This window comes from Aegilops tauschii, chromosome 5, assembly GCF_002575655.3.
Source record: "Aegilops tauschii subsp. strangulata cultivar AL8/78 chromosome 5, Aet v6.0, whole genome shotgun sequence".
NCBI classification, from domain to species: Eukaryota; Viridiplantae; Streptophyta; class Magnoliopsida; order Poales; family Poaceae; genus Aegilops; species Aegilops tauschii.
The window spans coordinates 127151499-127295677 of NC_053039.3; positions in this window are offsets into that span (position 1 = coordinate 127151499).

The following is a 144179-nucleotide window of genomic DNA, read 5'->3' on the forward strand; positions in this document are numbered from 1 at the left end:
AAGCATGCAAAGTCATATCATTTTTCTTTTTCTTCTTTTTAGAAGGACTAGGTGCATCAATATTATTTCTCTGAGAATCTTTCTCAATTCTCTTAGGATGGCCTTCAGGATACAAAGGTTCCTGAGTCATTTTGCCAGTTCTAGTAGCCACTCTAACAGCTTAATCATTATTCTTACTATTTAATTCATTGAGCACATCATTTTGAGCTTTAAGTACTTGTTCTACTTGAGTGGTAACCATAGAAGCATGTTTACTAATGAGTTTAAGTTCACATTTAACTCTAAACATATAATCACCCAAGTGTTCAATCATATAAGCATTTTGTTTTACTTGTCTACCAAAATAAGCATTAAAATCTTCTTGATTAACCATAAAGTTATCAAACTCATCCAAACATTGGCTAGCAAACTTAGTAGGAGGGATTTCAGCTTTATCATATCTATAGAGAGAATTTACATTTACTACCTGTGTCGGGTTATCAAGACCATGTGTTTCTTCAATAGGTGATGGATTAAAATCATGTATTTCTTCAACAGGTGGTAAATTAATACCATGTATTTCTTCAATAAGAGGTATATTCTTAACATCTTCAGCTTTAATACCCTTTTCTTTCATAGATTTCTTTGCCTCTTGCATATCTTCAGGACTGAGAAATAGAACACCTCTCTTCTTCGGAGTTGGTTTAGGAATAGGCTCAGGAATTGGTTCAGGAAGTGTCCAATTATTTTCATTTGTCAACATATTATTCAATAGAATTTCAGCTTCATCCGGTGTTCTTTCCCTGAAAACAGAACCAGCACAACTATCCAAGTAATCTCTGGAAGCATCGGTTAGTCCATTATAAAAGATATCAAGTATTTCATTTTTCTTAAGAGGATGATCAGGCAAAGCATGAAGTAGTTGGAGAATGTAATGCCCACGATGCAGCTATATCTCTCACGTGTCGAGGCAGGACTTAGAGGCATAACCGCGTTGTAGGTTTTGTCGCAAGAAGGGTCATCTTCACACAATCCCATGTAATGAACAAGAATGGGATAGAGTTGGCTTACAGTCGCCACTTCACACAATACATTAATAAATTCATACATCATTCAAAATACACACATAGACCAATTACGGTCAAATCCAAATGAAAGGAAGATAACCCCAAATGCTAGATCCCCGGTCGTCCCAACTGGGATCCACTACTGATCATTAGGAAACGAAACATAGTAACGACCAAGGTCCTCGTCGAACTCCCAGTTGAGCTCAGTTGCATCACCTGCACTGGCATCAACGGCACCTGCAACTGTTTTGGTAGAATCTGTGAGTCACGAGGACTCAGCAATCTCACACCCATGAGATCAAGACTATTTAAGCTTATGGGTAGGAAAGGGGTAATGTGGTGGAGCTGCAGCAAGCACTAAGCATATATGGTGGCTAACATACGCAAATGAGAGCGAGAACAGAAGCAACGCACGGTCGAGAAGCTAGAAATGATCAAGAAGTGATCCTGAAGCTACTTACGTTCAAGCATAACTCAAGACCGTGTTCTCTTCCCGGACTCCGCCGAAAAGAGACCATCACGGGTACACACGCGGTTGGTGCATTTTAATTAAGTCAAGTGTCAAGTTCTCTACAACAGGACATTAACAAATTCCCATCTGCCACGTAACCGTGGGCACGGCTTTCGAAAGTTTATACCCTGCAGGGGTGTCCCAACTTAGCCCATCACAAGCTCTCACGGTCAACGAAGGATATTCCTTCTCCCGGGAAGACCCAATCAGTCTTGGAATCCCGGTTACAAGACATTTCGACAATGGTAAAACAAGACCAGCAAAGCCGCCCGACTGTGCCGACAAATCCCGATAGGAGCTGCACATATCTCATTCTCAGGGCACACCGGATTGTCCAAACTTCCGATAGGCGAGCCCAGAGTTGCCCCTGGTGGCCACCGGCGGTTGACAGGTTGGACCAGCACTCACTACGAGCGCTGGCCCGGGGGGTAAAATAAGATGACCCTCGGGCTCACGAAAACCCAAGGGAAAGGCTTAGGTAGGCAAATGTAAAACCAAGGTTGGGACTTGCTGGAGGAGTTTTATTCAAAGAAAACTATCAAGGGGGTCCCATAAATCCCCAACCGCGTAAGGAACGCAAATTCAAGGAACATAACACTGGTATGATGGAAACTAGGGCGGCAAGAGTGGAACAAAACACCGGGCATAAGGCCGAGCCTTCCACCCTTTACCAAGTATATAGATGCATTAATTAAATAAAAGATATTGTGATTTCCCAAAATATCCATGTTTCAACATGGAACCAACTTCATCTTCACCTGCAACTAGCAACGCTATAAGAAGGGCTGAGCAAAAGCGGTAACTTAGGCAAACAACGGTTTGCTAGGAAAGGATGGTTAGAGGCTTGACATGGCAATACGGGAGGCATGATAAACAAGTGGTAGGTAGCGCGGCATAGCAATAGAGAGAACAACTAGCAAGCAAAGATAGAAGTGATTTCGAGGGTATGGTCATCTTTCCTGAGATCCCGCAAGGAAGAAGAACGAGTCCATGAAGAAGACAAATGGACGTAGTCGAACGAATCCTCACAACTCCGGAACAAAACCGAAGCTAATGAGAGAAGCAACCCGGAAAGAAGCAAGCAACATAGTAAACAACCATCACATAAGCATGGCATGATGCACACTCAAGTATGATGCATGTCCGGTTTAAAATGGCATGGCATGGCAAAGTGCAACAAACAATACTACAAATTAAGTGGAGCTCAATATGCAACGAGTTGCATATTGACGAAACACCACCTCAATTATTCAGTTCTCTCTCGATTATGTTCCCAACAATATTAAATGTTGTTAAACATGGCAAGAGGTGAAGCATAATAAAACTACACATCTAGGCAAGTTTAAATGAGGCCGGAACAACAAACAACAATTCCGGAAAATCCTCATATGCATATTTCGAATTTGCTACTGTTCTGCCCTAAACACAATATTAATGTTGTTAAACAGCAAAATAAAGTGCACCATGTTAAACTAGGCATTTTTCTACCCCATTTACATATAAAGATTATTTAATTCGGACCTACGGTTAATTAGTTATGAAATAAATCATTTTAACATGGCATTTAAGCAAATTTAAACAAACATCATTTTAAACATTTTAAACATAGATGAAAGTAGCATATTATGAAACTAGACAAAATTCTAAGCATTTTTCATATATAAATTATTTACATATGATGCATGATTAATTAGCTATTAGATGCATGAACACTAGGGGTTTTTTCGCAAAACTGCACTCTGTGGAATAATAGACAAATTCGTCTAGAGCAGGAAAAAAACATGGCAGGCCGAATCTGCAGGCTGGCCCAACAGGAGGAAAAACAAAGGAGGGGCACTGGGGCGATCGCCAAGGGCCTTGGCCCGATGAGGCAGGGGAGGCGGGGCGCGCTGGGCCTGGCGCGGCTGGCAGCCCACGCAGCTGGCCAGCGCGGTCAACGCGCGGCTGGACCGGGCGAGCTCCTCTCGCTCGATCTGGACAGCGGGGAGGCACTGAAACGGGCGCGGTCATCTGCTCTTCAGGAAGCAGATCAGTGGCGGCGCTGGACGGGAAGGCAACAGCGGGGTCCGGCGAGGCAGGGGACTCCGGCGGGACGGCAGGGATGGAGCGGACGTGCGGATCCGGGCGCGGGCCATCTAATCTAGCCGGAGGCGGGCCGTGGAACGAGGTAGCGACGAAGCTTCAGGTTCGGGCGGCCATGGTGGTTTTGTCTGAAGAAAAAGACAGACATTCAGAGGGGAAAACAGGGAAAGGAAGAAGAGAGAGAAGGAGATGTCAGGGCACGGCGACCTGCGGAACGGCTGGGGCGACGGCCTGAAGCTGTTGCTGGAGGCGCTCGAGACGAAGCTAGAACGGGCGGCGGCCATGGCGTTCCTGTGCACGGGGGAGATGTGAGACAATTAACGAGAAAGAGAGAGGAGCTAGAGGAAAAGGAAGAAGGGAGGAAGAGGAGCAGGGAGGGCGAGCAGTTCCTGCTGGGGCTCGGCGTCGAGGTGGGCCGGGGCGACGCTGCTGGTCCGGCGACTAGACTCCGGCGAGGTGAGGTGGTCCTGGACGAGGAGGAGGCTTGCACGATCGGGAGCACCTCTCCTGATCGAGCTCGTGGATGAGGGGGTCGAGCGCTCGGGCTCTGGATTGAGAGGAGGAGCTCAGGACCTTGGGAGCAGAGGAGGTGGCGGCTGTGGTTGGTTGGCAGCGCAAATCCAGGGAGGTGGTCGGAGGCGGGAGAGGATCTGGATCGGGTGCTGCTCTAGTTGGCCTGATGCTGAAAACGAGGGGAGAGAGGCTGGCTGGTTGGGGATGGATCCCGAGGGGGATTTGGTGGAGTGGCGGCGGCGGAGGATTTGATGGATGGGACAACTAGGGCTAGGGTTTGTCCAGATATATAGAGTAGATGGTTAAAGTGAGACTATTTGGTCCCTCCGATCATAATCGGACGGCCGAGAAATAAATAGATAGGGAGTCCAAATAAGAAAACGGAGATGATTTATAGATGTTTGGGGATGATCCGGACCCAACAGTAACGACTGAGTGGGTCGGATTCGGGGAAGTTTCAGATGCACTCGAGAGGGGAAATTTGTGCACTGTGCGGTGAGGCTAGGCGGTCAGACAAGAGAGGCTCGAAAAACCCGGTTGGTCTCGGAACGATAAACGAAGGCAAGGGGGGACGCGGCAACTACGAGCGGATGCAAGTTTTTATGAAAACATGTGGATGCAATGCTCATGATGACATGATGAATGCAACAAACAAAATAAAACACACGACGAACACGAAAATATATGGAAGGCGTCTGGAGCGTCGGTCTCGGGGCGTTATAGAGAAGCCTCCCCCAAGCTTGTGGGAGACTCTCTTCTTCGATTTGCACAAAATTATATATATCCCTTAAAGCAGCTTGTTTCTTATGAGTGGGGAAATATTTAGCAGAGAAGTAATAAATCATATCCTGGGGACTACGCACACAACCAGGATCAAGAGAATTAAACGATATCTTAGCATCACCCTTTAATGAGAACGGAAATATTTTAAGGATATAAAAGTAGTGAGTTCTCTCATCATTAGTGAACAGGGTGGCTATATCATTTAATTTAGTAAGATGTGCCACAACAGTTTCAGATTCATAACCATAGAAAGGATCAGATTCAACCAAAGTAATTATATCAGGATCAATGGAGAATTCATAATCCTTATCAGTAACAAAGATAGGTGAAGTAGCATAAGCAGGATCATATTTCATTCTAGCATTCAGAGTTTTTTGTTTAAGCTTAGCTAATAGTCTCTTAAGATCACTTCTATCATTGCAAGCAAGAAAGTCTCTTTTAGTTTCTTCATCCATAACATAGCCCTCAGGCACAATAGGCAATTCATATTTATTGGGAGAGCCTTCATCAACACTATCATCAAAATTATCAGTTTCAATAATTTCATTTTCTCTAGCCCTAGCAAGTTGTTCATCAAGAAATTCACCGAGTGGCACAGTAGTATCAAGCATAGAAGTAGTTTTCTCATAAGTATCATGCATAGCATAAGTGGCATCATCAATAACATGCGACATATCAGAATGAATAGCAGAAGCAGGTTTAGGTGTCGCAAGCTTACTCAAAACAGAAGGTGAATCAAGTGCAGAGCTAGATGCCAGTTCCTTACCTCCCTTCGTAGTTGAGGGATAAATTTTTTGTTTTCTCATCTTTCAAGTTCCTCATAGTGACCAGCAGATATAAATCCTAAGTGACTCAAAGAATAGAGCTATGCTCCCCGGCAACGGCACTAGAAAATAGTGTTGATAACCCACAAGTATAGGGGATCGCAACAGTTTTCGAGGGTAGAGTAGTCAACCCATATTTATTGATTCGACACAAGGGGAGCCAAAGAATATTCTCAAGTATTAGCAGTTGAGTTATCAATTCAACCACACCTGGATAACTTAGTATCTGCAGCAAAGTATTTAGTAGCAAAGTAGTATGGAAGTAACAGTAATGATAGCAAAAGTAATATTTTTGGGTTTTGTAGTGATTGTAACAGTAGCAACGGAAAAGTAAAAAGCGAAGAACAATATGTGAAAAGCGCGTAGGCATTGGATCGGTGATGGAGAATTATGCCGGATGCGGTTCATGTAACAATCATAACATAGGGTGACACAGAACTAGCTCCAATTCATTAATGTAATGTAGGCATGTATTCCGAATATAGTCATACGTGCTTATGGAAAAGAACTTGCATGACATCTTTTGTCCTACCCTCCCGTGGCAGCGGGGTCCTAATGGAAACTAAGGGATATTAAGGCCTCCTTTTAATAGAGTACCAGACCAAAGCATTAACACATAGTGAATACATGAACTCCTCAAACTATGGTCATCATCGGGAGTGGTCCCGATTATTGTCACTTCGGGGCTGCCGGATCATAACACATAGTAGGTGACTATAGACTTGCAAGATAGGATCAAGAACTCACATATATTCATAAAAACATAATAGGTTCAGATCTGAAATCATGGCACTCGGGCCCTAGTGACAAGCATTAAGCATAGCAAAGTCATAGCAACATCAATCTCAGAACATAGTGGATACTAGGGATCAAACCCTAACAAAACTAACTCGATTACATGATAAATCTCATCCAACCCATCACCGTCCAGCAATCCTACGATGGAATTACTCACGCACGGCGGTGAGCATCATGAAATTGGTGATGGAGGATGGTTGATGATGACGACAGCGACGGATTCCCCTCTCCGGAGCCCCGAACGGACTCCAGATCAGCCCTCCCGAGAGAGTTTAGGGCTTGGCGGCGGCTCCATATCGTAAAATGCGATGAATCTTTCTCTCTGATTTTTTTCTCCCCGAACATGAATATATGGAGTTGGAGTTGAGGTCGGTGGAGTGTCAGGGGGCCCACGAGGCACGGGGCGCGCCCCCACCCTCGTGGATAGGTGGTGGGTCCCTGGCCTTGATTCTTTCGCCAATATTTTTTATATTTTCCAAAAATAAGTTCCGTGGAGTTTCAGGTCATTCCGAGAACTTTTGCTTCTGCACATAAATAACACCATGGAAAATCTGCTGAAAACAGCGTCAGTCCGGGTTGGTTCCACTCAAATCATGCAAGTTAGAGTCCAAAACAAGGGCAAAAGTGTTTGGAAAAGTAGATACGATGGAGACGTATCAATCATTTCATCAAAGCGAATGTTCCAACTCTGAGATGCTTGCACTAGCCCATATAAGGAGCGCTGGAGCTTGCATACCATGTCAGCATTCTTTGGATCGAAAAAACCTTCCGGCTGCATCATATACAATTCTTCCTTAAGGAAACCATTAAGGAATGCCGTTTTGACGTCCATTTTCCATATCTCATAATCGTAGAATGCGGCAATTGCTAACATGATTTGGACGGACTTCAGCTTCGCTATGGGTGAGAAGGTCTCATCATAGTCAACCCCTTGAACTTGTCGATAACCCTTAGCGACAAGCCAAGCCTTATAGATGGTCACATTACCATCCGTGTCAGTCTTCTTCTTAAAGATCCATTTATTCTCTATGGCTTGCCGATCATCGGGCAAGTCTGTCAAAGTCCATACTTCATTTTCATACATGGATCCTATCTCTGATTTCATGGCTTCAAGCCATTTGTTGGAATCCGGGCCCGCCATCGCTTCTTCATAGTTCGAAGGTTCACTGTTGTCTAACAACATGATTTCTAGGACAGGGTTGTCGTACCATTCTGGTGCGGAACGTGTCATTCAATGGAGCCCTATTTAAAGTGAATGCGGCAGTCTCTAAAGCATAACCCCAAAATGATAGCGGTAGATCGGTAAGAGACATCATAGATTGCACCATATTCAATACAGTGCGATTACGACATTCGGACACACCATTACGCTAAGGTGTTCCAGGCGGCATGAGTTTTGAAACAATTCCACATTTCCTTAGGTGCATGCCAAACTCGTGACTCAAATATTCTCCTCCACGATCTGATCGTAGGAACTTTATTTTCTTGTCACGTTGATTCTCTACCGCACTCTGAAATTCCTTGAACTTTTCAAAGGTCCCAGACTTGTGTTTCATTAAGTAGACATACCCATATCTACTTAAGTCATCAGTGAGGGTGAGAACATAACAATAGCCACCGCGAGCCTCAACACTCATTGGACCGCACACATCAGTATGTATGATTTCCAATAAGTTGGTTGCTCGCTCCATTGTTCCGGAGAACGGAGTCTTGGTCGTTTTTTCCATGAGGCACGGTTCGCACGTGTCAAATGATTCATAATCAAGAGACTCCAAAAGTCCATCTGCATGGAGTTTCTTCATGCGTTTGACACCAATGTGACCAAGGCGGCAGTGCCACAAGTATGTGGGACTATCATTATCAACCTTACATCTTTTGGCATTCACACTATGAATATGTGTAACATCACGTTCGAGATTCAATAAAAAATAAACCATTGACCAGCGGGGCATGACCATAAAACATATCTCTCATATAAATAGAACAACCATTATTCTCGGATTTAAATGAGTAGCCATCTCGCATTAAACGAGATCCAGATACAATGTTCATGCTCAAAGCTGGCACTGAATAACAATTATTAAGGTTTAAAACTAATCCCGTAGGTAAATGTAGAGGTAGCGTGCCGACGGCGATCACATCGACCTTGGAACCATTCCCGACGCGCATCGTCACCTTGTCCTTCGCCAGTCTTCTCTTATTCCGCAGCTCCTGTTTTGAGTTACAAATATGAGAAACCGCACCGGTATCAAATACCCAGGAGCTACTATGAGTGCTGGTAAGGTACACATCAATAACATGTATATCATATATACCTTTGGCGTTGCCGGCCTTCTTATCCGCTAAGTACTTGGGGCAGTTCCGCTTCCAGTGACCATTTCCTTTTCAATAAAAGTACTGAGTCTTGGGCTTGGGTCCATTCTTTGGCTTCATCCCGGCAACTCCCTTGCCGTCCTTCTTGAAGTTCTTTTTACCCTTGCCTTTCTTGAAACTAGTGGTCTTATTCACCATCAACACTTGATGTTCCTATTTGATTTCCACCTCCGCTGATTTCAGCATTGAGTACAACTCAGGAATGGACTTCTCCATCCCTTGCATATTGTAGTTCATCACAAAGCTCTTGTAGCTAGGGGGAGCGACTGGAGGATCCTGTCAATGACCGAGTCATCTGGAAGATTAACTCCCAGCTGAGACAAACAGTTGTGCAACCCAGACATTTTGAGTATATGCTTGCTGACAGAACTGTTCTCCTCCATCTTACAACTGTAGAACTTGTCGGAGACTTCATATCTCTCGACCCAGGCATGAGCTTGGAAAACCATTTTCAGCTCTTGGAACATCTCATATGCTCCGTGCTGCTCACAACGCTTTTTCGAGCCCCGGTTCTAAGCTGTAAAGCATGCCGCACTGAACTAGGGAGTAATCATCACTACGTGACTGCCAGGCGTTCATAATGTCTTGAGTTGCTGGGAAAAAGGGTGCTTCAAGGATATATGCTTTCTTGGCAGATATGAGGATGATCCTCAAGTTACGGACCCAATCTGTATAGTTGCTACCATCGTCTTTCAGCTTGGTTTTCTCTAGGAACGCGTTGAAGTTGAGGGCAACATTGGCGTGGGCCATTGGATCTACAGGATAGATTGTAAAGACAACTTTAGACTAAGTTCATGATAATTAAGTTCATCTAATCAAATTATTAATGAACTCCCACTTAGATAGACATCCCTCTATTCATCTAAGTGATACATGATCCGAATCGACTAGGTCGTGTCCGATCATCACGTGAGATGGACTAGTCATCAACGGTGAACATCTCCATGTTGATCGCATCTACTATACGACTCATGTTCAACCTTTCGGTCTCTTGTGTTCCGAGGCCATGTCTGTACATGCTAGGCTCGTCAAGTCAACCTAAGTGTTTCGCATGTGTAAATCTGGCTTACACCGGTTGTATGCGCACGTTAGAATCTATCACACCCGATCATCACGTGGTGCTTCGAAACAACAATCCTTCGCAATGGTGCACAGTTAGGGGGAACACTTCCTTCAAATTTTTGTGAGGGATCATCTTATTTATGCTACCGTCGTTCTAAGCAAATAGGATACAAACATGATAAACATCACATGCAATTCATAAAGTGACATGATATGGCTAATATCATCTTGCGCCTTTGATCTCCATCTTCGAGGCGCGGCATGATCACCATCGTCACCAGCATGACACCATGATCTCCATCATCGTGTCTTCATGGAGTTGTCTTGCCAACTATTACTTCTACTACTATGGCTAACGGTTAGCAATAAAGTAAAGTCATTACATGGCGTTTACATTGACTCGCGGGTCATAAAATAAATTAAGACAACTCCTATGGCTTCTACCGGTTGTCATACTCATCGACATGCAAGTCGTGATTCCTATTACAAGAACATGATCAATCTCATACATCACATATATAATTCATCACATCCCTTTGGCCATATCACATCACATAGCATACCCTGCAAAAACAAGTTAGACGTCCTCTAATTGTTGTTGCATGTTTTACGTGGCTGCTATGGGTTTCTAGCAAGAACGTTTCTTACCTACGCAAAAGCCACAACGGTGATATGCCAATTGCTATTTACCCTTCATAAGGACCCTCTTCATCGAATCCGATCCGACTAAAGTGGGAGAGACAGATACCCGCTAGCCACCTTATGCATCAAGTGCATGTCAGTCGGTGGAACCTGTCTCACGTAAGTGTACGTGCAAGGTCGGTTCGGGCCGCATCATCCCACAATGCCGCCGAATCAAGATAAGACTAGTAACAGTAAGAAAATTGAACAAATCATCGCCCACAACTACTTTGTGTTCTACTCGTGCATAGAATCTACGCATAAACTTGGCTCTGATACCACTGTTGGGGAACGTAGTAATAATTCAAAATTTTCCTATGTGTCACCAAGGTCAATCTAGGAGATGCTAGCAACGAGAGAGAGAGAGAGGAAGTGCATCTTCATACCCTTGAAGATTGCTAAGCGGAAACATTACAAGAACACGGTTGATGGAGTCATACTCGAGGCGATTCAAATCGCGGAAGATCCAATCAAGCGCCGAACAGACGGCGCCTCCGCGTTCAACACACGTACAGCCCGGGGACGTCTCCTCCTTCTTGATCCAGCAAGGGGAGAGTAGAAGTTGAGGGAGAACTCCAGCAGCACGAGGGTGTGGTGGTGGAGGAGCTCGTGGTTCTCCGGCAGGACTTCGCCAAGCACTATGGAAAAGGAGGAGGAGTTGGATAGGGGGAGGGCTGCGCTAGGGGAAGGGTGCGGCTGCCCTCCCACCCCCTCAATATATATAGGGGGAAGGGGAGAGGGGGGAGGCGCCCTAGGGTTTCCCCTAGGGGCGGCGGCTAGGGTAGACTGGATCTCCCTAGGGACACCCTAGGGAGACTTGCCCCCCAAGCCAAACAGGTGGAGGCTTGCCTCCCAAGCCAGGTGGAGGCACCCCACCTCCCCAAGTAACGTGGGAAAGGGTGTGGGGGCGCACAGCCCCTTAGTGGGCTGGTTTGCCCCCTCCCCTTGGCCCATGGGGCCTTGCAACACTTGTTGGGGCCCCCGAAACACCTTTCGGTCATGCTGGCCATAGCCTGGTACCCCCGGAACACTTCCGGACTCCAATACCCTTCGTCCAATATACCGATCTTCACCTCCGTACCATTCTGGAACTCCTCGTTACGTCCGGGATCTCAGCCGGGACTCTGAACTACCTTCGGTAACCACATACTATTTCCCATAACAACTCTAGCATCACCGAACCTTAAGTGTGTAGACCCTACGGGTTCGGGAACCATGCAGACATGACCGAGACCTCTCTCCGGCCAATAACCAACAACAGGATCTGGATACCCATGTTGGCTCCCACATGTTCCACGATGATCTCATCGGATGAACCACGATGTCGGGGATTCAATCAATCCCATATACAATTCCCTTTGTCCATCGGTATGTTACTTGCCCGAGATTCGATCGTCGGCATCCCTATACCTTGTTCAATCTCGTTACCGGCAAGTCTCTTTGCTCATTCCATAACGCATGATCCCGTGGCTAACTCATTAGTCACACTAAGCTCATTATGATGATGCATTACCGAGTGGGCCCAGAGATACCTCTGCGTCACATGGATTGACAAATCCCAGTCTCGATTCATGCCAACCCAACAGACACTTTCGGAGATACCTATAGTGCACCTTTATAGTCACCCAGTTACGTTGTGACGTTTGATACACCCAAGGCATTCCTATGGTACCCGGGAGTTGCACAATATCATGGTCTATGGAAACGATACTTGACATTAGAAAAGCTCTAGCAAATAAACTACGCGATCTTGTGCTATACTTAGGATTGGGTCTTGTCCATCACATCATTCTCCTAATGATGTGATCGCGTTATCAACGACATCCAATGTCCATGGTCAGGAAACCACAACCATCTGTTGATCAACGAGCTAGTCAACTAGAGGCTCACTAGGGACATGTTGTGGTCTATGTATTCACACATGTATTACGGTTTCCGGTTAATACAATTATAGCATGAAAAATAGACAATTATCATGAACAAGGAAATATAATAATAACTATTTATTATTGCATCTAGGGCATATTTCCAACAATTATGCCATGGAAGACAGTCCGGCTGGTCAGGAGATGCTTCAGCTTGATGTTCAACTTCTCCATGGTGTCGCGGTACAAGATGTTGATGCCGCTACCGCCATCTATCAGGACTCGGGAGAAGCGAGCAGCTCGCCTCTCTGTAGCAAAGGTGGCTTCCAACACCAGAGCGTAGGAACCCGGAGAAGGCATTACTTCCGGATGATCGGCCTGGCTCCAACTGATTAGCTTTTCTGACCTGTGCATGAACTCTGGGGCTTCAGTAGCTACGACATTCACCTCTCGGGACTGCTGGCGGCGGCTGCGCCTGTCGCCGGCCACACTGGTGAAGACGATGCAGGCTCCTTGCTCTTCTGGGTACTCATCTTGGATGGCGGCAACTGGGCTACTTCACCGAGCACATCATCGCACCTCCGCCCCCGAGGCCGTTGGGGCTTCACCAACGGTCTCGTCCACCGCATCGTAGCGCTCCGCTGCCACTCAAGATCTGCATCCGTGCGCGGCCAGCCAACACTAGCGCATCACCCTCAACGGCTCTGAAGTGACCCGCACTCTAGCTAGGCGAGCATGCCCAAACGCCGGCCCGAACTAGGTATCCACACATCACTCCCTTGTGCACTATTCCGATGATGTTTGGATATCCTTTCACTGCTCTCTTAGCTTACACGCCTATGCAACTCTGACTTTAACTCTTATTTCTTCTGGAGATATCATCTAAAACAAGCAAAACATTTTTTAGCGAAGCATGACGGTGCTATGGGATATGGTACACATCCTGCACACCCGTATAACCTTGTAAGTATCTGTCCTCCGGTACAACAGCAAGGTCGATTCCTCTTATTTGACTCAACCATTCGCCATGTCAAAAATGCAGAGGGGGATGCAAGGAGCACAAGGCCTGCACATCCAAGCAAGTGGTAACATGGACTAGTACATGGAACATCCCAAGCGCAAGCAGAGCTGCAGTGAGCCTGTACAACGAACTAGCGTAAGTCCCTGCATTTCATTTAATTCGTACTGGCCTGCGTGTGTGATTTGTGTGCAGTGGCGGATCAACGAATTCAAGTTACCAGGGGCGAACATTTAACTTAAAAAATACGAAGGCACTTGCTCTCCGAAAATCAACATAACTTGAGAGATGTGAAGCTACATGCACTTTGAAAACCAGCTAATGATCCAAATTAGTTCAGATTATAAAACACTAAATGATGTAAGCACCAAAAAACATAAAATGCAACATGGTGTACAAGGACTACTAACATGGTCTGTACCTGCTTGAATTATTCGTTCTCTGGCCAAAAATATCAAAGTGTAATTGCACCTATAACCAGTGCGCAAACTGCATATCAATATATCTATCCTGCACAAGTATGCCAATAGTTTCAAACAATAGATTAGGAAATTTTTTGTGCTACGTTGTCATGATACGGGGACTTTCTGGTAGATGGCCTCGACGTTTCCTCAAGCCATGAAAATGTACTATAATTTGCTTGTCATCAATGCCTGCAAATCTCTATGTCTCTCTCAACATAGCAGATCATCATTAGACACTAAATCCTTCAATGGGAGCTTGCAAAATACTTGCATTAGATCCCTCATTAGACACTATATGTTCATCACCAGGAGCATGTAAAATGTTTGCATCAAATCCTTCATTAGCAGTCTGTTCATTAGACACTTCAGGCTCAAGAACAACATTAGCTTGTATGTTTGCACCGGAAACTTGATTAGATACATCAAATTCAGTCAGTTCATTATTGACTGGGGGAGTTATAAAATAAGCAAAATTGGGTTTCATTTTCTCATAGATTCCCAACATACAAACAGTTTTACAACACCGCCAGGTTTAACTATTGGCCAGAAATTGAACAATTGAATTAGATATAATCAGGGATGTGATCTACCTGCTCATTGCGCATGCTGCTCTTGCAAGCTTCAACTGTCTGTTTGCGCAAGCTCGATGCCATGCCCGTGCTGCCGCCGCTGCCTCCCACGCAGGCTACGCCCAGGGTTGGATCTTCTTCTTCTTGTCCAGCGACCGCCCTCCAACGAGGGTGCGAGGAAGTGCTATGTCGGTCTGTCCAGCGGCGGCTAGGTTAGGAGCGAACCAGACTGGAGGCTAAAGCGAACAAATTGGGATTTTTCCTGCTGTCGATCAATATGGGAGGCGCTCGTTTGGGCTGCGAGCCTGCTATAGGGCCTGCCTTGCACTTACTTTATTGGCCCATCCAAATTTAAACATTTTTCTTCATTTTTTACATTGCCTGCTCATGCGTTGGGACGAACAAAACTAGCCTGGGCCAACTGGATGACTCAAACTAGGTGCACACTTTCTAGCCACTCGAGGCGGCCGCCCATACCAGCCCCTATGGTGGCGTCACCCCTTTTTGCGTGTATGATTGGGGTAGTGAAAAATATTCCAGTGGCGCTTTTGATTTACATACAGAATGGTTGAATTGCTTGTTTCTATGAACTGAGTTCGCCAATAATGTGAAGGATGCCAGTCTTTTCATCCTATTGTAGATTGCTTAGATCTCAATATGTCAAATGTAATCGCATGAAATATACAGTAACAGCCAGTGTGATGTGTGTGGCTACAACTAGTCTGACTACACGTCCTCCTATAACATATCAAGGACGCACCATCTTACCAGATTAACCATTCGACTTACCAATGCAGTGTGGGAAGAAAGAAGTATTGGGACTGCGTATCCAAGCAATTGATGCCATGGACTCCTTCGTGGAACCTTGTAAGCGAAAATGAAGTTGCAGTGTGCCTGTACAAAGAGCTAGCGTAAGTTTAGTTACCTGCTTCTCGGAATTTTAGTTAGCCATTTATTGCAAAATTGTTCAATTACGTTGCTTGGCTTAATTTAGTTTTCTACTGATTACATAATGCCATAGCCTGTTAATCCTATTATAGACTGCGCATATCTATGTGTTTGATACTTACTGTTAAGAATTACCTATTTGCCTGAACTTAAATAGCTACTTAAGCACGTAGATAGATGGTCATATGTACTTCTAGGGTGCAGCAGAATTCACGTGTAATTTACATTATGATACCCTGTTTGTTTAAAGGGAAAACTTCATTTTTATCACTCTAGCTTTTGCCAATTTTGCTTATGCCATCCTAGAATTTGACATCTCACTTTTTGCCACTCTTGACTTTTGACAGTACATCACAAATGCCATTCCATGGCAAAAACGATAAATTTTCATTTCACTTTTGCCACTCTTAGCTTTTGACAATGTATCACAATTGTCACTTTAAATTTTTTGCTTTTGCCACAGAATGGCAAAAGTGATATATTGTCAAAAGCTAAGAGTGGCAAAAGTGAAATATCAAATTCTAGAGTGGCATAAGCAAAGTGGGCAAAAACTAGAGTGGCAAAAACAAAGGTTTCCCTTGTTTAAATGGTTTGCTGTTATCACTTGTTGCACTAGTAATGTTTGCATGTTCATAGATAGACAGCTGTCAGGTTTATATGGGGGACACCGTCGTTTTAACTTATATATGTGCTGGAATCATTTTTCTTACATCAAAGAAATTTACAAATGTCTGTGTTGATGGTAAACGGTACTGACTTGTTACTTTATTACGTTGCCAAGAACTTGTTAGTTTTACTAGTTCATGTGTAATTAAATACGTTGCCAAAACTGGTTAGTTTTACTAGTTTGATGTTAGTTTCTTATGGCTCTTGCAAAACTTTATTTATTGATTGCTAACATTCAAGTTTGCAAGATCCAACTGAAACTCCATTGGCACAACAGGTATGTTTTCAGAAACTTCCTTGTTTACCTGGTATGCTGCCGTAACTTGTTGCTGTAATCATCTTACCAACTTCAAATTTTTAGGATCCAATTGGAAGTCCAATTGCACTGGAGGTACATTTTCAAAAATATATTTGTGTAACGGGTATGCTGCTGTAACTTGTTGCTCTAATCAAGTTACTGACTACTCAAATTTTCAGGATCCAAGAGAAACTCCAATGCCACAATAGGTTCCATTCGCAAAACTTGTTTGTTTAACTGCTTTGCTGCTGCAACCGGTTGCTCTAATCACATTACTAGCTACTCAACTTTTCAGGATCCAAGAGAAACTCCAATGCCACAACAGGTACCTTTTGCAAAACTTGTTTGTTTAACTGCTTTGCTGCTGCAACAACCGGTTACAATGATGTTAATATCTACTTTTCAGCATCCAATTGAAACTCTTTAATTCCTTGTTTGTTTAACTGGTTTGCTGTTATAACAATTGAGATGTCTTGCTAACTTCAACTTTTCGGAATCCAATTGGAACTTTAATGGCAAAACAGGTTAGCCCAAGATCAAAGAGCGAGGTCCCCATGGACGTTGTATCAACCCACAGCAGTGGTACTGGCCCAATCATGCATCAAGAATTGCCAACTGATGATGCTCTAGAGGCTAAAGTAGTGGTAGAAAGAGATTCTTCTTCTGTACTTAGAGATGAAGTTGACATGTTGGGGAAGCAAACAACACAATCACAAGAAGTACTCAAGACAACCATTAAATATTTGGTGGATTTCAAAACGAAGCAAGCTAAGACTAACCGCATTGTTAAGGTCCTGAAGGAAAAGGAAATTAAATTCCCACTTGGTAAATCATAGGTGAAATGTTCTTTCCATCGTTGAATAACCTTTGTGTTGTATGTTCATGTAATCAATCAAACCATTTGTTTTAGAGATCATGTAATAATTGTTTTTTGTTTTTTGGTTTGTAATTTTATTTGAGCACAAGTCTGTATTAATTGATAAGACTCGGAGACATTTCATTTTGATTGCTGTGCCAGACCTACAAATATGCCAATCAGGCTGAATGTGCATTCAGCAATAATAGTAGTATAGATGGACCATAAGTGGCACGCATCGGAAAGGGCCAAGATGTTGTACTAGCTTCGCTAAAAAAAGGATGGTCTTCTAGCAAAAAAAATACAGCGGCCTGGCTTATGTATGTTAGTTGATATTACTGATCCATATCTATAAGTGTTTATATGTCTATTAGTTTTGTACATTCTTGGTTGATTGACTCGTATTTGAATCTTGATACATCGCTTGTGTACATATCTAAATGGGAGTACACGTTATGCTGCGTGTGACATTTGAGTTGGACATAAAGTGTTCCAAATATTCGAATTCACCTTAAACTGGATTATAGCTTCTGAATTCGAGTATCGGCATTTGTAAATCATATTCATATATGTCAGTGGAATACATCTTTGTCGTGCTTTTGAAGATATATAAAAACACATAGAATGTTTTATAAAGATTTGTATAGGAATACAAAATGGATTCGAATTTAGTTGCCAGGGTAAACGTGGATGCTTATTGTCCCAAAATTCGAAAGAAGCGGCAAAATGTCCACTCCCATGTCGGTTGCCCGAAGCCAAGTGTTTGGGAGATGGAAATTACTGTCTACCCCTTACACGGACAATCCATCAGCCCGATTTCCACTACACTCAATAGGGGTAGGTTAGTAACTTCAATTAGACCTGACACAACCGCCTCTGAGCCCATTCCGACACGGTGGGCGCCAAACATGGGGGCAAAACACATTTTATTCAAGCTCGTCTGAAAGACCTCTGTTTCTCCCTCCATTTCCCCATTCATACATGGTGGGCGGCAAAACAAACTAGACTCGACTGAAATCGATGTAGGCAAATATTTTCAATAGGGGCAGGTTTGTAACTTCACTCAGACATGACACAAATGCCCTACCTGCCAGCCCCGTTCATACACCATGGGCACCAACCATGGGCGCCAAAACACCCTCTCCTCGCCAGAAATCGCTCTGGCAAATATTGGCGAGATGCGAGATTACCGTCCTATCCCCAACCGACGGGACGTCCAAATTTTAAAAGGGGGCTAAGTTCATAACTTTCCCATATTTTAGACAGGCACGTCCCAAAAACATGGTTCCCCGTACATCTCCCTCCATTTTCCCATTCATACACCGTCCGCGCTAGAACACCATCCCCACACCAGCCTCCTCCGTCCGCCACCCCATCCATCGCCGCCGTCCTCCACCCCATCCATCGCCACCGTCCTCCACCATGCCAGAGCGCCTACCAAGACCGTGTTGTCCACTGCTAGAGATGGACGTTACTCATCCACGGCCACGGACCAAGAGCCTTGCATCACGTCCTCTCGCTTCATCGCCGCCGTCGTCCTCTTTGCTGGGGCCGCTCACACGACCTTCTCGTCCACCGCAACGGGACTTATCCCCCGATGCACCCGTCTACCATCGTAGATCTGCTTCAACACCACCGACGGCCATCGCACCCCCGATGCCTACACGGCACCGAAAGAGAGGTGGTAGTTCATATCTCCTCAACTTTTTGATCTCAACCAGAAAATAGATCGTAACTTGGTTACTGTACCTTCTTTTCAGCTCTTAGAATTTATTTATTAGTTCGAAGCAAACAATGGATGCTAAATAGCCTTTCTCCGGTTTGTAGCTTTAAATCTGCCATGGCACAATCATAATAGGGTTTAATTGATCATGCTTAGGGTTTAATTGATCATGTTGGTTCCGTGGTGGTTTCTTTAATACAAATCGGAGGGGAAACCCTCTTTTGCTCAAAAAAATGCTAGCAGAAGAACACTCGGGTGTGTATCTCTACAGGGTGCCCATGGTGAGTCGCGGCCCACCCTGGGATTTTGGGTCGGCCCAGGCCCCGATTCCCCTCCGTTCTGCTGCGCACTTCCGATCTCTACTCGCCCCCAGCCGCCTGCCTCGCTGGCGACTTGCCGTCCCCAGATGGCATGACTCTAGGAGGAGACGCTGGACTAACAGGAGGTTAGGAGCCGCTCACCCAATAGCGTCACCGCTGCCCGAGCACGCCGCCGTGCCTACCTTCCCAGTCCGTTCAGGGCTCAGGCGTGCAGCACCCACTAAGCCAACCCGATTTATCCTGAGATATGTCCTCAACACTTAGAAGCCACTCCTCATCACCAATTTTCTAATAGATTCATTACTCATTAGGCACGACTATCATTAGGGTTTGTTGTGTGCTGAGTGCTACCTACATTTAATGGTTCAGATGTATTTCAGTAATCTTTAGTACCTATAAAGTTCACAGGGTTTCAAAATTCCGGCCCTAGGAACATACACTAGTCATTTTGGATTGCTGGTTGTAGTGACATTTGTCGGTGTCAAAACCGGCGGATCTCGGGTAGGGGGTCCCGAACTGTGCGTCTAAGGCGGATGGTAACAGGAGGCAGGGGACACGATGTTTACCTAGGTTCGGGCCCTCTCGATGGAGGTAATACCCTACTTCCTGCTTGATTGATCTTGATGATATGAGTATTACAAGAGTTGATCTACCACGAGATCGTAGAGGCTAAACCCTAGAAGCTAGCCTATGGTATGATTGATCTTGTCCTATGGACTAAACCCTTCGGTTTATATAGACACCAGAGGGGCCTAGGGTTACACATAGTCGGTTACAAGGGAGGAGATCTACATATCCGTATTGCCAAGCTTGCCTTCCACGCCAAGGAAAGTCCATCCGGACACGGGGCGAAGTCTTCAATCTTGTATCTTCATAATCCAACAGTCCGGCTAAAGTATATAGTCCGGCTGTCCGAGGACCCCCTAATCCAGGACTCCCTCAGTAGCCCCTGAACCAGGCTTCAATGATGATGAGTCCGGCGCGCAGATTGTCTTCGGCATTGCAAGGCGGGTTCTTCCTCCGAATACTCCATAGAAGATCTTGAACACAAGGACGGTGTCCGGCTCCGCAAAACAAATTCCACATACCATCATAGAGAGAATAATAATTCCACAAATCTAATCTGCTAACACGTTCGGCAGCAGGTCCTCATACCATGGCCCGGTCATTATTCGAACCGTTTTTCTCAACCAGCCACTGCACATATTGTGAGGCGGTATTCTTGGCACGTCTTGTCGAAGCAGAGATCGTGTCCCTTATCACGGGATTCTCATCAATACGGGTGTGGGTAACCCAACCGCGCCATCAATTACGGCGCTTGGGGACTAAACGGTTTTACTAGGGAAGTGGGGAGGCGCAGAATCCCTGATATCTTTATAAGGGGATAAGGACTCCCTTTTGCACCCACGCTTTCTCCTTCCCGATCCATTCCCCTTCGCTCAAGCTCGAGTGCCCAAGCGTTCGTCTTCTCCGCCCACAAAGGCATTCCGAAAATGTCCAGATCCGGAGCAGGAGGCAAATGGATGGCCTCTACCGTCCGGGAGAAGGATATTAAAAAGCTTCGGGAGGCAGGGTATCTGGCCAAGAAAATCAGCCATCATCTCCCGACGGCGGGATAGATCGTCCCTACCCCGGAACCCCACGAGAGGGTTGTATTCCTCCCTCACTTTGTCCGTGGGCTAGGTTTTCCCCTCCACCCGCTCGTTCACGGCATCATGTATTATTATGGGATCGATCTGCACGATCTGTCCCCTAATTCCTTCCTCAATATCTCGAGATTCATTATTGTGTGCGAGGCCTTTCTCTGCATCTCGCCACATTTTGGATTGTGGCTGAAGATTTTCAATGTGAAGCCCAAGGTAGTGGGCGGCGAGCACGCCGAGTGTGGGGGCGCTATGGTGAGCAAGATGCCCAACGTTATATGGCCAACAGGCACCTTTAACGATTCCGTCAAGGAGTGGCAACAACAGTGGTTTACATCACCGAGCCACGCGCCACAGAATGGGCCGCTACTCCCGAGTTTCGATCCGGTCCCCCCCTGCGGCTCACATCCTGGGTCAAGAAGGGCCTGAACTGGTCCTCGTCCGACGAATTGTCGATGCTCTAGATGCGTGTTAGAGATATGGGAGACAAGAACATTGAACTTGTCAACGTGGTCCAGGTGATGTTAGTTCGCCGGATCCTGCCTTGTCAACACCGGACTTGCAATATATGGGAATTCGATCCGGCCAAGCACCAAACATTGCGGGAGCTTTTCGGCTCCTCGCACAAGGATATCTGGAAGGTGCTTTTCATGTCCAGCAAATCATGGCCGGACTCCTCCGAAGACCGTGGGTACCAACTGTCCCGTCCTGCAAGTTCGGTGAGTAATCGTACTTTTTGCCCACATAACCCAAGGGGAGCGCTTAATGTGCTTTCCATAACTCTCCTAGGGCTGGACGAAGAAGGCGGAGCGGATCCATTGTCCGGCCCCGCTACCCGAAAAACCGGCCGTCCCTCTTTTGAGGAAGATGCTGGTCCTGGCGCCTTACAAGGTGCCAAAGAAGACGGCCGAGAAGGGGGCCAAAAAGACTCGGGGTGGCCTTCGTCGCCGCGGCACTTCAGACACAATATCCGAAAGCTCTGATCCCCGTTCCACCTCCGAAGAGGACGAGGAGGTGGAAGATGAATCCCCTACGGGGGAAAGAAAGAAAAGGACGGCCTCCACACACTTGGAGGCCGAGTCGCCCAAAAGGCGAAAAGCTCCTCTCCCGGAGGAGTTCGCTGCCGCCACCGCCAGTGGCCCGGCGTGGGACCCCAGGGTCCAGCCCCTGGTGAATCCGTGAGTATATACAGTCCGAACATGCTTATGCGTCCAGACTTATCATGGCGTAATTTTTTTTAATCTGAGCCATACGTTTTTTATAGTCCGGCGAGGCCCCGTACCGAACAATCCTCATCAGAGGATTCACTGAGCTCGGATGCTATGGAAAGCGGGACGCCCCCGAAGGCACCTCCCTCCAAACAGGTGAATACCACCGAGGCTTCGTCCCGGAGGGACCTCGGCCCAGGAGGAGAGGGAAAGACTGTGAAGGCAGCGCCTGGAGGTCAAACTTCAGGGGCCGAACACATGGGGGAGCAGATTCCCATGGGAGCTGACGGCGGGGGCCATCTTGAATTCGGCCCCCAGCCGGATGCCGTTCCGGAGACCAATATGGCTCCAGAATCGAGCAGGTAGCCTCTCTCATCTGGAGGAGGTATACCGGCGACCTCTGTCCAACCAGAGGCGTCGGATGCTTTGTTGGTGGTGCTGAAGGGCGCCTCCATCGTCGATGAACACTGTGCCCTTATGGGTGCGGTGATTGAGAAGGTTCAGTCCGCTGAGAGTGGACTAAACGGAGCTTGTATCAGACTTATAAAAGGCTTTGAGGTATGTTTTACGAGTTTTCGAAGAGTGTCATAGTATAGGTAGTAGCCCCTGATACACTGTTCGGTGAAAGAAAGAACCGGACAGAGGATCGAATATATGTTCGCAGGAAGACTCATTGAATGACATCTGTTTCTCTTCTTTTATAAGCAGGCGTCTGTGGCGGGTGCTGCTTCTCATACTGCGGAAAACTCTGGACTGAATCAAAGTCTAGAGCGGGCCCAAGAAGAACTTTGCCAATTGAAAGTGCAGTTGAGAGATAAACAAGGTATGCACAAGTCTTGTTCGCGTTTATTGCGAATGAATTTTTAGTATGAAATAAGCTTCATGATTTGCGCTAGGGATTGTGACCGAAGTCGAAGCCCTTAAGAAGGCTATTGCCAAGGCCGAGAAAAAGGCAGCCACAGAGCAGGCTCTTCGTGAGAAGCACGAGGCCAGGGTTATTACAGCTGAGCAGGAGCTGCAAGAGGCCGTGAGGAAATGCGAGACCTTGGAGCAGAGTTTAACGGAGAAAGAATCCGAACTCACCAAGGCACATCAGGCCACAAGCGATGCCCGGGGAGAAACCCAAAGCGCCTTGGAGGGGATCCAAGAGGCGAGAAAGATTGCGGCGGGTAAGGCTTTTTCCATGGAAAGCAATTATTTGAGGGGAAAACTATGTTTCTAATTTTGAATCCAGATTTCTCAGGGGTATTTGCTGAGCTACCCCGCAGTATATCAGATGCCGCCCAATTCTACCAAGCCGAAGAAAGGAACACTGCAGATAAGCTCTTTTGGTCGCAGTATTTGGCACCGAATTATCCGGTGCCTTTTGCCGATCAACTAAAACAGTTGATCGAACTGCATAAGGCGGTGGAAGTAGCCATGAAAGATTTGGTTATCTGGCTATGGCCTGCCGAGCCGATTCCAAGCAGCTACTTTGGGCTCGTGAAGCGTCTTGTAAGCGCTTGCCCTCGACTTGACGTCATCAAGCGGTCGGTCTGTATAGAAGGTGCGCTAATGGCCTTCGCCCGCGCAAAGGTGCACTAGGGGAAGATGGATGCTGAAAAGCTGATGACCGAAGGACCGCCAGAGGGGAAGGAGCACCGCAAGCCCGAATTATATTATGAGAGTGTCCTAAAAGGATCCTACCTTGCAGTGGAGCTATGCACCAAGGACATTATATTTCCATGAGTGCCAATCATGTTGTCCTTTGTAATGTTTGAACAAGGTCATTTATTCGTTGCCTGTGATATAAAAGTTTACCCTCCTATGCGGCCGTTTTGTATGTTAAACCTGAGAGTTGGCCAGTCGTCGGCTTCTGCCCCCACGTAAGAAGTACGGGGATGTTCGGGATAAACCTGAGCACTCTTTATCCCAGTTTTGGGTCCTTCGAAGGAGGTGCTCAGCACAACGAACCAAGCAATCGGACTATAGGGCTTTATCACTCTCACTTAGCCATAGGAGCTTTAGTAAGGTAGGCGCAGCCCCTGGTGTTCGGAACACCGTACTAGTGGCTCTATAAGCACATGATCGGAGAAAAAACCGATCCATCGCACGCTGCATTGGTTATGGAATTATGCGGGAGAAATCCTTAAAGATTTTGTGACCTCTCGAACAGCTGACCAGCTCGCCGTATCATGACAGTCAGTTTTCGGCTTTCTCTACTGAGGTGCTCGTCCGGAAGAACCGGGACACAATCGCAGTAGTTCTCCCAGTGCTACCTTAGCCGATATAGCGGAACGTAAGGTGCCAAAACATGGGAGCCGGGCAAACCCAACTATTGACCCAAGACATGATTCAGAGCTGATGCATATAATGCTATAGGTTCAGGGTGCCGAACTTCCATGAAGGTGTTCGGACTTTATTGCCGTGTTATGGGTAAAACAAAGCCCCTGGCATATTTTAAGGCATATCGCTGTGTACGGATGCCACTTGACAAAAGAATTTCAATAAGAAATAACAGCAGGTAAACGTCATATAAATCCACGTGTTGTATTTGAATAGCACGTCTATGCGTATGAGTACAAGTAATTTGATAAAAGGGGAATATGATTGCGGAACCTGCTGAGACCAGGGGGAAGAAGCTGAGTGTGGATCCGTAATATAGCCGGATGGTCATTGCGGGGAATGTCTAAGGATTCCCTTGCGTGTTCAAGCTGCCTCCGTACAGCCCGTTCTGGTCGGCGCAAAGGTAAACCTGCGAAGGAAATGTAAGAAATATATGCGTGCCGGGGAGCGGTTGAGCCACTGAGTGCGGCCTGTCCTGGCCTTCGCCGGAGTGTTTAATTGAGCCTCGGACGAGCCGGGCTATCCTTCCGCGAAGTAGCTCGGAGTCCCTTGATGGTGTCCGGGAGCCTGGACGTCGACTCAAGGTTCGGCTGCAAGGTGCTGCTCGTTGCCTCTGCTGCTAAGGCAGTGGTGTATTTGTTGGTGCCGAGGGAAGGTTTGGCCTTGCCATTAACCGTGATGACGCCGCGTGGACCGGGCATCTTGAGCTTACGGTAGGCATAATGTGGCACCGCGTTGAATCGAGCGAACGCGGTTCGTCCGAGCAGTGCCTGATAATCACTGCGGAAAGGGACGATTTCGAAGATTAACTCTTCATTACGGTAATTTTCTCGTGATCCGAAGACTACCTCAAGGGCAATGGAGCCTGCACAGCTGGCTTCCACACCTGGTATAATGCCTCTGAAAGTGGCTTGAGTGGGTTTGATCGCCGAATGGTCGATGCCCATCTTACGCATTGTGTCCTGGTAAAGCAGATTTAGACTTCTGCCTCGGTCCATAAGGACTCGAGTGAGGCGGAACCCGTCAACTATTGGGTCGAGGACTAGTGCGGCTGGATTGCACTGCTTGGCATTGACCAGACGATCCATGCGGTTGAAGGTGATCGTCCCTAGTTTATATTGTGGGACGACTAGTTCCGTTATGTCGGCATCCCTAGGGGTTCATATCCGGTCCGAGTTGGTAATTTGGGTGGTTTTTACCACATTCACGGATTGAATATGCGGGGGAAATTTCTTTTGCCCTCCTATGTTCGGTGATCTGGGCTCTTCATCGCCATCATCGCTTTGACACCCTTCTTCTCCGTTTTTGGCGCCCGTCGTGCCGGCTTGTTTGAAGACCCAGCATTCTCTGTTGGTGTGGGTGGCTGGCGTTCCTGGGGTGCCATGAATTTGGCATTGGCGATCGAGTATGTGGTCCAGACTGCATGGACCCGGATTGTTATTTCTGGGTGGCCCTTTCCGCTGACCGGGCTTTGAGCTCCTGACCCCGGCATTAACTGCCATATTTTCGGTGTTTTCACCGTATTTGCTGCGCTTGTGTTTGTTGCGTCGTGGTTTGCCGCTGCTATCCCTGGCTTCTAATATGCCAGGTTTGCTTGCTGTGTTGCTGCTGCGAGCCAGCCAGCTATCCTCGCCCGCGCAAAAGCGGGTCATGAGTGTCGCGAGGGCTGCCATAGACCTCGGCTTCTCCTGGCTGAGGTGCCAGGCGCGCCACTCGTCAAGGATGTTATGCTTAAATGCCGCTAAGGCCTCTGCATCCGGACAGTCGACAATTTGGTTTTTCTTAGTTAGGAACCTGGTCCAGAATTTCCTGGCCAATTCCCCTGGCTGCTGAATTATATGGCTCAAGTCGTCAGTATCCGGTGGTCGCACATAAGTGCCCTGGAAGTTGTCCAGGAATGCATCTTCCAAATCCTCCCAACTGCCAACGGAGTCTGCTAGCAAGCTATTCAGTCAATGCCGAGCTGGTCCTTTGAGTTTTAGTGGGAGGTACTTGATGGCATGTAGATCATCACCGTGAGCCATGTGGATGTGGAGGAGGAAATCCTCGATCCATACCGCGGGATCTGTTGTACCGTCATATGATTCAATGTTTACGGGTTTAAAACCCTCCAGGGATTCGTGATCCATTACTTCATCAGTGAAGCATAGGGGGTGTGCGGCGCCTCTGTGCCGGGCTATATCACGACGCAGTTTGTACGAGTCTTGTCTGCTGTATTCGGCCCGGCCGGATTTGCTTTTAGTATATCCGGCGTGACGGACATCGTCCCGCGTTGGGGCGCGCCCTCGTGATCCGTACATCGATCTTGCATGTTTTACTTTGTTTTCCAATACGTCTCGCAGGTCCCGCGTGTTGCCCCGGGCCTTGGTGTTTTTGTTTGTCTGGCGACGGGGTGCAGGCTGGACTTCGGGCTGATATGTCCCTCTGTCTCGGCCACGAGGTGGCCGATCAGCTGCATCATACACTGGTGTTCTAGGTTTCAATGCTTCCTCCCGAGTTGGGGTAGCAACCTGTGCTTTGGGTAACTCTTGGTTGGGCGTTCGAGTTCGTATTCCTCGGCCGCTAGGACTTTAGTCCATCTGTCTGCTAGCAGATCTTGATCAGCTCGAAGCTATTGTTGCTTTTTCTTCAGGCTATTTGATGTGGCTATAAGCTGGCACTTGAAGCGCTCCTGCTCAACGGGATCCTTAGGCACGATAAATTCTTCGTCACCGAGGCTCACCTCGTCTTCGGAGAGAGGCATGTAATTGTCATCCTCCGTTTCTCTGTCTGCTACCTGTTCTGGAGGGCTAGCTTGTTCATCCACCCGCTCTAAATCTGGCTGGAGGGGATTGTCGTCGTCTTCGGCACTATCCGGAGTGTTATTGTCTCTTGTGCCGGTATCGCTACTTTTGCTATGGCAGGACTTAGAGCGGCGCCACTGACGTCGGTGCTTGGGTTGCTTCTTGCAGGGGTCATCCTCCCCTGTCTTATCACCATCGCCTTCTTTGGGGGTATCCACCATGTATATATCATATGATGAGGTGGCGGTCCAGCGCCCTGTGGGCGGTGGTTCCTGTTCCTCTCCTGCATCGTCGTCCATACCGTCGATGTCTTCGGAGTCGAAGTCGAGCATGTCGGTTAAATCGTCGACAGTGGCTATTAGGTGGGTGGTGGGTGGGGAGTGAATTTCTTCATCGTCCGCATCCCATTCTAGCCGGACATAGTTCGGCCAAGGTTCTCCTGACAAGGAGAGAGACCTTAATGAATTTAGCACATCGCCAAAAGGCGAGTGCTGAAAGATATCCGTGGAGGTAAACTCCATGATCGGTGCCCAATCGGGTTCGATAGGCACGGACGCGGGCGGCTCGGAGCCCGTGGCCGGGGACGAATCCAATGGTTCGGTGACACGGCTCTCGTAGGAGGTGAAGTCAGTATTCGGCTCTATCGCCACTGAGAGTGCGGCCTCCGTGGCGGGGTCTATCCACCCGTCCTCAGATGGCGCAATTTGTTCCAGATTGAGGGCCAGAGTACTTGCAGGTGTGATCTCCTGAACACTGTCCGACGACAGAGTTAAGTCATGCTAGTCGTGATTGTGCGGCGCACCTGACATGGGCTCGAATCCATCGAAGATCAAGTCTCCGCGGATGTCGGCAGTATAGTTCAAGTTTCCGAACCTGACCTGATGGCCAGGGGCGTAGCTTTCGATCTGCTCTAGACGGCCCAGCGAGTTGGCCCGCAGTACTAAGCCGCCGAATACGAAGATTTGTCCGGGGAGGAAGACCTCACCCTGGATCGCATCGTTGCCAATGATCGAAGGAGCCATCAAGCCTTACGGTGACGGCACAGTGGAATTCTCAATGAAAGCACCAATGTCGGTGTCAAAACCGGCGGATCTTGGGTAGGGGTCCCGAACTGTGCGTCTAAGGCGGATGGTAACAGGAGGCAGGGGACACGATGTTTACCCAGGTTCGGGCCCTCTCGATGGAGGTAATACCCTACTTCCTGCTTGACTGATCTCGATGATATGAGTATTACAAGAGTTGATCTACCACGAGATCGTAGAGGCTAAACCCTAGAAGCTAGCCTATGGTATGGTTGATCTTGTCCTACGGACTAAACCCTCCGGTTTATATAGACACCGGAGGGGGCTAGGGTTACACAGAGTCGGTTACAAGGGAGGAGATCTACATATCCGTATTGCCAAGCTTGCCTTCCACGCCAAGGACAGTCCCATCCTGACACGGGGCGAAGTCTTCAATCTTGTATCTTCATAATCCAATAGTCCGGCTAAAGTATATAGTCCGGCTGTCCGAGGACCCCCTAATCCAGGACTCCCTCAACATTGACCCAGATTACTACTGCAGGCCAGGTTTGTTGACAATTTTACTTGTCTTTCTTACTCATTCGATATGATATCCAATTATTCACGTCGATTAGTTGCAAACAATAAGTGCTAGACAAACTTCTTGATTCAGATTTTGGACGGTCTCTTACTGCAGTTACAATTGTGCATACTTGTGATAGTAAGCTCACAAGTAAATGATTGATTCACTACATCTATGCTTGCCTTGTCATATTTGTTGTCAATATTCTTTTAGGGTGGACCACCCTGTTTCAAAATACTGGAACCATAGACATGAGGGAATAGTATTTCTCTGTGTGATCTCTTCCATCATGTGTGGGCAACGAACACTGCATTGTATAGAAAGAAATTGTCATTTCTAGCTTTTCTCAATATTCTTTTAGGGTGGACCACCCTATTTCAAAATACTGGAACCGTAGACATGAGTGAATAGTATTTCTCTGTGTGATCTCTTCCATCATGTGTGGGCAATGAACACTGCATTGTATAGAAAGAAAGTGTCATTTCCAGCTTTTACATAGACTACAATCTTTTACATGGAATACAATCTGCCTACTTGCTATGTGTCACACTATCAGCACTCCACCCTTGAAGCTAAACATTATGCCACTCATAATTCCTTAGTTTATTTGTTCAAATACGAATTTGATATGATTCTAATGTTCCTACTTCAGTTTTGAAATGTGTGTCTGCCTGTTATAGAGACATAAGAGGTTTGTATTTCTGTGTGGTCTGGTCAGCACGGTTGGGGGCTGAACTTTGCATATGCAGGGGTTTATAGGGAGACACTCTTCGAGTTGAATCCGCAATGCATTCCATAGATAATCTGACTACTTTTTATGTTTTCATGAATCTCAGATTCTGAACAGCATCATAATGATTATGAGCTTGCGCGCATGAAAAGAATAAAGCAGAACAATGCCATAGCTGTCAAACTTGGCATTAAGGGCCTGAAATCAAGTCTGGATGCAATGCAATGCAAACGCTCTCCACCTACAGATTCATGCTCAGAATATGATCCTGACAGTGATTCTGAGCTAGAGGGAGACCTAAGTCAATGTAGCTCCCTAGTGGAGGAGTCAGAGGTAGATGCCCTATTTTATTCACCCATCAAGGTGCTTTCTCTAACTTTCCAAGGTTATATTTGTCACACATATCTTGCAACTGATACTTTGCATTGCTTCTACTTTGTTGCACTGCCATTAGCTTAGTTTACACATCGTGTATGTGAATACGCCCTGCCTATCCATTTTCAGTACATATTCCATCTGTCATCATACCATATTAATCCATTGAAATGCTCTTCTTGTGTATCGGACGTTCAAAAGGAATAGGGCGATTGCTGATCATGGAGGAGCACGAGCAAAGTATTTGGAGAAGGTAGTGACACCTGATAAATCAAATAGCCCATTAGGTGTAGTTGCAATATCACCTGGCCCACAAAACACCCCAACTCTAGCAGACTTTAGCCCTACTACACTGGTCATTTCTGATGCCCCAACCCAGCAGATCTCAACTGCAGCAAACAGTATGATGATGCCAGTTGACATAGCACCAGCTCTACGACGCAAAACCCCCATTCCAGCAAAGAGTACACCAAATCCAGTTGCCAAATCCCTTTTCGAACCAGAGAGAGCCCCAATTGTAGCAAATAGGACCCCTGTTCCATTTCTTCCCAGTTTAGAAGATGAAGCTTATATTGTTGTCAGGAACTTTGTGCGCATCTTTCCTTCATGGAAAGATTATACCGCAGACACAAAACAATTTCCAGTCTTCCTCCGCAACTTATGCGTAAGTAATGTACTAATGTTATTCATGGTAATTACTACATATGTTTCTGCTGACAGAAGACACAAGATTTCATTCTTTTAAATAGGCGAGGACCAAACTGGATTGTCAAGACGAGCAAGGGTCGGTTGCGCTTTTCAAGCACTCGTTGATGAAGTATCATTCCTACCTGAGGCAAGTGCACTTCGATGGCAAGCCTCTAAATGTAATTTCTATAAAGTCTCCGGAGCTACATTAATCATACAGTGACTAGAATAATCTTGTTACAGATTGGTCTCGTCTGCAGCGTAAGGTACTATCTATGATATCACACCAAAATTTGAACTACATTTCTGCATTTGCCTTAACGTCTCACTTGTACGAAAACTGTTAGCAGAAGAACACTCATTCTAAAGGGACCACAGAATCTTACAACTATACTGCACACTGCATTGCTCTTGTGAGTACCTCTTGCCCTGTATGACCATACTTACTTTCATAGCTGTTTGATTATGTATGTTAGAGTAAATGACTACGGGTAGCCTCATCAGCCCCCCATAGTATTTCAAGACACCAGGGCTAGCTGTGCCCCTCACGCCATCCGGACGGACGACTGCCTTCTTGGGAAGGCTGGGCCAGGCGGCCGGCTGCTAGAAGGCGGCGGAGCCCAACAGGCGGCAATGAGGAAGGCCGGCTCCTATCAGGAGGACCCTCGTACCCTCAAAGTTTGCACCCTCATTACCATGACGGGATGAGGCGTGGCTACAGTACGGCCTGCCACCCTCGAATCTAGGGCAGAGCCTGGCTACAGTGTGGTGTACCAAGCGGACACCCCTCGCCCGGCGCGGCACTGTACCCATGCAGCCCATGACATCACCTACGTCAGAGGGATCCATGCTCCCACGATGGTCGGTCGGTACGGCCCACAGGCGGCGGGCCCTACCTATCCGTGAGCCACCAAAAGGCGGCAATACTTCAGCAGGCGGTAGCGGGAGTGGTCCTCCTTCTAGCAGGCGGCCCCTTCTCCCCTCAAAGTTTGTGCGCCATTAACCAGAAGAGATGGGGTGTGGCTACAGTGAACACCCACCAGGCGGCGGGACTGTAGCCACGCTCTCCCCGACAAAGCATACATCATCAGTAGCAAGGCTACAAGACAAGGTGACCAACCAGACCCGACAGCGGTGGGCACGGCCTGTCGGCCGAGTACAAGATAGCCGGCGGGGCCCACCAGGCTGCGGGCCCCACTAGCCGGCGGAGAAGATGGCGACCAGAGACACTGACGGTCGGGTCCTACACCCGGCCGGATTACCATTGTACCCCTGGGGGGTGGGCCTATATAAACCCCCCAGGCCACCCATGCAAAGGGTTCAGAACCTTAGTAGACACACACCACGTAGAGAGAGGGGAGTAGAGCTAGCCTTGTTCTTCTTCCTCCTCTAGAAAATCAGCTCAAGGAGAAGCTTGTAGCTACCTTGTTGAGACTGTGATCATGCGGAGACACCGCAGAGGAGGACTAGGGGTGTTATCTCCTAGGAGAGCCCCGAACCTGGGTAAGATCCGCAGGCGTATGCAATCTCGCTTACTCCCGCTTCTAGAGCCCGGCGACGTACTCTTGTCCCCATCCATGATAAGCCACCCCTGGCATATGTCGCACGATATCCCCAACATTTGGCACCCACCATGGGGCTAGGTGCACCGTCGTCCGAAAACACATTCTGGACGGGAACCCTCTTCCTTCCTCGCGAGCGCAGCCAGCCCGGCACTTCTGACGGCGTTTGTGTCGACGCGTTGCGCGGCACAGAAACCGCTTGCGCCACAAGCTGCCTCGCTGATCTCCTCGATGGGATCCACCTCCCCGACGAGCCCGCCCCCGACGCGGGAGCAGCCAGCTCTGAGAGCTGCATCGTCGATCTCCTTGGCAAGTTTCACATTGCCAACGAGCCGGCCTCTGTCCTAGAGTCAGTTGGCTTACCGACTCGATGCTTGTCGACTCTGACGTGGAATCCCTCGACGCCTTCCCCACCAACATGGTGGTCATCGACGACCCGCTCCCTCCTGCGACCAGCGACGCCAGCACCAGCACCATCATGGAGGTACTGGTCATCAGCCATGATGGAGCTTCTGGCGGGTCCGGCCAGGACCCATTGCAGGCGGCAATGCAGGACCTGTCCGCACCCATAGCGGCAGACGCCAACGGCGAGACGCTGGAGGCCTGCCGCATCGCACTCATCGAGAAGGCCAAAAAGTTGGCCACTATGAGACGGCTCACCGAGGCCTACCAGCGCGAGATCGACCGCGCCGTATGCAGCACGCCGGCTACTGGCGAACCTAGCTGCGTAGGCCCCGTCCGACAACACGGTGCAGCCATCGCCAGCATGCTGGGGGTAGACCGCTCTGTCTACCCCACGCCCATCAAGAACCTGCGCGCCGCCCAGGCAGCCGCAGACGAGTTGGACCAGCTAGAGGGCGACGAGCGTTGCTACATGACGAAGCGCGTTCAGCAGCTCATCGACGCGGCCGACGCACAGGAAGAAGTCGGCTGCCGCGTGGTAGAACCCGGCCAACAAGCCGAGAACCTTCCCCCTCCCCCCCCCCCCCCCCCCCCCCGCTGAGAACATGGCGCAACCTCCCGGTCCCCGGAAGGCGGCACCGGCGACCGAAGAGACCGAGAGCCGGCTGCCAGCCGTAGCCGCACACGCGTCACCACCGAGCGTGACCAAGACGGCCACCCACGAGCAGTGGAACAGCGGAGCGATCGTCTGCCTCCCCCGCGCAAGGAGAGGCGCGCTTCTCCGTCGCCTGTTGAGCACCCGACTCTCGGCGACCGGCTAGGCCACCATGAAGGATTCGGAGAAAATGATGCCCGCCACCAGATCAACCGTCTGGCTCGATCCCTGGCGGTAGAAGAAGAAGATGCAATCGGTCCGCCTTGTTTCGGCCCCCGCATTCGTGATGAGCCCTTTCCCAAAGGGTTCTTGCTCCCTCGAGACACTCCCAAGTACAACGGCTCCATGAAGCCGGAGGATTGGTTGGTTGACTACTCCACAACCGTCAGCATAGCAAACGACAACAAGCGCGTCGCCGTGAAGTACGTTCCGCTCATGCTCCAGGGCACGGCCCGGACATGGCTGAGCAGCCTCAAGCCCTACAGCGTCGACAGCTGGCTGGACTTCACCGAAGTCTTCATCCACAACTTCACCAGCACATACAAGCGGCCGCCCAAGCCTTGCCAGCTCTCGTTGTGCGTCCAAGGCCGGACCGAGTCCACCCGCGACTACTTGACATGGTGGGCTGAACTGCGCAACTCCTGCGAAGGGGTGCACAAGGTGCAAGCCATAGAGTAATTCACTGTTGGGTGCCGAGAGGGCACCTTACTCAAGCACTGACTCCTCTGCGATGAGCCGGCCACACTCGACGAGCTGCTGATCATAGCAGACAAGTACGCCACTGCCGACTCCTCCATGAAGTCAGAGCTTCGGGTGGACACATCTAGAAAAGTGCTCCCTCCGGCTCCTCAGACGCCGGCTGGTGACAAAAGTCGCCGCCAGCAGCAGAACGACAACAAGCGCAAAGCCCTGCAGCCGGCTTCCACCAGCCGGCATGTGGCGATGGTTGAAGCCTAGCAGCCGGAGGGACAGCCTGGCCCCAAGCGTCAGAAAGGCAGCAAGCCCACTTGGTTGCCCGCCTTCTCCTTTGAGCAGACCCTTGATGCTCCCTGCAAGTTCCACAGCGGCGCGAAGCCGTCCAACCACACAACCCGGAAGTGCCACTGGCTCGTCCGCATTGCCAAGGGAGAAGGACTGCCGCCTCCACCTGCTGGCCCGCTGGCTCCGCCTCCTCAGCAGCCGGCAGCCCGTCCGGTCGCCGCCATCCAAGATGAATTCCCCGAAGAACATGGAGACTACGTTGTCTTCACCAGTGTGGCTGACGACAGGCATATCCGGCGCCGGCAGCACCGTGAGGTGAACGCCGTCGCTTCTGAAATCCCAGAGTTCATGCACTGGTCCGAAAGGCCCATCAGCTGGAGCCGTGCAGACCACCTGGAGGTGATGCCTTCTCTGGGTTCCGACGCCATGGTGTTGGATGCCACTTTCTCAACAGAGAGGAGAGCTACTCACTTCTCCCGAGTTCTGATAGACGGCGATAGCAGCATCAACATCCTCTACCGCCACACCATGGAGAAGCTGTGCATCAAAGAGAGACAACTTCAGCCCAGTCGGACTGTCTTCCATGGCATTGTAGCTAGCCTTTCCTGCTCACCAATCGGCAAGATCAAGACAGATGTCCTCTTCAGAGACAAAGATCACTTCCGCCGCGAGGCAATTTGTTTTGAGGTGGTTGACCTGGAAAGCCCTTACCACGCGCTCCTAGGACGGCCAGCTCTAGCCAAGTTCATGGTAGTGCCGCACTATGCCTACCTCAAGATGAAGATGCCGGGAACCAAGGGCATAATCACTATAGCCGGTGACTACAAGAAGTCGGCCGCCTGCATCGCTGCTAGCAGCCGGCTGGCCGAGTCCCTTGTGGTTGCGGCCAAGAAGAAGCTCCTGGACCGGGTTGTGGCCATGGCCAGCGAGCAGCCGGACTTGTCACCAGATCCCAAATAGTCGGAGACCCAGGGCTCCTTTTAGCCGGCCAAAGAAACAAAGAAGATCCCATTGGACCCGAACCACCCGGAGAGGCACTCTATCGTAGGTACCAACCTCGATAGCAAATAGGAAAGCGAGTCCGTCGATTTCCTCCATGAGAATCGGGACATCTTCGCATGGTCTCCCTAAGACATGCCAGGTGTTCCGACGGATTTCGCCGAGCACAAGCTACATGTCAGATCAGATGCAAAACCAGTCAAGCAACCCTCCGCCGCCTGTCAGAAGAGAAGAGAAGAATTGTCGGTGAAGAGATCGCCCGCCTGCTGGCAATCATGGAAGTATTTTTTTTCCTGAATGGCTTGCCAAGCTAGTCCTTGTACTGAAGAAGAACAACAAGTGGCACATGTGCATTGATTACACCAGCCTCAACAAAGTCTGCCCCAAAGATCTGTTTGCTCTGCCTCGGATAGACCAAGTGATTGACTCCACAGCCGGATGCGAGCTGTTGACTTTTTTGGATGCTTACTCTGGCTACCACCAGATCAAACTGAACCCGGCCGACTACCTGAAGACCGCCTTCATCACACCATTCGGAGCCTTCTGCTACCTGACCATGACATTCGGCTTGAGAAATGCCGGTGCCACGTTTCAGCATTGCATGCAGAAGTGCCTCCTCAAGCAACTCAGCAGAAATGCCCACGTCTATGTAGACGATATTGTGGTGAAGACGGAGAAGCGCGGCACCCTCCTGGAAGATCGACTCAAGGAAACCTTTGACAATCTATGCCGGTTTCAAATCAAGCTCAACCCAGAGAAGTGTGTCTTTGGAGTCCCAACCGGCCAGCTCCTTGGCTTCCTTGTATCAGAATGCGGCATCGAGTGCAACCCTGTGAAGATCAAGGCCATTGAGCAGATGGAGAGACCCACCCGACTACGAGACGTCCAAAAATTCACCGGCTACTTGGCATCCATCAGCCGCTTCATCAATCGGCTGGGCGAGAAGGCTCTTCCCTTATACCAGTTAATAAAGAAAACCATTCATTTTGAGTGGAACGACAAGGCGGATAAGGCCTTCCTCCAGCTCAAGAAAATGCTGACTACACCGCCTGTTCTGGCGGCTCCGGCTGCTAAGGAGCCCATGTTCCTCTACATCGCCACCACCAGCCGAGTGGTCAGCACTATCATTATGGTAGAGCCTCCAGAAGACGACAGAGCACATCCGGTCCAGAGGCCCGTGTACTACTTGAGTGAGGTGCTCTCGCCTCCAAGCAGAATTACCCCCACTACCAGAAGATGTGCTATGGTGTGCACTTTGCCGCCAAAAAGCTCAAGCCATACTTTCAAGAGCACCCCATCACGGTTGTTTGCACCGCCCCGCTTGCTGAGATCATAGGCAACTGAGATGCATCAGACCGAGTGGCTAAGTGGGCCATCGAGTTGGCCCCCTACACCATCTTCTACCAGCCACGCACCGCCATCAAGTCCCAAGCACTGGCCGACTTCCTCGTCGACCGGGCCAAGACCCAATACCTGCCGCCAGCTCCGGATTCCACCCATTGGCGGATGCACTTTGATGGATCAAAGATGTGAACTGGTTTGGGAGTCGGCATCGTCCTCACCTCTCCCAAAGGCGACAAGCTCAGATACACGCTGCAGATGCACTTTGCCGCCTCCAACAATGTGGCCGAGTACGAGGTGCTCGTACACGGACTCCGACTGGCCAAGGAGATTGGCATCCGCCGGATTCTGTGCGACGGCGACTCGGACTTGGTAGTCAACAGTCGTCTGGCGACTGGGATGCCAAGGATGCAAACATGGCAAGCTACCGCTTCCTCGTCCAGATTAGCGGATACTTTGACGGGTGTGAGTTTCTTCACGTGCCACGGAACGACAATGAGCAAGCTGATGCCCTGGCACGGATCGGCTCCACTCGCCAAGCAATACCAGCCGGCATCTCCCTTCAGTGCCTCTGCAAGCCATTTATCAAGCCTTCGCTGGAATCAATGTCCATCTTCGTGCTGGCTGCTCCCGGAACAGTCGGATCCGACTCGGGGGCTGCAGCAGCCGGCCTGGGGACTACGGAAGGCGGCGCGGGGACTGCAGTAGCCGCACCCAGCCCGGGGACTTCAGAACCCGGCCCGGGGCTGCAGCAGTTGGCCCGGGGACTTCGGTAGTTGGCACGGGGACTGCATCAGTCGCACCCGGACCGTGGACTTCAGAACCCGGCCCGGGGGCTGTAGCAGCCGGCCCGGGGACTTCAACAACGCAGCAACCGACAACCGACTCCGACGCTCCGCCTCCCAACCCAACCGCCCTGGTTCCAGTGGCCGTGATGACAGTGGTCGAAGCACCATCATGGGCACAGCCCATTGTCAACTTTCTGGTGAGCGGAGAGCTACCAGCCGACGAGACCTTAGCCCGACAAGTGCAACGCCGGGTAGCAACATACACAATAGTAAGCAGAGAGCTTGTCATGCGCAGCGTGATTGGCGTCTTCCAGCGTTGTGTCGAGCCAGAGAAGGGCAAGGCAATCCTCAGAGACATCCATCAAGGCGAGTGTGGCCACCATGCGGCCTCCAGATCCCTTGTCGCCAAATCTTTCCGCCATGGATTCTTCAGGCCGACCGCAGTGGATGACGCCAAGGACTTGGTCAAGAAGTGCAAAGGGTGCCAAAAATTCAGCTCCAAGCAACACCTGCCGGCTTCTGCACTCAAGACCATCCCCCTCACTTGGCCATTTGCTGTCTGGGGACTGGACATGGTGGGCCCATTCAAGACAGCACACGGCGGCATGACCCATCTATTGGTCGCCGTAGACAAATTTACCAAGTGGATTGAAGCGAAGCCAATCAAGAAACTTAATGGTCCGACTGTTGTGACCTTCATTGCAGATATCACCGTCCGGTACGGTGTACCGCACAGCATCATCACCAACAATGGCACCAACTTTGTGAAAGGCGCCTTGGCCCGTTTCTGCGCAACGCAGGGCATCCGACTCGACTTAGCATCCGTTGCCCATCCGCAGTCAAACGGCCAAGTCAAGCGAGAAAACGACCTCATCTTGTCCGGCATCAAGCCCGGACTGATCGAGCCGCTGGAGCGCTCCGCCGGCTGCTGGATCGATGAGCTGCCGGTCATCCTCTGGAGTCTTCGGACCACACTGAACAAACCAACCGGCTTCACTCCCTTCTTCGTCGTGTACGGGGCCGAGGCTGTCATCCCAACTGACATCAAGTTCGACTCACCTCGCGTCACCATGTACACGGAGGCGGAAGCAAAGGAGGTGTGAGAAGACGGCGTCGACCTGCTGGAAGAAGGCCGGCTGTTGGCACTCAGCCGACCTGCCATCTACCAGCAGGGCCTGTGCCACTACCATAGTCAGAAGGTCAGGCCTCGATCCTTCCGAGAGGGGGACCTTGTGCTCCGACTGATCCAGCGAACAGCCGGCCAGCACATGCTCTCGGCCCCTTGGGAATGGCCCTTCATCATCAGCAAAGCTTTGGGCAATGACTCCTACTACGTGATCACCGCACAGAAGCCCAGAGCGCGCAAGAGGGATGACTCCGGCAAGGTTTTACAGTTAAGGCAGTATGTACCATGCTACCTTTTTTATTAAGAAGCTAAGACATCAGGTCCCTCGAGGAGCACTCGGGGGCTACCCTTTTTATCTATATGATAAGATTCTGCCTATGAATGTATCATTTTCATTCCTCCGCCTGGCACCGGGTTAGACCAGTCGGCCCGGGGGCTTGCCGCCTTGTCCTATGCTAACGCTACCTATAGTCGGACAAGTAGTGTGCCGGGATCTAAAAGCCCTCTCTTGCCTTAAGCTGCAGCTCGCAGAGCGACTGTCCGGCTGGCAAGAGCTAAAGGCAGGAAACGGTGTCCACACGAAAACTGACTAAGGAAAAATGTACTAGCATAGGCCAAGTCGACTCCTTGCCTTACCATCCGGCTGCTGAGCATCGGTCGGCCAGCTTCTCATTTGACTTGCCACATTCTAAGCGGCCAAAGTACATGTCTTCCAAAAACTGCTAAGTCCCTGACCCAGCCACAGACCGCAGAGCGGCTGTCCGGCTGGCAGGGCGGCAAAGGAAAACGCCAAAATAGAACAGAAAAGCAAGGCAAAGTAGAACCCGGCAAAGCACCCACATGTGCGAGAATTAATTTACATAGCATTGCTCATAGCCAGAATTCAAGAAGTTTGAATACACCCCCAGCGAGTGGAACTGCGCAAATATAACTAGCTTGTTCGAAAGATAACAAAAGCAGGAAAAGGTAGATAAAACTGGCCGCCTAGGCCAGAGGAGCAGCAGGCGGGTCTGGCAGGTTGGCGGAGGCAGTAGCGCCGGTTGGTGGAGCGGTCGACTGGTGAGTCTCTGCCTGGTCAGCATCAGCAACAGTCAGCGCAGCCACACGCGGCTCGTTGCTCGAGGCTTGATCAGGTTGAGACTGGCCGTCCGCTCCGTCCTCTGGTGTGTCATCTTCGCCATCCTCGCCCTCATTGCTGGAGGCGATCTCCTCCGCCAAGTCGTCCTCGTTGTCTGGGTTCAGCCCGAATCAGTTGGGCGGCATCTCGGTGCCCCGCTCGTCCAGTTCGGGGATGAAGACGTTGGTGTTGGCGTACTCCGCAAGCGCCGACACGCGTAGAGAGCGCGCGGTCCACCGCCACCAGCTCCGGCCCGGCCTCAGCCCAGAAGGTGGCCAGCTGGGCCAGATTCAGGCTCGGATACCATGCCTTGGCGAACTCCTAGGAAGTCCGTGCACCCGCTCGAGCTGCGGCGCCCTTCCGAGCCTCAAAGCGGCCGACTGCTACCTCCAGCCACTCGGCAGTCCGACTGGGGGTGCGCGGCACTTGAGCATTCGGCCAGAGGGCGGTCAGCACCTGGACCCCGGCGCGCTGAAGGCGGCGGAGCAGGCGGAGGGCCGGCTACATGCGCATCCTGACGGCTAGAAGCTGCTCCTTGAGGTTCCGAGGCGCGTTGAGAAGAATCTCCACTCTAACCCACCTACGCCACTCGCGCCGCGCTTCAATGGCCTGGCTCACGGCGATGGCGTAGCCGGGGAAGAATTATGTGCAAGAAGAAAATCAAAGATTAGAAGCCGGAAGCCGACTCCTACTGCTGTCGGCGGCTGCTCAAAGGAAAAAGGGACTTACCATCGATCATGTCCTCGATCTCGTTGTAGCCGTCAGTGAGGATTTTCTCCTTCTCGGCCCAATTAGAGCGTTGAGTCTTGAACTCGGCCGTGAGGGAGTCTTCCGCCTCCTTCAGCTTCTGGAGCTATACCTTGTGTCGCTCCGCTTAGTCCGCCAGCTCCTTGGTCAGGCGGTCCACCTCCTGAGCCGCCTTGCTACGCTCCTCCTCCTTGGTGCGCAGCTTGGTTTGGGTCTCGCCTAGGCGCTGCTGCAGTTCGGCTGCTGCCCCTGCGAAGAAAGAAAGGACATCAACAATCAACAAAGAAGATAAGTGGTTGCCGGAAGATCCGGCCCGACTGCTCAGCAGTCAGCCCGAATCTCAGGGGCTACACCGAGCGGGTGCACTGACGTGCCCCCGTGAGAGAGAAGGCGGAGTGCTTACTCCGGCTATCGGTCATGTTGGTGGTCCGCTTGGCCAGCTCCTGGACGTGGGAGTTGAAAGCGGCTGCGCGGATGTTGTGGTAATCCTGCAACAAAGACAACAAAAGAAAAATAAGTTAGCACTCGGAACTTGCCTTGAAGTTCCGAGCCGCCTGCTCAGCAGCCGGCCCGGAACTCGGGGGCTACACCTAGTGGGTGCGCTGGCGCGCCCCCATGGAAGATTACAAGAATAAAAAACAAAGGACAAGAAGCATACCCGGACGGCCGTCTATGTCGCCAAGAACGGATGCGTGTACTGCTGGAGAGCAGCGCCTTGGGCCTGGAACCGGGACTAGACGTCCTGCGCCGCCCTATTCAGAACACCTGTTCTGCCCCCAGGCGTCCACTCTGGTGGGGCGGCGCTGGTAGCCTCAGCATCGGGGGCCGATGAGCTCGTGGCCCCAATCTACAACGGCCGCGGCGCTGAGGCCGCCTTCTCCGCGCGCCGGCGCACCGGAACGCGGACGGTGGGAATCGAACCCACCACCAGCTTGCCGCCAGATGGCGGCACCAGCGGCGCTTCGGGCCGGCTGCTCTGCGCGTCAGCAGTCGGCACGCGGGGAGTCACCTCCGCCTCCAAGATGATGGGGCCTCAGCCCTCCTTCTCCAGGGCCGACTGGTTGCCTCCAACCCCTCCAGCCGGTGCAAGTCCCCCCCGGCGCCGGTGGCTCCGCGCGCAGCGGGACGACGAGCTCTGGTGCCAGGCTGCAGGACGCCTCTTCCGCCTGTGCCTTGGCGACCGCGTCCGCTTGAACCCTGGCGGCTGCGTCGGCTTGGGTCTTGGCTGCGGCATCAGCCTCTGCTTGTGCCGCCTTGGCCACCTCCGCCTTCTCCCGCTCCTCGCGCGCCTCCTGCGCGTTCCTCTTGTCGCCTCCTGGAGGTCGGCGAGAGGGTCCATACGGCGGGGTTCTGTGGAGCCGCCTACCACCTCAATCACCGAGGCAGACGGGGCCCACTCAAGAGAGAGTGGGGCCCTGTTCGAGCCAAACAAGAAGAATTAAGAAAGAGTTTGCGAGAAAAGAAGAATCGCAAACGCAAAGCGACAACGGAAAAGATCAAAGTACTTACGAAGACACCGTAGGGCGCTGCTTTGGGGCTTCTGGAATTGAGCCGCCTTCGCGGCGGCCTCCTGCCGCCTGGTCGCGGCAGCCGTGTTCTTGGGCTTCTTGGGTCGGCTGCCGTACAACCCGACGTCGGCCCGACGCTTCGGCGCGCCACCTGGTGCGGCCGGCGCGGCCAAAGAGCTGACGCCTGCCCTGTCGGCACCATGGTTGTAGCCTGGCTTGTTGTCCTCCTCATCGTCCGGCTAGTCCCCAAGGCCGCCTCTTGAGGAGCCGCCTGCTCCCTCACCGCCCTCGCCGGTGGCATCGTCCTCGTCCATGGAGGCCGCCCCCAAGTCAGGGTCGTCCATGTCGCTCACCGACCGGTGCGCCAGGTACTGATGACCTGGCTCCAGCGCGTCGGTTACCGACTGGGTCGAGAAGATCTGCACCATGGCCAACTGATGAGACCGCAAAAAAGTACTCGGACGAGTGAAGAATCAAAGGAATTAAGAAACTCACCGCAGGCGGCGGGTGTGCGCGACTGTACGACTGCTTGCCGAACTACCACTCTGTCTCCGAGAGCTTGCAGTTGAAGAAGTAATTTACCAGCCGGGCCACCTCTGTGTCCGGTAGCTCCTTGGTGCACATCCGACACGGGTCCTGGTGCCCGCTCAATAGGCTGATGATGTGGGGCCGGGTTTGGAGGGGAAGCACTCAGTGCGCCACAAAGGCGGTCAGCAGATCCGAGGCCTTGAGGCCCTCCGACTCCATCATCACCTGAAGCCGGGCGAGAGCGATGGAGGAGGCGGCCGACAGCTTCTTTGGCCGGAACTGCCAGTTGGAGCGGGGTTCGATCGGCGGGCCGGCTACATATGTTGGCAGGTTGACGTAGTCCATCGATGGATGGATGTTCTTGGGTAGAAGTAAGATTTTTGCCACAGCTTGGCCGACTGCAGCAAGGCGAGGGCCGGGAAGCGGATCCCAGAACCCGAACGCCGCACTGTGATGCAAGCTCCGCACTGGGCTGCCTCGCTCTTGGCAGCGGTGCCAAGCTTGAGGTAGGAGAACTCCCCCCAGAGCTCGAGGGTGGGGAGAGTGCCGAGGTAGCCTTCGCAGAGGGTGACGAAGGCGGCCAGTAGCACCACCGTGTTCGACGTGAGGTGGTGCGCCTGGACTTTGTAGAAGGTGAGGAAGGAACGGAAGAAACCGCTCGCCGGCATGCCGAAGCCATGAAGAAAATGCGACCGGAAGACGACGTATTCGCCATCCTCCGATGCCAGCGAGATCTCCGCCTCGGGGGGAACACGCACCTTCATGTGTGTATGCGAGGCAGCCGCCACGTTTGACGAAGAAAGGTGAGATGGTCTTCATGGACGTTCGAGCCGTCCCAATCGCCGGTCCGCTCACGCGCCACGGAAGCACGACGCGGTGACGAGTGGGTGAATCAGTGGCAGAGCAAGGAAGCCACGACGCGAGGAGGCCCGGCGGCGGTAAGCTACTGCAGCGCCTCGGCGAGAGAAGGGGCGTGGCGGCAGCGAGGAGCAGAGGAAGGAGAAAGGTGATGTCGAAGGGAGAGGATGGCGTGCGTGCGTTCTGCCGCCCCACCTTCCCCTACTTATAGCCCCCAGGCGGCGGAGCCGAGGGGGCAAAACGTGGGGGGTCGTGGGATTAACTGCGCCCACACCCCCACGATCCCGCGTTTACCGCGCGGTAAAGACGTGCATTAACCGCGCACAGAAGCGCAACCGTCCACCTCGACCGCAGTGGATCCGTGCGCGTGCCGAGGCCCTGTAGTGGCGGGCCCCAGCATGTGGCGACGTCCTGTCACGCGTGCAGGCTGGCAGACCCGCCTGGCCTGCTGTTGCCGCGTGGCAGGCAAGCAGCGGGTGGCAAGCCTGTCGCCCGGCTGGCACACCACCCGGGCCCCGCCACGGCGATTCGAATTCACCAGTCGGCGGGCTTGGCTGTGGCCGACTACTAGCAGACGGCGCCTCCAGCAGGCGGACGATGCGAAGCTATCAGACCACTCGGAGTAGGAAGCTGCTGAGGCTCCTCGCCTCTTTAGCTGCGGCGCCTCACCAGCTTCGGGGACTACTGTCGGAGTAAATTACTACGGGTAGCCTCATCAGCCCCCCCCAAGTATTTCAAGACATCGGGGCTAGCTGCGCCCCTCACGCCATCCGGACAGACGACTGTCTTTCTGGGCCAGGCGGTCGGGTGCTAGAAGGTGGCGGAGCCCAGAAGGCGGCCACGAGGGAGGCCGGCTCCTAGCAGGCGGCCACTCGTACCCTCAAAGTTTGCACCCTCATTACCACGACGGGACGAGGCATGGCTACAGTACGGCCTGCCACCCCCGAATCCAGGGCAAAGCATGGCTACAGTGCGGTGTACCAATTGCACACCCCTCACCCGGCGCGGCACTGTACCCACGCAGCCCATGACATCACCTACATCAGAGGGAGCCATGCTCCCACGACGCCGGTCGGTACGGTCCGCAGGCGGCGGGCCCTACTTGTCCGTGAGCCACCATAAGGCGGTGATACTTCAATAGGCGGTAACGGGAGCGGTCTGCCTTCCAGCAGGCGGCCCCTTCTTCCCTCAAAGTTTGTGCACCATTAACCAGAAGAGATGGGGTGTGGCTACAGTGAACGCCCACCAGGCAGTGGGACTGTAGCCACGCTCTCCCCGACAAAGCATACATCATCAGTAGCAAGGCTACAGGAAAAATTGACCAACCAGATCCACCAGCGGCGGGCACGGCCCGTCGGCCGAGTAAAAGATAGCCGGCGGGGCCCACCAGGCAGCGGGCCCCATCGGCCGGCGGAGAAGCCGGCGACCAGAGACACTGACGGCCAGGTCCTACACCCAGTCGGATTAGCATTGTACCCCTAGGGGGTAGGCCTATATAAACCCCTGATGTCTACTACACAACCTTCTTCTTGTAGACGTTGTTGGGCCTCCAAGTGCAGAGGTTTGTAGGACAGTAGCAAATTTCCCTCAAGTGGATGACCTAAGGTTTATCAATCCATGGGAGGCGTAGGATGAAGATGGTCTCTCTCAAACAACCCTGCAACCAAATAGCAAAGAGTCTCTTGTGTCCCCAACACACCCAATACAATGGTAAATTGTATAGGTGCACTAGTTCGGCGAAGAGATGGTGATACAAGTGTAATATGGATGGTAGATATAGGTTTTTGTAATCTGAAAATATAAAAACAGCAAGGTAACTAATGATAAAAGTGAGCACAAACAGTATTCCAATGCTAGGAAACAAGGCCTAGGGTTCATACTTTCACTAGTGCAAGTTCTCTCAACAATAATAACATGATTGGATCATATAACTATCCCTCAACATGCAACAAAGAGTCACTCCAAAGTCACTAATGGCGGAGAACAAACGAAGAGATTATGGTAGGGTACGAAACCACCTCAAAGTTTTTCTTTCGGATCGATCTATTCAAGAGTTTGTACAAGAATAACACCTTAAGAGACATATCAACCAAAACCCTAATGTCACCTAGATACTCCAATGGCACCTCAAGTATCCGTGGGTATGATTATACGATATGCATCACACAATCTCATATTCATCTATTCAAAGCAACACAAAGTACTTCAAAGAGTGCCCCAAAGTTTCTACTGGAGAGTCAAGACGAAAACGTGTGCCAACCCCTATGCGTAGGTTCATGGGCGGAACCCGCAAGTTGATCACCAAAACATACATCAAGTGGATCATGTGATATCCCATTGTCACCACAGATAAGCACGGCAAGACATACATCAAGTGTTCTCAAATCCTTAAAGACTCAATCCGATAAGATTACTTCAAAGGGAAAACTCAATCCATTACAAGAGAGTAGAGGGGGAGAAGCATCATAAGATCCAACTACAATAGCAAAGCTCGTGATACATCAAGATCGTATCACCTCAAGAACACGAGAGAGAGAGAGAGAGATCAAACACATAGCTACTGGTAGATACCCTCAGCCCCGAAGGTGAACTACTCCCTCCTCGTCATGGAGAGCGTTGGGGTGATGAAGATGGCCACCGGTGAGGGATCCCCCCTCCGGCAGGGTGTCGGAACAGGGTCCCGATTGGTTTTTGGTGGCTACAGAGGCTTGCAGCGGCGGAACTCCCGATCTCTTCTGTTCCCCGATGGTTTTAGGGTATATTGATATATATAGGCGAAAGAAGTCTGTCGGGGGAGCCACGAGGAGCCCACGAGGGTGGACGGCACGCCCAGGGGGGTGGGCGCGCCCCCTGCCTCGTGCCTTCCTCGTTTATCCCCTGACATGCACTCCAAGTCTCCCGGATTTCTTTCTTTCCAAAAATAAATCTCCCGAAGGTTTCTTTCTGTTTGGACTCCATTTGATATTCCTTTTCTGTGAAACACTGAAAAAAGGGAAAAAAAATAGGAACTGGCACTGCGCTCTGGGTTAATAGGTTAGTCCCAAAAGTGATATAAAAGTGTTTAATAAAGCCCATAAACATCCAAGATGGATAATATAATAGCATGAATACTTCATAAATTATAGATACGTTGGAGACGTATCAGCATCCCCAAGCTTAATTCCTGCTCGTCCTCGAGTAGGTAAATGATAAAAGAAAGAATTTATGAAGTGTGAATGCTAGCAGGTGCATAAGTTTGATCAATGATAATTTCAATCACCTTTTCTAGCATCATTATATGTCATAACAGTAGCTCAACTCATAGAACTTTTCATGATCAGGTAACAAGCTATTCACATGTTAAACTATAGATCATAAACTTTCTTGAAAATTAACAAACTGTTCTCAGTCATCAAACAATTGCAATTCATATTATTTTCAGGAAGGGTCTATGTAAGAGCTTTGATTTAGCAAATCTCACATACTCAACTATCATATAGTCTTCCATGATTGCTACCACTCAATGCATATTTTTAGAACAAATAGTATTCATCGAACACAGAGAAAGATAGGGGCCTAATGTTTCGCCTCCCAACCTTTTACCTCAAGGGTAATGTCAACAGTAATAATTCATGCTCAAATATATTTGAACGGCCATATATGCTTAGATCTTTCCATCACATGATGATTGCCAACTAAAGAGTAGGTTTGAATGAGAAGGAATACTACTGACTCTTGCATAAAAGTAAAAGATAGGCCCTTCGCAGAGGGAAGCAGGGATTTGTAGAGGTGCCAGAGCTCGAAGCAAAAATAGAGATGAAAATAATTTTGAGAGGTATGCTTTCATTGTCAACATAACGACCAAGAGTCCATCACATGATGATTGCCAACTAAAGAGTAGGTTTGAATGAGAAGGAATACTACTGACTCTTGCATAAAAGTAAAAGATAGGCCCTTCGCAGAGGGAAGCAGGGATTTGTAGAGGTGCCAGAGCTCGAAGCAAAAATAGAGATGAAAATAATTTTGAGAGGTATGCTTTCATTGTCAACATAACGACCAAGAGTTCCGAATATCTTCAATACTACCTACATTATAGGTGGTTCCCACGCAAAAAGGTAAAGATTTTTACTCCCCCTCCACCAACAATCATCAATCCATGGCTTGCCCGAAACAACAGGTGCCTCCAACTAACATCAATCCTGGGGGAGTTTTGTTTGCAATTATTTTTGATTTGATTTCGATCTTTTGATCATGGGACTGGGCATCCCAGTTACCAGCCATTTTCTCGTGAATGATGAGCAGAGTCCACTCATCATGAGAATAACCCACCTAGCATGGAAGACACTGCTAGCCCCTAGTCGCTACATGAGCGATTCGGGCATACAAAACAGATTATTATTTGAAGGTTTAGAGTTTGGCACATGCAAATTTACTTGGAACGGCAGGTAAATACCGCATATAGGTAGATATGGTGGACACTCATGGAAGAACTTGGTTCAAGGATTTTGGATGCACAAGCAGTATTCCTGCTTAGTACAGATATTTTGGCTAGCAAAGGATTCTAAATAGCAAGCACCACATGTTAGAGGATCCATAACAATATAACTTCTATACAAATATACCCAAGCATAACTCATTATGTTGTCTTCCTTGTCCAACTTCAACTAATTTGCTCAGGTTTGAAAACAATTAATGGGGCTCACAATCATAGAAGATGTCCAAGATAGTATATTTATATGTGAAATCTCTCTTCCGTCAATATTCTTTCATGAATTGTTCAAGTGACCAATACAATGTTTGCTAACCTTCAATAAATTTACCACCTCTACTTCTTATATGTGAAGGCATTACTCCCCATGGGAAAGGCATATGAAACATATATAATTTTAGATTTATGACATTCAAATCATTCAACCATTTACTCATAGGATATAAGTGAAGCACACGAGTAAATGACAAACTACTCCAAAAAGATATAAGTGAAGATCAATGAGTAGTTAAATAATTATGTAGCTATGTGAAGACTCTCTCCCATTTAAGAATTTCAGATCTTGGTATTTTATTCTAACATCAAGCAAAGCTAAAGAAAATAAAACGACGCTCCAAGAAAAACACATATGATGTGGTGAATAAAAATATAGCGCCAAGTAAAGTTACCGATGAACGAAGATGAAAAATGGGATGCCATCCGGGGCATCCCCAAGCTTAGACGCTTGGTTATCCTTGAATATTACCTTGGGGTGCCTTGGGCATCCCCAAGCTTAGGCTTTTTCCACTCCTTATTCCATAGTCCATCGAATCTTTACCCAAAACTTGAAAACTTCACAACACAAAACTCAACAGAAAACTTGTGAGCTCCGTTAGCGAAAGAAAAGAAAACACCACTTCAAGGTACTGTAATGAACTCATTCTTTATTTATATTGGTGTTAAAACTACTTTATTCCAACTTATCTATGGTTTATAAACTATTTTACTAGCCATAGATTCATCAAAATAAGCAAGCAACACAATGAAAACAGAATCTGTCAAAAACAGAACACTCTGTAGTAATCTGTATCAAACGTATACTTCTGGAACTCCAAAAATTCTAAACTAAATTGGTGGACCTGAGGAATTTGTCTAGTAATCATCTGCAAAAATAATCAACTAAATATCACTCTCCAGTAAAAAGTTTTAGCTAATCTCGTGAGCGCTAAAGTTTCTATTTTTATAGCATGATCATAAAGACTTCACCCAAGTCTTCCCAAAGGTTCTACTTGGCACAAACACTAATTAAAACCACATCTAAACAGAAGCTAGATGGATTATTTATTACTAAATAGAACCAAAAATCAAGAAACTAAAATAAAGATGGGTTGCCTCCCAACAAGCGCTATCGTTTAACGCCCCTAGCTAGGCATGATGATTTCAATGATGCTCACATAAAAGATAAGAATTGAAACATAAGAGAGCATCATGAAGAATATGACTAGCACATTTAAGTCTAACCCACTTCCTACGCATAGGGATTTTATGAGCAAATAATTTATGGGAACAATAATCAACTAGCATAGGAAGGCAAAACAAGCAAATCTTCAAGATTTTCAACACATAGAGAGGAAACTTGATATTATTGCAATATGTAGAAGCATATGATCCTCTCTCATAATAATTTTCAGTAGCATCATGAATGAATTCAACAATATAACCAGCACCTAAAGCATTCTTTTCATGATGCATAAGCATAGAATTTTTATTACTCTCCACATAAGCAAATCTATTCTCATCAATAGTAGTGGGAGCAAACTCAACAAAATAACTATCATGTGATTGAAAATTAATATCAAGATGACAAGTTTCATGGTTATCATTATTCTTTATAGCATACATGTCATCACAATAATCATCATAGACAGGAGGCATGCTTTCATCATAGTAAATTTGCTCATCAAAGCTTGGGGGACTAAACATATCATCTTCATCAAACATAGCATCCCCAAGCTTGTGGCTTTGCATATCATTAGCATCATGGGTATTCAAAGAATTCATACTAACAACATTGCAATCATGCTCATCATTCACATATTTTATGCCAAGCATTCTATGTAATTCTTCTTCTAGTACTTGAGCATAATTTTCCTTCCCATCATTTTCACGAAAGACATTAAAAAGATGAAGCATATGAGGCACCCTTAATTCCATTTTTTTAGTTTTCTTTTGTAGACTAAACAAGTGATAAAACAAGGAACTAAAAGATTCAATTGCAAGATCTAAAGATATACCTTCAAGCACTCACCTCCCCAGCAATGGTGCCAGAAAAGAGCTTGATGTCTACTACACAACCTTCTTCTTGTAGACGTTGTTGGGCCTCCAAGTGCAGAGGTTTGTAGGACAGTAGCAAATTTCCCTCAAGTGGATGACCTAAGGTTTATCAATCCGTGGGAGGCGTAGGATGAAGATGGTCTCTCTCAAACAACCCTGCAACCAAATAGCAAAGAGTCTCTTGTGTTCCCAACACACCCAATACAATGGTAAATTGTATAGGTGCACTAGTTCGGCGAAGAGATGGTGATACAAGTGCAATATGGATGGTAGATATAGGTTTTTGTAATCTGAAAATATAAAAACAGCAAGGTAACTAATGATAAAAGTGAGCACAAACGGTATTGCAATGCTAGGAAACAAGGCCTAGGGTTCATACTTTCACTAGTGCAAGTTCTCTCAACAATAATAACATAATTGGATCATATAACTATCCCTCAACATGCAATAAAGAGTCACTCCAAAGTCACTAATAGTGAAGAACAAACAAAGAGATTATGGTAGGGTACGAAACCACCTCAAAGTTATTCTTTCGGATCGATCTATTCAAGAGTTCGTACTAGAATAACACCTTAAGACACATATCGACCAAAACCCTTATGTCACCTAGATGCACCAATGTCACCTCAAGTATCCGTGGGTATGATTATACGATATGCATCACACAATCTCAGATTCATCTATTCAAACCAACACAAAGTACTTCAAAGAGTGCCCCAAAGTTTCTACCGGAGAGTCAAGACGAAAATGTGTGCCAACCCCTATGCATAGGTTCATGGGCGGAACCCGCAAGTTGATCACCAAAACATACATCAAGTGGATCATGTGATATCCCATTGTCACCACAGATAAGCACGGCAAGACATACATCAAGTGTTCTCAAATCCTCAAAGACTCAATCCGATAAGATTACTTCTAAGGGAAAACTCAATCCACTACAAGAGAGTAGAGGTGGAGAAGCATCATAAGATCCAACTACAATAGCAAAGCTCGCGATACATCAAGATCGTATCACCTCAAGAACATGAGAGAGAGAGAGAGAGAGATCAAACACATAGCTACTGGTACATACCCTCAGCCCCGAGGGTGAACTACTCCCTCCTCGTCATGGAGAGCGTTGGGATGATGAAGATGGCCACCGGTGAGGGATCCCCCCTCCGGCAGGGTGTCGGAAAAGGGTCCCGATTGGTTTTTGGTGGCTACAGAGGCTTACGGCGGCGGAACTCCCGATCTCTTCTATTCCCCGATGGTTTTAGGGTATATTGATATATGTATATAGGCGAAATAAGTCGGTCAGGGGAGCCACGAGGGGCCCACGAGGGTGGAGGGCACGCCTAGGGGGGTGGGCGCGCCCCCTGCCTCGTGCCTTCCTCATTGATCCCCTGACGTGCACTCCAAGTCTCCCGGATTGATTTCTTTCCAAAAATAACTCTCCCGAAGGTTTCATTCCATTTGGACTCCGTTTGATATTCTTTTCTGTGAAACACTGAAACAAGGGGGAAAACAGGAACTGGCACTGGGCTCCGGGTTAATAGGTTAGTCCCAAAAGTGATATAAAACTGTTTAATAAAGCCCATACACATGTTCCCTCCGGCCAATGAGAATTTTACACGTGGGAAATCCTCATTGGTCCAGGCTATTAGCGGGTTATCAGATCCAAAACCGGACCCGATAGCTTAACGGCGACCCGTTACGGTGGATGCCACGTGTCGGTCACCCTTGATGAAAGCACTTCCATGATGCGGCATTTATCGTCATGGAAGTGGACACTTCCGTGATGATAATTTTGGTAATGTCATGGAACACTTCTACGACAGCACATGTATGCCTATCTTGATTCTGTCATAAAATCGTCATGGATGTACATGCATGACAGAAAACGTGACCTACTATGACAAACATGTATCATCACGGAAGTGTATTTTTTGGTAGTGAGGTGACATTAGAGTTGATTGATGCGTATCATATGGCGTTATTTTAGTACGAACTCTTGAATAGATCGAACGGAAAGAATAACATTAAGGTGGTTTCATAGCCTACAAACATTTTCTTCTTACGTTCTCCGCTAGATAAGAACTTTGGAGTGATTCTTCATCACACGTTGACAGATGGTTATCTGATCCAATTAGATTAGTATTTTTGAGATATTGCACTAGCGAAAGTACGGACCCTAGGCCTCATTTTCAAGCATTGCAATACCGTTTGTGCTCACTTTTGTTACTTGCTACCTTGCTATTTTTTATTGTTCCTATTACAAAATCAATATCTACTATCCATATTACACTTGTATCACCATCTCTTCGCGGAACTAGAGCACCTATACAATTTACCATTGTATTGGGTGTGTTGGGAACACAAGAGACTCTTTGCTATTTGGTTGCAGGGTTGTTTGAGAGAGACCAACTTCATCCTACACCGCCCACGGATTGATAAACCTTAGGCCATCCACTTGAGGGAAATTTGCTACTGTCCTACAAAACTCTGCGCTTGGAGGCCCAACACGAGTCTACAGGAACAAGTTGTGTAGTGGACATCAATGATTATGTCATTGATAATAATGTTTGCAATAATATTGAAAGTGGGTTTGGAAGAGTGCGAACTTTAGGAAAAGAGAATCCCACATATTTGGAGAGTGATCGGTCTTACATTTTTTTTGATAAAAGTGGGTTTGGGGAGGTCATGACTTTAGTTAATGTTAATCCCACTATCTTGGAAGATTATAAAACATTTATGCATGTGGATCATGATGAGAATATTTTATGTGATAGGTATATTGTTGAACTTGATTATGATCCTACATGTAATTATTATGATAGAGGAAAATATGGTTGTCGAAATCTTCATGTTACTAAATCACCTCTCTTCATGTTGAGATTGCTATTATTTCTTTCTTCTTCATTGCATATGCTAGATATTGCTTGTATTGATAATTTGTTTGCTTATAAAATGGCTATGCATAGGAAGTATGTTTGACTTAAATGTGGTTGTCACATGTTTTATGATGCTCTCTTTGTGCTTGATACGTCTCCAACGTATCTATAATTTTTTATTGTTCCATGGTGTTATATTATAATTCTTGGATATTTTACAATCATTTTTTAGCAAATTTATATAATTTTTTGGGAACTAACCTATTGAAATAATGCCCAGTGCCAGTTGCTGTTTTTGCTTGTTTTTACTTCACATAAAATCAATACCAAACGGAGTCCAAACGCAGCGGAACTTTTTGGAGATATTTTTTTGCACCAGAAGACATCCAGTGGGCCAAAGAAGTACCAGAGGGGGGAATCCGAGGGCAGAACAACCCACTAGGGTGCGCCCTGGTGGGTTGTGCCCACGTCGGTGGCCTCTCGCACCGCCTCTTCGCCCTATAAATACCCAAATATTCCAAAAACCCCAGGGGAGTTGACGATACTGAATTCCAGCCGCCGCAAGTTCCAGAACCACGAGATCCAATCTAGACACCATCACGGAGGGGTTCATTATCCTCATTGGTGCCTCTCCGATGATGCGTGAGTAGTTCATCATAGACCTACAGGCTCATAGGTAGTGCTAGGTGGCTTCCTCTATCTCTTTTGATTCTTAATACAATGGTCTCTTGGAGATCTATTTGATGTAACTCTTTTTGCGGTGTGTTAGTTGGGATCCGATGAACTTTGAGTTTATGATCAGATCTATATCCATGAATATTAATTGAGTCTTCTTTTAATCTCTTATATGCATGATTATTAATAGCCTCGTATTTCTTCTTCGAATCTTTGGTTTAATTAGGCCAACTAGATCGTTTTTTCTTGCCATGGGAAGAGGTGCTTTGTGATGGGTTCGATCGTGCGGTTGTCGGAGATGGGGTTCCGGCAAAACCCTTAAGGTTCGAACTCTGGGGTGCGCGCGAAGTTCTTTCCCTCCTACCGATCCACGCCCTAGCTCGCTAAGATCTCACGGATGAACTCGACGAACTCGCAACACAGAAAGACACGAGATTTATACTGGTTCGGGCCACCGTTGTGGTGTAATACCCTACTGCAGTGTGCGGTGGTGGATTGCCTCTTGGGCTGGTGAAGAATAGTACAAGGGGGAGAACATCCTCCTGAGGTTGAGGTGTTCTTGTGTTCTGTGGACTTGTGGATGGGAACTCTCCTCCTCCACTGTGGTGGCTAGTTCTACTTATATAGACCCTGGTCCTCTCCTCAAATAATGAGCGGGAAGGGAGCCAACAACGGCGGGCAAATTTGAAGGGGGGCAGCTAATACAAGCTATCCTGACAAAAGTGGTCTTCACCTGCTAAAGGCTCTGGTGATGACACCGTCTTGGGCTCCATGGTGATCTCCGCCTTGCCGTCCTGCTGGTCTTGGTCTCGTTGCACCGATATGGAAACCTTTGCCTGATGCCTCGGTACTCTTCGCCTGTGCCTGCCTCCTTAGCACCGAAGAGGAAATAAGGACGCTGCGCGCGCTGGCGCCCGCCTGGTGTCGGTCGTCATGGCTCATGTCATGAGAGCCTCGCGAGGTTTTCCCCGCCTTGATATCTCGGCTCCTCGTGAGCCTGCCTGGCTAGGCCGCTCTTGAGGAAGTCTTGCGTCGTCCACCCCGCCAGGCTTGGCCCCTCGCGAGGGTCTCGATTGCCTTGTCGATGAAGATGGGCCGTACGGCCCGCTAGCTTAGCCATGCCGTGGGCCACAGGCAGGCAAGTCTGGGGACCCCCGTTCCCAGAACGCCGACAGTAGGCCCCAGGCCCAAGGCGCGCTCGGGCTTGGCTTCGAGGCGAACCCAAAGGGTCAAGTACGAAGCGCTGCAGGCCCCAAAAGCCTGCGGCCTCGGTTGACGCGTGGCGGTTGATTGGACGTGGGCGTCTCCGCTTCCCCACACTGCCTTTGAATCCGCCTGGCTATGCGGCCCCCGCATCTTACACAATTATTCTTCCTTCGCCCACGCCTGGCTTCCCCAATCTCCCTGCCTCCTTGAGACTCTGCTTCGCCCTTCCAATCTGACTTGTGCTCCGCCTGCTTCATCGCCATGGCGCCGAAACAGGCTGACAAGGGGAAGAAACCTCTGTCTTCGCCAAGTGCGCCTCCGCCCTTTGAGCCTGCGCTCGGCCGATCCCGGGTGCTCAACAACGAGGCCATGGACAAGGTGCGTCCAATGCTCGCTTCCAGCTTCAACGAGTGGGGAGAGACGGTGGCTTGGCCCACGTCTCGCGCTCGCATGGCCCGGGCAGCCACTGAGGTCCCAATCATCATCGATGCCCTCTGGGTTGGCCCGATTCCTCCCTTCTCTTCCTTCTTCAACGCGGTGCTCGAGCATTATTAGATCCACATGCTTCATCTCGACCCTCAATCCGTGACCCTTCTCGCCGTCTTCGCCTTTATGTGCGAAGCCATGGTGGGCGTCGCTCCTTCTGTGGCCCTCCTTCGCCATTTCTTCTCATTGTATTTGACCGGCCCCCGGCAGAACTTGGGGTGCGTGAGCTTCTAGGCCGTGGCCGCGACAGCGGGCGCAGGGATCGACTTTGAGCTGCCTCCATCCACGAGCGAGTTTCGGACACGATGGGTGTTTGTTGAGGCCGGCGTGCTCAGTCCTCTGCTCCATGCTCTGGCGGGGCCTGCTATTCCAAACTCTGGTTGGGGCCATCAGAAGCTCATGAGCCCCCGCCTCGCCCCCGTCTGGCTCCGGCTGAGGAGGTTGAAGGACCGTGGCGTGACAGCGCCTATGGTGGTGAAGGAGTTCCTCAAACGCCGAGTTGCTCCGCTTCAGCGCCATTCCCGCTCAATGTGGGCCTTGCTCAGCAGTCAGGACCATATGAGGTTTCAGGAGAAGGGGCTTCCTCTTACGACGCGACAAACGGTGCTTACAGTCCTGTCGGGTGTCCCTTTGCCGGACGACATGCCCAGGAAGAGCTGTCTGTTGTATTGCTGCGAGAATAAAGCCGCATTTGACGCGAGCATGCCCTCCTTTGATGAGTGGGGGCCGCGCCCCATCAGCCTGGTGGGGCCCCGCGAGAACCCCGTCGACGTGGTCCCCTTCCTCGCCGCCGGTGCCGAGCTCGCCCCGAGTGAGGGTGCAGGAGGGCGAGCTCTGATGGAGATCAGTGGCCCGAGCGCTGAGAAGCACATGTCGCGTGGTGATCGTGGGGCGTCGTCCTCGGGAGGCCGTGATTCCTCCCCTGGGGCGTCGGTTACTGAGGCGACGCGGCATGCGGCTCCCGAGGTCAAATCCCCCGAAGCCTCGTGAGGTCGTAGCGAGATGGCGCCCGACTGTTCGCCACAGCCAAGCACCCCTGAAGTTGTCCCTCCAAGCTCTTCTTCGGCCCCGCCTCACACCGGCCGTCACGTCCAGCCCTTCGGTCGGCTTTGCGTGGACTTCGAGGAGCTCCGCAAGAGGAAAGGATCCCCAAGCGGCAGCAACATCTTTGGGCCGTTGAAGGGACGAAAGTACATCGCCATCGATGTGTAAGTACCTTACTGTTATGGCTTCTTGCATGCTGTTTTCTTTTCCTCACGTCAGTCCTTCAGGGCTCCTTCCGTCGAGGCTGCTGCGTCTTCTGAGAAACAACCTCCTCCTTCCTCGACTCCCCCGTCGGCCTTGAGCGTCCCGAGTCCGCTTGCCGCCCCTGGAGCGGGGTTGGTTGAAGGAGCGCTCCTGCCTCCGTGGCGTGCTGAGCCTGCGGCTTCGTCGCCCCTCCCCACGGTCTGGCGTGGAGCTTGGCGGGCGTGCCCAAGACCCCTCCTCTCGTCATGGGTAGTAGCTGGTTGGCCTCGATCCTCGGCTCCTCTTCAAGTAGCGAGCCTCGATTGGTTTGGACTCCTCGCGAGGGCCGGTTGACGCCAGGTGCAGCACCAGCCCCCAGCCGCTGCCGAGAGGTGGTGTGCTGCCTGATGCCCCGCCCGTAGCCCCCGAGGTGGAGGACGAGGCGGGCCGTGTGTTCGAGCTCGAGCACGGGCGGAGTGTAGTTCCTCATGAGCTCTTCCAGGAGGCAATGGGCACAATGAGCCGACTTGGTGAAGAGCTCACGGGTGTTGACTCGAGCCTTGAGGCTGAGGGTCTTCGGCTGGTGGAGGAACTGTCACAGCCCTAGAACTTGCTTGTCTCTAGTTGCATTAAGGCATTCACGTCATCATGTTAAATTTTCTCAGAAAGTTGAAATGGGGATGTCGGAAACCCCAGCACCACTTAAACCAACTAGGGTCACTAAATACTTTCTCAATGAACCTGAAATGCCCTTCTAAAATGTTCATCATCTTTGCTCTGGTCTAGAACCTCTGACAAAAATGGTGCACAATTTTCTAGGACACATAAGGTCACTGAATTAAATCATATGTTATTTGCAATTGGGCATTTAAATGCTATATATTATTTCAAGTGCTCAATTAATTCTGAACTTAAGTGAGGGTTGTTAGGAATAATCCAAACAGAGCCCACAATTATTTTCAGGATTTTTGAAAACGTTTTGGTATTTTTAATAAAGCTCAGAAGTTGCAGAAAAATAGAAAAACATAAACAAATAAACGAAGAGAGAGAGACCCACCTGACTAACCTGGCGCCCACCTGGGCCTCACCTGTGATGGCCCAGCCCACCTGGCCTGGTGCCAGTCATCCCTAACCTCTGCCAGTAGGCAGAGGCGGGACAGCGCACGCGCGCGCGAGGCGCCACGCCTCCTCCTGCTTGCCGCCGAGCCTCTGGACGCGTGGGTGAATGCCCCGGCGTCGTCCCGATCCGCCCGACCTCTCTCACTCTCCCCCTGCTCTCTCCCTCGCCTCCGCACCTCGGACCCGAACACGTTCGCCGCCGCCGACGAGAACCACCGTGGCCACCGCGCTCCCCTCGCCCCTCCTCTTGGTCCACGAGCTCCGTTACGACACGAAGCTCCTCCACGCCGAAGCACACGAGCCCGGAAGCACTGGATGCCGCAAGCTCCACCGTTCCCCTCCTCGGCCACCGAGGATCGCCGCCGTCGATTTGCCGCCGTCTCCGCCTCCCCGAGCTCGCTGAGACCGTCTCTGACCCCGCTGTGAGCCCCTGAACCGTTTCCCCCTACTCCCGTGCTCGATTTCGAGCTCTAGCTAGACTAGCCACCGTGCCCGAAGCTCGCCGCCGCATGAGCTCGTCGCCGCCGTGGCTCCGGCGACCAAATGGCCCCGCGCGTGCGTCCGTTGCACTCGCGACGTTCCGTAGAGCAACTCTAGCGCGATAGCCCGTTTGTTTGCAAGCCGCAGCGCTAACCCCGCACCCACCCGAACTCCGGCGGCCGCGAAAGAGCTCGCCGCCGTCGACTCCGGTCACCACAGGCCCAGCCACTACCACCATTCGACGCGCGCCTGCAAGAGCTCTCCAATGAGCCCAAGAACGGCCTCGTCCGTGCCCTGTGGGCGCTTTCCGAGCCGCGCCGCCGTCTCGAGCCTCGCCGGCGTCGAGTCGCCGGCGGGTTTGACCTCGTTTGACCCGGTTTGACCCCAGTTTGACTCTCCCTGAGTCACTGACGTGTGGGCCCATGCTCCTAACTAAACTAGATTAGTATTAGTTTAGCGCTAATTAATCTGGATTAGTTAGGTTAGTCACTGACAGGCAGGTCCCACGGGTCAGGTTTGACCCTGGCCAGCCCGTTGACTCGCTGACGCAGTGATGACGTCAGGCTGACGCAGTAAAGCATTATCTGGATTTAAGTTTATTCAGAAAATTCCAGAAAATAGTATAAACTTCTAAAAATCATATAAAATCAATCATAGCTCAGAATGAAATAATTTATATATGAAAAATTATCAGAAAAATGCAATCTATCCATCTGTATCATTTTCATGCATGTCAAACTAAGTTATACCTGCTGTATAGGTGAAACCATGATAATGCACTATTTGAATTCATAGTTTGAATTTGAATTTGAACCTTGAGTTCAAATCAACCCAAACCTTTCTGTTGCTAGTTACGTTAGGCCAAATCACGTCATATTGCCATGTCATGATCATGCATCATATTGTGCATTGCATTAATTGTGTTCTTCCTTGTTTGCCGGTATTTGTCCCCTCTCGATAGACGTGATTCCGACGATGAGTTCGATGACACCGATGAAGAACTATAATATCTTCAGAAGTGCCAGGCAAGCAAAACCCCCTTGTTCATTCCGATACAATCCCATTCTCTCGCTCCTGCTCTCTTCTACTGCATTAGGACAATCGATTCAACTGTTACATGCTGCGGTAGTTGAACCCCTTTTCCTCTGCATGACCTGTCATTGCCACAGTAAATAGATGAAACCCACTAGCATGAGTAGGAGTTGTTTGAGCCCTGATGTGCCTACTCATTCATGCTTGTTTGTCATGCCTGCTACTGCTTAGAGTTGAGTCGGGTCTGATTCGTCGGGGACGAATTGGAATGGTGATGAACATGTCCTACTGTGTGTGAGCTAAGTGTGTGAACACGATTTGGTAAAGGTAGCGGTGAGAGGCCATGTAGGAGTACATGGTGGGTTGTCTCATTGAAGCCGTCCTCAGGAACTGAGTTCTGTGTTTGTGATCCATGATACAGTTACTACCACGCATTGGGCCCGAAACCAATGGACCCCCTCGGCTTCTTATTCACCCTTGTCCTCTGTCCAGGAGTTGCACGTAGTTTCTGGTGTTTGTAGTAAGCTGGAGGCCGTGGACAGCGCTGACCAAGGGGTGGGCTGTGATGCGGTAGGCTCGTGGCCCGGTGTACCGAGTCGCCCGTTTGGTGACCGGGAACCCTGCACACATCGTTCGGGGCCGTATGTGGAAACCTCGGCCGGACTCCCTGCGGATGGAACCTGAATAGGCGATAAACCTGGACTAGAGACTTGAGTGTTTAGGTAGGCTGTGGCCGACACCCTCGCTGGGCTTCCGCTTGAAGGTTGCCGAGTACATGTCGTGTAAACGGCGGTAAGTGGTGAGAGCGTGTGTGTCGAAGTACACCCCTGCAGGGTTAACATCATCTATTCGAATAGCCGTGTCCGCGGAAATGGACTTCTGGGTTGCCTATAACAGTTCATAGACAAGTGAAAGTGGATACTCTAAAATGCGCAAGATAAGCGTGAGTGCTATGGATGGCGTTCTCGTAGGGAGACGGGAGCGGATCCATAGTGGAGTATTGATATGGTGAATATGTGGACTCGTGTGCGCCACCTCAAAAGAGTTACTTGCTGTCGTAGTTAGGATAGCCACCGAGTCAAAGCTGGCTTGCTGCAGTTTAACTCCACCACCCCCTTTGTTGATACCGATGCATATGTAGCTAGTTCTGATGTAAGTCTTGCTGGGTACATTTGTACTCACGTTTGCCTATTTTATGTTTTTGCAGAGAGACTTCAGTCTCGCTAGTAGTACCGCTTGGACTTCGACGTTTAGCTTGTTACCTCAGCTACGATCTTGTGAACTCGGCAGGATCTGGTAGATAGTCGGGCTTCTCAGCCTTTTCATTTGTAGATGTCTGTACTCAGACATGTTAAGCTTCCGCATGTGTTTGACTTGTATGCTTTGAATGTTGGGTCATGAGACCCATGTTTGTAATATCTGGCTCTTCGGAGCCTAATGAATAAATACTCTGAGTCGTAGAGTCTTGTTGTGATGCCATGTTGTATTTGCACATATCGAGCATATTGTGTGTATGATTGAAATGCTTGGTATGTGTGGGATCCGACAATCTAGTTGTCTATCCTTAGTAGCCTCTCTTATGGGGAAATGTAGTCTAGTGCCTCCTTGAGCCATAGTAGTCCGCTACAGCCCGGTTCACCGGAGTCCTGCTAGCCCAGCACTACTGCTCTGGACACTTGACTGGCCGGCATGTGATTCACTTCGTTCCTATGTCTGTCCCTTCGGGGAAATGTCACGCGGTGACATCCGGAGTCCTGCCTAGCCTGCTACAGCCCGGGTTCCCGGAGTTCTGTTAGCCCAGTGCTACAGCCCGGATTCGCACGCTGCTGACCGACACGTTCGATGTTGATTCATGTATGCATGTCCCCATACGTTAGTGCCGCTTTGGGTTCACGACTAGCCATGTCGGCCCGGGTTCTCTGTCATATGGATGCTAGCGACACTGTCATATACGTGAGCCAAAAGGGCGCAAACGGTCCCGGGCCATGGTAAGGCGACACCCGTGGGAGCACCGTGCGTGAGGCCGCAAAGTGATATGAGGTGTTACAGGCTAGATCGATGTGACTTGGAATCGGGGTCCCGACAGCGTTGGTATCAGAGCCTGACTGCCTGTAGGTTTACCAAGCCAAACTGGTCGAAGTTGAGTCTAGAAATGCTTTAGTTATATAAGGGAATTGATTGTGGAAGGGAACGTAAGGCTCTTTTTACTCCTTTACCTTATGCCCTTCTGATCTGAGTCACCCTCTTCTCTTCTACGGGGATTAAGGACTAGGCCTTCTCATCTTTCTATCAGGATCACGTGTTACTAATCCGTAGACTCGTAGGATTGATGGTCTCAAGCCCCAGTTCAGTTTCTACTACTTCCGTGTGTTCATAGTTGGTCTCGGAACCTTGATATTGTGCTTCTAAGTGGTTATGCCACCATTCTTGCAGGATGTCTCAAATCCTTTGAGCATTTACAGCCGTTATGCTGTCCGAGTCATCCCAGGTTTCTAAACAGTCTGATGCATTTGCAAATCCCTTCCTTCCGTACCTGATCCTTTGGGCCGGATTAAGCACACTAATTGGTCTGTTGAGGTACTCTGTTACCTCGTCGTGTATGTTGGAGTTATTATTATGACCCTAGGTGTCTTAGAGGACCACTTAGTAATCTAGCAATGCTTGCATCCCCAGTGTGATGATTCTGGCCACTATTCTTGAAAGCGTCCCGTGATGCCATTTAGTTAGTAGGCATTCTATTTCTGGGTTCTTGAACCCAAGATTCACTCCACTTACCTCCTGTTGATAGTGTTTGCTCGTTCCTTTAGGATATTAGTAGCCTTTGTGATAGTCTTCGAGGTCCGTGGTATTTCATTCTTCCAATACCATGAACCATCATGGCAGAAGTTCTTTTAACCAAAAGATCACAACCAGGGCGCTCTTGAGGAGTACTCCATTCATATTGTGACTCTGCCAGTCCTTCCTCCTCTGCATGGGTTATCCGGAAGAAATATGTTGAATTTGCTCGACATACTAATTCATGCATCCACAACTCAGAAAAACATATGTTCCTTTGAGTTGTCTCTCTTTAGTTATTTTCTGGCCCTCGTCTATCAATTGATAGTCAGGAGTAATTGTGCATTTGTGTTATCAATGCCTATTATTCTTGTGGTCTGTCAAGCCATTCTAATCCCGAATGACTAGGAGAAACAAACTCCAGTACCTCGTCCATCTCTGGGATTGGGTCAAAGTAGTTGTATTCCGCAGATCAAATGCCTAACCAGCTTTTGTCCTGTTCTACCTATGAGTATTACCCTCTTTATGTCAGGAATCTCATGAGGATTGCACCAACCCTTATGAATTCTTGTTGCAGTGATACTTCTGGCCATCGTTATTCATTCCTCGGTCTCCGTGTTATTGTAACCGGAATAGTGACAAGTGAATCGTGGTGTGTGAAATCTATACTCCTAGCAACTCCGTTGCTTGGTAGTTAAAGGAAAATAATTTCATCCTTAGCGTGTTGGTTATTGAATCACCATCCTGAGGTTGATCGTGCTACCTAGTCCATATTCCCGGTGTACTTTTCGATCAATGAGTTAGGATTTTTGTCAAACCCTTGCTCAGTTGATCATATCGTCTTGCCCTGAAAAGCAAGATTGTTCTCGATCTTAATAACAAGTCGGTGGATCGTGATTTTCCAAATATCTTCTTGGAAGTACCACCAGGTTGTCCCTGACCGATATGTTGAGTTTGTGAACAAGTTGGTTTTCCAATAAACCACCCCTTCTCCAAGAATCTGTGTTGGATACCCCTGAGCTAGTTGGTCAAGCTAAACAACAACTTGGAGAGTTGGAAGATAAAAGGTTGTCTAACTTAGTTCATTTCCAAAGGGATATCTTGTGTCTGTGTGTGTGTTGAAGAAAGATGATATCTTCATTGATTGATCCTCGTGATCAATTGTTGGATCTATTGTCTTACCCAAATCTTTGATTTGCGTATGGGCTATCATCAAATCAAGTCAGAACCAACGATATGCATAATGTTGTCTTACTCGTGGTTGATCCATCGAGCATACACCATTACATCCTTTGGTATGGCCAGTGCTATCACCATGTTCACATAGTTATGGAATTACATTTATATGGAAACCTGGATGAATTGTTGTTAAGCCCATTGACAACATTCTCATCTTGTCCATGATTCATGTTGAACATCTAAGTTAGTGTTGGAAACTTTTGAAAGCATTTTCTTTGTGCTAGTTCATGAAGCCTATGTTTGGATGAAAGGAGTGACTTCCTCTAATTCATGTGCATTTGATGCAAGTTGCCGCCGTGAATTTGAGAAAGCATGTTTCTACCTCCTCTGGAATCGTCCCAAGTCAGTTATGCACGTGCGAAGTATTCCGTGGTCTGTTAGACTGATCATCTTCATTCCATATGAATTCTCTAGCACACCAAGCCACTGATTGATTTGTTCAAGGAGAAGGAGTTCCTTCATAAGAGCTAATCCGGACTTATGAAAGAACTTCGATATCCTCGTTGATGGTTCCCAACCAGAACTCGGTAGTGTTTTATTATAAGACTACCATATGATCATGCTTGTCTGGGACAACGTGCTCACATGTTGTAGCAGAACCAGCTCATGTTTTGGGGCTTGCTATCGTAGTTCATCCCCTGAGAATCTCGCAACGTCATCTCGTCGATTTGTGTTGCAGACCTTCATTTTTCTTCCTAGACTCGATGAGTCTGGAATATCCTACCACCAACTAGATCTAAATCTCAGGCAGACATGATGGTTGGAACATTCCCAAGAACTACAATATTGGTCTCTCGTTAATCGGTAAAGTGGATGTCGTGGCCAACACACCCAGCCGGAAGACCTATTATTGTAGTATCTTGATTAAGGAAGTTGGCCACCTCCCCATAAGGATTTCGTAGGATTTACTTCCGTAGTTATTCCCTATGGATTCCTGCGCACCCGAAGTCCGACCTTTTACTTGATGTTCTAGATACCAAACCATATCAATAAATGGGTTACGCTAGCACATCAAGGAGAACATTAGAAGTGGAGTGCTAAATGTCTCTCGGTCGATCATCCAGATTGCTTCTTTGGCATTGCTAAGGAAAAATCTGAGAAAGTGTTGTCCTCCTTTGCACCTGCATCCTCCATCACTAATCATCATGGTAGTATGATGTGTTGCCAGGATCCTCGACACGGATGTTGGTAAAACCTTGATGAATATGGAAATGCTCAAGTTCTTGAGAGCACGCACAAGCACTAGGTGTTATCATCGGCACTAACTGGAATTGCTCCCAGTTTCCTTCGGTTATGCTAAACCTTTCAAACAGTGGATTCACTCTCTACTGTTGAGCTTCTCCCCTGTTACTAAAATCATTCCAGCATTTGCATTATGTTCCCAGTTTGCACCGTCATTGTGCCATCCTACCTTGGATTACCCTTCCCAGTAATTACTGATAAGGACCATCTTCAAAAGTGGTCCCACCAGGGGTTCCGACCATTTCCGGTGATAAGCAAATCACCCCTTGTGTTGTCTTCAACAAGGTATTCCACATCGTCCATTCTAGCCCGAGTGTGTCGTTCTCCCGAACTCCGCCAGACGATTGTTGTGATTGCCTTAGGCTGGCATAAAGAGTTTCAATGATATTTATATCAAAAGTAATTCCTTTTGCCACTTAAGGGAATATTTCTACAAGTCACCTTCCCTAAGGTGCCTCTATGGAATCATGGCAATTATCTCCTCGCTACTTTGAAACCATGCACCATCCTACCTAAGCGTGGGGTTGTTGCCCACCAAATCAAATCTCATCGTTTGCTCTTCCATCCCTCTCGATGTGTTTTGTGTCTCAACTCGAGATGTTTCAACGTCTCACTCCATGAGTTGATCTTGAGTGCCCGATCTTTAAGGAGATCAATTTCTATAGAGTTTCCCTTATCGTCATCATGTCGGATGAAGATCTCGAAAGCAAAGACGTCAACGTTAATTGAAGCAACGGATCAACATCTTCGCGAAGAGCAATTGGATCATGAAGATCGTGTTAGCTTTGTGTACCCTCTGTCTTCTTACCTCACGTCTTGAATCTCGGGACGAGATTCTTGTTTAGTGGGGGTGAGTTGTCACAGCCCTAGAACTTGCTTGTCTCTAGTTGCATTAAGGCATTCACGTCATCATGTTAAATTTTCTCAGAAAGTTGAAATGGGGATGTCGGAAACCCCAGCACCACTTAAACCAACTAGGGTCACTAAATACTTTCTCAATGAACCTGAAATGCCCTTCTAAAATGTTCATCATCTTTGCTCTGGTCTAGAACCTCTGACAAAAATGGTGCACAATTTTCTAGGACACATAAGGTCACTGAATTAAATCATATGTTATTTGCAATTGGGCATTTAAATGCTATATATTATTTCAAGTGCTCAATTAATTCTGAACTTAAGTGAGGGTTGTTAGGAATAATCCAAACAGAGCCCACAATTATTTTCAGGATTTTTGAAAACGTTTTGGTATTTTTAATAAAGCTCAGAAGTTGCAGAAAAATAGAAAAACATAAACAAATAAACGAAGAGAGAGAGAGACCCACCTGACTAACCTGGCGCCCACCTGGGCCTCACCTGTGATGGCCCAGCCCACCTGGCCTGGTGCCAGTCATCCCTAACCTCTGCCAGTAGGCAGAGGCGGGACAGCGCACGCGCGCGCGAGGCGCCACGCCTCCTCCTGCTTGCCGCCGAGCCTCTGGACGCGTGGGTGAATGCCCCGGCGTCGTCCCGATCCGCCCGACCTCTCTCACTCTCCCCCTGCTCTCTCCCTCGCCTCCGCACCTCGGACCCGAACACATTCGCCGCCGCCGACGAGAACCACCGTGGCCACCGCGCTCCCCTCGCCCCTCCTCTTGGTCCACGAGCTCCGTTACGACACGAAGCTCCTCCACGCCGAAGCACACGAGCCCGGAAGCACTGGATGCCGCCAGCTCCACCGTTCCCCTCCTCGGCCACCGAGGATCGCCGCCGTCGATTTGCCGCCGTCTCCGCCTCCCCGAGCTCGCTGAGACCGTCTCCGACCCCGCTGTGAGCCCCTGAACCGTTTCCCCCTACTCCCGTGCTCGATTTCGAGCTCTAGCTAGACTAGCCACCGTGCCCGAAGCTCGCCGCCGCATGAGCTCGTCGCCGCCGTGGCTCCGGCGACCAAATGGCCCCGCGCGTGCGTCCGTTGCACTCGCGACGTTCCGTAGAGCAACTCTAGCGCGATAGCCCGTTTGTTTGCAAGCCGCAGCGCTAACCCCGCACCCACCCGAACTCCGGCGGCCGCGAAAGAGCTCGCCGCCGTCGACTCCGGTCACCACAGGCCCAGCCACTACCACCATTCGACGCGCGCCTGCAAGAGCTCTCCAATGAGCCCAAGAACGGCCTCGTCCGTGCCCTGTGGGCGCTTTCCGAGCCGCGCCGCCGTCTCGAGCCTCGCCGGCGTCGAGTCGCCGGCGGGTTTGACCTCGTTTGACCCGGTTTGACCCCAGTTTGACTCTCCCTGAGTCACTGGCGTGTGGGCCCATGCTCCTAACTAAACTAGATTAGTATTAGTTTAGCGCTAATTAATCTGGATTAGTTAGGTTAGTCACTGACAGGCAGGTCCCACGGGTCAGGTTTGACCCTGGCCAGCCCGTTGACTCGCTGACGCAGTGATGACGTCAGGCTGACGCAGTAAAGCATTATCTGGATTTAAGTTTATTCAGAAAATTCCAGAAAATAGTATAAACTTCTAAAAATCATATAAAATCAACCGTAGCTCAGAATGAAATAATTTATATATGAAAAATTATCAGAAAAATGCAATCTATCCATCTGTATCATTTTCATGCATGTCAAACTAAGTTATACCTGCTGTATAGGTGAAAACATGATAATGCACTATTTGAATTCATAGTTTGAATTTGAATTTGAACCTTGAGTTCAAATCAACCCAAACCTTTCTGTTGCTAGTTACATTAGGCCAAATCACGTCATATTGCCATGTCATGATCATGCATCATATTGTGCATTGCATTAATTGTGTTCTTCCTTGTTTGCCGGTATTTGTCCCCTCTCGATAGACGTGATTCCGACGATGAGTTCGATGACACCGATGAAGAACTATAATATCTTCAGAAGTGCCAGGCAAGCAAAACCCCCTTGTTCATTCCGATACAATCCCATTCTCTCGCTCCTGCTCTCTTCTACTGCATTAGGACAATCGATTCAACTGTTACATGCTGCGGTAGTTGAACCCCTTTTCCTCTGCATGACCTGTCATTGCCACAGTAAATAGATGAAACCCACTAGCATGAGTAGGAGTTGTTTGAGCCCTGATGTGCCTACTCATTCATGCTTGTTTGTCATGCCTGCTACTGCTTAGAGTTGAGTCGGGTCTGATTCGTCGGGGACGAATTGGAATGGTGATGAACATGTCCTACTGTGTGTGAGCTAAGTGTGTGAACACGATTTGGTAAAGGTAGCGGTGAGAGGCCATGTAGGAGTACATGGTGGGTTGTCTCATTGAAGCCGTCCTCAGGAACTGAGTTCTGTGTTTGTGATCCATGATACAGTTACTACCACGCATTGGGCCCGAAACCAATGGACCCCCTCGGCTTCTTATTCACCCTTGTCCTCTGTCCAGGAGTTGCACGTAGTTTCTGGTGTTTGTAGTAAGCTGGAGGCCGTGGACAGCGCTGACCAAGGGGTGGGCTGTGATGCGGTAGGCTCGTGGCCCGGTGTACCGAGTCGCCCGTTTGGTGACCGGGAACCCTGCACACATCGTTCGGGGCCGTATGTGGAAACCTCGGCCGGACTCCCTGCGGATGGAACCTGAATAGGCGATAAACCTGGACTAGAGACTTGAGTGTTTAGGTAGGCTGTGGCCGACACCCTCGCTGGGCTTCCGCTTGAAGGTTGCCGAGTACATGTCGTGTAAACGGCGGTAAGTGGTGAGAGCGTGTGTGTCGAAGTACACCCCTGCAGGGTTAACATCATCTATTCGAATAGCCGTGTCCGCGGAAATGGACTTCTGGGTTGCCTATAACAGTTCATAGACAAGTGAAAGTGGATACTCTAAAATGCGCAAGATAAGCGTGAGTGCTATGGATGGCGTTCTCGTAGGGAGACGGGAGCGGATCCATAGTGGAGTATTGATATGGTGAATATGTGGACTCGTGTGCGCCACCTCAAAAGAGTTACTTGCTGTCGTAGTTAGGATAGCCACCGAGTCAAAGCTGGCTTGCTGCAGTTTAACTCCACCACCCCCTTTGTTGATACCGATGCATATGTAGCTAGTTCTGATGTAAGTCTTGCTGGGTACATTTGTACTCACGTTTGCCTATTTTATGTTTTTGCAGAGAGACTTCAGTCTCGCTAGTAGTACCGCTTGGACTTCGACGTTTAGCTTGTTACCTCAGCTACGATCTTGTGAACTCGGCAGGATCTGGTAGATAGTCGGGCTTCTCAGCCTTTTCATTTGTAGATGTCTGTACTCAGACATGTTAAGCTTCCGCATGTGTTTGACTTGTATGCTTTGAATGTTGGGTCATGAGACCCATGTTTGTAATATCTGGCTCTTCGGAGCCTAATGAATAAATACTCTGAGTCGTAGAGTCTTGTTGTGATGCCATGTTGTATTTGCACATATCGAGCATATTGTGTGTATGATTGAAATGCTTGGTATGTGTGGGATCCGACAATCTAGTTGTCTATCCTTAGTAGCCTCTCTTATGGGGAAATGTAGTCTAGTGCCTCCTTGAGCCATAGTAGTCCGCTACAGCCCGGTTCACCGGAGTCCTGCTAGCCCAGCACTACTGCTCTGGACACTTGACTGGCCGGCATGTGATTCACTTCGTTCCTATGTCTGTCCCTTCGGGGAAATGTCACGCGGTGACATCCGGAGTCCTGCCTAGCCTGCTACAGCCCGGGTTCCCGGAGTTCTGTTAGCCCAGTGCTACAGCCCGGATTCGCACGCTGCTGACCGACACGTTCGATGTTGATTCATGTATGCATGTCCCCATACGTTAGTGCCGCTTTGGGTTCACGACTAGCCATGTCGGCCCGGGTTCTCTGTCATATGGATGCTAGCGACACTGTCATATACGTGAGCCAAAAGGGCGCAAACGGTCCCGGGCCATGGTAAGGCGACACCCGTGGGAGCACCGTGCGTGAGGCCGCAAAGTGATATGAGGTGTTACAGGCTAGATCGATGTGACTTGGAATCGGGGTCCCGACAGCGTTGGTATCAGAGCCTGACTGCCTGTAGGTTTACCAAGCCAAACTGGTCGAAGTTGAGTCTAGAAATGCTTTAGTTATATAAGGGAATTGATTGTGGAAGGGAACGTAAGGCTCTTTTTACTCCTTTACCTTATGCCCTTCTGATCTGAGTCACCCTCTTCTCTTCTACGGGGATTAAGGACTAGGCCTTCTCATCTTTCTATCAGGATCACGTGTTACTAATCCGTAGACTCGTAGGATTGATGGTCTCAAGCCCCAGTTCAGTTTCTACTACTTCCGTGTGTTCATAGTTGGTCTCGGAACCTTGATATTGTGCTTCTAAGTGGTTATGCCACCATTCTTGCAGGATGTCTCAAATCCTTTGAGCATTTACAGCCGTTATGCTGTCCGAGTCATCCCAGGTTTCTAAACAGTCTGATGCATTTGCAAATCCCTTCCTTCCGTACCTGATCCTTTGGGCCGGATTAAGCACACTAATTGGTCTGTTGAGGTACTCTGTTACCTCGTCGTGTATGTTGGAGTTATTATTATGACCCTAGGTGTCTTAGAGGACCACTTAGTAATCTAGCAATGCTTGCATCCCCAGTGTGATGATTCTGGCCACTATTCTTGAAAGCGTCCCGTGATGCCATTTAGTTAGTAGGCATTCTATTTCTGGGTTCTTGAACCCAAGATTCACTCCACTTACCTCCTGTTGATAGTGTTTGCTCGTTCCTTTAGGATATTAGTAGCCTTTGTGATAGTCTTCGAGGTCCGTGGTATTTCATTCTTCCAATACCATGAACCATCATGGCAGAAGTTCTTTTAACCAAAAGATCACAACCAGGGCGCTCTTGAGGAGTACTCCATTCATATTGTGACTCTGCCAGTCCTTCCTCCTCTGCATGGGTTATCCGGAAGAAATATGTTGAATTTGCTCGACATACTAATTCATGCATCCACAACTCAGAAAAACATATGTTCCTTTGAGTTGTCTCTCTTTAGTTATTTTCTGGCCCTCGTCTATCAATTGATAGTCAGGAGTAATTGTGCATTTGTGTTATCAATGCCTATTATTCTTGTGGTCTGTCAAGCCATTCTAATCCCGAATGACTAGGAGAAACAAACTCCAGTACCTCGTCCATCTCTGGGATTGGGTCAAAGTAGTTGTATTCCGCAGATCAAATGCCTAACCAGCTTTTGTCCTGTTCTACCTATGAGTATTACCCTCTTTATGTCAGGAATCTCATGAGGATTGCACCAACCCTTATGAATTCTTGTTGCAGTGATACTTCTGGCCATCGTTATTCATTCCTCGGTCTCCGTGTTATTGTAACCGGAATAGTGACAAGTGAATCGTGGTGTGTGAAATCTATACTCCTAGCAACTCCGTTGCTTGGTAGTTAAAGGAAAATAATTTCATCCTTAGCGTGTTGGTTATTGAATCACCATCCTGAGGTTGATCGTGCTACCTAGTCCATATTCCCGGTGTACTTTTCGATCAATGAGTTAGGATTTTTGTCAAACCCTTGCTCAGTTGATCATATCGTCTTGCCCTGAAAAGCAAGATTGTTCTCGATCTTAATAACAAGTCGGTGGATCGTGATTTTCCAAATATCTTCTTGGAAGTACCACCAGGTTGTCCCTGACCGATATGTTGAGTTTGTGAACAAGTTGGTTTTCCAATAAACCACCCCTTCTCCAAGAATCTGTGTTGGATACCCCTGAGCTAGTTGGTCAAGCTAAACAACAACTTGGAGAGTTGGAAGATAAAAGGTTGTCTAACTTAGTTCATTTCCAAAGGGATATCTTGTGTCTGTGTGTGTGTTGAAGAAAGATGATATCTTCATTGATTGATCCTCGTGATCAATTGTTGGATCTATTGTCTTACCCAAATCTTTGATTTGCGTATGGGCTATCATCAAATCAAGTCAGAACCAACGATATGCATAATGTTGTCTTACTCGTGGTTGATCCATCGAGCATACACCATTACATCCTTTGGTATGACCAGTGCTATCACCATGTTCACATAGTTATGGAATTACATTTATATGGAAACCTGGATGAATTGTTGTTAAGCCCATTGACAACATTCTCATCTTGTCCATGATTCATGTTGAACATCTAAGTTAGTGTTGGAAACTTTTGAAAGCATTTTCTTTGTGCTAGTTCATGAAGCCTATGTTTGGATGAAAGGAGTGACTTCCTCTAATTCATGTGCATTTGATGCAAGTTGCCGCCGTGAATTTGAGAAAGCATGTTTCTACCTCCTCTGGAATCGTCCCAAGTCAGTTATGCACGTGCGAAGTATTCCGTGGTCTGTTAGACTGATCATCTTCATTCCATATGAATTCTCTAGCACACCAAGCCACTGATTGATTTGTTCAAGGAGAAGGAGTTCCTTCATAAGAGCTAATCCGGACTTATGAAAGAACTTCGATATCCTCGTTGATGGTTCCCAACCAGAACTCGGTAGTGTTTTATTATAAGACTACCATATGATCATGCTTGTCTGGGACAACGTGCTCACATGTTGTAGCAGAACCAGCTCATGTTTTGGGGCTTGCTATCGTAGTTCATCCCCTGAGAATCTCGCAACGTCATCTCGTCGATTTGTGTTGCAGACCTTCATTTTTCTTCCTAGACTCGATGAGTCTGGAATATCCTACCACCAACTAGATCTAAATCTCAGGCAGACATGATGGTTGGAACATTCCCAAGAACTACAATATTGGTCTCTCGTTAATCGGTAAAGTGGATGTCGTGGCCAACACACCCAGCCGGAAGACCTATTATTGTAGTATCTTGATTAAGGAAGTTGGCCACCTCCCCATAAGGATTTCGTAGGATTTACTTCCGTAGTTATTCCCTATGGATTCCTGCGCACCCGAAGTCCGACCTTTTACTTGATGTTCTAGATACCAAACCATATCAATAAATGGGTTACGCTAGCACATCAAGGAGAACATTAGAAGTGGAGTGCTAAATGTCTCTCGGTCGATCATCCAGATTGCTTCTTTGGCATTGCTAAGGAAAAATCTGAGAAAGTGTTGTCCTCCTTTGCACCTGCATCCTCCATCACTAATCATCATGGTAGTATGATGTGTTGCCAGGATCCTCGACACGGATGTTGGTAAAACCTTGATGAATATGGAAATGCTCAAGTTCTTGAGAGCACGCACAAGCACTAGGTGTTATCATCGGCACTAACTGGAATTGCTCCCAGTTTCCTTCGGTTATGCTAAACCTTTCAAACAGTGGATTCACTCTCTACTGTTGAGCTTCTCCCCTGTTACTAAAATCATTCCAGCATTTGCATTATGTTCCCAGTTTGCACCGTCATTGTGCCATCCTACCTTGGATTACCCTTCCCAGTAATTACTGATAAGGACCATCTTCAAAAGTGGTCCCACCAGGGGTTCCGACCATTTCCGGTGATAAGCAAATCACCCCTTGTGTTGTCTTCAACAAGGTATTCCACATCGTCCATTCTAGCCCGAGTGTGTCGTTCTCCCGAACTCCGCCAGACGATTGTTGTGATTGCCTTAGGCTGGCATAAAGAGTTTCAATGATATTTATATCAAAAGTAATTCCTTATGGCACTTAAGGGAATATTTCTACAAGTCACCTTCCCTAAGGTGCCTCTATGGAATCATGGCAATTATCTCCTCGCTACTTTGAAACCATGCACCATCCTACCTAAGCGTGGGGTTGTTGCCCACCAAATCAAATCTCATCGTTTGCTCTTCCATCCCTCTCGATGTGTTTTGTGTCTCAACTCGAGATGTTTCAACGTCTCACTCCATGAGTTGATCTTGAGTGCCCGATCTTTAAGGAGATCAATTTCTATAGAGTTTCCCTTATCGTCATCATGTCGGATGAAGATCTCGAAAGCAAAGACGTCAACGTTAATTGAAGCAACGGATCAACATCTTCGCGAAGAGCAATTGGATCATGAAGATCGTGTTAGCTTTGTGTACCCTCTGTCTTCTTACCTCACGTCTTGAATCTCGGGACGAGATTCTTGTTTAGTGGGGGTGAGTTGTCACAGCCCTAGAACTTGCTTGTCTCTAGTTGCATTAAGGCATTCACGTCATCATGTTAAATTTTCTCAGAAAGTTGAAATGGGGATGTCGGAAACCCCAGCACCACTTAAACCAACTAGGGTCACTAAATACTTTCTCAATGAACCTGAAATGCCCTTCTAAAATGTTCATCATCTTTGCTCTGGTCTAGAACCTCTGACAAAAATGGTGCACAATTTTCTAGGACACATAAGGTCACTGAATTAAATCATATGTTATTTGCAATTGGGCATTTAAATGCTATATATTATTTCAAGTGCTCAATTAATTCTGAACTTAAGTGAGGGTTGTTAGGAATAATCCAAACAGAGCCCACAATTATTTTCAGGATTTTTGAAAACGTTTTGGTATTTTTAATAAAGCTCAGAAGTTGCAGAAAAATAGAAAAACATAAACAAATAAACGAAGAGAGAGAGAGACCCACCTGACTAACCTGGCGCCCACCTGGGCCTCACCTGTGATGGCCCAGCCCACCTGGCCTGGTGCCAGTCATCCCTAACCTCTGCCAGTAGGCAGAGGCGGGACAGCGCACGCGCGCGCGAGGCGCCACGCCTCCTCCTGCTTGCCGCCGAGCCTCTGGACGCGTGGGTGAATGCCCCGGCGTCGTCCCGATCCGCCCGACCTCTCTCACTCTCCCCCTGCTCTCTCCCTCGCCTCCGCACCTCGGACCCGAACACATTCGCCGCCGCCGACGAGAACCACCGTGGCCACCGCGCTCCCCTCGCCCCTCCTCTTGGTCCACGAGCTCCGTTACGACACGAAGCTCCTCCACGCCGAAGCACACGAGCCCGGAAGCACTGGATGCCGCCAGCTCCACCGTTCCCCTCCTCGGCCACCGAGGATCGCCGCCGTCGATTTGCCGCCGTCTCCGCCTCCCCGAGCTCGCTGAGACCGTCTCCGACCCCGCTGTGAGCCCCTGAACCGTTTCCCCCTACTCCCGTGCTCGATTTCGAGCTCTAGCTAGACTAGCCACCGTGCCCGAAGCTCGCCGCCGCATGAGCTCGTCGCCGCCGTGGCTCCGGCGACCAAATGGCCCCGCGCGTGCGTCCGTTGCACTCGCGACGTTCCGTAGAGCAACTCTAGCGCGATAGCCCGTTTGTTTGCAAGCCGCAGCGCTAACCCCGCACCCACCCGAACTCCGGCGGCCGCGAAAGAGCTCGCCGCCGTTGACTCCGGTCACCACAGGCCCAGCCACTACCACCATTCGACGCGCGCCTGCAAGAGCTCTCCAGTGAGCCCAAGAACGGCCTCGTCCGTGCCCTGTGGGCGCTTTCCGAGCCGCGCCGCCGTCTCGAGCCTCGCCGGCGTCGAGTCGCCGGCGGGTTTGACCTCGTTTGACCCGGTTTGACCCCAGTTTGACTCTCCCTGAGTCACTGGCGTGTGGGCCCATGCTCCTAACTAAACTAGATTAGTATTAGTTTAGCGCTAATTAATCTGGATTAGTTAGGTTAGTCACTGACAGGCAGGTCCCACGGGTCAGGTTTGACCCTGGCCAGCCCGTTGACTCGCTGACGCAGTGATGACGTCAGGCTGACGCAGTAAAGCATTATCTGGATTTAAGTTTATTCAGAAAATTCCAGAAAATAGTATAAACTTCTAAAAATCATATAAAATCAACCGTAGCTCAGAATGAAATAATTTATATATGAAAAATTATCAGAAAAATGCAATCTATCCATCTGTATCATTTTCATGCATGTCAAACTAAGTTATACCTGCTGTATAGGTGAAAACATGATAATGCACTATTTGAATTCATAGTTTGAATTTGAATTTGAACCTTGAGTTCAAATCAACCCAAACCTTTCTGTTGCTAGTTACATTAGGCCAAATCACGTCATATTGCCATGTCATGATCATGCATCATATTGTGCATTGCATTAATTGTGTTCTTCCTTGTTTGCCGGTATTTGTCCCCTCTCGATAGACGTGATTCCGACGATGAGTTCGATGACACCGATGAAGAACTATAATATCTTCAGAAGTGCCAGGCAAGCAAAACCCCCTTGTTCATTCCGATACAATCCCATTCTCTCGCTCCTGCTCTCTTCTACTGCATTAGGACAATCGATTCAACTGTTACATGCTGCGGTAGTTGAACCCCTTTTCCTCTGCATGACCTGTCATTGCCACAGTAAATAGATGAAACCCACTAGCATGAGTAGGAGTTGTTTGAGCCCTGATGTGCCTACTCATTCATGCTTGTTTGTCATGCCTGCTACTGCTTAGAGTTGAGTCGGGTCTGATTCGTCGGGGACGAATTGGAATGGTGATGAACATGTCCTACTGTGTGTGAGCTAAGTGTGTGAACACGATTTGGTAAAGGTAGCGGTGAGAGGCCATGTAGGAGTACATGGTGGGTTGTCTCATTGAAGCCGTCCTCAGGAACTGAGTTCTGTGTTTGTGATCCATGATACAGTTACTACCACGCATTGGGCCCGAAACCAATGGACCCCCTCGGCTTCTTATTCACCCTTGTCCTCTGTCCAGGAGTTGCACGTAGTTTCTGGTGTTTGTAGTAAGCTGGAGGCCGTGGACAGCGCTGACCAAGGGGTGGGCTGTGATGCGGTAGGCTCGTGGCCCGGTGTACCGAGTCGCCCGTTTGGTGACCGGGAACCCTGCACACATCGTTCGGGGCCGTATGTGGAAACCTCGGCCGGACTCCCTGCGGATGGAACCTGAATAGGCGATAAACCTGGACTAGAGACTTGAGTGTTTAGGTAGGCTGTGGCCGACACCCTCGCTGGGCTTCCGCTTGAAGGTTGCCGAGTACATGTCGTGTAAACGGCGGTAAGTGGTGAGAGCGTGTGTGTCGAAGTACACCCCTGCAGGGTTAACATCATCTATTCGAATAGCCGTGTCCGCGGAAATGGACTTCTGGGTTGCCTATAACAGTTCATAGACAAGTGAAAGTGGATACTCTAAAATGCGCAAGATAAGCGTGAGTGCTATGGATGGCGTTCTCGTAGGGAGACGGGAGCGGATCCATAGTGGAGTATTGATATGGTGAATATGTGGACTCGTGTGCGCCACCTCAAAAGAGTTACTTGCTGTCGTAGTTAGGATAGCCACCGAGTCAAAGCTGGCTTGCTGCAGTTTAACTCCACCACCCCCTTTGTTGATACCGATGCATATGTAGCTAGTTCTGATGTAAGTCTTGCTGGGTACATTTGTACTCACGTTTGCCTATTTTATGTTTTTGCAGAGAGACTTCAGTCTCGCTAGTAGTACCGCTTGGACTTCGACGTTTAGCTTGTTACCTCAGCTACGATCTTGTGCCCTCGGCAGGATCTGGTAGATAGTCGGGCTTCTCAGCCTTTTCATTTGTAGATGTATGTACTCAGACATGTTAAGCTTCCGCATGTGTTTGACTTGTATGCTTTGAATGTTGGGTCATGAGACCCATGTTTGTAATATCTGGCTCTTCGGAGCCTAATGAATAAATACTCTGAGTCGTAGAGTCTTGTTGTGATGCCATGTTGTATTTGCACATATCGAGCATATTGTGTGTATGATTGAAATGCTTGGTATGTGTGGGATCCGACAATCTAGTTGTCTATCCTTAGTAGCCTCTCTTATGGGGAAATGTAGTCTAGTGCCTCCTTGAGCCATAGTAGTCCGCTACAGCCCGGTTCACCGGAGTCCTGCTAGCCCAGCACTACTGCTCTGGAAACTTGACTGGCCGGCATGTGATTCACTTCGTTCCTATGTCTGTCCCTTCGGGGAAATGTCACGCGGTGACATCCGGAGTCCTGCCTAGCCTGCTACAGCCCGGGTTCCCGGAGTCCTGTTAGCCCAGTGCTACAGCCCGGATTCGCACGCTGCTGACCGACACGTTCGATGTTGATTCATGTATGCCTGTCCCCATACGTTAGTGCCGCTTTGGGTTCACGACTAGCCATGTCGTCCCGGGTTCTCTGTCATATGGATGCTAGCGACACTGTCATATACGTGAGCCAAAAGGGCGCAAACGGTCCCGGGCCATGGTAAGGCGACACCCGTGGGAGCACCGTGCGTGAGGCCGCAAAGTGATATGAGGTGTTACAGGCTAGATCGATGTGACTTGGAATCGGGGTCCCGACAGGAACGGCGCAAGCTAAGGGTGGCTATCAACCTTGGCCGCTACCAGCGCGATCTTGAGAACGCGAAGGCCGAGGCGTCCCTCAAGGTTTCCTGCGAAGCTTGCTCCCGAGCCTTGGAGGAGGCTCGCGAGGCTGACTGCCGCCGCAAGGCTACGGAGAAGCGCGTGTGGGAGCTCCAGGCCTGGAGTGCATCCCTCGAGCAGCAGGTGGAGGCGCGCAGAGCCGCTCTTGCGTCGCTGAGTGGGATGCCTGCCGAGGAGAAGGACGTCCGGAAGCGTGAGGAGGCGCTGGCCCTAGAAGCCGTGGAATGCAGCCACGAGCTCGAGCGACTGGAGACGACGGAGCGTCAAGTTGCTCAAGCAGAAGATGCCATTGGGGTCCGCGAGGCCAAGGTACAGGAGGAAGTCAACCGCTGGGTGGCCGATGTTCGCGCCGATCTGGAAGGCAGGTATGACTTGAAGTTGAAGCTTGCAGGGACGGAGGATGCGGGCAGGGCCGCTGCCCTCAGGCCCAGGTTGGACGAGGCGGAGAGGCGTGGGGAGGCCACGGCCGCCGCCCTGGTCATGGCACAGGTGGACTTGGCCTCCGTCCGCGCCGAGCTGCTTTCTCTTCGGAAGCGGGTTGATGACGCCGAGGCCGTCGCGCGGCAAAACAGGGAGGAAGTGCTCCAACGGCGGACGCTGGAGCGCGAGCACGCCCCCATGCTTCAGGATCTCCGGAACAGGGCTAATGCCGCCCTGGGCCATATCTGCGACGAGAATGCTCCGCACCCCCGCTCGAGCGACTACGCTAGCCACCTGACCTTCTTTACAGACGTGGTGACGCGCCTGGAAGCCCAGTCTGACAGGGCTCGCCAGCTCATGGAAGAGAGAAGCCGGGGCCTGCTCGGGCGCGCATTCTCTCGCGTCTTTAGCCACCTCAGGAACACCTTTCCTGACTTCGACTTTGACGCCGCCATTGCCCCCGTGCTGCAGGCCGTCCGGGGTGACCTGGTGTGGCGGGTGGAGGACAACGTGGATGCGCTGGTCAGAGCCTTTGATTCTGATGACGAAGCGGTGGTGGTCGTCGCAGACGAAGGCGACGTGGTTGACAACGGCGACGAAGGCGTCGCCGAAGGCGGCAACGGTGCCAGCGAAGACGAAGATGATGCGAGTGACGCGTCCGAGGGCGATGCAGCGAGCGACATATCTGGCTGATCCCATGTTCTCCTGTCGTTGCATCCTGTACGCAAAAACTCGGGCGCGGCCCTTGGAAAACTTGTAAGAGCATTTTGAGAGGGGGAGCCCCACATGTAAGCAAGTTGCAGCCTTTACTTTCCTACGCGGTATTGAGTATGTGCCCTCGCGAACTCGTAAGTCCAGGGGTGAGTTTCCCGTCGTGGGTTACCTTAGTCATTGCCAGCCTCGAGCTGGGTCGTGAGGTGACGAGTTTTTGAGAATCCTGCGGAGCTTGTCGACCCGTCAGGAGGGGCCCGGCAAGAGGCAAGCACCAATTGTAGCGTTAACACGCGCTCGACACGCGTGTGCTTTGCGCAGTCCCGCTCGCGAGGGGATCGTGAGGGGAAGGCGACGGACATGAGTCCCAGGCAGAACGAAATTCAGAAAGCAAGAAATTGCTCGAACGAGAAAATGCACCCCCCGCGCGCATCGATAAAAACTCGACTTCAACTTAAATCCAGATCGAGAAAGCAAGGCTACAGAAAAATAGATCCAAAAAGAAAGGCCGCGTCCGGCGCCTATTCTAGTCTTCTGGTCTTCAAGTCTTCTCACCAGCGCGGAACTAAGTGCTGCCACTAGGCGTGGGAGGGAGCCCAGGGCCTGAGGCCGGCACCCCTGAGACTCCGGGGCGTGTACAGCCCCAACTCATTATTACGTGAGAGTGTCACGGGCGGCGAGCTTCACAGGCACTGGGCCTTCTTCACAGGTACGGGCCTTGCTTCATATCGCCAGACGAGGGCCCTGCCTTGCGCCACCCTCGACCACCTTTGAGCCGACTGGCAACCTGGAAAACACAAAGGGGGAAAGGGGACGCCAGCGGTGCCCTCGGTGACCACAGGTCCTCTGCCGGGGGAAGGGTCGTCGAAGCATCCCCGGCAGAGGACCTACCTCCGGGTGTCGCCCGGCTTCAAGCGACGTGGGGAGGGGCCCTGCTCCTGGCTCCCTCCTTGCAACCCCCAACGAGCTTCCCATGGCGGGAGAGGCATTGCTGCGCCAGGGTGGTCTGCCGAGGCTGTAACCTGGTTCACTGGAAGCCCATGGTTAGCGTAAGCTTGCTCCTGAGAGATTAGCGGTACCCTGTAGTCGTCGTTGCTGGCACGATCGTTGCAGTCCTCTGTTGGTTCCTGGAAGGCTTCCACTCATAGCGCCCCTTCTTCCCAATCCTCTCCGAGGAGCGACTTGGGGTCGTCTTCCGGTGCGTACCCCTGGTCCATCATGCGGGGCACGTAGGCTTCCGGGGCTGTTACCCCGAACACCTCGCCGTAGTGCCCCACACTCCATGTTGCCCGGCCCTACGGGGCGTCCTGAGGATAGTAGTGTGGCATCTCGCTGGGACCATGGGGGGCGACGCTTGTGCCCATGCTTGTCTCGGGCGGTGTGGGGGCGGCGGAGCCCCGGCGCCGCCGGCCGCGCTGCTGTTGACGAAGCCCCCATGCGCGCCCGACGGCGCGTGGTTGCGACGAGGCCTGCCATGAGACCCCGTAACGGCCTGAGAAGGCAGCCGATAGCAGAAGGGCGGTGCTCCCGAGGCCGCCGCGTCCAGCAGCTCGGCAACGCGTTCCAGCAGCGCGTCCTGGCCGCTCTCCATCAGCCGGCACCGCAGCAGCTCTCTCGCCACCGTGAGTGCTGCCCGCATGTTTGCCTGCTCCCGCCACGAGTGCGGCGCCGTCGCTGCGGCGTGGCTTCCTGCCCTTGCAGCGGCTCCCACTTGTCGTGGAGTGAGGGTGGACGATGCCTGGGCGCGCCACCCGTGCCCCGCAGCATTGGGCGGCGCGCGCGCCGCCCGGAGCACGGGTTCGAGGTCTTCATGGGTAGGTGTCACCGCCCGGGCTGGCCAAGCTGCCCAGCGGTCGGAGTCAGCCCTTTGGTCGCCGGACATCGTGGCTATGGAGCGTCGGCAAGCTGATTGGCAGAGAAGAAGCTTCGGCGCACCCCTACCTGGCGCGCCAAATGTCGGAGATGGGGTTCCGGCAAAACCCTTAAGGTTCGAACTCTAGGGTGCGTGCGAAGTTCTTTCCCTCCTACCGATCCACGCCCTAGCTCGCTAAGATCTCACGGATGAACTCAACGAACTCGCAACACAGAAAGACACAAGATTTATACTGGTCCGGGCCACCGTTGTGGTGTAATACCCTACTCCAGTGTGTGGTGGTGGATTGCCTCTTGGGCTGGTGAAGAACAGTACAAGGGGAAGAACAGCCTCCTGAGGTTGAGGTGTTCTTGTGTTCTGTGGACTTGTGGATGGGAACTCTCCTCCTCCACTGTGGTGGCTAGTTCTACTTATATAGGCCCTGGTCCTCTCCCCAAATAATGAGCAGGAAGGGAGCCAACAACGGCGGGCAAATTTGAAGGGGGACAGCTAGTACAAGCTATCCTGACAAAAGTGGTCTTCGCCTGCTAAAGGCTCTGGTGATGACGCCATCTTGGGCTCCACGGTGATCTCTGCCTTGCCGTCCTGCTGGTATTGGTCTCGTTGCACCGATATGGAAACCTTTGCCTGATGCCTCGGTACTCCGCGCCTGCGCCTGCCTCCTTAGCACCGAAGAGGAAACAAGGACGCTGCACGCGCTGGCGCCCGACTGGTGTCGGTCGTCATGGCTCACGTCACGAGAGCCTCGCGAGGTTTGCCCCTCCTTGATATCTCCGCTCCTCGTGAGCCTGCCTGGCTAGGCTTATCCTGAGGAGGTCTTGCGTCGTCCACCCCGCGAGGCTTGGCCCCTCGCGAGGGTCTCGATTGCCTTGTCGATGAAGATGGGTCGTACGGCCCGCTAGCTTAGCCACGCCGTGGGCCGCAGGCAGGCAAGTCTGGGGACCCCCGTTCCCAGAACGCCAACAGCGGTGTTCTTTCGCAGTGACAGAAGGGGCAGCAAGACACGCATGTATTGTTGCTATTAAGGATAACAAGACAGGGGTTATTCCTACATGAATAGATCTTCTCTACATCATGTCATCGTTCTTATTGCATTACTCCGTTTCTCCATGAACTTAATACATTAGATGCATGCTGGATAGCGGTCGATGTGTGGAGTAATAGTAGTAGATGCAGGCAGGAGTCGGTCTACTAATCTTAGACGTGATGCCTATATATTGATCATTGCCTTGTATATCATCATAATTATTTGATCTTCTATCAATTGCCCAACAGTAATTTGTTTACCCACCGTGTGCTATTTCTTGGGAGAAGCCACTAGTGAAATCTACGGTCCCCGGGTCTATTCTTTATCATATTTGCTTTGAGATCTATTTTTATTTGCTTTTGTTTTCATATCTATTATTCCAGAAACCCGTAAGTACTTTGTTGCACTTTTTATTTGCATCTCCTATTTCGCGTTTTATCGATATCTTTTTATCCAATCTATCACAATTGCATCCCGTCAACTTGACAATTTCTAGCGTCGTTACGCGAAAGTGGGATTGACAACCCCTCATAAGCATCGGGTTGCAAGTATTTGTTCTTTCTGTGCAGGTACCGTTTACATAGTGTTGCTTGGTTCTCCTACTGGATTGATAACCATGGTTTCATAACTGAGGGAAATACCTACCGTAGCTGTACTGCGTCATCCCTTCCTCTTTGGGGAAATACCGACATAGTTCAAGTGACATCAGTGCTTCATTTCTTGTCTTTCATGTGAGCATCATTGAAATCTCAAAGCCTATCTTGATGGCTATAAAGAAAGAGCTTCTTGGGAGACAACCCAATATTTTACTTTCTGTTTGTTTTTTAGTGTGCACAAAATTATGATACTGATATGGTTGTGTTTTTGTGTTTAAATTAGTGTTTGTGCCAAGTAAAGCCTTTGGGATGATTTGGTTGATAGTTGATTTCATATTGTGACAGAACATAAACTTTTTTCCCAGTAATAGAATTGTTTATATTTACTGCAATGTGATAAAATTCTGAGTTTTTTACACATGATTTCTATACAAATTGGCCACATTTTCCTATTTTTTCAGAATGTTTGGAGTTACATAAGTATGGTCATTGTTCGAATCATTACAGACTGTTTTGTTTTTGACAGATTCTATTTTCATTGCATTATTTGCTTGTTTTGATGAATCTATGGATTGTATCGGGGGGTGTCCTGGAAAGCAGACAGGGGTATATATTTTTTCCCCTGATTCGTGCCCGGACAAGCCCAACCCAAGAAAGAGTACAAGAAGCCAAGATCTTTGAAGAACCAACAGGAAGCTCAAGAGGACCAAGATCAAGCCAGAGAAGCAAGATATCACCAGGAGAAAAGCCTCCCTTGCTGGGAAGGCGAGCTCGGCGAGGGAAGGGTCACCCCCGAAAGAAAACATCCAAGACGTCCCAACAGGGTTTGCGGGGACTCGCGGAGGCAAAACAACCTCATCAACTGCTCCGCCACAACCCACGTCGTCAATCAGTGCGGTGTCAAGCCGCAGAGTGATTAAGTGGCAGCCATTCGCCACATGGGAGCCTCCCTCCACAGGAAATGCCTACGAACGACACCCGTCCTGCAACGTGTCTAGCGAGTAGGTGTGGAGCTGGCAAAGCAGCCCGGCAAGGCTTGCCGGGCAAGCGACGATGTGACGTTGAGCGGTGCATTTAATGCACCCTGTCAGCCTGCAGGATTAGGTATGATAGCACTGTTTGCTATCTTATCGGTACATAATGACTACTTTGCCATTGTGTTGACCCCTTAACCTATAAAAGGAGGCCCATGGCAACCGTAGAAAGGGTTACAAGGTTGGATAACACACACACCCATACGCGCGTAGCCACTGGTGCCCTGAGGTGACCCTGTCGGGCAAGTGTACTGCGTTCCACCACCATTCTTCCCGAGCAGCCCCTTTCGGGGGTTGCCTCTTGCTGCCGCCATGGGAAGAACTACCGTCCTCAGCTTTCCCCTTGCCCTTCCCGGCCTTCGCGGCCCTTGCCATCTCCGCAAGGCGGGCAGCCTTATCCTCCTCGACCCTCCTTAAGATATATGCCACCTCCACAGAGGAGGTGCATTCATACATCCCAGTCTCATCCCTGGTGGCTTTCTTCACCAGGGTGTTCGACCACTGGAGCTCTTCAGCAAGGGTGGACAGTCGCCAATCACCTGCCACTCCGTGAGCATTGCAATCCGACATCCATTTCAATATCTGTTCCCGGGCTGAATTGATGTTCAGAGGAATGACAGTTGCCGGGAGCTTGAACAGCTCGAAGCGGCCAAACAATTGGTCGCACAACTAGGCATGGACATAAACTGACAAATTGTTGGCCAATCCAGGGAGCAACATCATCCTGTCTCCAGCGTTGCCATATAGCCAGGCAGGTATGTCCCTCTCCTGCAGCAGCGAAATTCGACAGAGAAGAAAATCTGCCCCCACATGCTCAATGGTTAGCCCTGCAGCCTTCAAATGGGTAATCCCGTTGATTCCCGGTGCAACCTATCTTCGGTGAGGCCATGAGCACTCTATTCCTTGCCGCGCTCCATGCATTCCATTCGTGCCTCGCAGAAATCAGGGGCTTTCTCATCCTGGATCCAACACCAATCCCCTCTCCACTCATCCCACCTATCGCGCTGTCTCCCAGGGATATAATCCCAGAGCTTCCTCGCCACTCATGGCATCCAGCAAATGTTCCCAGAGCGGTTGCGTTTGTTCTCCACCCGCGGAACAAAATAATGCCGGAACAGATCCACATTGGGGGTGACTCCGACAAAGTTCTCACTCAAGTGTGCAAAAATGGCCGTGGTCGCCATTGCATTCGGCGTGAATTCAAGGAGGTGGAATCCATACATGGTCATGATCGCCTTAAAGAATTTGGAGAAGGGGGGACAGAGGCCGCAGATAAAGTAAGCACAGAAGAACTGATATGAGTCTGGTGGATCTTCCTTCCCCTCCGCCAAAACATTGGGTGCTCCATACCCTTTCGGAACAGGCCTTCCCCACAGATACCCATACCTCGCTTGAAGAACTGGTCCTCTTAGGGTCGACAGAAGGATGACGACGTCTCCCCTCCGTTTCTTGTTCAGCTCCGCTGCCCTCTGTAGGGTAACGCAGCAGAAAACAAAAAAATTCCGACCTACGCACCAGCCCAGGACCACTATGGAGACTGCATACATGGTTTGATCTTTTTCGTTACCGACTCGTAGCGCAGCGGGAAGTAGAGTCGATGACGATCGGCGGTGTAGATCCATGCAGCTAGGATTTTCAACCTCCCAACCGCGAGGATGTATACCCTCATCTGCTCCTCAGACAGCCCTCCGGGAGACGGTCGAACAGCCCCCCCCCCAGACGGTGTCGCGGACAGCCCTTCGGGAGGACCTTCGAAACTCAAACGGTCACTCGGACAGCCCTTCGGGAGGACCTTCGAAACATGGACGGTCACACGGACAGCCCTTCGGGAGGCACTCACGAACTAAGACCGAAACTACGATCTCTCTACAGAGTTGCACACATATGGTGCCATCTATCCGGCAGGGCTTCGCCGTCCAGAACGAGTTCCTGCCGGAACCCAGACAGCCTTACGGCTCTACGAAACTATTTCGCTGGGAGGGAGAGAGAAGCCAGATCATGCATGGCAGTTGTATGTGAGAAAGATTGTGTGTGGAGGGCTACCCCTCCACCTCTATTTATAGGAAATCCCAAGGGGTAGGGTAGTTTAACACAAAAACCCAAAATGCACATGAATGAAGTCCTTCCTCAAGGGCATAAGAGTGAAACCAAGGAACAAGAGGGGCTCCAAGGTGGAGCCCCAAGTGTGGCCGGCCACACCCCTTGGGGGGCCCCCGTGAGGGCCTCCCAATCCATCCATGTCATCCCTAGATCTTTTGGGCAAAGCCCCAAAAGGTGGCTTTCCATAAAATATCCCAAAAAGCACTTTCACTATTCACGACAACATTTTTCAGCGTCCGTTCGAACTGAAAATATTTATGTGGGCTTAGAACATTTCCAGTACCCACCATAATAATTTTCAACGCATTCTGGAACAATTCCAGTTTAGTGATTTTCATCTGCGAAAAGCATCTGAACCGGTTCCTGCAGCTCCGGAACATTTCCGGTTTTCATTTCTGAAAATTCCAAAAAGTTTCCAGAATGATTCTGGCACCCTCCAAGAATTATCAGGCATGTGCCGAAACCATTTTGACTTAATGGAATACCCCAAAACAACTATTTCGGTTTCACCAAAACTCATCCGGTGACCTCTCTCTGCGGAACTTTTCCGTTGTCCGAAACTTTTTCGATGATTTTCTCTCAGACTCCCTGTCTAGTATTCAGCAAATAGATGACCCTTAAGCGTGTGACCATATAGGTTCGGTGAAGTATAGACATGACCCGGAACCCCTTCCGATCAATGATCAACATCGGAGCCGTGGACACCCATATTGACCCCTATACCCACACGAATGAATATTCGAGTGAACCTCCAGTTGCAGTGAGCTATTCCTGTTGCTTCGCGATATGTCACAAACACCCGAGGTGAGATTTGTTGCATCCCCGTGGACAAACAATTTGTCCACCATGCAAGTTACCTCGTTACCGGTTTTGTTATCTTTTCTCATTTCCGTGTTCCGGCATCCTAGTGATCAAATCACACTGTGTCTGGCCAGACGATGATGAATACCGTAATACCGAGAGGGCCCGAGTATATCTCTCCATCGTCGGAGGAGCAAATCCCAATCTTGAGCTATCAAGTTACTTGACACACTTTTCCATGAACCCGTAAGCCGCCGTAATAGCTTATGTCGGGGAAAAAAGACAGGGGTATATATTTTCCCCTGACTCGTGCCCGGACAAGCCCAACCCAAGTCAGAGTACAAGAAGCCAAGATCTTCAAAGAACCAAGATGAAGCTCAAGAGGACCAAGATCAAGCCAGAGAAGCAAGATATCACTAGGAGAAAAGCCTCCCTTGCCGGGCAGGCGAGCTCGGCGAGGGCAGGGTCACCCCCGGAAGAAAACATCCAAGAGGTCCCGACAGGGCCTGCCAGGAATCACGGAGGCAAAACCACCTCACCAACTGCTCCGCCACTACCCACGTCGTCAATTAGTGCGGTGTCAAGCCGCAGAGTGATTAAGTGGCAGCTATTCGCCACATGGTAGCCTCCCTCCACAGGAAATGCCTACGAACGACACCCGTCCTGCAACGTGTCAAGCGAGCAGGTGTGGAGCTGGAAAAGGAGCCCAGCAAGGCTTGCCGGGCAAGCGACAATGTGACGTTGAGCGGCGCATTTGATGCACCCTGTCAGCCTGCAAGGTTAGGTATGATAGCACTATTTGCTATCTTATCAGTGCATATTGACTACTTTGCCATTGTGGTGACCCCTTAACCTATAAAAGGAGGCCCATGGCAACCGTAGAAAGGGTTAGAAGGTTGGATAACACACACCCATACGCGCGTAGCCACTGGTGCCCTGAGGTGACCCTGTCGGGCAAGTGTACTGCGTTCCACCACCATTCTTCCACCATCAATCCACCAAAGCAGGAGTAGGGTTTTACGTCTCACGGCGGCCCGAACCTGGGTAAAAATTGTCTGTGTGGTCGCTCCCGCACTGCCCTGTGTTCTTCTGCTCTTTGTGCAACGTGACATCCCCCCTGCCGAACCAGCAAGGGGCCCTTGGTCCCATAGGTGGTCTTGGTTTCCCACGATAGGGGGTATAATCCATGGTGAAGTTAGAATATAGTAGGTATTATGCAATAATAAAATATGAATTGGTTTACAATAGTACCTTAAGTGTTGAGTTGCTTCTTATACTAATGGATCTCATGAATTTTCTGTTGAGTTTTGTGTGCTGAAGTTTTCAAGTTTTGAGTGAGATCACGATGGATGAAGGAATGAGGAGTGGCAAGACCCTAAGCTTGGGGATGCCCGAGGCACGCCAAGGTAATATTCAAGGACACCCAAGACTCTAAGCTTGGGGATGCCCCGGATGGCATCCCCTCTTTCTTCTACCAACCATGGGTAAATCACTTGGAGCTATATTTTTATTCATCACATGATATGAGTTTTGCTTGGAGCGTTGTGTATTATATGAATCTTTGCTTTGTTTGATTTTTAGTTTGCCACAATCACCTTTGCTGGACACACATTTTGAGAGGGACACACATTTATTCGTGATTTGTTAGAATACTCTTTGTGCTTCACTTATATCTTTTGAGCTAGGCAGTTGTTCTAGTAGTTCACTTAAATCTTTTATAGCATGGCAGTGGTTATATTTGAAAGAAATAGCTATACTCTCGTGATTCACTTATATCATTTTGAGAGTTTTGTAATAGTAATGACAATATGCATGGGTTGTGAAATTGGTCCTAATATGATAGGTATTCAAGAGGGATATAATAAAAACTTTCTAGACCACTGAATATGATAAGTTTGATTCCTTGCAATAGTTTTGCGATATAAAGATGGTAATATGTGGGAGGTACTAGTGAATGATTGTGGTTTAGTAAGAATATTGGTGTTAAGGTTGGTGATTCCCGAAGCATGCACGTATAGTCTCTCCTTATGCTAAGAAGTTGGAGCATGATTTATTATTGAGTGTCTTCCTTTGCATGAAGGTCGGGGGTGCGAAATGGTTAACTCCTACCAACCTCCCCCCTAGGGGCATCCGTAGTAGTACTTTGCTTCGAGGACTAATAGACTTTCGCAAGAAGTATGTGAGTTCTTTATGACTAATGCGAGTCCATGGATTTTACGCTCTCTCAGCTTTCCGCCATTTGCTAGCCTCTTCATTACCGTGCATTCCCCTTTCTCACCTCGAGATGTGGTGCAAACTTCGCAGGTGCATCCAAACCCCGTGATGTGATACACTCTATCACACGTAACCCTCCTTACATTTTCCTTAAAACAGCCACCATACCTACCTCTTATGGCATTTCCATAGCCATTCTGAGATATATTGCCATGCAACTTCCACCGTTCCGTTATTATGACACATATCATCATTGTCATATTTCTTTGCTTGATCATATAGCTGACATAGTATCTATGGCTCAGCCACCGTTCATCATTTATCTATACATGTTATGCTAGATCATTGCACATCCTGGTACACTGCCAGAGGCATTCATATAGAGTTATATTTTGTTCTAGTATCAAGCTGTAATTTTGAGTTGTAAGTAAATAGAAGTGTGATGATCATCATTATTCATTATTAGAGCATTGTCTCAGTGAGGAAATAAATAAATCAAAAGAGGCCAAAAAGAGCCCAGAAAAAGAGAGGCCAAAAAGAGCCTACCAAAAAAATGAGAGAAAAATAGAGAAGGGGCAATGTTACTATGTTTTTCCACACTTGTGCTTCAAAGTAGTACCATGTTTTCATATAAAGAGTCTCCTATGTAGTCACTTTCATATACTAGTGGGAATTTTTCATTATAGAACTTGGCTTGTATATTCTGATGATGGGCTTCCTCAAATGCCCGAGGTCTTCTAGAACAAGCAAGTTGGATGCACACCCACTTAGTTTTAATTTTGAGGTTCATACACATATAGCTCTTAGTGCATCCGTTGCATGGAAATCTCTACTCCTTGAATTGACATCAATTGATGGGCATCTCCATAGCCCGTTGATTAGCTTCGTCGATGCGAGACTTTCTCCTTTTTTGTCTTCTCCATATTTGTCTCTACCACCATATTCTATTCCACCCATAGTGCTATATCCATGGCTTATGCTCATGTATTGCGTGGGGGTTAAAAAAGCTGAAGTGCATTAAAAAGTATCAACCAATTGCTTGGCTGACACCAGGGTAGTTGATACGTCTCCAACGTATCTATAATTTTTTATTGTTCCATGTTATTATATTATCTGTTTTGGATGTTTAATGGGCTTTAACATACTATTTTATATTATTTTTGGGACTAACCTATTAACCGAAGGCCCCGTGCAAATTGTTCTTTTTTGCCTATTTCAGTGTTTTGCAGAAAAGGAATATCAAACGGAATCCAAACGGAACGAAACCTTCGCGAGGATCTTTCTTGGAACAAACGTAATCCAGGAGACTTGGAGTGGAAGTGAAAGACGCAACGAGGCGGCCACGAGGCAGGAGGGCGCGCCCAGGGGGGTAGGCGCGCCCCCACCCTCGTGGGCCCCTCGTAGCTCCACCGACCTACTTCTTCCGCCTATATATACTCTTATACCCTGAAAACATCCAGGAGAGCCACGAAACCACTTTTCCACCGCTGCAACCTTCTGTACCCGTGAGATCCCATCTTGGGCCTTTTCTAGTGATCTGCCGGAGGGGGATTCGATCACGGAGGGCTTCTACATCAACACCATAGCCTCTCCGATGATGTGTGAGTATTTTACCACAGACCTTCGGCTCTGTAGTTATTAGCTAGATGGCTTCTTCTCTCTGTTTGGTTCTCAATACAAAGTTCTCCTCGATGTTCTTGGAGATCTATTCGATGTAATACTTTTTGCGGTGTGTTTGCCGAGATCCGATGAATTGTGGGTTTATGATCAAGATTATCTATGGACAATATTTGATTCTTCTCTGAATTCTTATATGCATGATTTGATATCTTTGCAAGTCTCTTCGAATTATCGGTTTAGTTTGGCCTACTAGATTGATCTTTCTTGCAATGGGAGAAGTGCTTAGCTTTGGGTTCAATCTTGCGGTGCTCGATCCCAATGACAGAAAGCGAACCGACACGTATTGTATTGTTGCCATCGAGGATAAAAATATGGGTTTTATATCATATTGCTTGCGCTTATCCCTCTACATCATGTCATCTTGCCTAATGCGTTACTCTGTTCTTATGAACTTAATACTCTAGATGCAAGCTGGATAGCAGTCGATGTGTGGAGTAATAGTAGTAGATGCAGAATCGTTTCGGTCTACTTGACACAGACGTGATGCCTATGTTCATGATCATGCCTAGATATTCTCATAACTATGCGCTTTTCTATCAATTGCTCGTCAGTAATTTGTTCACCCACCGTAATATATGCTATCTTGAGAGAAGCCACTAGTGAAACCTATGGCCTCCGGGTCTACTTTACATCATATAAGTTTCCAATCTATAATTTTAGTTTACTATTTATTTTGCAATCTTTACTTTTCAATCTATACAACAAAAATACCAAAAATATTTATCTTATTATCTTTATCAGATCTCACTTTTGCAAATGGCCGTGAAGGGATTGACAACCCCTTTATTGCGTTGGTTGCAAGGTTCTTGATTGTTTGTGCAGGTACTAGGCGATTTGCGTGTAGTCTCCTACTGGATTGATACCTTGGTTCTCAAAAACTGAGGGAAATACTTACGCTACTTTGCTGCATCACCCTTTCCTCTTCAAGGGAAAACCAACGCATGCTCAAGAGGTAGCAAGAAGGATTTCTGGCGCCGTTGCCGGGGAGATCTACGCTCAAGTCAAGACATACCAAGTACCCATCACAAACTCTTATCCCTCGCATTACATTATTTGCCATTTGCCTCTCGTTTTCCTCTCCCACACTTCACCTTTGCCATTTTATTCGTCCTTTTTCCGTTCATCTCTTTTTGCTTGCTTCTTCTGTGCTTGTGTGTTGGATTGTTTGTTTGTCACGATGGCTCAAGACAATACTAAATTATGTGACTTTTCCAATACCAACAACAATGATTTTATTAGCACTCCGATTGCTCCTATTACCGATGCTTAATCTTGTGAAATTAATGCTGCTTTGTTGAATCTTGTCATGAAAGATCAATTTTCTGGCCTTCCTAGTGAAGATGCCGCTACCCATCTAAACAACTTTGTTGATTTGTGCGATATGCAAAAGAAGAAAGATGTGGATAATGATATTGTTAGATTGAAGCTATTTCCATTTTCGCTTAGAGATCGTGCTAAAACTTGGTTCTCTTCTTTGCCTAAAAATAGTATTGATTCATGGAATAAGTGCAAAGATGCTTTTATCTCTAAGTATTTTCCTCCCGCTAAGATCATCTCTATTAGAAACGATATTATGAATTTTAAGCAACTTGATCATGAGCATTTGCACAAGCTTGGGAGAGGATGAAATTAATGATACGTAATTGCCCTACCCATGGTTTGAATTTATGGATGATTATACAAAAAAATTATGCCGGATTGAATTTTGCTTCTAGAAATCTTTTAGATTCGGCCGCGGGAGGCACTTTTATGGAAATCACTTTAGGATAAGCTAAGAAACTCCTAGATAATATTATGGTTAATTATTCTCAATGGTACACCGAAAGATCTACTAGTAAAAAGGTTCATCCGATTGAAGAGATTAATGTTTTTAGTGGAAAGATGGATGAACTTATGAAATTGTTTGCTCATAATTGTGTTTCTTCTGATCCTAATGATATGCCTTTGTTCACTTTGATTGAGAATAATAATGAATCCTTGGATGTGAATTTTGTTGGTAGGAACAACTTTGGTAATAACGCGTATAGAGGAAACTTTTCTAGGCTGTTCCCTAGTAATTCGTATAATAATTATGGTAATTCCTACAACAACTCTTATGGAAATTTTAATAAGATGCCCTCTGATTTTGAGACTAGTGTTGAAGAATTTATGAATTCGCAAAAGAATTTCAATGCTTTGCTTGAAGGAAAATTGCCTAAGATTGATGAGTTGGCTAGGAACATGGATAGAATTTCTCTTGATGTTGATTCTTTGAAACTTATATCTATTCCACCTAAGCATGATATCAATGAGTCTCTCAAAGCCAAGAGAATTTCCATTGATGAGTGCAAAGAAAGAACGCTAGGATGCATGCTAAAAAGGATTGCTTTGTGAAAGTGTGTTCTTCTAGTTTTCCTGATAATAATAATGAAGATCTAAAAGTGATTGATGTGTCTCCTATTGAATCTTTGTTTTCCAATATGAATCTTGATTAATATGGGACTGGAGATGAGTCAACTTTAGCTAAAAGGCGTCCCAATGATTCGGAGATTTAGATCTTGATGCAAAAATTGGTAAAAGTGGGATTGAAGAGGTTAAAACTTTACATAGCAATGAACCCACTTTCAAGTAATTTAATTATGATAATTGATCTTCGATAGATTGTATTTCCTTGTTGCAATCCGTGTTAAATTCTCCTCATGCTTATGGTCAAAATAAAGCTTTTACTGAACATATCATTGATGCTTTAATGCAATCTTATGAAGAAAAGCTTGAATTAGCAGTTTCTATCCCTAGAAAACTTTATGATGAGTGGGAAACTACTATTGAAATTAAGATTAAAGATCACTAATTCTATGCTTTATTTGATTTGGGTGCTAATGTTTCCACGATTCCGAAAACTTTGTGTGATGTGCTAGGTTTCCGTGAATTTGATGATTGTTCTTTAAATTTGCATCTTACGGATTCCACCGTTAAGAAACCTATGGGAAGGATTAATGATGTTCTTATTGTTGCAAATAGGAATTATGTGCCCGTAGATTTCATTGTTCTTGATATAGATTGCAATCCTACATGTCCTATTATTCTTGGTAGACCTTTCCTTAGAACGATTGGTACAATTATTGACATGAAAGAAGGAAATATTAGATTGCAATTTCCATTAAGGAAAGGCATGGAACACTTTCCTAGGAATAAAATTAAATTACCTTATGAATCTATTATGAGAGCCACTTATGGATTGCATACCAAAGATGACAATACCTAGATCTATTCTTGTTTTTATGCCTAGCTAGGGGCGTTAAACGATAGCGCTTGTTGGGAGGCAACCCAATTTTATTTTTGTTCCTTGCTTTTTGTTCCTGTTTATTAATAAATAATTCATCTAGCCTCTGTTTAGATGTGGTTTTATTTTTTAATTAGTGTTTGTGCCAAGTAGAACCTTTGGGAAGACTTGGGTAAAGTCTTTTTGATCTTGCTGTAAAAAACAGAAATTTGAGCGCTCACGAGATTAGCTGCCATTGTTTACTGGAGAGAGATTTTAGGTTGATTCTTTTTGAAGATGATTAATAGATAAATTCCTCATGTCCACCAATTTATTTCATAATTTTTGGAGTTCCATAAGTATACGTTTGATACAGATTACTACAGACTGTTCTGTTTTTGACAGATTCTGTTTTTCGTGTGTTGTTTGCTTATTTTGATGAATCTATGGCTAGTATCGGGGGGTATGAACCATAGAGAAGTTGGAATACAGTAGGTTTAACACCAATATAAATAAAGAATGAGTTCATTACGGTACCTTAAGGTGGTGGTTTGTTTTCTTACACTAACGGAGCTCACGAGATTTTCTGTTTAAGTTTTGTGTTGTGAAGTTTTCAAGTTTTTGGGCAAAGATTTGATGGATTTTGGAACAAGGAGTGGCAAGAGCCTAAGCTTGGCGATTCCCAAGGCACCCCAAGGTAAAATTCAAGGGCAACCAAAAGCCTAAGCTTGGGGATTCCCCGGAAGGCATCCCCTCTTTCGTCTTCGTCTATCGGTAACTTTACTTGAGGCTATATTTTTATTCACCACATGATATGTGTTTTGCTTGGAGCGTCTTGTATGATTTGAGTATTTGATTTTTAGTTTACCACAATAATCCTTGCTGTACACACATTTTGGAGAGACACACATGAATCGGAATTTATTAGAATACTCTATGTGCTTCACTTATATCTTTTGAGCTAGATAATTTTGCTCTGGTGCTTCACTTATATCTTTTAGAGCATGGTGGTGGTTTTATTTTATAGAAATTATTGATCTCTCATGCTTCACTTATATTATTTTGAGAGTCTTTTAGAATTGCATGGTAATTTTCTGCGGCTATAAAATTAGTCCTAATATGATAGGCATCCAAGATGGGTATAATAAAAACTTTCATATAGAGTGCATTAAAAACTATGAGAAGTTTGATACTTGATAATTGTTTTGAGATATAAAGATGGTAATATTAGAGTCGTGCTAGTTGAGTAATTGTGGAATTGAGAAATACTTGTGTTGAAGTTTGCAAGTCCCGTAGCCTGCACGTATGGTAAACGTTGTGTGACAAATTTGAAGCATGAGGTGTTCTTTGATTGCTTTCCTTATGAGTGGCGGTCGGGGACGAGCAATGGTCTTTTCCTACCGATCTATCCCCCTAGGAGCATGCGCATAGTGCTTGGTTTTGATGACTTGTAGATTTTTGCAATAAGTATGTGAGTTCTTTATGACTAATGTTGAGTCCATGGATTATACGCACTCTCACCCTTCCATCGTTGCTAGCCTCTTCGGTACCGTGCATTGCCCTTTCTCACCTCGAGAGTTGGTGCAAACTTCTCCGGTGCATCCAAACCCCGTGATATGATAAGCTCTATCACACATAAGCCTCCTTATATCTTCCTCAAAACAGCCACCATACCTACCTATTATGGCATTTCCATAGCCATTCCGAGATATATTGTCATGCAACTTTCCACCGTTCCGTTTATTATGACACGCTCCATCATTGTCATATTGCTTTGCATGATCATGTAGTTGACATCGTATTTGTGGCAAAGCCACCTTCATAATTTTTTCATACATGTCACTCTTGATTCATTGCACATCCCGGTACACCGCCGGAGGCATTCACATAGAGTCATATTTTGTTATAAGTATCGAGTTGTAATTCTTGAGTTGTAAATAAATAAAAGTGTGATTATTTTCATTATTAGAGCATTGTCCCATGTGAGGAAAGGATGATGGAGACTATGATTCCCCCACAAGTCGGGATGAGACTCCGGACGAAAAAAAAAAGAGGCCAAAGAAGCCCAAAAAAAGAGGCCATAAAAAAGGGGAGAGAAGGTCCAAATAAAAAAATGAGAGAAAAAGAGAGAAGGGGCAATGTTTCTATCCTTTTTTCACACTTGTGATTCAAAGTAGCACCATGATCTTCATGATAGAGAGTCTCTTATTTTGTCACTTTCATATACTAGTGGGAATTTTTCATTATAGAACTTGGCTTGTATATTCCAATGATGGGCTTCCTCAAAATGCCCTAGGTCTTCGTGAGCAAGCAAGTTGGATGCACACCCACTTAGTTTCTTTTGTTGAGCTTTCATATATTTATAGCTCTAGTGCATCCGTTGCATGGCAATCCCTACTCCTTGCATTGACATCAATTGACGGGCATCTCCATAGCCCGTTGATTAGCCGCATCAATGTGAGACTTTCTCCTTTTTTGTCTTGTCACACAACCTCCATCATCATATTCTATTCCACCCATAGTGCTATGTCCATGGCTCGCGCTCATATATTGCTGAAAGTTGAAAGAGTTTGAAAAGGCTAATTATGAAACAATTTCTTGGCTTGTCATCGGGTTGTGCATGATGGGAGCATTTTGTGTGACAAAAATGAAGCATGGCCAAACTATATGATTTTGTAGGGATAAGCTTTCTTTAGCTATGTTATTTTGATAAGACATAATTGCTTGGTTAGCATGCTTGAAGTATTATTATTTTTATGTCAACATTAAAATTTTGTCTATAATCTTTTGGATCTAAACATTCATGCCACAATAAAGAGAATTACATTGAAAATTATGTTAGGTAGCATTCCACATCAAAAATTCTGTTTTTATCATTTACCTACCCGAGGACGAGCAGGAATTAAGCTTGAGGATGCTTGATACGTCTCCAATGTATCTATAATTTTGGATTGATCCATGCTATTATATTATCTGTTTTGGATATTTAATGGGCTTTAATATACTCTCTAATATTATTTTTGGGACTAACCTATTAACCGAAGGCCCAGTGTAAATTGCTGTTTTTTGCCTATTTCAGTGTTTCGCGGAAAAGTAATATCAAACGGAATCCAAACGGAACGAAACCTTCGCGAGGATCTTTCTTGGAACAAACGCAATCCAGGAGACTTGGAGTGGAAGTCAGAGACGCAACAAGGCGGCCACGGGGCAGGAGGGCGCGCCCAGGGGGTAGACGCGCCCCCACCCTCGTGGGCCCCTCGTAGCTCCACTGACCTACTTCTTTCGCCTATATATACTCTTATACCTTGAAAACATCCAGGAGAGCCACGAAACCACTTTTACACCGCTGCAACCTTCTATACCCGTGAGATCCCATCTTGGGGTCTTTTCCGGTGATCTGCCGGAGGGGGATTCGATCACGGAGGGCTTCTACATCAACACCAAAGCTTCTCCGATGATGTGTGAGTAGTTCACCACAGACCTTCGGGTCCATAGTTATTAGCTAGATGGCTTCTTCTCTCTGTTTGGTTCTCTGTGGCACCCCGGCTCAGAGCGACCGGTTTACCCTGCATTGCCAGCCCAGAGATCATGTCTTCTGGCAACACACAACATATTGGTACAGAAAACAACCGCTTTATTGATGCTAGCGGAACAGAGTTCATATTACAACAGTGGTCGAGGCCAAGCGGCACACTCGGTGCGGCGGAACAATATGTACATTATTTAGTGAACATAAAGGGGCCTCGACTCGAACAACTACGTGGCAGTGGAATAACATCGTAGCGGAAGCTCCATATCACAGGGACACTGATGTGGACACGATCTAGACTCGAACAGCGCTCCTTTCCAACGAGACTTTCCTGAAATCTGGCATGACACGCCAGGTCAGTACATTGAATGTACTTGCAAGCTCACAACAAGCATAATCATAATGACAAACAATACCATGATATTTAACCAATTATTAATAATGCAACATTATATGTCAACATGCTGTGATCAAGCCCGAACGTCCCTCAGGACAGCTTACCAACTGTGATCATCTCTGGACCATATACACACCACCATAGGGGTCTTTCTCAAGAACAACTCGTGATCCTTACGGCGATCACAACCACGACCATCATTTGGTCCCAAATACCTCGATGACCTTTCTGCCATCCATTGACAATGCAAAGTTCATAGCTTAGTGTGCAATTTTTATTAAACGTTGACTCATGGTGGGACCTAGTACGAGGTGTCCGTGACCGTGGACTCGGCTATCGATAGATTATACACTCTGCAGAGGTAGCACACTGTACCCACACCACGGAACCCATGGCCTCGCATTCCCATTCGGGTGGACCAACGGCATTCCGACAAAACCCCTCCATTGCCACAGCACTCTCCTGGCCACTCCGACCCAAATCCCCAATGGGCTGGTCTTGGGTGGCCCCGTGTCTACCAAAGACACCCCGACCACCGTCGTGGTCAAAACACTCCCACTCGGGGACTCGGTACCATAATCTCATCAACGAGCACACAAGATTATGTGTGCTTACCGGGCCAGGGCAAACACGACATAATCTTCCCTAGATGGAGGCACCGACCAGAGGCCGTGTCAATGGACCGAATCAAGGCCTTCCCACAAGGCACATGTGGTTGCACTGGAAAGAAACTCGATTCAGCGGCACCATGACCCAGTCAACGGTATATTCAAGTTGAGTTATATTCAGGATTAACTTTTACCTAAAAATGACCGGTGTCATAGCATGCCATGAAATGCAAAACAACACATGCATCACATATTGATAAAAATGACCGACGTCATCCATATGCACACCAAGCATAAACGTCAACAACTCATATTACTCTACTTGCTCAAAATGACTCACAACTTAACCAAAATATTTTGCAACAAGTTTTATTAATTTCCTACGCAAGAAAGTAACTCCGATAAATTTTTCATATGCTTGACCAAAAGATATCATTATCAACAACTCTTAATTTCTTATCACTAAGTTGGGTTCAAACATTCTGTAAGACAAGTAATATGATTAACAAGTATTTGACAGAATATTTTCTAACAAATTTTTATCAACTTAAGAATGCAAACACAAAGCTTTAAATAATTACTCACATGCATAACAAAATTATTTCTAACATCACCTCAAATAAATTATAACTTGCTTTACCCACTTAAACTAGTTTCAACTATTCTGTAAATTAAGCATAACAACTGACCAATACTTAACAGAATACAAATAATTCAATAATTATTTAAATGCATGGGTTAATCATTTCATTTAAGTGAGAAAATCACAAATATTGAAATGGCATCATAAAAATGTTGCTGTGGCTTGCCTTAGTGCAGATGAGGTTCACAAGCCTCCTGGTGATCCTCAAGACAAGCCTCACCTTCTGAAAATAATTTTAAACACAAAAAGAGAATATCAAGAACACTTCTGAAATTCACCAGAGCAGCTCAGAAAATCTCATCTTTGGTGAGCTGTTAGATTTTCTTTCAAAGAACACAATGCAAAAAGAATAATCTCATTTGGACTTATGGTTAAAAAGTTCAAATTGTTTGAAGCTCTCTGGAATATAAATGAATTTGAATAAAAAGAAACAGCTGGGGGGTGACGTCGAAGGCGTAAAGCCTAGGGGCGCCACCACTCGTACCGCTTCGCGCGTGTACTGAGTGGCTGACTAGCGGGCCCCGCTAGTCAGGTGGGGGAAGAGGGAGAGAGAAACAGAGAGGGCCGCGGCTTCGCCGGAGCTCTCACCGGCGACGAGGGCTCCTTGGCCCAAACGAGAGGGAGGGATTGAGAGAGGGGACGATGGCGCACCTGCCCGTACCCGTAGAGTGGCTAGGGGTGGTCGGACGGCGTCGGAAACTAGCTCGCAAGCGGAGGCAGAACGTGGAGGTCGCCTGAGTTGAGGAAGACGGCGAGCAGAGGTCACTCCAGAGGCTCCAAGTGGGCGAGATGGCCTCACCGGAGAGAGGCGGAGGCCTTGGAGGGGTCGCCCAGGCTTGGGAGGGGCTGGAGCTATCGCGGCGACCAGAGGGGATCGCCGGCGAGCTCGAGCTCGGGGACGGCGGCCCGAGGCCTGCCCGGCCGGGCTACGGCTTCCTACTCGATCGTGGGGTGTGTGTGGGTGCTGGATGGTGCTCGAGGAGGCTGGGGGTGGCTCTATTTATAGGCGAGCGGCGGGGGTGCTTCAGGCTCCGTCGGTGGACACCTGTCCACGGCGCCCGGCGACGAGCGGCGTCAGTGAGAGGGGGAGAAGGCGACGGAGGTCACGCGGCCACTATGGGCGAGGGGAGACGAGCACAGGATCAAGGGGATGGCGACGAGCACAGTGCGCTCCGCACTGTTGGGCTGGCCGGACCTTGCCCGTGCTCGCTGCGGCGAGCTCCGGCGTCGGCGAGTGCTAGGGAGGAGTTAAGGACGTCGAGACGATGATGGTGGCGGGGTTTGGCATGGTTGGGCAGGCGGGGGAAGCGAGCACGCTCGAACAGAGCACTCGGCGTCACCCACAGCGCGTCGACACGCATGCCTGGCATCATGGACACGCGTGGTCACCGCGCGAACTCTCTCCTCAGGCCAGCCTTCGTCCAAAAATCATGTCTGGCATGTTGTTCGTGGTAGTTTTGAAGTTTACCATGGTTTGGTTTGGATCCAGGTGCAGTAGAGAAGATTTTACAAGCCAGGTAAGTTTCTGGTCAGTAACTTTGTGATGTTACTGTGGTCAAATGGCTGGGAGTTTGGGGCTGTGCTTTGGAGGCTAGTTATAAGTTACTAAGGTAAAGATGAACAAGAAAGTTCAGGTCAAATGGAGCAAGTAAAATGGTAGTTGCTGTAGAAACCACCATTTCTGTCCAGAACAGAAAAGATTTTCTGTAGCAAAAATATTCCAAAAAGTGATGAGATATTTTTGCTCAGGGAGGTGCCCTAGGGTCCCTAGAATATTTGTGAATTATCTTAGAATTTTCTGAGCCATAAAAATTAGGGTTGCCTTGAAGCAAACCGATCTGGCCTAGGGTTTTTGAGAGAAAATGAATATTTTTCATTTAAGAAAAATATTCCAAAGGTTATTTTGTGGTGGATCGGAAGTGAAGTGATGGTTTGGGAGAGAAGTGAACACTTGGGTGAAAGCCAAGGATGCCCAAGTGTTTAAGTCCAAATGAAAAGATTCAGAAACTCCAAGTTTCAAAAACTTTCAAATGAAATTTCAAGCAAATAAGAAAAGGGCAAAAACCAGGCTGTCACATTCTCAATACAAAGTTCTCCTCGATGTTCTTGGATATCTATTCGATGTAATACTTTTTGCAGTGTGTTTGCCGAGATCCGATGAATTGTGGGTTTATGATCAAGATTATCTATGAACAATATTTGATTCTTCTCTGAATTCTTATATGCATGATTTGATATCTTTGCAAGTCTCTTTGAATTATCGGTTTAGTTTGGCCTACTAGATTGATCTTTCTTGCAATGGGAGAAGTGCTTAGCTTTGGGTTCAATCTTGTGGTGCTCGATCCTAGTGACAAAAAGGGAACCGACACGTATTGTATTGTTGCCATCGAGGATAAAAAGATGGGGTTTATATCATATTTCTTGAGTTTATCCCTCTACATCATGTCATCTTGCCTAATGCGTTACTCTGTTCTTATGAACTTAATACTCGAGATGCATGCTGGATAGCAGTCGATGTGTGGAGTAATAGTAGTAGATGCAGAATCATTTCGGTCTACTTGACACGGACGTGATGCCTATGTTCATGATCATGCCTAGATATTCTCATAACTATGCGCTTTTCTATCAATTGCTCGGTAGTAATTTGTTCACCCACCGTAATATGTGCTATCTTGACAGAAGCCACCAGTGAAACCTATGGCCCCCGGGTCTAGTTTACATCATATAAGTTTCCAATCTATAATTTTAGTTTACCCTTTAGTTTGCAATCTTTACTTTTCAATCTATACAACAAAAATACCAAAAATATTTATCTTATTATCTTTATCAGATCTCACTTTTGCAAGTGGCCGTGAAGGGATTGACAACCCTTTATCGCGTTGGTTGCAAGGTTCTTGATTGTTTGTGCAGGTACTAGGCGATTTGCGTGTAGTCTCCTACTGGATTGATACCTTGGTTCTCAAAAACTGAGGGAAATACTTACACTACTTTTTTGCATCACCCTTTCCTCTTCAAGGGAAAGCCAACGCATGCTCAAGAGGTAGCAGTAGTGCATAATTTATACTTTGTGTTAAGAACATGGAGCATGACAAGGCTATATGATTTTATAGGGATAGCTTTCTTTAGCATTTTTATTTTGAAAGACATGATTGTTTGTTAGTATGACTAAGTATTGATGTATTTATGTCAAATTATTAGACTATTGCTTTGAATTATTCAGATCTAAATATTCATACCATAAAATAAAGATTACATGATCAACATGTTAGGTAGCATTCCACATCAAAATTTTTGTTTCTATCATTTACCTACTCAAGGACGAGCGGGAATTAAGCTTGGGGATGCTTGATACATTTCCAACATATCTATATTTTTTATTGTTCCATGATATTATAGTATCAATCATGGATGTTTTAAATGTTGTTATATATATCATCTTTTGGGACTAGCCTATGGACCTAGTGCCAAGTGCCAGTTGCTGTTTTTTTGTCTATTTTTTGTTTTCCAAGAAATCAGTACCAAACGAATTCCAAATGCTATGAAACTTTTTGACAATTTTTTTCTAGACAAGAGAGACCCTAGAAGCTTCGGGAGGAGACTAGAAGGAAAACAGGGAGATGGCAACGCAACAGGGCGCGCCCTGATGCCTTGTGGGCCCCACATGGATCTTTCTAACGTAATTCCACCTCTATTAATTCTAAAATCGGGAAACCAAAAGGGAGCCACCCAAAATATTTTTTCTGCCCCGCAAGTTTATGTTCTTCCACAATCCCATCTGGAGGCCTTTTCCGGTACTTTGCCTGAGGGGGAATCAATCACGGAGGGCTTCTACATCAACCTTTGCCGCCCTTCCGATGATGTGTGAGTAGTTTACCATAGACCTACGGGTCCATAGCTAGTAGCTAGATGGCTTTTTCTCTCTCTTTGATCTTCAATACAATGTTGTCCTCGATGTTCTTGGAGATCTATTCGTTATAATCTTCTTTTGCGGTGTGTTTGTTGGGATCCGATGAATGTGGGTTTGTGATCATATTATTCATGAATATTAATTGATTCTTATCTGAATTCTTTTATGCATGATTGTTTATAGCTTTGTATTTCTCTCCGATCTATCCGTTTGGTTTGGCCAACTAGATTGATTTATCTTGCAATGGGAGAGGTGCTTTGTAATGGGTTCAATCTTGCGGTGCTCAATCCCAGTGACAGAAGGGGACATGACACGTATTTGTATTGTTTCCATTAAGGGGAAAATGACGGGGTTTATTCATATTGGTTGGATTTACTTTCTCTACATCAGGCCATCTTGCTTAAGGCATTACTCTATTTTTCATAATCTTAGTACTCTAGATGCATGCTGGATAGCGGTCGATGGGTGAAATAATAGCAGTAGATGTAGGCAGGAGTCGGTCTACTTGTCTCAGACATGATGCCTATATACGCATGATCATTGACTTGAATATCGTCATAACTATGTGCTTTTCTATCAATTGCCTAACAGTAATTTGTTTACGCACCATAAACTTTTTGTTCGAGAGAGAAGCCTCTAGTGAAACCTATGCCCCCCCGGGTCTACCTTATCATATATTAAATCGAAAAATACCTTGCTGCAATTTATTTACCATTCTTTTATTTTTGCGTTTTATGTATCTATCTATCACTATCAGATTTGATCCTTGCAAATAACTGCCAAGGGGATTGACAACCCCCTTGATCGCGTTGGGTGCAAGTATTTGTTATTTCGTGTGTAGATGTTGTTAACGATTTTTCACGTGGTTCTCCTACTGGATTGATAACCTTGGTTCGAAACTGAAGGAAATACTTATCTCTACTATACTGCATCATCCTATGCTCTTTGAAGAAATCCCAACGTAGCTCACAAGTAGCATTCTTCTACACATAAACCCAACATCTCCACAAAACAGCCACCATACCTACCAACCATGGATTTTTCATACCCATTCCGAGTATATCGCCTTGCATATTACATTACATGACTAGAGACATATTCTTCATTGCCATTTGCTTTGCATGATCATAGTATGGATACCACGATATTTTTTATGGTTTGTCAGTTTTCTGATGTCTATGCTACGCCGGATCATTGCGCATCGTGGTACACTGCCAGAGGTATTCATATAGAGTTTCTCTCATGTTTTGAGTTTGAGTTATGTTTATATTTAGTTGAAGTGTGTCAAATAGAGAGTGTATTGTTCGTCATTGTAATGTTTTTTCTACCAGAGAGAGAGAGACCAAATAAAATATGCACCACAGAGGTACCACAAAAAAAGAAAAGGTAGAAAAAGGTGAGGAAGAGAGAAGAAGCAACACCATTATCATTTTTAGTATACACTGAGTGCTTCAAAGTAGCACCACTTCATGCATTAGAAAGTAGAAGCTTCATGAACTTCATGTCATATACTAGTGGGGAATTACATTATAGAACTTGGCTTGTATATTTCGATGACAAGCTTCCTCAAATGCGTGAGGTCTTCATGAGCAAGCAAGTTGGATGCATCCCCACTTATTCCATAAGAGAGCTTTCACATATTCATAGCTTTGTGCGCATCCTAGTTGTGTGGAGACCCCTACTCCTTATGTTAACATCAATCATAAGGTCTTCTCCATTGCCTAATGGCCAACTGCGTTGATGCAAGACTTTCTTCGTTTTTTGACTTCTCAAACCCCAATTATTATTTTATTCTTCCCGATAAGTGTGGTGCATAGTCTTGCCCTCAGCTATGGATTGGTAGTTGAGTGGTTGATTGATGCATGCAAAGGAACTTGCCATTGTACATGGTATGCCTTGGGTTGGTGTTTTTGAAGCGGTCGCTAATGCATATTTTTTTGTCTATGATGGACATCGCTTTGTTCCCAACATAATATTGACATTCTCTCTACACCTTTGGCTATTTTAATTTGGACTCCACAAAAATATTTCCTCTTTCTTTACCTCCATGGCAATGGAACTAAGACGATTAGTCCCATGCTAGCTAACTTTTCCAAGCTTGCATGAAAGATAGGGATACACTTTTGGACTTTGGTTTTCAATGCATGCTTTAGAGTTAGCAACAATGAGCTTAGGTAGTCAACCTTCTTACTCGAGGATGAGCAAGGTTTAAGATTGGGGAGGTTGATAGCTTTATTTCATACACATTTTTACAGCTCATTTTTTGCATATTATCTCAGTGTATCATGTCCCATTGAGCCAATTACATGTCCATAAGATGATGGTAGCCACCACCATCATCTCATTCATCATATTCACTGTTCCCATCTCTCCACATCTAGCTGCCTCCACATCAAGAGCACTTGGGGGTTGTGCCAAGCCTCCATATTCATTGTTGCAACCTTGGAGGAAGACTGGAAGGGAGCCGCGGATCGTCTTCACCAACACCCCTTCCCCCATCATAGTCTCCGTGATGGGGTATAACAACTCTTGAACCCCATTTATATGTGATGTTATTTACGTAATTGTTGGCTATAGGTCGGTCGACTAGTAAGCAATTATTTAATATGCGTCATTTATTTATGTGTCTTCTCCGTGTCGATTATTTACCCACGTGGTAACTTAGTGATTGAATATGTTCGATCCATCGACGTAGTTGGAGACATCCAACTCCGAGGCCACACATGAGTTGGTAGATGGTTGTGTGATCCGATAGAATTTCGGGTGACAGACATTGATACCTTGAGGGGAACACAATTATTCTAGGAGTCACGGTTGTCCATAGAACTTATTGCCTTCAGTATAGTCCTCGTGACCTTAATGTCTTTCTGTTACCGTCGCTGGTATGGGACATGAAGCAGGACGATTGAGTTGTGTCAATATGGCATTGCTTAAGAGACAATGTTATGTGCACGACCTCCCACCATCTGTAGATTGCACATATCATATAATGCAGGCACTAACTCAATCGTATGTGCTGATAGTCGAAAGGCTTAACTCCATTCAGTGTCGGATCAGAATGAGGTTTTACCTGACGCCATTGTACTCATCTAGAACATCACATTACTTCTCTGAAGTTTATTTTCTTTGTTTAGTTCAATATTTATCTTTTATTTTCTCTGGTACTTAGTTTAATTCTTGCCTTTTATTGTTTCCCCTAGGAACTGACTTTAGTGAACTCTTTCCAAACTCTGGTTTGGGTGTGAGCATAGTTGCGTAAGTGAGGAAAGCTGCGGGGATAGTAGTTCCTTCCTTTTCTCTCCCTATGGGATTGACAAACCTTACTTATCATGAAATTGCTACATAACCTTGTGCACTTGTAGAACATCAAAAACCGAGATGAGACCTTTCAGAGGCAGTATACTAAGCACCCTAGTAGACCAGTCCAACCTACTTATAATTACATTAGCTTGTCTACAGGGCCAGGTTCCCACAACTTACTTAGTAAATATAGATTCCAAATGACACGCGTTTACCGTGGAAGCTACTTAACTTGGAACCCATATAGTCTCTTCGAATCCACGCGGCGAATACAACCTGCAATCACTCAATGAAAAAATAACCAATCTGCCGAGATGATTCACTAACATTGTGTTCTCTTTAAACAATCATTAGAAAAGCATTAAATTTCATAATTGATGTGGTCTCACCCGCTTATGGTCATAGCTAGCATGGCTAAGCAATGTGACTACATATTGGTGACAAGGAACATGTCAAGAATCATATGGCTATCCTACTAGGTTGCATAGCAATTGCAAAGTACAATAAATATGTCCTACACATGCACTCCAAATCAGTACTTCTATATACATACAAAATAAGGGTGTCATGATAAAAGGTTCCACTTGCCTTGTGTTGGTGAAGTTTTTGTGTCAAAATCTTAGTAACACTACTCTCTACTCTCTGAACAATCTATTGTAAGAAAGAATCAATCTAACTAACATACCATATGGAAGAATCAATACAAACAACATAACTAGTCTGAGTATATGGTATAAGTCTTTATAGGTTTGTGAGGTGACAGGTGAAGGCTTCAATTCAAAAAGAGTTCATGGGTAGAGATTCATTACATGATTCAATATGCATAAGGAATAATTGCATCTGGGTGTGTGGTTTATGAACTAGGGAAAAATCCATATTCAAATTTAAATGTGATGTGAACTGGGGGCCAAATTTTCGATGAGGGGAGATAACTACGATTTTTGGGTACTCGACCGTCATGATCTGGCTACCAACCGTACTAGGAGAACTGTACATGACTGATATCCACGGCAATCGCTTAATCAACTCTATTGTGTTATTGACCGAACCCACGGCGCGATCGACCTATCCACGAAGGGTTCTTCATGCAAGAAAATTGAAGAACTGATAACCCACAAGTATAGGGGATCACAATAGTTTTTGACGGTAGAGTATTCAACCCAAATTTATAGATTCAACACAAGGGGAGCCAAAGAATATTTGAAGGTATTAGGAGCTGAGTTGTCAATTCAACCACACATGGAGTTTAATTATCTGTAGCAAAGTGATCAGTAGCAAAGTAGTATGATAGTTTTGATAATAGTAGCAGTAGCAACGGTAACAGTAATAGCAATATTTTTGTAGCAAGTGTAACAGTGATGATAGCAGTAGTAACTTAGCAGAAAAAATATAAGATAAATTCGTCGGCATTGGATCAGTGACTTGTTGGATGATATTCATCATGAGACAGTTATAACCTAGGGCGATACGGCACTAGCTCCAGTTCATCAATATAATGTAGGCATGTATTCCGTAAATAGTCATACATGCTTATGGAAAGAACTTGCATGACATCTTTTGTCCTACCCTCCCATGGCAGCAGGGTCCATAATAGAAACTAAGGGATATTAAGGCCTCCTTTTAATAGAGAACCGGAACAAAGCATTAACACATAGTGAATACATGAACTACTCAAAGTACGGTCATCACCGGGAGTGGTCCCGACTATTGTCACTCCGGGGTTGCCGGATCATAACACGTAGTAGGTGACTATGAGTTGCAAGATCGGATCTAAAACATGGATATAATTATGATAATATAAACGGTTCAGATATGAGTTCATGGCACTCGGGCCCAAAGTGACAAGCATTAAGTATAGCAAAGTCATAGCAACATCAATCTAAGAACATAGTGGATACTAGGGATCAAGCCCTGACAAAACTAACTCGATTACATGATGAATCTCATCCAACTCCTCACCGACCAGCGAGCCTATGAAGGAATTACTCACTCCCGGTGGGGATCATCATGGGATTGGCGATGGAGAAGGGTTGGTGATGATGAAGAATGAAGATCCCTCCTCTCCGGAGCCCCAAACGGACTCCAGATCTGGCCTCCCGATGAAGAACGGGAGGTGACGGCAGCTCCGTCTCGTGGATCGCGATAATTCTTTCTCCTTGATTTTTTCTGGAACATTAGGATTTTATAACGTCGGTTTCAGGGTCAGCAGGGCCACCAGGTGGGCACAACCCACCTGGGCGCGCCAGGAGAGGGGCGCGCCCTGGTGGGTTGTGCCCACCCAGGTGCCCCTCTCCAGCAGGTCTTGGCTCCAGAAATTCTTATTTATTATATAAAAATTCCTCATGAAGTTTCGTTCCATTCCGAGAACTTCTATTTCTGCACAAAAACAACACCATGGTAGTTCTGCTGAAAACAACGTCAGTCCAGGGTTAGTTTCATTCAAATCATGCAAATTAGAGTCCAAAACTAGAGGAAAAGCGTTAGGAAAAGTAGATACGTTGGAGACGTATCAACTACGCCAAGCTTAAACCTTTCCTTGTCCTCAAGCAATTCAGTTGATAAACTGAAAGTGAAAAAGAAAAACTGTTATGAACTCTTTTGCTCTTGTTTGCATAAATAAGCTTAAGCAGCACCCAGGTTTTCAGCCAACATTTTAACTAACCATGCCGACAATAAGTCTTAAAAATTATATTAACTCATATCAATGACATAATTAGCTAGCGAGCAATAATAAGGTATCTCAAACGGCAACACGTTGTCAAAACAACCATGATATAATATGACAATATTGGTATCTCGCTAGCCCTTTCTGAGACCGCAAAACATAAATGCAGAGCACCTCCAAAGTTCAAGCAGAGACTAAACATTTGTAATTCATGGTAGAAAAGATCCAGTCATGATGCACCCAACATTAGCTACACACAATGCATAAGTCATGGCAGCTGTGCTCTCAGGTTCTAGCACTTGCTTTAGAAGGTGATGACACAACATAAAAGTAAATAGATAGTCTCTTCGCAGAGGGAGGCAGTGATTTGCAGAGGTGCCAGAGCTCAAGTTTTAAAACAGAGGTAAATGATATTTTGAGACATGCACCCTTCTCATTTACTTCATGACCATCAGTTATCAAAATCTTCCATGCTAAGCACGCTAGTGGCGGTTCCCATGCGATAAAAGTAAAGGTTTACTCCCCCTCCACCAACAATCACATTCCATGGCTTGTCCGAAACAACGGGTGCCGTCCAAACCAACAACAATCCCGGGGGAGTTTTGTTTAATTATTTGCATTTTTTAGTTCGGGACTGGCAATCCCTATTACCACCCTTTTCTTGTGCGATGGCGAGTGAATAAACACTCGACCTAAGAATAACCCGCTTAGCATGGAAGATATCGACCACCTCCTATCGTTCCATGAATTATCCAGGCACACAAAAATGATATATATTTGAAGTTTTTAGAGGTGGCACATGCAAATTTACTTAGGACGACATGGTAATACCGCATATAGGTAGGTATGGTGGACTCATCTGGAATAACTTTGGGTTCAAGGTTTTTGTTGTACAAGCAGAGTTCCCACTTGGTACAGGCAGAGGCTCGCAATTAGATTGAGAAGCGGCCAGCTAGAGACCAATAACGGTCATAAACATGCACTATGCATAAGTAACATTGGACACTAGCATGAGTAGGATATGAACACCATGAACATAAATATCATAGAGGCTATGTTCGTTTTGATTCAACTACATGCATGAACATGTGCCAAGTCAAGCCACTCGAATGTTCCGAGGAGGATACCATATCATCATACTACATCACAATCATTTTAACGCAATGTTGATATCCAAGATAAATCATTATCCACTCCTAGCTACTTATGCATGGCATGAGAAACTATAATCTCTAATTGTCATTGCAAACATGTTTAATCATAATGGGCTGAATCATGGATACTAGGTTAAACATATTTACACAAAAAGAACAAGTCGAGTTCATACCCGTTTCTCTCTGCCATGGCCAGTTCATCTAATATCGTCATTATTGCCTTTCACTTGCACGACCGAATGATATGGAAGTAATAATAGTGCAAGAGTGCCGTGGACTAAGCTGGAATCTACAAAACATTTTATTCAACAGGATAAGACAAGGTAAAATGGGCTCTTTATTAGATTAACGTTTATTGATATGAGAACCACTCAACATTTTCATCATGGTCTTCTCCTCGGTAAGACTCGAATGCAGAGAAACACACTAAAATATTTTTGGAGTTTTTGGTTTTCTTGAACAAGCAAATGAAAAGAGAAAAGCAAAAACGAGGAAAACTATTTACACGGGAAAGCTCCCAACAAGCAAAAGAAGAACAAGGAAATCTTTTTGGGTTTTTCTTTTTAGTGCTACTACTAAGAATGCATAGAAAGTAAACTACTACAACTAATTTTTTTGGTTTTTCTAAAGTATTTCAAACACACAAGAAGAAGGCAAGAATATAAATCTAAGCATGGATGATACAATGAAAAAGTGTGAACACCGACAAATAGAAATAAGTGGACATGAATGTAATGTCGGTGAGAAACACGAACTCCCCCAAGCTTAGGCTTTTGGCCTAGCTTGGTAGTCGATCAGTAGACTAGATGGTAGTAGGGGTGCTGACGAGCGGGCATCCACTCATCCCACTGCTGAGGTTCCTCCGCTGCCTCCGCAGCAGCCTGAGCGTTCCGGTAGGCGATGATGTCCGCAGGCATAATCCTATATCCGCCCCTGGCAACAGAATCAAACAGAGTAGGTGCAGGGAAAGGAATAATATCACGAGTTTCAATGCTAAAAACCAGGTTATAAGGAATAGGAATGTTAGGATAATCTCGTGCAAGAAACTGATGGTGTTCCATGGCTACGCGGTCTAGGTAAACCTTGGTCAGAGGGTAATCATGAGGGCGTATCTCAACATTAAAGTGAGCCACCAACCGAGTAGCAAAAATCCCATCATGTATTTTACCCTGGGATTTATTAATACGGAGGCGACGAGCCACAATAGCTCCCAAGCTATGAGTGTTGTCGGCCTCTAATGCACGAGGTAAAACAGCAAGGTCTGGTGAACTAAGTGCACCCACCTTCTCCCTAGCAAGCAAGCATTTTGTAATGAAATGTGAAAAGTAATGAACAGCAGGAAAATGCAAGCCAGTGGCAGTGGTAGCTGACACCCCTCTCTCATCTCCCACTGTCAAAGTGTGATAAAAGGCCTCAAACCCAGCGGGCCTAGGCTCAGCTAAGCTCCCATCAGAAGGGATCATGCATATGTTACAAAAATTCAGTGAGTGGTATCTAATGGTTTTTAGCATATAAATCAAAGCTCACTTAAGGAGGATCATTCCTAGGAAAGAATGTAAAACTTTGAACAAAGATGTTTGTGAGGATTTGATGCTAGTCACACTCATCTGCGATGAGTCGGTGAGGCCGGCATTAGCAGCATATTGTGCAAACTCCTGAACAATTCCAGCCTCTTCCATGAACTGGGTGTGCGGCCATTCGCACGGCCGTACCTCCGCCAACCTCCGAGGATGGAGATCACTGTCAGAAGACTCCCCAGTAACACGCTTGGAGTTATTCTTAGAGCCAAACTTCCTAAAGATATTCATGATTTTCCTATGAAAAAAAATTCTGAAATTTTTAGTCCACAAATTTTTCTCAACAAAACTTCACAAAACTGATAGCAACTACTCATGGGGATACATAGAGGCCATAGCAAGCATTCAAACTACTTAGAACTCCAAGAATTTAACATGCAAGCTCATCTACAGCAGCACCAAGAGTAGCTAATTATTCAAAATATAAACCACGAAAAAAAACTAATTGGACAAACGGTTGAGTCACATAACAAGCAACAATCCCCCGAAACTGTTTCGGAAACGGAGCTTCGAGCAAAGAGATCGAAATTCGCGGGTTTGAGAGCAAGAACACGGGAGAGAGAGCAATAGAGATTTTATTCTGGAGGTAAGTGATGATGTGGGATGAAGAGATAAGTGAGGGGGCACACGTGGGGACCACAACCCACCAGGGCGCGCCTGGGGGTCCCGGTGGGTTGCAGGTGGGTTGTGCCCACCTGGTGCACCTCCCTCTGATATTATTTGCACCAGAAATTCAGAAATATTCAGAAAAAATCGTATTAAATTTTCACAGCATTCTGAGAACTTTTAGTTTTGGGTCATTTTTTTATTGCACGGGAAATTCAGAAAATAGACAAAACATGGCATTTTATTTATTTAACTAGTAAAAATAGAAAACAAAGAGTAAGGACAGAAGGTAGTTCTTACTAAATTCATCAACTTCATACCGCTAAAAAATGATTCATTAATAAGGTTGATTAGGTCTTATTAACAACCACTTTCGATTAGCATGAAACCGAAGAACTTTCGTAAATCACTAAGTTACCTCAATGGGGATATGAATGTCCCCAACAATAAGCATTTCATATTTCTTTTTGACAGTAGGTAGAGGTATTTGAAAACTTCCAATAGTGCTTGTCGGAGATTTTTCAGTAACATCAATACCATTCACTTGAAATTGTTTCTTCGGAAAGTGCCCCGTGTGCTCATTACCATTAATATGAAAAATGACCTTGCTTTTATGGCGATCAATAACATCCCCTACAGTATTCAAGAAGGGTCTACCAAGGATAATTGACATGTTGTTGTCCTCGGGCATCTCAAGTATAACAAAGTCAGTCAAAATAGTAACATTAGCAACAACAACGGGCACATCCTCACAAATAACGATAGGTATGGAAGTTGATTTGTTAGCCATTTGCAAATATATTTCAGTAGGTGTGAGTTTATTCAACTCAAGTCTTTTACATAAAGAGAAAGGCATAACACTAACACCAGCTCCTAAATCACACAAAGCAGTTTTCACATAATTCTTTTTGATAGAGCAACGTATAGTTGGTATAATTAGCAAGCATAGTGGAGATTTCAGCTTCCGGTATTTTTGTCTTATTAGTGATGATGTCTTTCATATACTTTGCATAAGGAGGCATTTTCAGGATATCAGTCAAGCGAGTACGCAAAAAGACTGGCCTCAGCATTTCAGCAGAGCGTTCAAATTCTTCATCATCTTTCTTTTTAGTTGACTTGGGTGGAAAAGGCATAGGTTTTTGAACCCACGGTTCTCTTTCTTTACCATGTTTTCTAGCAATGAAGTCTCTTTTATCATACCTTTTATTTTTAGGTTGTGGGTTATCAAGATCAACAGGTGGTTCTATCTCAAGATCATTATCTTGTTCTTTTTTGTAACATCCTAAATTTTCAATTTGAAATGTTATACATTAAATCATCATGCATAACATATTTTATTGCATTTTGTGTTGCGATCCTAGAAATTCTACGCAATTCAAGGACCCACGAAGAGAGTTGGGGATTTCGTTATTTTCATATTTGGGTTTTCTCAAACTTTGAAAATAGGATCATTTGTTTTAATTATTTTTCTCTTCGAAAAATGTTTCATATTTAAAATATATGAGAGGGGATAAAATGACTTCTCCACAAATAATGAAATATTGGAGGAAAAATATTAAAAACAAATATTTGATTTTATTTGATTTTATTTGAATTAGGAAAATATGCGTTTTTCAAAATTGCACTTGAGGCCCAAATAAATGTTCATCTTGTCCGGCTTATTTTTAGAGTACGGGGAAAAATTATTTCGGGATTTTTGGAGTCCGTTTAGTATTTCTTTTCTTACTTTTTCTGCACGTCCGATTAAAACAAACGAACCGACCTACCGGGTCGTGTCCGGCTAGGACTCTGGCCGGCCGGCCTTATAAGCCGCGAGGCCGCCCAGCCCAAGTCGCCCGCCCCCGTGAAACCCTAGCGCCGCCGCCGCCGAACCACCCCGCCGCCGCCGGTTCCGCGCCGCCGCCGTTGCGTCGCCGCCCGGAGCCGCCGCGCCGGAGCCGCCGCCGCCCCGCTGCCGACCCCGCCCGACACCGTCCCGCCACCCGACGTTGACCCGCCCCGCCGCCGCCGGTTTTCTCCGGAAAACCGTGCGTGTTTTTTTAGAAAAACCTCGGTTTATTTTTTTATTAGATCGGTTTTATTTTTTCGGTTTAGTCTATTTTGCGGACGTTCGTCCGTACGTTCGTTTTAACGAACGGTTTCCGTAGTTTAACCACAGACAACGAACGTTCGTTCATTAGCCTGTTCGTCAATTTTTCTTTTTCTCGGATTTTCCGCGATTATTTTCGATCGCGATTTTCGATCTGTTTTTCGTTTTAGTATAACTTTTCGCTCGTTTATCGGAATCAGGCGATTCAAGCGCCTAGAGTTTCCTCTTGAAACCCTCTTTCTGTTTAACCAATTCAAACAAGTTTTTGCTACTATAAAATTTGACTTAGGTCCAGATTAGTAAACGAAGCTTGTTTCTTTCGCCGTTTGAGTTTCGTTGCTTCGTTTGATTTGATTCTTTTTGCAAACCAGAGTTCTTAAGTTGAACTTTCTGGTTAGATCTCTTATTTTGAGTTTTACCCGTGCACCCTTGTTTGATTGCTTATGTATGTATTGTTTGTTTGCGATAGAGTACCCGGAGTGCGAAGCGTGGTACTACGAGTCTCTAGGTTTCACGGATCATCAGCAAGGCAAGTAACACTCTGATCATACCTCTTTACCACCCAGTTTTATTGCATTTGATCAACCCTAAAACTATTGCATGGTTAGGAACTGTTGAATATGTGGGTTTTGGGAAGTAGATGAGGTAGTACCTATTGCCCTGTTTATTATCAAACCATTGGGAGTTACTTCTATGTTTGTTTATATTGCTATGCTATGCTCGTAGACGTGGTTTGGGTTTGAGAGTTTTCCATGACAGATGTGAAATTGTAAATTAATGGTTCAACTTAAGGTGGCTACTTTAATTTACATCTGGGTGGATTGAGGCACCTGGAGAATCCAGTGGTGCTTGTATTTTTGGATATCCCGGAGTACCCGTGTGATTATCCTATGGACCGCCACCCAGGCTCAAATGGATCATGAGATTATTTCATGCTAGAAACTTCCGTGTGCAGCCAGAAGCTATTATGGGCTCTAGCATAGTTGAGTAGGTTACATGACCTCTTATACTCTATGTGTTACATTGCCAGCATATTCCATGTGCTGACCCATTTTTGGGCTGCAACGTGTCATGTTGCAGACTTTTCAGACGACGAGTAAGGAGCCTTAGGTCGTGGTCTTATACTCAGTGATGTCGTTGGAGTTGATGGACTCACTTTATCTTCCAAGGCTTCCGCTGTTATCGTTTTAGATGGCCTTAAGCCATATTTATTGTAATAAGTTCTCTTTTGAGACATTCGATGTAATAAGTGTGTGATTGCTACTCTGTTATAAATCCTTCAAGTACTGTGTGTGTCAGCATTACCGATCCAGGGATGACACTAATGCACAGAGACTAGACTGTTTGAGGTCTGGTCGCTACATTTTTCATTATTTGGTTGAGTGTCTTCATGAACATCAGCATTATCTTTTTCATTATCACCAGGTGGATGTTCATTACCAGATTGAGTTTCAACATCAGAGATAGAAGTTTCATTTTCATTATCAGGAGGTTTTTCTATTTCAGGTTCACTAGAAGCATACAAAGTCCTATCATTTTTCTTCTTAATTTTCTTTTTAGAAGGACTAGGTGCACTAGTGTTATTTCTTTGTGAGTCTTGTTCAATTCTTTTTGGATGTCCCTCGGGATAAAGTGGTTCCTGAGTCATCTTACCTTCTCCAGTTGCAACTCTAACAACAAAGTTATGTATATTATTATTCATTTCATCAAGTAATTCTCTTTGAGATTTAGCAACTTGTTCTAACTAGGTTTGAACCATAGAAGCATGTTTTACAACACCTCTAACATCATTTGATATTCTAAATAACAAGTCACTTAAGCGAGCAATCATATCAGAATTATATTTCAATTGTTTCATAACATTTGCATTGAAGTGATCTTGTTTTCTAATGAAGTTTTCAAACTCATAAAGGCATTGACTAGGATGCATATTGTGATTATTGTCATTATCATTAAATTTCATTAGAGAATTTACCTCTAACACCTTAGGCAGTGGTGGTGTATTAAGCCCATGTATTTCTTCAATAGGAGGTAAATTTTTAACATCCTCCGCTTTAATACCTTTTCCCTTCATAGATTTCTTTGCCTCTTGTATATCCTCAGGACTAAGATATAATATACCCCTCTTCTTCGGAGTGGGTTTAGCCGGTGGTTCAGGAAGAGTCCAATCATCATAATTTTTCAATATGTTATTCAATAATTCTTCCGCTTGCCCAACAGTTCGTTCCCTAAAAACACAACCAGAACAACTATCTAGGAAGTCCCTAGAAGCATCGGTTAGTCCATTATAGAAGATATCAAGTATTTCATTTTTCTTAAGAGGATTATCAGGCAAAGCATTAAGTAACTGGCAAAGACTCCCCCAAGCTTGTGGGAGACTCTCTTCTTTAGTTTGCACAAAGTTAAATATTTCATGTAAGGCAGCTTGTTTCTTATGAGCAGGAAAATATTTTTCAGAGAAGTAATAAATCATATCCTGGGGATTACGCACACAACTAGGAGTAAGAGTATTGTACCAAGCTTTAGCATCACCCTTTAATGAGAAAGGAAATAATTTGAGAATAAAGTAATAGCGAGTTTTCTCATCATGAGTAAAAAGGGTGGCTATATCATTCAACTTAGTAAGATGTGCAACAACAGTTTCAGTCTCATAACCATGGAAAGGATCAGATTCAACCAAATAACTCTGGGTCGGCAGAGAATTTATAATCCTTATCATCAATAAAGATAGGTGAAGTAGCAAACATAGGATCACATTTCATTCTAGCATTCAGAGATTTTTTCTTTATACTTGCATAGTAATTTCTCTAGATCATCTCTATCCCTACAAGCAAGAATATCTCTAGTTGTCTCCTCATTCATAACATAACCTTCCAGTACCTTAGGCAATTCATATCTAGGAAGGCTAGTTCTAGCAGGAGGTTCAGGAGTTTCAGTTTCAAGATCATCATCAGATTCAACAACATCATGTTGTATTACTCTAGCAATTTGTTCATCAAGAAATTCACCAAGTGGCACATCATCATTATCAAGCAAGGTACTAGCATCATCATAAGCATTATCCATAGCAGAAGTAGCATCATCAATAACTTGCGACATATTAGAATTGATAGCATGTGGTGGTGTTGCAAGTTTACTGATAACAGAAGGTGAATCTAAAGCAGAACTAGATGGCAGTTCCTTACCTCCCCTCGTCTTAGTCTTAGGATCCTTCAGATTCTTCATAGTGATAATATGATAATAATCCCAAGTGACTCAACAAATATAGCTATGCTCCTCGGCAACGGGGCCAGAAAAAGGTATTGATAACCCACAAGTATAGGGGATCGCAACAGTTTTCGAGGGTAGAGTATTCAACCCAAATTTATAGATTTGACATAAGGGGAGCCAAAGAATATTTGAAGGTATTAGCACCTGAGTTGTCAATTCAACCACACCTGGAGATTAATTATCTGTAGCAAGGTGATCAGTAGCAAAGTAGTATGATAGTTTTGGTAATAGTAGCAGTAGCAACGGTAACAGTAACAGTGATATTAGTATTTTTGTAGCAAGTGTAACAGTGATGATAGCAGTAGTAACTTAGCATAAACTGAAAGGATCTAGATGACGACTAGAGGGGGGGTGAATAGGCGTTTTAAAACTGTTACGGATTTGGCTTTATCCTAATGCGGAATTAAACTAAACGGATACCTTTCAAGCACAAATCCTAAATATGCTAGGCTCAACTAAGTGCACCAACAACCTATGCTAAACAAGATAGGCACTTAAGGAAACTAGCAAGCACAAACTATATCACAAGACATGGAAATGTAGGAACAACTAAACAATTCAACTAGCACAAGATATATCAATATGAGCAAGTATGAATTGCGGTAAGTAAAGGGTGTGGGTAAGAGTTAACCACAAGTGAGTCCGAGACGCGGATTTATCCCAAGTTCACACTCGTGAGAGTGCTAATCTCCGTTAGAGTGGTGCCGAAGCCAAAGCTCCGGGGCATCACCAAGTGACTCACCGTATTCTCCTTTTCGAGTCACCCCCAAGGGATGAGCCTCGATTCACTCGGGGTTGGTCTTGAAGGCGACCACCACACCTTTACAAACTTCTCCGAAGCACACCACAAGCAAGGAAGCTTCCGGAGGAACTTGACCACCTAGGCCACTTAAACACCCTTCTCCGGAGCACACCACAAGAGGAAGCTTCCGGGGGAACCTTGGCCACATAGGCCTCTTCACAATCTTCACAATGAATATCACCAAACCGTCTAGGAGGCCGAAACCTCCAAGAGTAATAAACTCACGGACTCTCACTCGAACTAATCGATGTGGGGAGCTCAAACCAATGCAACAAATGCAATGCAATGCCAAGCAACAAATGGTCAACACACTCTCTCAATCTCACAAGATGCACTTTTGAAAGTAGGAGATTGAGGAGAGGGGATGCAATGGATATGATCAACAAATGGCTCACAAATCCATCCACAAATCCCCCTTCACATAGAGGGGAGAAAGGGCTTTGGGAGAGGTGTAGAGAGGCTCAAAATGGTGTTTTGAAAGTGTAAGAACCAACCCCCAACCGGTGGGAGGAAAGGGCCCTTAAATAGCCAAACTCAGAAACTAGCCGTTGGGGCTCCAACGGGCATTTCCTGGGCAACCCCGTGTGCACGGGGGTTTAGACCCCGTGCCCACAGGGTCCCGTGCGCACGGTACAAGCTCCGTGCACATGGGGCCCCGTGCCCACGGGGGTCAAATACCCCGTGCACACGGAGTCCCCAGGACAGCCAACAGCAGCCCACTAAAACGTTGATAACTTGGGCATACGGACTCCGAATTCGATGATCTTGGGCTCATTTTGAAGCTATGGAAAAGCCCAAGGTCCTCACATAGAGAACCACCCAAGATCAACAAGAAAGAATGATGCAAGTAATGCAAAGGTTTGAGCTCTCTACATGCGACGTGATCAAGCTACTTGCCCGAGAGTCCCTCTTGATAGTACGGCTATCAAACCTATAATCCGGTCTCCCACCAAGCACTATGAGACCGGCAAAACTAGGAAAACCTAGCTAAGGTATACCTTTGCCTTGCACATTCAACTTGAGCTTGATGATGACTTTAATGCTTGCCTCAAGTTGGAATCCCTTTCTTGTCCACGACCACTTGGTGAAGATACTCGAATTGCTTCCTCATGATGCAATGAGGGAAGCCTTATCTCAAGCCCATCTTCACATGCACATTATCATGATGTGGACCGCAAGCTTCAAAGCATATAACCTCCGGCTTCTCATCTTGCACCTGGACTCCCCGAACTCGATGACCATCACCACTTGATGTCATCTCATCTTGCACTTGGACTCCTCGAATCCGATGACCATCACCACTTGATGTCATCCACACATAGGCTACACGAGATCTTTCCTTTTGATGCAAGCCTATGAGAAACACCTAACCCACATAGACATAACAAACATATAGCATGGGTTAGGTAACAAAGCACAATTCACAATTACTTACCATACCACTAGATCACTTGATCTCACGTGGTACATTGTTTGTGCTTTGTGAGTTGACCACTTAGATATACTCTTCGAGCTTCATCTTGGTCAACCAACATCTTTACTTCAAGCTCCATCTTGGTTTCTTGAAAGCCACAATGAACTCTTCATTTCCCTTCATTGCTTCAAGACTATATCACCAAAGACTCTTCCATGACCATATCAAGTTCCACTATGAATATCATCTTGGTCACCACTTGCCCTTCTAAAAACTCCATCACAATCTCTTGAGATGCATAATGAATTCGTCACTCTAGTTGCTTGCTTCAAGACTTGATCAACCGAAACCAACACACGAGCACACCATGATCTTGTCTTGAAACCATAACTTGAATTATTCTCTTTGATTACTCTCTCAAGCCTTGATCCTCAAAAGCCCAAATATATCAATCTTTGAGATCCTCCAATGAACTCCATCATGAACATAATTAGATTAGGCATTGAAACCAATCTTGATGGCTTCAATAGAAGTACCCGAAGACCAACTTGAAACCTCACTGGATATGGGATCTCGAGAGCCAACACCTAGGCCCCATGAGCACGGGGTATCCAGAGAGTTGACACTCGACCCCGTGCGCACGGTATAAGCCCGTGTGCATGGGGTATCCAGAGAGGGATACCATGAGGACTTCTTCGGATGCTTTGATGGCAATCTTCACATAACAACCCAAAGACCTTCAAGCATCACTATGGAACATATCTTCATATAAGATCCAATGCACTTGATGCTCCCTAGGAATTGTCATTTAATACCAAAGCTTAGAGCAAGTATAACTTCATCTATATGGACTTCATCCTTGATTCCATCCAATATCCTTGAGGCACCATCTATGGACAAAACCTTCAAATATATCTCACTGAAAACATTAGTCCATAGAGATTGTCATTCAATTACCAAAACCACACTTAGGGGCTACATGCCCTTTCAATCTCCCCCATTTTGGTAATTGATGACAATCTCAATAAGAGGGTTTATATAATGAATTTAAAACAAGTATGCAATCTATCCGAGAATAAATTGAATACTTGAGGTGGTTTTGATAGCCTCAAATATCACAAAGATAGTTGATGTTATCAAAACCGGTTGTACTAGCATCGAAATACTACACAAGAATTTGATGCTGGTAGAACCACACTATATAGAGCAAACTCCCCCACAATATATGCATGGAAGAACTTGGTGGAGTTTCCTCTATATACACATCCATGCAAAAACCACAACAAATGTAGATATGCATGAACCAACCTACTTCACCTAAACCCTCTAAACTTCTCCCCCATTGGCAACAAGTGCCAAAATGGAGAAAAAATCTAGAAGACCAATATAGTATGAGTTCCTCCTTAATTTGTGCATTTCTCATATTGTGAGTGGAATCAAATGCACATATCCAGTTACGAACAAATGAAGAAATTCACACTATATTGAGGATCCATAAAATGCACCAAAAAGATATTATGATATGAGCATAGGAGTGTTCTAAAGAACATAGAGAAGCTCCCCATGATTTGTGCATTATTTAGTTTTGTACTTGGATACAACGTGCACAAAATAGGATCATCACTTGACTAAGCAAGGGTCCAAAATATATCCAACAACTCATGAGTGCAATGATATATGCAATACATACAAGCACTCACTACTCAACCTCTTACCGGATCCACCAAAGAATAAAAAGAGACAATTCCAAGGACCGGCAAGGAAACGAAAGGATATCAAAGAGGGATATGCACTTTCTCATGTGTATAAGTTTCTTACGTGGCCAATAATCATCAAGATGAGCATCCACAAAGAAACTTGCACACACAAAAAGATACAAAAGATAAGAACATGATATCCAAGAATGAATCCATTATTTATACAAACTTGATCTTAGCGTAGGGCTTTGTCACATGGCACATGGCACAAGGCACATGGCGCAAACTGATCCCATTTGCATAAAAATGAATTACTAAGCATGAGAGCAAATACCACAACCAAAAAGATTGTTTCTTGCAATTTTATCAATATTGCACATAAGAGCACTTTGAGGAATTGGTATGCAATAAATTGCTTAATTGGCATATTTGGGATAAGTGAACCATGAGCATGGTTTTATAGATCCCCATGATATGCTTCTTCTCAAAAGTCTCATAGATGCAATAAGGAGGTTTAAGCTGTTGCAAGAAACACAAACTCAACAAGTACTAAACATGCCATGATGCAACATACACAATGTTGACTCTAATTTAAACAAACGCATGAAGTAAGTACTTGTTACCGAGAGAGCATTGGTTCAAGGGGCCCTTGATCTAGCCCATGAACATGAGGGACTTGATCTTGTTCTTGGATAGTAAATGATCTCCCATAGCATCTTGCTCTTGTGTTGGGGGTGATGACTTCCCTTGTGGTGGATCCACAAGAGGGGCTCTTACTCCTTCTTCTACATGGACAAGGGGTGTTTCTTATGGAAGAATATGACCAATCCCCATTGTACTTGTAGCTTGGGAAGGAGCCTCGTCACCTACAACACTTGAAACAAATTGCTCCGCATGGAAGCTGTTATTCTCATCACACTCCACATTCACCATTTCCTCAATACATCCCGTGGATTTATTGAGAATACAGTAAGTGTGGGAGTTTGATGCATATCCAACAAAAAGACCCAAATTATGTTAACCGGGTTGAATTGATGAGAATGAAACACTTACAACGGAATCGGGTTTTCATTTATCTTCTCCCTCAAATCAAAGAATCAACCAAGCTTGGCTCTAATAATTTTCCATGGTGTCTCCACCTTCCTTGTGAATAAGCCAAGCATCCAATGCTTCTCCACAGTATCTAAAACACATTAAGGTACAATTTGGTCCCCAAACATATTGGGTCCGAAGTAGTTAGGACAACCACAATATATAGGGCAAACTCCACATTAAATATGTGCAAAAGGATATGAACTTGAAGTTCATGCACACTTTTAACCATTAATGATTTTATGGAGTTTACCCTACATAGAGGATCAAGTAGCAAGCAAGGCATGAAGAAGAATATAATAAATATGCATGCTCATGCCTACCAAGATCCAGAGAGATACAATTTGGACAAAAGAACACTTAACCGAAGAATACTCCGATAATATCACAAAGTATTCAAGTTGTCCAAATTATATCAAAGTGACGAATCCACACAGGACCGCACACAAAGTACAACATATGAACTAAGCAAAAACCAAAGAGCACATAGGATATACAATACACACATGCTCAAAGGCTTATCTTACTCAAGTAGATAATAGATAGCACAAGCAGTGAGATAAGGCAAGTTGAAGCACAAGCCGAGAAGAAGATGATCATAAGGTTCTACCACATGAGGGAATACCAATTGTAAGAGAATACAAATGGTATTTGGAATTAACACTCGGGGGTAGATTACGAAGATGCACAGGATCATCAACAACTCCAAAGCAAAGAAAGATAAATAAAGCGTACTTTGCCGGGTGGACATTTCTGCCCATAGGACCCCGTGCGCACGGGCTAGGTCAGCCCCGTGCGCACGGTGTGTCCAGAGAAAAAACACCACCCCGTGCGCACGGGGGTCCAGGACCCCCTGTGCACGGGGTGTCTAGTGATTTTCACCCACCCCGTGCGCACGGGGGTCCAGGACCCCGTGCGCACGGGGTGTCCAGTAAGTTTCGTGGTACCCCATGCGCACGGGGGTCAGAGACCCCGTGCACACGGGGTGTCCAGAAACTTACTGAAGAACCTCACAGGACACCGCGACGAAGCACGCAACAAAGGTAAATAACAACCAACAAGAGATAATTAGTGGATACTCTGAGAATTTGAATTTCAAATGAGCTTGACATACCACATAGTGACTAGATAAGATTGAATATCAATACTATGTGGCATTTCTCATATTCACATTTTGGGTTTGTGATGTGCACACAACAAAACACTCCCCCATAATGTGATGATCCACTAATATCTTGCAAGAGCCAATCATGATACAATACAGGCTCAAAACAGCAAACACCACTATATAATGTGCAATGCAACCTACACATGCTAGATAACACAAATCAAGCATACTAAGAAACACAACATATAGATGCACATGCTAGATACAAAACCTAAGCATGCAAGGGGCGAGCAACTTTCAATGTAAGCAATATAAATACAAGTTACCGCAAAGAGGAACATTGGATAGATAATATGAAGATAATCCACATGACTTGGCTCGAACAAATAAATGGTGGATATCCTTTTCTTTATGAACTAGCCAAATCTCCAATGTCCTCCACACACCTATTGATCAAGTTTGAGCTTGATGGTACCCAACCAAGTTGGGTCCTAAGAAGTTAGTCACAATAGGCTTGGCAACCCAAATGGCCTTTTCCATTTCCAAGCCACTTTGGGCGCCAACAAACTTGGCAAACAAATTGCCAACAACATCCTTCCTAAGCGAATAATGATCATTGACTAGAGGAGGCTTAGGGATGTTACCGTTGGGATAAGATGAGGATATGTGTCCCTTCTCACGACAATTATAGCAACATGTGCTCCCCCTTCTCTTCTTCTTTATTTTCTCAACTTGGGGAGCATTATCTTGGTTCATCATTGGTAGTGGCCTTTCTTCAAGTTGAGGTTGACCTTGAGATTGAACTTGAGGCCGCTTCCCTTGTTGCTTCACATTTGAAGCCTTCTTCTTCAATGGACAATCTCTCACATGGTGTCCAACATTCTTGCACTTGAAGCATGTAATGTTGGCATCATTCTTGACTTGGTCTTGTCCCTTCTTCTTTTTCTTGGACTTCTTGTTGTTGGAGATGAAACCAAGTCCACCCTTATCATGAGGGGATTTTTGAACACTCAAGATAGTGTTGAGAGTGGAATTTCCTTCATGACACATTTCCAAGTCTTTCTTCAAATTAGTGACTTGGGCCTTGAGCTCTTTGTTTTCCTCTACAAGGTTAGTATCAACAAAAGTACTAGAGGAAGTAGAAACTTCATTGTTAGAGCAACAAGGCAAGGAGAGCAATTCATCACAAGAATTGGGAATAATATGTCTAGATGAATCACTAGGACTAGCACATGTCAATAAAGCATTTTGAGTAGAAATAGTGCTAATGTCCACATGAGGCTCACAAGATGTTACCTTAGTCACAATAGCCTCATGAGCTAACTTTAGCCTTTCATGGGAGATTAGAAGGTCATCATGAGAGCCCGAGAGCTTTTCATGACTTTCTTCTAATTTCCCATAATTGCTAGTTAGCAAAACAAGTTGAGCCCGTAGCTCAACATTCTCCTTCAAGATAGATGCTTCACAAGAAGTAGAGTTAGTAGCACAAGCATCATTGACAATATGAGAGGAGCTAGAAGAAACTAGAGACTTCACATGAGTAGCTTGAAGTTCCTCATAAGACTTAGAGAGTTTGGTGAGCTCTCCTTTGACATTCTTGTAGCCAAGGTCAAGGTGCTCAAAATCCTCTTTAAGTTTATCATGAGCAACTTCAATCTCTTCTTTGGAAGATTCTAAGTCTCTAAGAGTTTCTAGAGCATCAAGAAGGTTACAATCAAGTTTATCATTTTGTTCTTGCTCTTCGTGAAGTAAATCATTACACTTTCCAAAATGAGTAATAAGATCTTTAAATATCTCATAAGTGTTCTTATTTAATCCACGAAGAGAATTACCAATTTCATATATTTCTTGACTCATATCCCTATCACATTCATCATCACTCTCATCATTATCATTACTAAGAGTAAATGATACCTCGGTAGTACCTCTTGCCATGAGGCACATGTGAACATCGGAGGTTGATGATGATTCTTTTGGAGAGGGAGATTCTTCATCATCAAGAGTAGGATATCCATGTCCATCCTCTTGACACTCATAGCATTTCCTCTCCAACATAGTGATTTCCTTCTTTGCTCTTCTAGCAAATTCTCCATTAGTGATGTGTGCACCATTTTCTCTTATTTTCTCTACATGGTTAGTCAAACAACAACTAGAGGAAATAGAAGCATAGATATCATGGCAACAAGGAGAATCAAGCATATCATCACAACAAGTATTCAAGGAATCTCTATATGATATGTAAGGACTATCAACACAAGAATGTATGTCATTTTTGCTAGATGTGTTCAAGTCCAAAGAAGCTACAAAATTAGCATTTATGCATGAAAGATCATCAATGTTGAGCACAACATCATCATCACAAATTATATTTCCACTCACCATGTCATTACCTTGGGACATGTCATATGATGGTGAGGTGGAAGAAGTTGAAATGTCCAAGCACACGGAGGAAGAAGCAATATGGAGTTCTTCATGATATGAAGATGTGGAGAACTCCTCAAGAGACACCTCCGAAATACGATTGACCCCATCAAGATTGGACCCACCATATATTTCTTCAAGTTTTGTCCACATCTCATGAGCCGACGCACACGTCATAATTGACTCAAACACTTCGAGGGATATAGACCGGATTAAGGCATTCTTTGCACCATACCCACAAAGCATATCATCATTTTCCTTAATAGATGGAAAAAGTTCATCCTTCCATGGAGAAGCCCCTACAAGAACAATTCGCACAAAATTTGGACCCATGGCCCAGAAATGACAAAGCATGCGAATTTTCCACAAGTGATAGTTTGTGCCACTAAAACAGAAAGTGTCATCATGCACTATACCACTAGTCGACATCTTTACTCTCTAGGTGGTGAAGCCTAGCAAGGAGAGACCAAAGCTCTGATACCAATTGAAAGGATCTAGATGACGACTAGAGGGGGGGTGAATAGGCGTTTTAAAACTGTTACGGATTTGGCTTTATCCTAATGCGGAATTAAACTAAACGAATACCTTTCAAGCACAAATCCTAAATATGCTAGGCTCAACTAAGTGCACCAACAACCTATGCTAAACAAGATAGGCACTGAAGGAAACTAGCAAGCACAAACTATATCACAAGACATGGAAATGTAGGAACAACTAAACAATTCAACTAGCACAAGATATATCAATATGAGCAAGTATGAATTGCGGTAAGTAAAGGGTGTGGGTAAGAGATAACCACAAGTGAGTCGGAGACGCGGATTTATCCCGAAGTTCACACTCGTGAGAGTGCTAATCTCCGTTAGAGCGGTGCCGAAGCCAAAGCTCCGGGGCGTCACCAAGTGACTCACCGTATTCTCCTTTTCGAGTCACCCCCAACGGATGAGCCTCGATTCACTCGGGGTTGGTCTTGAAGGCGACCACCACACCTTTACAAACTTCTCCGGAGCACACCACAAGCAAGGAAGCTTCCGGAGGAACTTGACCACCTAGGCCACTTCAACACCCTTCTCCGGAGCACACCACAAGAGGAAGCTTCCGGGGGAACCTTGGCCACATAGGCCTCTTCACAATCTTCACAATGAATATCACCAAACCGTCTAGGAGGCCGAAACCTCCAAGAGTAATAAACTCACGGACTCTCACTCAAACTAATCGATGTGGGGAGCTCAAACCAATGCAACAAGTGCAATGCAATGCCAAGCAACAAATGCTCAACACACTCTCTCAATCTCACAAGATGCACTTTTGAAAGTAGGAGATTGAGGAGAGGGGATGCAATGGATATGATCAACAAATGGCTCACAAATCCATCCACAAATCCCCCTTCACATAGAGGGGAGAAAGGGCTTTGGGAGAGGTGTAGAGAGGCTCAAAATGGTGTTTTGAAAGTGTAAGAACCAACCCCCAACCGGTGGGAGGAAAGGGCCCTTAAATAGCCAAACTCAGAAACTAGCCGTTGGGGCTCCAACGGGCATTTCCTGGGCACCCCGTGTGCACGGGGGTTTAGACCCCGTGCCCACAGGGTCCCGTGCGCACGGTACAAGCTCCGTGCACATGGGGCCCCGTGCCCACGGGGGTCAAATACCCCGTGCACACGGAGTCCCCAGGACAGCCAGCAGCAGCCCACTAAAACGTTGATAACTTGGGCATACGGACTCCGAATTCGATGATCTTGGGCTCATTTTGAAGCTATGGAAAAGCCCAAGGTCCTCACATAGAGAACCACCCAAGATCAACAAGAAAGAATGATGCAAGTAATGCAAAGGTTTGAGCTCTCTACATGCGACGTGATCAAGCTACTTGCCCGAGAGTCCCTCTTGATAGTACGGCTATCAAACCTATAATCCGGTCTCCCACCAAGCACTATGAGACCGGCAAAACTAGGAAAACCTAGCTAAGGTATACCTTTGCCTTGCACATTCAACTTGAGCTTGATGATGACTTTAATGCTTGCCTCAAGTTGGAATCCCTTTCTTGTCCACGACCACTTGGTGAAGATACTCGAATTGCTTCCTCATGATGCAATGAGGGAAGCCTTATCTCAAGCCCATCTTCACATGCACATTATCATGATGTGGACCGCAAGCTTCAAAGCATATAACCTCCGGCTTCTCATCTTGCACCTGGACTCCCCGAACTCGATGACCATCACCACTTGATGTCATCTCATCTTGCACTTGGACTCCTCGAATCCGATGACCATCACCACTTGATGTCATCCACACATAGGCTACACGAGATCTTTCCTTTTGATGCAAGCCTATGAGAAACACCTAACCCACATAGACATAACAAACATATAGCATGGGTTAGGTAACAAAGCACAATTCACAATTACTTACCATACCACTAGATCACTTGATCTCACGTGGTACATTGTTTGTGCTTTGTGAGTTGACCACTTAGATATACTCTTCGAGCTTCATCTTGGTCAACCAACATCTTTACTTCAAGCTCCATCTTGGTTTCTTGAAAGCCACAATGAACTCTTCATTTCCCTTCATTGCTTCAAGACTATATCACCAAAGACTCTTCCATGACCATATCAAGTTCCACTATGAATATCATCTTGGTCACCACTTGCCCTTCTAAAAACTCCATCACAATCTCTTGAGAGGCATAATGAATTCGTCACTCTAGTTGCTTGCTTCAAGACTTGATCAACCGAAACCAACACACGAGCACACCATGATCTTGTCTTGAAACCATAACTTGAATTCTTCTCTTTGATTACTCTCTCAAGCCTTGATCCTCAAAAGCCCAAATATATCAATCTTTGAGATCCTCCAATGAACTCCATCATGAACATAATTAGATTAGGCATTGAAACCAATCTTGATGGCTTCAATAGAAGTACCCGAAGACCAACTTGAAACCTCACTGGATATGGGATCTCGAGAGCCAACACCTAGGCCCCATGAGCACGGGGTATCCAGAGAGTTGACACTCGACCCCGTGCGCACGGTATAAGCCCGTGTGCATGGGGTATCCAGAGAGGGATACCATGAGGACTTCTTCGGATGCTTTGATGGCAATCTTCACATAACAACCCAAAGACCTTCAAGCATCACTATGGAACATATCTTCATATAAGATCCAATGCACTTGATGCTCCCTAGGAATTGTCATTTAATACCAAAGCTTAGAGCAAGTATAACTTCATCTATATGGACTTCATCCTTGATTCCATCCAATATCCTTGAGGCACCATCTATGGACAAAACCTTCAAATATATCTCACTGAAAACATTAGTCCATAGAGATTGTCATTCAATTACCAAAACCACACTTAGGGGCTACATGCCCTTTCAGAAACAATATAAGATAAATTCGTAGGCATTGGATCGGTGACTTGTTGGATGATATTCATCATGAGACAGTTATAACCTAGGGCGATACGGCACTAGATCCAGTTCATAAATATAATGTAGGCATGTATTCCGTAAATAGTCATACGTGCTTATGGAAAGAACTTGCATGACATCTTTTGTCCTACCCTCCCGTGACAGCGGGGTCCATAATGGAAACTAAGGGATATTAAGGCCTCCTTTTAATAGAGAACCAGAACAAAGCATTAACACATAGTGAATACATGAACTCCTCAAACTAGGGTCATCACCGGGAGTGGTCCCGACTATTGTCACTCCGGGGTTGCTGGATCATAACACGTAGTATGTGACTATGACTTGCAAGATCGGATCTAAAACATGGATATAATTATGATAATATAAACAGTTTAGATCTGAGTTCATGGCACCCGGGCCCAAAGTGGCAAGCATTAAGCATAGCAAAGTCATAGCAACATCAATCTAAGAACATAGTGGATACTAGGGATCAAGCCCTAACAAAACTAACTCGATTACATGATGAATCTCATCCAACTCCTCACCGACCAGCGAGCCTGCGAAGGAATTACTCACTCCCGGTGGGGAGCATCATGGAATTGGCGATGGAGAAGGGTTGGTGATGATGATGAACGAAGATCCCCCTCTCCGGGGCCCCAAACGGACTCCAGATTTGGCCTCCCGATGAAGACCAGGAGGTGACGGCGGCTCCGTCTCGTGGATCGAGATAATTCTTTCTCCCTGATTTTTTTCTGGAAAAATAATGCCTACCCAGGTGCCCCTCTCCAGCAGGTCTTGGCTCCAGAAATTCTTATTTATTATATAAAAATTCCTTGCGAAGTTTTGTTCCATTCCGAGAACTTATATTTCTGCACAAATACAACACCATGGTAGTTCTGCTGAAAACAGCGTCAGTCCGGGGTTAGTTTCATCCAAATCACGCAAATTAGAGTCCAAACCAAGAGGAAAAGCGTTAGGAAAAGTAGATACGTTGGAGACGTATCAAGAGCATGCAAGAAAATAGTAGCCAAGCAATCTGAAATTGCGTATATGCTAGTTGGAATAAAATCTCACAAGACGAAATAATTGGGGTTCCGATAGGATGTCTTGATGGTCGCACTAGCCGCCATGAGCGAAGACAAATAAAAGTAGCAATAGTTAAACTGCTCTAAACAAAACCCGTGTGTAAACCCTAACATAGACTAGCTATTTACTAAAGATGACCGAGGGCAACTGCCACTTAATTTTGGCGTCGGCGAATCGATCTCCAGGGTCATACGACATGAGGGCTTTTTAAGCCCATCTCATTTGCACTAAATTGCATGCATGCATCATGTCGCATCACATGGGTCCGGGCCCAAACTCCTTACAAGCACGTTGCACCTCTTGCATGGCCCATCAGAATATACTTTGTTTTCTTGGATGCAAAAAGCTAGTGTTGTTTCTGGTTGTTTGAAGAAGCCGATGATCTCTTTCTTCATCTTGACATATGGCTTGTAAAATTCTCTATTAATTCTGTACAAAATAAAACCAGGTATCGTAATTTTGTCTTGGGCAACAAAATAAAATATATGGTGTAGTTATTAGTTGAGATTACCTGGAAAATATATCCACATGTAATGATCATGATGATATCCGAGGTAGCTATGTGTACATCATCCTCCCTTCCTAGAAAACAAAGTTGTCCTCGACTTTTGTGTACCTGAAACTCATCACAAGCAAACCAAAAATGGATGCAACATGTATATTCTCTTTCGAAGGTGTTCGCTCACGAGGTCAAGCAAATTTTTTACGCAGTATATATATGAATTACAGGGATGCAAACTAACTATTTGGGCACGTGGTATCTCGAGATCAGAAGTTGAAACACTCAACAGAAAAAATTCTTGAATTGATAGCAAGCATACTATGCATAGTACGATCCGTTGATTTAGCTTTGTCATCATTTATTATTTCATCAGGGGTCATAGGAAACAAGGTAATGGTTTTCCCTTCAAACACAAGAGTATACGAATTTGTTCTACCATGATGGGTAACACTATTATCATATTGCCAAGGTCGACCTAACAATAAAGAACAACCTTCCATAGGTACACCATCATAGTCAACATAATCATGATATGAACCAAGTGTAAAATGGACCCTCACACAACGTGTTACGTTCAACTTACTACAACTGTTGAACCATTGGATGTAATATGGATAGGGGTGTCTTGGAGTGGTGAGGCGAAGTTTCTCGACCACCTCTATACTTGCCAAATTATTGCAGCTTCCCCCATCAATGATCACACGAATTGAATGCTCTTTGACAACAAACTTAGTCTAAAAAGATTACAGTGTTGATACAACTCGGCATGCCCCACCTGGGCACTAAGTACTCGCATGGTTACAAGGATTGGGTATTTATGTGTCATATTATCATTAATGTGGACCTCCTCATGCTCCTCTGTGTCACCTGCATGATTACCAGCCAGCATGGCTTGTGTCTCTTCATCCAAATCACTAGCGGAGGAGTACTCACCATCTTCTCGCACAATGAAAGTATGTTTATTAGGGCATCCTTCATCAAGTGCCCCCCACCTTTGCATATATGACACTTCATATCTCTTGTGCATCCAGATGAAGTGGTGGGTGGCTAGAGAAATTACTTCTGAAGCCTCAGATGATTGTGGAGCTGATTTTTAACTTGATGGGTGCGCACCATTGTTCAAGATAGGAGGTGTTGCCTCGGTAGTGAAAGGAACAGTAGGAGAGGGTGTCCATGATGAACGGCGGCCTGTAGAAAATTTACCTCGTCCCTTGTTGTGTTGTTCCTATACTTCCCTTTTAGCTTTACAAGCAAAATGAAACAAAAGAGTAAAATAATTGTACTATTTATAGTCCAATATATCCTAAATATCATGATTCAAAACACCTAAAAATCTAGCCATCGTGGCATCTTCAGTTTCAGTTAATCCACATCGCATTAACCCAGTTTGCAATTCTTGATAATAGTCCTCTACATAATTATTACCTTGTTTTAAACATTGCAATTCATTCAGTTTATCACAAGCATATTATGAAGGAACATAATGTTGTCGCATAGCTCATTTTAAAGCATCCCAAGTAGTAGGTATATTGTTCGCATTAAGACACAATAATCACTCCACCAAATAGAAGCAAAGTTTGTAAATTCCCTAGTGGCTAACCTAACTCATTGGTTCTCAGTAATATCATGACATGCAAATTTTTGTTCAACGGAAAGTTCCCAATCAAGATAAACATCTCGATTATATTTACCATTGAAAGCGGGCATAGTGAATTTAATTTTAGCACTAGAGTGGTCATAATCTCGAACATCATATCTGTGTGGACCTCATGCCATACCTTGACGGTTGAAACGCAGTTGTCGATGAGCATGGTCATTGTGGTGGTTGACCATTTGGTTGTCCTCGGTGTCACCGGAATAATCCTCGTAGTTGTCCCCATGTTGCTCGGTGACGCGGGGAGGAATTGGTTGGTGCTGGTTTATGGTGGCAGCATCAGTGGCAGTAGCTAGGTGTTGTGGATGACACAAAGGAATGCGCCGAGCTCGCGAAATAGCGGCAGCACCCGTAGAGTTGGCAAGGATCAACGTTGTTGTTGACGGGGGGTGTAGTCCGGAACTCGTCTAGACATGACATGATGTCCTGTAGATGTGTATTGGCAATACCTTGTGCGTCCTCTAGGGCCTTGAGTCTCTCTTCAGCCACAAGCTGAGCACCCTCAAGTTGAGAAAGACGCTCGCTGGTGACCTTCACATCCTCGGTGATGCCCTCAAGTGTGACTTGATTCCCTACCATTGTTAGTAGAAGAGAAAAAGAAATATAGTGTATAATCCCCCCGCAACTAGTAGGATGCGATGGATAAAATTCACTCACACTCAAGCTTAGTATCAAATTCTTACTTGTTCTTACCAATCCAACAGGTGGTGATCGACGCGTTGGTGTTGGCTTCAAACTACTGATGAAGATTGTATGGAGCGATAACCAGGAATCAGTAGAGCCGGGATGGGTTCTTCTTGGTAGGAAAAACTGTAGCTTGGCAAAGAATTCTCAACTCACAATGTCAATGGCACAATTTAGCAAAAAGTAGTGCAAGTTGAATAATCGCTCAAACTCCTCACTAGTGCTGGCAGTCGACTAGTAACAGACAAAACAATCTAAGCCCAGATACTGAATAAAAACTCAGATGGAGGAAAAATATGTAGCAGCTAAAAATAGCTAAATATGAGGAACAAGCAAGTATACAGTTAATCAAAATTTCCAACAAGTGCCACTTGGATAATAAAGGAAAAGTCATGGACAGGAAGAATGCCCAAAAGTTGGTACACGGTCTGAACTTTGCAATATTTTTTCTCTCTTTCCTTTTGCTTTTCTTTTTTGCTCTTTTTCTCTTCTCTCTCTGTCTCTCTCTCTCTCTCTCTCTTGTCAAGCCTGTAACAAGCAAACAATCTAGCACTACCAAAGATGAGAGTTGATGGTACATGTACTAACCAGTGGTGGTAGTAATAAATGGTTCTCTTGATGGAATCGAGATGCTCGGTCACGAGCGGCAGAAGGCTTGGACGTGCACAGGAACAAATTTTAAAGGCAGACGTGACGTGTGGGGTGCAGGTGTAGCTGGCTCAGGAATGTATGGGGAACTAAACACACACGAAAAGCGGCGAACAACATGGGACAAAAAAGAGACTGATGAACATGTGATTGCTTGTATCTGTGTTGGTATTTTCCCCGAAGAGGGGAGGATGGTGCAGCACAACAATGGTAAGTATTTCTCTCAGTTATGAAACCAAGGTATCAATCCAGTAGGAGGATCCACCAAACAATGTAAGCAGTACCTTTACACAAATAACAAAAACTTGCAACACAACGTGTAAGAGGGGTTGTCAATCCCTCCTCGGCATTAAGATAGATTAAAATGTATGAGATTGGATAAATAGACGATCTAAAAAAAACACAAAATAAAATAGGTAAAGAAAAAGTGCAGCAAGGTTTTGGATTTTAGGATTAATAGATCTGAAAACAATATGATAGAAAATAGACCCGGGGGGCGTAGATTTTACTAGAGGCTTCTCTTGAGAAAATAGCATACGATGGGTAAACAAATTACTGTTGGGCAATTGATAGAAAAGCAAATAAGTATGCCGATATCCAAGGCAACAATCATGTATATAGGCATCACATCCAAGATTAGTAGACCGACTCCTTCCTGCATCTACTACTATTACTCCACACATCGACCGCTATCCAGCATGCATCTAGTGTATTAAGTTCATGGAAAAAAGGAGTAATGCAATAAGAACGATGACATGATGTAGACAAGATCTATTCATGTAGGAATAGACCCCATCTTTTTCTCCTTAATGGCAATTATACATGCGTGTCATGTCTCCTTCTCTCACTGAGATTGAGCACCGCAAGATCGAACCCATCACAAAGCACCTCTTCCCATGGCAAGAAAAATCAATCTAGTTGGCCAAATGAAACTGAAGTTTCGGAGAAAAAATATAAGGCTATAACAATCATGCATATAAGAGTTCAACAAAGACTCAAATAATATTCATAGATAGATCTGATCATAAACTCACAATTCATCGGATCCCAACAAACACACCGCAAAAAAGAGTTACATCAAATAGATCTCCAAGAACATCGAGGAGAACATTGTATTGAAGATCAAAAAGAGAGAAAAAGCCATCTAGCTACTGCCTACGGACCCGTAGGTCTGTGGTAAACTACTCACGCATCATCGGAGGGGCAAGGGTGATGATGAAGAACCCCTATGTGATCGTTGACCCCTCGAGCAAGGTGCCAGAAAAGGCCGCTAGATTGGATCTCGTGGTTTTGGAACTTGCGGCGGTGGAAATTTTCATCTCTCAACTCGCCTAGGGTTTTTGGAATATTTGGGTATTTATAGAGCTGAGAGCCGGTGGAAAAGCCTCATGTGGGCCCCACTACCCACCAGGGCGCACCCTGGTGCCTAGTGGGCCCCCACGGGCCTCCTCTGGTGTCGTGCACATCCTTGGCCTCCTGGGCGTCTTCTAGGCAGAAAAAATTTCTAAAAAGTTTCGCTAGATTTGGACTTCGTTTGATATGGATATTCTGTGAAATAAAAAAACAAGCAAAAAACAGCAACTGGCACTGGGCACTATGTCGATAGGTTAGTCCCAAAAAATGATATAAAGTAGCTATAAAATGAATATAAAACATCCAGGATTGATAATATAACAATATGGAACAATCAAAAATTATAGATACGTTGGAGACGTATCAGCATCCCTGAGCTTAATTCTTGCTCGTCCTCGATTAGGTAAATGATAAAAACAAAACTTTTGATGTGGAATGCTGCCTAACATGTTCATCACATATTATTTTATTTTGTAGCATGGACATTTGGACTTTTAGATGATTCAAAGTAATAGTCTATATTTGACATGAGGACATCAATACTCAAGCATATCAACAAGCAACCGTGTCTTTCAAAATATCAACACTAAAGAAATATATCCCTTGCCCATTATGCTCAATCATTGATCCATTCATGAAACACACTCAAATATTACCTATGCCCAATGCACAAGTATGATAATAGTGTTACCTAGTTGGTGCTTTATAAGAGAAGATGGATACTCAATAATTTTTTTGCATAAAGTAAATAGATATGCCCTTCGCAGAGGGAAAAGGAGATTTGTAGATGTGCGAGAGCTCAAAGCTTAAATTGAGAGATAAAGTTATTGTCAGAGGCATGCTTTTCCCGTCAATGAAAATGACCGAAAATTCCCAATACTATCCATATTAGATAAATTATAGGCGGTTCCCAAATTGAAAATAAGGTTTATTCCTTTTTCCACCATTCTATCACAATCCATGGCTAGCCGCATTCATGGGTGCCTTCCGTACCAACACTTTCCAAGGAACTTATTATTGAAAAACATAAAATAAAAAAAATTCATTTCGGGACTGGACATCCCTATTACATTGCCACACTCTCGTGCAATGACAAGTGAATAAACACTCATCTTGAGAATAAAATATCTAGCATGGAAAATATTGGCCACCCCCTACCGCTTCATGAGCGATACAGGCACACAAAAAGGAAATTCATTTTGAAAATTAGAGTTGGCACATAAAAATTTACTTGGAACGGCATGGAAATACCGCATATAGGTAGGTATGGTGGACTCATTTGGCACAACTTGGTTTAAGGAGTTTGGATGCACAAGTAGTATTTCTACTTAGTACAAATGGAGGTTAGCAAATAGATTGAGAAGCGACCAACCAAGAAACGAAAATGATCATAAAAGAGCATTAAACATAACTAACACCGAATAATGCACCACAAGTAGGATGTAATTCCATTGCATAGCTATTGACTTCCGTGCTTGCATAGGGAATCACAAACCTTAACACCAATATTCTTACTAAAGCATAATTACTCACCAACATATGACTCATATATTACTATCATCATATCTCAAAACTATTACAAGGAATCAAGTTTTTAACATCCAATGATCTTCATGATGGTTTTATTATATCCCTCTTGAATATCTATCACTTTGGGACTATTTTAATATATTACCATTACTACTAACAAAGATCTCAAACAAATCTAAGTGAAGAACGAGAGCACAAATTTCTTCAAAATAATTTTGATCTCTCAAAATTATATAAGTGAAGCATGAGAGGATGTTTCTTTAAAACTTTACTAACTCGCAAAATAATATAAGTGAAGCATGAGAGCATATTTCTTCAAAATTAAAACAACATCATGCTCAAAAAGATATAAGAGAAGTACTAGAGCAATTCCATAGCTCAAAAAATTTAAGTGAAGCACATAGAGCAATTCTAACAAATCATAGCATCATTATGGCTCTCTCAAATAGGTGTGTCCAGCAAGGATAATTGTGACAGACTAAAAAGCAAAACAAGCAAAGACTCATATAATACAATACGCTCCAAGCAAAACTCATTATATGTGACGAATAAAAATATAGCTCCAAGTAAAATCACGGACGGACGTTAGAACAAAGAGGGGGTGCCTTCTGGAGCATCCCCAAGTTTAGTTTCTTGGTACTCCTTGAATATTACCTTGGGGTGCCATGGGCATCCCCAAGCTTAGGCTCTTTTCACTCCTTATTCCTTCATCCATCGTGATCTCACCCAAAACTTGAAAACTTCAATCACACAAAACTTCACAAAAACCTTCGTGAGATCCGTTAGTATAATAAAGCAAATCACCACTTTAAGTACTGTTGAAAACCCACTAATATTTTATTATTGCATTATACCTACTATATTCTAACTTTGCTACGGCTTGTACCCCCCGATATAGTCCATAGATTCATCAAAATAAGCACACAATGCAACGAAAACAGAATTTGTCAAAAGCAGAAACAGTCTGTAGTAATCTGGACTTTGACTATAATTATGTAAATCCAAAAATTCTGAAGAATTAGGGAAACGTAGGAAATTTTTATATCAATCTTGTGTAAAAAAAATCAGAATTTTATCGCGCTTCTGTGATTTTTAACAATTCTGCTATTGGGCGCAAAAGTTTCTGTTTTCCAACAAGATCAAGTCAACTATCACCCAACATGATCCTAAAGGCTTTACTTGGCACAAACACTCATTGAAACATAAAAACACAATCATAAGAGTAGCATAATTGTGCAAACACTCAATAACAGAAGGAAAATCGAGAAAAATAAATTTTGTTCATTGGGTTGCCTCCCAACAAGCGCTATTGTTTTATGCCCTTAGCTAGGCATAATGCATATATTCAAGTATTGTCATCTTTGGTTTTTGCTCCATAAGTTTCCCTCATGATTGACTCATATGGTGGCTTAATTTTAGTTCCAGGGAAGTGTTCCGTACCCTTTTTTTAGAGCAAACTGAAATTTTATATTCCCTTCTTTCATATCAATCACGACACCAATAGTTCACAAAAACGGTCTACCAAGTATTATAGGACAAGACGGATTGCAATTGATATCAAGCACAATAAAGTCTATGAGCACATAATTCATATTTGCAAGAATAAGAACATCATTAATTCTTCCCAACGGCTTTTTAATAGTAGAATCCACCAAGTGAAAATTAAGAGAACATTCTTCAATATTGGTAAAACCAAGCACATCGCAAAGATTTGGAATTGTAGAAACACTAGCACCTAAATCACATAAATCATTGCACTCATAATTTTTGATCTTGACTTTAATGATGGGTTCCCATTCATCATATAATTTTCTAGGAATTGAAATCTCTAACTCCAACTTTTCTTCTAGAGCTTTTAGCATGGCATCTACAATATGTTTAGTAAAAGCTTTATTTTGTTCATAGGCATTGGATGAATTTATCATGGATTGCAACAAATAAATACACTCAATCAAATAAAAACTATCATAACTAAAGTCTTTGTAATCCAAAAGAGTGGGCACATCACTAGTTAAAGTTTTGACCTCTCCAAACCCACTCTTATCAAAATTTTCAACAGGATTTTCACCCTCTGAACTATGGGGACGCCTTCTAGCTAAAGTTGACTCTTCTTCAATCCCCTTATCATCAAGTTTAATATTACTAAACAAGGAATCAATAGAAGAAACACCAATCATTTTAACATCTTCATCATTACTAAGAAAGCAATCGGTAGAAAACACTCTTTCTAAAAATTGTCTTTTAGCTCTAAGCATAGAGATTCTATTCTTAAGTTCATCCATGCAAACATATAAATCTTTAGTTGATTCATTGACATCAACCTTAGGTGGAAAAATTTTTATTGAGATTTTCTACATCATGTGAAATTCTATCAATGCTCCTAGACACATCATCAATCTTATTCAACTTTTCTTCTATCGTAGTGTTGAAAACTTTTTACGCATTGAAAAATTCTTTTAATATTACTCTCAAGATCAGAGGGCATCCTAATATTATTATAAGAAGAATTACCATAGGAATTGCCATAATTATTAGAGGAATTTCTAGGAAAAGGCCTAGGATTAAAATTGCCTCTATAAGCATTGTTATTAAAATTGTTTCGCGAGACAAAATTCACATCCATGGAATCACTATTTTTCTTAGTCAAAGTAGACAAAGGCACATCATTAAGATCAATAGGAGCATTTTTACTAGCAACCAATTTCATAAGTGCATCAACTTTTTCACTCAAAGTATTAATTTCTTTAACTGAATTAACATTTTTACTAGTAGGAGCACTTTCAGTATGCCATCGTGAATAATTTGCCATAATATTATCAAGAAATTTAGTGGCTTCACCTAAAGTAATTTCCATAAAAGTACCACCCGTGGCGGAATCCAAAAAAAATTCTAGAAACAAAATTCAATCCCGCATATTTTTTTGGATAATCACCCATAGATTTAAACCATGAGTAGGACAATTTATTAGCATCAATTTCATTCTTGCCCAAGATTGTGCAACATGTTCATGCTCAAGTTGCTTCAAATTCATGATTTGATTTCTAAGGGAAATAACTTTCATGGGCGAAAAATACTTAGTAATAAAAGCATCTTTGCACTTATCCCTAGAATCAATACTATTGCGAGGAAAAGATGAAAACCAAATTTCTGCACGCTCCCTCAAAGAGAAAGGAAATAATTCCAATTTCACAATATCATTTTCCACATCTTTTTTTTGCATATCACACAATTCTATGAAAGTGTTTAGATGGGATGCAACATCCTCATTGGGACTACCTGAAAATTGCTCTTTCATAACAAGGTTCAACAAAGCGGCATTAATATCATTAGATTCTGCACTAGCGGCGGGAGGAGCAATCAGGATGCTAATAAAATCATTATTATTTGGAAAAATCACACAATTTGGTATTTTCTTGAGACATCGTGACTACGCAAGCAAGATTGCAAGCAAACAAGAGATCTAGCGAGAAAAAGGCAAACGAAAAAGAAGGCAAATATTCTTTTGTGTGTTTTTTTTAAACATTTTAGAAGTGGGGACATGAAAATGAGAGGTAAATGGAAAATAAAGTAAATTGCAAGGAGCTGGGATTTGTGATTGGGTACCTGATAGATCTGGACTTGATTCTCCCAGGCAACAGCGCGAGAAATTCTTCATGATTGCTTGTATTTGCGTTGGTATTTTCCCTGAAGAGGAGAGGATGATGCAGCATAGCAATGGTAATTATTTACCTCAGTTACAAAACCAAGGTATCAATCCAGTAGGAGGATCAACCAAACTATGTAAGATGTACCTTCACACAAATAACAAAAACTTGCAGCCTGATGTCGCTTGAGACTTCGTCGGTATTTCCCCAAAGAGGAAGGGATGATGTAGTAAAGCTACGGTAGGTATTTCCCTTAGTTATGAAACCAAGGTTATCAATACAGTAGGAGAACCAAGCAACACTATGTAAACGGTACCTGCACACAAAGAACAAATACTTGCAACCCGACGCGTAAGAGGGGTTGTCAATCCCTCCTCGGGTAAAAGATATATTGGTTTGTATGATTTGGATAAATAGATCTCGCAATAACATAAAATTAAATAAATAAATAAATAAAAAGTGCAGCATGGTATTTTTCGTTTTTTTATTAATAGATCTAAGAATAAAACGAATACTCAAAACAAATATGATAAAGAATAGACCCAGGGACCGTAGATTTCATTAGTGGCTTCTCTCAAGAAATAGCACACGGTGGGTAAACAAATTACTGTTGAGCAATTGATAGAAGATCGAATAATTATGACAATATCCAAGGCAATGATCATTATATAGGCTTCACGTCCAAGATTAGTAGACCGACTCCTGCCTGCATCTACTACTGTTACTCCACACATCGACCGCTATCCAGCATGCATTTAGTGTATTAAGTTCATGGAGAAATGGAGTAATGCAATAACAACGACGACATGATGTAGACGAGATCTATTCATGTAAGAATAGCCCCCATCTTGTTATCCTTAATGTAGCGACCCGACCCAAAATCAGTCAAGTCTCTGTGTAGCTGTACCATCCCAAGATCATGCTGGCACACACAGTACATTGATGAAAAGATTCAAAGTTCAATCACACCTGAATTTATTACACGATTCTCATATCAAGTCTTTATTACAATAGAATAAATTCGACCGAAGGCCAACTCATGAGAAAAACTAAATGATGCGGAAGCGTAGACGAATAGCGAGTCCATCCGACTCCATAGGGCAATCACCGAGCATAGATCGTAGCCTCACTCCTGGTCGGAAAACTCCTCTGCAACATGAGACATTGCAGCCGTGTAGGTCAGCATTTTGAATATACCGGCAAGTCATGAAGAGAGAACAACAATAAAATTACTAACACTATATGCAATTTGGCTGTGGGGCTCTAAGTTTTCTGTTTTTGTGAAAAAGCCAATTTTTTTCCTACAACAAAGGACTTGCTTGCAATTACTACAAAATGTTGGTTGTTATTGAGATGGTTCCGCCAACCAATATCTCATTCCCAATTATTAAAATAACCCCTCAATTAATTTATTAAGTTCGGTGTTGAGATTTCCGAAATACTCCAATTCCAGAGGCCTATCTGTCCGTAACCGGGTACACGGCTAATCGATTAGGTTGTTACTCTGCAGAGTCTTGTGCACTTTACCCGCAAGATTCGTTCCCTCCTTTATGTCCTCGCACTGCCTATTGTTTGAAGACGGGACGAACGAAACAGGGTCTTCCGTAGAGTTTCTCTGGGCACTGCCGGTGCCCATCCATGTCCTACCGTTCTTCTACATCTGCTGGCGCCGTCCGTCCAGAGTCACGCCTAAGGTCAACCCAGCCAGAGCCCATAATGGCTTGCGGATGCACAGGTAAGCTTCCGGTCAAGGTGTATCCATCCGTCTCTTGGTGGCTGGGTGAAGCTTTCCGCAAGATGTCATGGCACTTCAGCATGCATCCCGGCCATCCGCTGGTTTCTCCAGGGTGCCCGTCAACCGTCCTCCACCTAGTAGTGAATTTGAAGTCCATCTTGAGCTTGAAGTCATGGGGTTGTCATCATCTTGACTATCACATCTCCTTATGAATCTCTCAACCAACCCCGTCTACGAGCATAGCAAAATAAACTACATCATCCCGCGCAATGGTAACAAGGGGAAAAGGGTTCAACCTACCACATGATACTACTCAAGACTTATTCAATTTCTCCTACTGCATGCACGGTGGGGAGGAATAATTCTAATGCAACAAAATCATAGGTATTGTAAAACATGATCAAATGACTTGCCTGGCTGGCGGTCTTCGAAAGCTAGCGACTCATAATAGCAGGCTTCGCACTCCGGGAATTCTATTTGAAGCAAACAATAACCACATAAGCATACAACTGTATTAACATAACAGCAAGCTAACGTAAATCACGCATAAGCAATCAAACCAAAACCAAAGAAAACCAATTGAACTACAAGCCAACAACTAGCAAGAGAAGAAAGAAAAAAACATTTTCTTTTTCTGTAAATAAAAGTTCACGTTCTAAAACTACAGAAACTAATCTAAAATAAATTATAACAGAGGTAAAATAAAATTTTAAAATAACTAGAACAATAGAAAAGCAGCAAGCTAAAAAAACTAGAAAAGCTTGTTTTTGGGTAAAAACTATTTTTAATAAAGACTAAACATACCCAAATAAATTCCTACTGCCAGGCAAGGTCAAAACAAAGCAGTGACAAAAAGAATCACTAAAAAATAATAATCCTAACTCAATTTATAGCAGAAATACTAATCTGACTAAAACTAATATAAAACTATTTTTATAAAATTAAACATGGCCGAATCTATTTTCTACATAAACTATAGGAAATTTTTAAACTAACAAAAAAAGAATCGACTAAAAATAATAAATAACCTAAAAGATATAGATTTTTCAAGATTGGAACTATTCTGTTTTAAAACAGAAACGAAAATAAAACTAAAAAAACTAACGCGCTAACGGGCCAAACAGTGAGCGTTCTAAAACTAAACAGCGCCTAAGCGTTTAATAAACCAATGCGTCCACAGGGCTAACAGAAATAAACCAATCGGGCCGGTCTAACTAACCAGGAACTAAACCGGAATAAAACAAAAACTAAAACCGATCTAATCTAAAAAAACTAACCCTTCACTACTTCTAATCTACGTCGTAGATTGCAGATCGAACGGTGGAGGGGGTCCGGTGGCTTACAGCGGCGACGATGGTCGACGGCGGCTCTCGCGACGGTGGTGAAGGGGCTCCGGTGGTCCGGGGCGACGGCGGTGACGTCGGAGAGATGCGGCGGAGCGAGGCGGAGGTGGTGGTGGAGTTGTTGGAGCTCGGGGACGATGGTGGCGGTCGGGGCGACGGCGACTGCTCCCTAGTGAGCTGCAGCTCCGGCGAGCGGCGGTCGAGCTCGGGGCGATGGCTTCAGCGGTTCCTGAGTGACGATAGGATGTCAAAGACGTGTGGAATGAAGAGGGGGTTCGGGTGGTGTAGCTTGGAAGCAAGGGGGATGCTCACCGGTGGCAGAAGCGGCGGCGAACCGAGGCGGCGGCAGCGAGATGCGTTTGGTGATGGCGGTGGCTGTGGTGGGTTTTGGAGTAGGGTTTTAGGGGGGGTCGAGAGAGGAGGTCGAGGGGTTTATATAGGGCATGGACTTGGGTGAGGGGGCGACGTGGGATCGCGATCCCGAGAAGATCGCAGTGTCGGGCGCGCTCAGCGCGTGCTCCGGTGCGGCGTGTCGTGCGCGAGGGGAAAGAGAAGGGTGGGGTCCCGGGTCAGTGAGGGAGAGAGAGAGGGGAGTGAACGAGCGACCGAAGCGGAGGCGGCTCGGGCGCGGGCGCGTTGGGGCGGCTGGCCCGCTGCTGGCTGGGCCGGCTTGGGTGCTGGCTGGGCCGGTTGGCTTGGCCAGCTTGAGCTTTCTCTTTTTTTTTAATTAAGGCAGAGAAGAAAAAGAAAATATAGGAAAACTATCATATTTGTATATAGGACATATATGTCAATAAAAATCATAAAAATAAACCATACAGCGTGAACATTTTTCCAGAGGCAAAACAGAAACTAAAAAAAATTCTGCAAATTCCAAATAAATTCAAATTTAGATTCAAACTTTTTGGCAATATTTTCTTCTGACA